This window comes from Ostrea edulis, chromosome 5 (assembly GCF_947568905.1).
Source record: "Ostrea edulis chromosome 5, xbOstEdul1.1, whole genome shotgun sequence".
Taxonomy (NCBI): Eukaryota; Metazoa; Mollusca; class Bivalvia; order Ostreida; family Ostreidae; genus Ostrea; species Ostrea edulis.
This window is the reverse complement of record NC_079168.1, coordinates 16,044,114-16,188,292: the sequence shown is the minus strand read 5'-3', so window position 1 is coordinate 16,188,292 and position 144,179 is coordinate 16,044,114. Positions and strand designations below refer to the sequence as shown.

Sequence of the window (144,179 nt, the reverse complement as noted above, 5' to 3'; positions counted from 1 at the left end):
AAATTACTTTTAACAATAAAAAAAAATTAAACCAACCCCAAAACAATTTATACTTGCATGAAATGTATACATGGATATCACAAACGGACATATTCAGAAAGGGGCAAAAATTCTTCATTGCTTTGAAACTGAGCTAAATACCAAAACCAAATAATGAGGTCAAGGTCACATGGAAGATCAAGGTCAAAACGATAATGCCACAATTGAATAGCTACCACTAATATATATCAGTGTAAGAGTTTTCATAAAAATATTGTCAATAGTTGCTTTGAAACTGAGGTAAACACCAAATAGGAAAAAGTGAGGTCCAAGGAAATGTCAAGGTAAAACAATATTGATGTAGTTTAATAGATGTCACCAATATGTATGGGCATATAAGGTTCCATAAAAATATCTTGAATAGTTTCTTTGAAATAGCTACACGTAAATTGTGACGGAAGACGGACATGACAAACATCATATGCCCCGACCATATCCATGGTGGGGCATAATAAAATAAAAAAATATATCTAAGTATAAAGCAGATGTGTAAGACTGTGGTGTCTTTATTTTGAGTTCACTAGGATATATCGAATCGACATATGAATGAAAATGATTATTATTAATATATGTGGATAAATTCGTCGATATATCTAAATGTCGAGTTGAAGGCCGCAAGAGAGTTTTCTTCTCGTGTAGATGCTTTTGAATAGATTCTGCCTCATAAGAATATAAAACAGCTCAGCTAACAAGAGGTATTGTGAGCAATGCTCACTAAGAATACCCCCCGCTTACCCCAATCTCCCATAGGGTGTTGGTAATAAGTATAAACTACCTCTTTTCTGAGTGTAAAAAACAAATGGCATGACAAACCGAACCATATTGCTACTTCGATGTCCAGTGTGTTTGACCTTTTGACCCAAAAATCGATAGGGAACATCTTCATCCCATGGGTAGTCCATATGTATGATATGGTGACTGTAGGTGGAAAGGATAACGCTTTAGAGCCCGGAAACCATATTGCTACTTCGATGTTCAGTGTGCTTAACCTTTGACCTTTTGACCCAAAAATCGATAGGGAACATCTTCATCCCATGGGTAGTCCATATGTATGATATGATGACTGTAGGTGGAAAGGATAACGCTTTAGAGCCCTGAAACCATATTGCTACTTCGATGTCCAGTGCCCTTGACCTTTGGACCCAAAAATCGATAGGGAACATCTTCATCCCATGGGTAGTCCATATGTATGATATGGTGACTGTAGGTTGAAAGGATAACGCTTTAGAGCCCTGAAACCATATTGCTACTTCGATGTCCAGTGCCCTTGACCTTTTGACCCCAAAATCGATAGGGAACATCTTCATCCCATGGGTAGTCCATATGTATGATATGGTGACTGTAGGTGGAAAGGATATTGCTACTTCGATGCCCAGTGCGCTTGACCTTTGGACCCCAAAATCGATAGGGAACATCTTCATCCCATGGGTAGTCCATATATATGATATGGTGACGGTAGGTGGAAAGGATAATGCTTTAGAGCCCGAAAACCATTGTGTCTACAGACGGACGGACGGACAGACAGACGGACAACCCGATTCCAGTATACCCCCCCCCCCCCCCCAACTTGTTGCGGGGGTATAATAAAGTAATAAAGGAGCTTAATTCGTGTCCATGGGAATTCCAACAGACTGTTGGAAGACCTCATCACCAAAGACTTCCAAGATATTGTCAATGAGGAACTCCAGCATATTTTTAATTTGAACTTCAGAGTACTTCTGTGTAGAATCAGAGTGGTGTTTAACACAGTAATTTCTTTGAATGACTGATCACTAGATATGAATATTTCCTCTTTCCATTTTTATATGATATCAAAAATCAAAAAGTCTAGTATTGAATTTATCGTGAGGAATGGCCATGCAAAGTGTTAAAAAGTCATACGTTTTGATGTTGCTTTGTGAAAGATTTGTGATTGCATATCTACTAAAAGTTCTTTAGAATTGTTTAGGGTGAATTCGATTAAAGCAACTCTTGTTACACTAGAGTTGAATTTACGCATGCTCAGTCAATGAACTCCATATATGAAAATAAAACATATCGTGTTGTGTGGTGTTTGTTTACAACATGGAGGGTAGGAACGCAAGAAATGCGAACTCTGATGGTAAAATGTAATATAACAAATTCATTGTTGTATTTACATAGGCAATTGTTTTATATCTTCTAATTATCATATAATCATGTAGAATTTCATTTTGTAAAATTAAAAACCGTCAAGTACGAAAAAAAAAAACCCATTACATAGTTTTATTATTATCTGGTAAATTCATCATTTCGACAGTCTGTGCATTCGCGAATGTGATTTAAAGTTTCTTTTTAGTATCCAGTTCAATTTTAAGTGTCAGAATTATGTTTCGTATCGCGTTTTTATTGATGCTTTACATTTCTGTTACGAAATATAAACAAAACTAATCTTCACACTACGTTTCTTCCTAACACGGCGCCATATTGGAACACTTGTTACTCCTGGTAAAATGGGGAGTATACTCGAGTAACACGAGTTCAACACTAGTGTCGATAATTCGACATTTTATTTACAACTCTAGTTACCCGTGTATCTCGGTCGCTTAATCGAATACACTCTTAGAATCCACATCTGTAATGTGTTGTGGCAAAATACATTTCAAATTTATCCTTCACAGCAGTTAATATTTTCGTGAGGGTGTTATAATTTTTTTTCAGCTACGAAAATTAGCTCAATGGGCTTTCGTAAATATGAAAGGTATCTATATACATTTTATTGTCCCCTTCCGCGTTAGAAATACCGGTGTCCGCCCGTCCCGCTTGACTTTGAGGACGCAACTCGTCTGAAACCGCTAAACGGGTTTTATTCAAATTTTGTAGGATTGATAGGGACCATATGTAATAGTTTATCATATTGGGCCACCATTTTAATTTGACAAATTTTACAGTAGTTATGGGACTTTGTTGAATTTTTACATGCTAAACTATAGGAACGCTTTGTGGACGCAACTCCTCAGAGACCGCTGTACGGAATTTGTTCAAATTTGGTAGAATTGTTAGTCACCATATATGGTTGATCATATTTTGCCGTCAGTTTCATTCGACATATTTTACAGGAGTTACGGGACTTTAGTGTTTCACCTTATTTTGTGGCGGTGGGGGACCTGGCTACGCGTAGCATTCTTGTATTGAATATGAAAGCCCCATCTTAAATAGTTCAGGAGATATTGCCAAGGTTAACTCTTAAAAGTAGGTCAATCTCCAGGTCACAAGGTTTTAATTTATTTAATTAAGAGGTGTTCAAGAAATAAATTTCATTCTTGAAAATACATGAGGGCAGATGACGCCAGGATACTTCATGAAGGGTGTTGACGCTGAAGGAAATGTTTGTGGCTTCGTTACAACGGCGTGAAGAGTTGCAGTTCATATACCATCAGGTATTTTCAGCGATTTCAACGATGAAATTCATACCCTTCAATTCTGTCGGAATTCCTAACCGTTAAAATAGACGTGCAATATTTATTATGATTCATTGTTTACAACATCATCGCATTCATGAGGAAATGGCTCTCATTAAATTGGTAAAGATATCTAAGGCAAACACATGGGAAATGTAAATATTTCTCTAATGACCCGTACTAGTAAGAAAAACGTGTATCTAGAGAGATATCTCTTTCAACAAGAGAAATATTTTAAACTTATAATAACTATGTCTCTTTAACTAAAAAGGATATCCCTTCAACTTACAGAAATAAACAGTTGTATCCTATGAAATAAATATATGTCTTTTAAAAAAGAAATGTCTTTGTAATTTTATGAGATATTGTGCTTTGGAAAAGAGGAAAGGCTACTAAGTTTGAAAATAAAGGCCACTCCTGTAATCGATGAAAATTATGGTAGTATCACGTCCTTATGTATTTTCCTTAATTTCACGGATTCGTCATGTAGGTGCAGTCAAAGTGTAATCCTTTTTCTAGACATAGATTTTTATGATGGGATTGTAAGATGTGAATATACAAAAATAAATGTACATGCATTGATAATATTGAATTGTTAAAAAGACATTATGAGAAGAGTGTCCATTTACACAGACATTTCAAGGAAAAAATTGCAAACCATTAGAACATTGGTTTTTTAAAGAATTTTTTGAGAGAAGGAGCTGGAGATGGTGACCTGTAAAGTAACTGGGAATACTAGTATATAACGCATCTTTCTGGGAAGCATCTGTAATTCGAGCATCTCGCAATTCCGCTAAAACCAATTACGTACAATATTTGATTTCATAATTCTACGTCATCGGAAAGGCGTAATTAAAGAGAGAGAAAAAGACTTTGACCAAAGATGGAAGTGGATAGGAGGTCTTAGAAGAAAAATCAATAACCTGAGAATATCTACCGTGGACGTTTGAGGTAAAGCGGAAACTCAGACAGTCTAGAAATACCTGGAGGCCTGCCGTAGAGAAAGAAAGGCAAGATTTCGGATTGATTGTATATTGTTTAACGTCCCTCGAGAGAATTCTTTACTCATATGGAGACGTCACCATTGCCGGTGAAGGGCTGCAAAATTTAGGCCTATGCTCGGCGCTTACGGTCATTGAGCGGGGGGATCTTTATCGTGCCACACCTGCTCTGACACCGGGCCTAGGATTTTGCGGTCTCATCCGAAGGACCGTCTCATTCAGTCGCCTCTTACGACAAGCAAGGGGTACTGAGGACCTAGCACTCCTAACCCGGATGCCTACGGTAAAGCAAAATTGGAATGGGGTTTAATGAACTTGAAATTGCCAGCGACAAGAATTTCTAGCAAAAATGTTTTTTCGCCTCATGCGTCTGAATAGGCATTGATTGATTGTATATTGTTTAACGTCCCTCTCGAGAATTTTTCACTCATATGGAGACGTCACCATTGCCGGCGAAGGGCTGCAAAATGTAGGCCTATGCTCGGCGCTTACGGCCATTGAGCAGGGGGGATCTTTATCGTGCCACACCTGCTGTGACACGGGACCTCGGATTTTGCGATCTCATCCGAAGGGACATTGAAAGAATAAGTAAAAGTATAGTTTTATCAAACGGATGTCACTTGCCTTAAGGTTATCACTGAATGGATACTTCAGGAAAATATCAGACAATGCATGACAATCCTTCATGAATAAGTGTAGCTTCTAAGATATTTATGTATGGTATTAATTTAACCGAATCAAAATTAGCGATCGAATATCAGTAATGATATATTATATGAAAAATACATGTAGTAATTTACTACGTGCACGAACTTTTAATATGTTTCAGTAAAAATCATGCTGTTTCATTTCCATGTACTTTTTCTGAATAAAAGCATCGATTACAACTACCCATATATTTCTAAAATGTAGCAGGATGAATTCGTCTATGTAGTTTGTATGATGGAGGATATTTCTGGATATAATTTACCGATGATATTCAATTGACCACACAGAGAATTTTATAGGTGGTTTACGATCAAAGATCCTCCAAGAAGGGAATATCAGAGACCCCAAAATGACACAAAATTGACCATATTTGTTTGAAATGTTCAACCAAGGGGAGGGGGGTGTTGCAACCCCCGTAACCCCACTCTTTAGATCCGCCACTGGTAAAGTGGGTAGCTGAATATACATGTACCTGTGAGGGTTTGCTTTCATAAATCAGTTCACAATTCATGTTTATTTATAAAAGTTTAGATCTCAATTTTAATTTTCTGCATGTACAACATAATGATTGTAACGTTTATTTTGTTTCTTGATTTACGTCACATTCGAGAATTTCTCCGTCATCCAAGGACCGTGAGTTTTACCATTTTGGTGGAAGCCACTTCATTGTTGTAACTATACACATACTTTGTGTGCCAGATGAAAAAGGTGACAAAGGCAAGAGCTTGTTCTGGGTATAGTCAGTTTTTAAATCCAGGTAAACTACTGACAAACAAGTTGATGGTACAGGGATTTCAACAGTCTCGATTGAAGTCAGCATTTCGCAAATTCTATGGTCGTTATAACAATCTAGTTCGTCAATACAACCTCGCATTGGGTCAAATGCTGTCTGACGTGTTTCAAACCGATTGTTAAACCGTTCTTGGCACACTGATTTTGACTGCGGATAACTCCGTTTACCTGATCAGGAGATAGGGCTCACGGCGGGTGTGACCGGTCAACAGGGGGTGCTTACTCCTCCTGGGCACCTGGTCCCGCCTCTGGTGTGTCCAGGGGTCCGTGTTTGCCCAGCTGTCTGTTTTGTATTGCTTGTGGGAGTTGTGAGATTGATCACTGTTCGTTGTCTTCACCTTACAGTAATCGATTTCATAAATCCCAGAAGATACACAATGGAGAACAGGGCAAACACACACCATTGGAAACACCGAAGATGGTGTCAGGTGCCCAGGAGGAGTAAGCATCCCCTGTTGACCGCTTACACCCCCCATGAGCCATCTGCTTGATTTGGCAAATGGAGTAATCGGTAGTCAAAATAACGCCCCGCTCAAGAATTTTTCACTCACATGGTGACGTCATCACTGCCGGTGAGATCTACAAAATTAAGGCCTATTCTTGGTGCTTACGGCCTATGAGCAGTGAGGAATCTTTATCAAGTAAAACCTGCAGTGACACGGGCCTCGGTTTTTGCGGTCTCATCCGAAGGACCGCCCCATTTAGTCGCCTCTTACGACAAGCAAGGGGTACTAAGGATCTATAATATAACTTAAAATGATCATAGAGTTTGCGAAATGCCGACTATTGAAACCCCTGCAACATCAATTCATTTGTCAATAGCCTGCCCCAGTTTAAAAATTTATCAGTTGGGAGACATAAACACCATATGCAGGTTATAATGGAATATTTTACATAAATATGGGAAGTTGACAATGAAGCTGAAATAATCCCGTTTAAAGATTTCATATATTTGTTTGTGTGTTGTTTTAGGCCCCTCTTGAGAATGTGGACTCGCCGGTAAGCATGGCGCTTACGGCCGTAGCAGCGAGGGTTCTTCTTAGAGCGAACGCCTACCGTGATATGAGACGCCCATCTTTATTTTATTTTACTTTTTGTCATATTCGAAAGGCGTTCACTTGTAATGTCGGCGCTTGGTGAGGAAAGAGTAACTATAGTAACTACCTACGTCTTTGTCGCGGCGCCGGTATCGAGAATCGAACTCGGGTCCTCCTAGTTGCGAAGCGAGCACCCTAAACACTATACTGCTGCTATTAGTAACATCCCCTCTATACAACTTTATCTCCTCTATACAACTTTATCTCCTGAAGATAGCTTAGATTTAAATCTACTGTTCAATATTCAAAAGGAAAAAGAAAGTAATTAATTTCTTGCAATTTCTCCGAGAAAAAAAATCGAAAGCGACATTTTTTTTTCTGAGATAAGTCAAATTTCAATTGAATTTCATCTTATTTCAATAATCCATTTTTTTCACAATTATTGGGAAGCCCCGTGGTTTAATGACGAAAATGTTATTCGAATGCTGTTAGAATAGTGTAGTACAAGTAAATATACATTGTATTTACTTTTCAATTTGGGAATCGGATCTTTTTTGCAGGAAATAAATGCACAATATCCTCAATTTTCTTAAATCTCTAAACTTGATCCGGTGAAGATGAGAGTAATGAATACATGCACTTTCAATTTGACAATTTTATCAATACTTGAATAAGAATTAGTCTGAAAGAGGAAAATCAAATTTTAATGTTAGTATCAAAAGCACCCTCAAATTAAATTATAGTCTTCGGTTCTGAAACGCTTCTTTTCATATGAATGAAATACGTAAATTATACATTCAGATTTCCAGGTGCCATTTAGTAAAGAATCATTGGGTGTGGAATTACTGGATGTTCCAAAGAATGCATTGTAAAAAATCGTCTTGTCTTCCAGGTTTGTTGAAATTGATTTATTTGCTTATTTCAACCATTGTTTACTGTGTGTTTATCTTAAAAAAAAAAACAAAAAAAACCAACACGTTTCGTAAAGTACAAGATGATTTTCTACACAATTTTATTCCTTCGTATCAAGCAATTGTGTTTCTGGGGACTTAGTCCGTATTAAATTGTTATAATTACTTATCAGCTTGAAGACACCAAAAAAATTGAGAACAACGCGTTCACTTAGCGTTACGTACACGCTCTATATAGGTCAATGGGCTCCAATACAGGTGGAAATGAGGTCATGAAAGCAAGATTAAACACCTAAAGCTTGCTATTACTAGGTGGTATTGGCCACTAATGTCCTGACCTACTAAATAGCTGTACAGCTAGAAGGATTGACTTCACCCGTCTACTTCTTCAGCAAAGTCTATCCGACAAATCACACTTCCGTAGTGAAGAGAAAAAGATTAAATCGATAACAATGCTTCTTTGGTATAATGTATTGGTGTAAAAAGAAGTATAGTCTTGAAAAATAAAGATTTTAACTCTATCAAATATAGTGTTAAATGTCTATAGAATAATTGAGTGTTTTGTCTTCTGATCCATTATCAAATTGTGACCTTCTTTGTTGTCAGGCAGCACCATCGGCTAGCAAAACTACTGACAGTTTTTACAAGGAAAATTATTGAGAACTTCAGTCCTTCTTGTCGATACTTAATCAAGTTATCGATGATAAGGTATGTCGAATCCGCGGTACCACATAGATACGTGTATTGTAAGGCGCCAGAAAAAGCAAGGATGGACGAGGCTCATTAGCGGTCGCAGGTTTCAATACCAGTGAATCAAGCTGGATTTGGAAAATCTTCTTTTTAATAAGTTCCACACTCTGAACCATTGAAAAATTAGTTCAATATACGTTGAACTTGTGACCAGCACAACTATTAAAATCTGTAACGCAATTTTTTTTTTAAAATTCCATTTTCCTATTTTGAAAAATACAGTAACGTTGTCATGGGACCACAGAAAGCGTAGATGTTTTGTAATTTTACCTTTATTTGCACCTTGATCACTAATGTACAATGAATGATCCTGTGAAATGATCACTGATGTACAATGAATGAACCTGTGAAATGATCACTGATGTACAATGAATGATCCTGATGTACAATGAATGATCCTGTGAAATGATCACTGATGTACAATGAATGAACCTGTGAAATGATCACTGATGTACAATGAATGAACCTGTGAAATGATCACTGATGTACAATGAATGAACCTGTGAAATGGACGTACATGTTGGTCAGTTTTATTCCGCTGAAGGCCGAGTTAATGTAGGAGACGAGACATCTTTGTGTTTAACGATTTTTACCATAATTATCTTTTTAGGGAGACAAAACTCAACAACAATGAAAATAATTATAAGATTATCCATATGTATGGTTGGTTGGTTAAATAATGTTTAATGTCCCGCTTGAAAGAAAAAATTTCACTCATATGGAGACGTCGCCATTGCTGTTGAATGGCTACAAATTTAGGCCTATGTTCGGTGCTTACGGCCTTTGAGCAGGGAGGGATCTTTGTCATGCTACATTGCTGTGACATTGGGTCTCAATTTTTGCGGTCTTTCCGGATGAGATCGCAGAAACCAAGGCCCCGTTTCACAATAGGCGTGGCACGATAAAGGTCACTCCCTGCTCATCATCAAAGGATTTACAAATCGAATTTTGAATACGAACTAAGTGCTCTACCAATCCCCTATCTTTTGCTCCTGACGAAAATAGCTGTGAAGGAGAAACTTCAAACTTACTGTGCGACTACATATGCCAGAAGTGGTGTTAATCAAATGTGGATTCTAAAAAATTCTAAAGAACTTTTAGTAAACTTGAAATCGCAAAACTTTTCCCAAATCAATAACATCAAAACCTATGACTTTTCAACACTTTACACGACCATTCATCACGATAAATTAAAGACTAGACTTTTTGACATCATAGACAGTTGCTTCTTCAACAAAAATGGAAAACGGAAATACATGTATGCCCAACTATCTATTTTGTATTGCTTCTAGGAGTTATGAGATTGATCACTGTTCGTTATCTTCACCTTGCATCTAGTGATCAGTCATCCAAAAAATTACTTTGTTAAACACCACTCTGAAGTTGAAATAAAAAAAAATATGCTAGAGTTATCTTCGTGGTCTTTGGTGATCAGGTCTTTCCAACACTGTTGGAATTCCCATGGGCACGATTTGTGCTCCCTTGTTAGCTGACTGTTTCTATATTTATATGAAGTAGAATTTATTCAAAAAATCTCTTGCTGTGGCCTTCAATTCGACATTTAGATAGATCGACGACGTTTTGTCTATTAACAATAATACCTTTCATTCATGTGTCGATTCGATATATCCCTGTGACCTCGAAATAAAAGACACCATCGAGTCGTCCACTTCATACTTAGATATTTTATTGGAAGTAGACATTGATGGCAAACTGACAACTCAACCGTATGCCAAACGGGATGATTTCAGCTTCTCCATTGTCAGCTTTCCATATTTATGCAGCAATATTCCATTATCACCTGCATATAGTGTTTATATCTCTTAAATGATTCGATACGCAAGAGCTTGTTCTGCGTATAGTCAGTTTTTAAATCGAGGCAGCTACTGACAATCAAGTCGATGGTGCAGGGGTTCAAACAGTCTCGTTTAAGTCAGCATTTAGCAAATTCTATGGTCGTTATAACGATCTAGTTTGCCAATACAACCTATCATTGGGTCAAATGTTGTCTGAAGTGTTTCATACGGATTGTTAGGCCGTTCTTGGCACACTGATTTTGACTACGTATTACTCCGTTTACCTGATCAAGATATTGGGCTCACGGCGGGTGTGACCGGTCGACAGGGGGTGCTTACTCTTCCTAGGTACCGGATCCCCCCTCTCTCTGATGTGTCCAGGGGGTCCGTGTTTGTCCAACTATCTATTTCATATTGCTTATAGGAGTTATGAGATTGATCACTGTTCGTTATCTTCACCTTTCATTTAACATTGTTAACAAGTAAATTAAGAAATATATTTGTGAAATTTAGAACTACAAACAATCGCCTTCCTGTCGAAGCAGGCATAGTGAGTAGTATACAAATAAGTGGAAGGTACTTTAGTTGATGCAATTGTAATGAAAGTGGAGATGAATTTCATTATATCATAGAATATGTTGTGTCATAGAAAATTACCGGCCGCGGTAACTCAGTGGTAGTGTTGGCTGTCGTTAGATCGTTCCCCGCTCATGTTATGACCGCGTCATAGTGTGTGATTGCTCCTTCGCCAAGCGCTCGATATTTAAACGAGAAAATTACAGGTTTTTCATATATGACATTACACAAAGGAGGCCCCTTGTCGCCGCAGGCGTTGGCACGTTACAGAACCCTTACTACTACGGCCCTGAGCGCTAAGCATAGGAATTCACCTACAGAGGGTGACGTCTCAATACGACGAGACGAAAAAGACACAAACAAAAAACGTTGAGAATTTCTAAGTGACGAATACTGTTCTACCTCAAACAGACAAACACTAAGAACTTTTTTGAAATTATATCAGGCAGGAATTCTGTATTTTTAAGAGAGCTCTGTACGCTCATTTTGTTCTCCACATCATCTCTCCGTTTGACCCGTATCATGTCATTGTATATACATGCATGTATATGTATATGTTTTTCATGTATCTATAAGTATGTACCATTCCGTGATTTACCGAGTGAATAAACTGAACTGAAAGACCCGAAGTTTTCATCGTATGGTTACCTGGGAGGTAGGCGTGGTCTAATCAGCTCACATGCGTTTTTCACCTAGAGAGCCCAGGGTTGGGAGGGATACTAATCTTTATACACGATGATCGTAAAGGCATGGAGATTTTTGTCTGTTACTGAAATACGCAGTAAATAGAGAATGTCTAATAAAACCACTAAGGTATATTTGTTGAATATTGACTATCAAAATGAATATTGAAGTTGTAACGTGACATTTTGATACTGGAAATTGAAAATCAAGTGCTCAATCTCAACAGAACAAACTTCGTGCTATTTCATGGTAGTGTTTACTATTTTGGCATCCGTCTAAAAATGGTGTTGCACCGAAGCGGGAACTTTCCCAAATCGGAGCTCCGTGCCAGCACTCGTGACGTAGAACTAACTTTCATCCATATTTATACTCTAAAATAGTCTCTCATTGCGTATTTGCCATTTAAATACCTGTAGGATTCCCAAGTACTAAGGACAAACCTAATACATTTTATGTGTCAATACATTATACATATAGTCAGAACATAATTTTTGAAATCGTGAAAAATAAATTGTCTTTTATCTTCATCTGATTATCAGATACATTGTACAATGTACATGTATACGGTTACATGTTACAAGTGTATCAAATATTTAATACTCGGTCTCAAAGCTTTTATACTCGTATGTATTATTTTCTACAACCAACAAGTGGCAACTGTACATGATTCTGACCACAAAGTATAGGAAGTTTAATACGCATTAATAAAGTTCAACATAATTCAACGTACATCCACCTGTAAAAATGGATTGACCATAGCATTTTGGTACTGGAATACATATCATGTTCACCACTCAAACTGTTTAACGGTTATTTACCTTGTTTGGTCTTAAAAGTTTTTCTTCCAAAGCTTTGCAAAATTAACAACGGTTTTTTCGTAAAAGGTACCATGCCTTTGTCAACAACTTTCACTCGGAAAAACATACAAGTTTTCGTTAGCAACCTTGACTATTATAACACAGGTATTGCATGCTGTATTCGGCGTGTTTGTTGCGAGTCCTATTCACAAACTAAACAGAGTCCATGTTGGAAGCTTATTTCAAACTCGACACATTGTTATTAACAGAGATTTGACACGAAACATTTATAAAAACTAGAAGCGTTTCAGTTAAGAAAAAAAAATCTAGAAGGAAAACGTAATATGACAAAAACATTGTGTTCGTGAGGGATTCGAACCCGGTCATGTTAAAAAAGAAAACATCTTTACATATAAAAGTTGACCACCTTACCCAATGAACCACGTAGTAGATCTGATCATACACTACCAAGGAAACTTAACGTACAGTTGAAGTTGAAAATAATCTCAGTGAAGTCGTTTCGATTTTTTGAAATTTACAACAACAAAATGCTCTTGTGAAACAAAATTTCTAAGCGACCGGTTTTTTTTTTTTTTTTTTAGAGGAAAACTCGAAGAACACGTTCATGCTAAATTTATTTTGTTTCACGGTGGTAGTTTTTCTGAAATTCGGGGATACCCCTCCATTTTAACACTAAAAATCATATAAATCGCTTGTTGCTTGATTTAAACTCGAAATATATTGGCTAATGTTTGTCTACACGTCTTTTAAATTTATTTAAAAAAATATTTGAATCAAGACATAGGTTTTAATTGGTTTTATCATATATTTGAATAACTTGATATTATCGATCTTTCATGCAACTTCTTTAGCGAAATAACATGAGACGTGCAACACTTTCTTTATATTTTACACGAATTGCTACAACAAAACATACCGTACGTGACTAGCAACACAGGATTGAAATTAAGAATAAAGTGCGACATACTTTCAATGTTTAAACACACATGGAATAAGAACACAAACCCTAGAATCGATTACAAAATTAATTCATTGATTGTGCTAGTATTATAATGCCCTTACATGTGCTTATAATGGAAGTCAGATGCACTCTCAGTCACCTAAAATATACATGTATGATAATTAATAAACGTTATCCATCGAACATTCTGACTATGAGTATGTCCTGTATGACTGTAGAACATTCTGACTATGAGTGTGTCCTGTATGACTGTAGAACATTCTGACTATGAGTATGTCCTGTATTCTGTAGAAAATTCTGACTATGAGTATGTCCTGTATGTTGTATTCTGTAGAACATTCTGACTATGAGTATGTCCTGTATGTTGTATGACTGTAGAACATTCTGACTATGAGTATGTCCTGTATGTTGTATTCTGTAGAACATTCTGACTATGAGTATGTCCTGTATGTTGTATTCTGTAGAACATTCTGACTATGAGTATGTCCTGTATGTTGTATTCTGTAGAACATTCTGACTATGAGTATGTCCTGTATTCTGTAGAACATTCTGACTATCAGTATGTCCTGTATGTTATATAACTGTAGAACATTCTGACTATGAGTATGTCCTGTATGACTGTAGAACATTCTGACTATGAGTTTGTCCTGTATTCTGTAGAACATTCTGACTATGAGTATGTCCTGTATGACTGTAGAACATTCTGACTATCAGTATGCCCTGTATGTTGTATTCTGTAGAACATTCTGACTATGAGTATGTCCTGTATGTTGTATTCTGTAGAACATTCTGACTATGAGTATGTCCTGTATGTTGTATGACTGTAGAATATTCTGACTATGAGTATGTCCTGTATGTTGTATTCTGTAGAACATTCTGACTATCAGTATGTCCTGTATGTTGTATTCTGTAGAACATTCTGACTATGAGTATGTCCTGTATAACTGTAGAACATTCTGACTATGAGTATGTCCTGTATTCTGTAGAACATTCTGACTATGAGTATGTCCTGTATGTTGTATTCTGTAGAACATTCTGATTATGAGTATGTCCTGTATGTTGTATTCTGTAGAACATTCTGACTATGAGTGTGTCCTGTAGAACATTCTGACTATGAGTATGTCCTGTATTCTGTAGAACATTCTGACTATGAATATGTCCTGTATTCTGTAGAACATTCTGACTACGAGTATGTACTGTATTCTGTATAACATTCTGACTATGAGTATGTACTGTATTCTGTAGAACATTCTGACTATGAGTATGTCCTGTATGTTGTATTCTGTAGAACATTCTGACTATGAGTGTGTCCTGTAGAACATTCTGACTATGAGTATGTCCTGTATGACTGTAGAACATTCTGACTATGAGTGTGTCCTGTATGTTGTATTCTGTAGAACATTCTGACTATGAGTATGTCCTGTATGTTGTATTCTGTAGAACATTCTGACTATGAGAATGTCCTGTATGACTGTAGAACATTCTGACTATGAGTATGTCCTGTATTCTGTAGAACATTCTGACTATGAGTATGTCCTGTATGACTGTAGAACATTCTGACTATGAGTTTGTCCTGTATTCTGTAGAACATTCTGACTATGAGTATGTCCTGTATGACTGTAGAACATTCTGACTATGAGTATGTCCTGTATTCTGTAGAACATTCTGACTATGAGTATGTCCTGTATGTTGTATTCTGTAGAACATTCTGACTATGAGTATGTCCTGTATTCTGTAGAACATTCTGACTATGAGTATGTCCTGTATGTTGTATTCTGTAGAACATTCTGACTATGAGTATGTCCTGTATTCTGTAGAACATTCTGACTATGAGTATGTCCTGTATGTTGTATTCTGTAGAACATTCTGACTATGAGTATGTCCTGTATGACTGTAGAACATTCTGACTATGAGTATGTCCTGTATGACTGTAGAACATTCTGACTATGAGTATGTCCTGTATTCTGTAGAACATTCTGACTATGTCCTGTATGTTGTATGACTGTAGAACATTCTGACTATGAGTATGGCCTGTATGTCTGTAGAACATTCTGACTATGAGTGCGTCCTGTATGTCTGTAGAACATTCTGACTATCAGTATGTCCTGTATGTTGTACGATTGTAGAAAGAATATAGATCATGGCTGTCAATTAGAATTGTTCAGTATGCCTACGGAATCATTGTTGCAAGACCAAAATCGCCTTACAACAGTCCTGCACTCTCTGGTAGGTATACGTCTGCTACATGGCTATCGTTCTACGAACGGTCGAGGAATGCAGCAATTTGTTGAGAGTCCAGTATATATAGTCAGGAAATCGAGCATTCATCATTTTCACCTTTTTATAGTCGGAGAATTACCCCTCGACAGTCACAGATTTCTTCACTAGAAACCATTTGGAAGAAGAATACATTTCAAATTAAAATCTGTACCGTTTTTTATGGGACTGCGATATCGCAGACTCGGCTTCAGAAGCATTCAGTGAATTGTATTTTTCAGCAGCATTAGGGGAAATTTGAATTCGGCCAACAAAAACTCGCGTGGGACAGACTAATAGTTTGATAGTCCTAATGTCTGAAAATGGATTAAACATCAGCAGGAGGATCCGGAAATAAACCAATTTGTAAAATAGATTTTTAAAGAAAAAAATGGCACGTGTAATTTTCTTCAAGCAGTCGCCAGCACTTGAAGCACATAAACGAGGCTTTTGAATTCCTATCGGCAACATATACAATTTTCTTTTGACATTATCGGCTGGTGAAATTCTAGAAAACATGGTCAGGGGATAACTGAAATGTTTATTCATGTAACCGTGGTAACTAAAATCATAATTCTGTGTTTCATTAAAACAAGTATTAATTTACCTCCACCACTTAGAAGCGGGAACAAATGATATCAATTTTTAAAGATTAATACTTCCTGTTTTTGACAGTCGACAAAAACATTATTTGCTTAATAGAATGCTGAGAATACTTTCGCTATTACAGTATTGCCTGTGCCATCCCATATGACGCTTTTCATAGGGAACAAATTGCCAGTGTGGTGGATCCCTTAATTGCAGCATGTTTTAGAAAAAAATGAATGAAGTACTGTAGAAAGTGACTCAAGTTCATAGACAGTCTTCATCGCTTTAAACAGAAAGTAGCTTAAACATTAAGTAGTACCTGTAACCCATTACATGTTATATCTTATTTTAGTCACTGGTTTTATGCCTTATGTTCATTGATACGTAACTATTACCTCTTCTCTCTTGACTTTTATTGAGGAGTCGTTCCATGAATTTTCGTACACGAAGAGATATTTAGTTGTCGTACGATATGATTTGGAACACCAATTGACCTACCCTGACAGGTCGTACAGAAAATTTTCGTATGCGAAGAGGTACGAAATCTTGACGCAGGTTCATCAGACATAGAAGATCGTTTAAACATGTAAAAAAAAAAAAAAAAAAAAAAAAAAAAAAAAAGAAGAGATTTTGTATATGGTTTTCATAGGTTTTTATTCAAGTTTATTTAGTGTTCTTATTACTGGTGGATCTGAGGTGGCATTGGGGCATGCCCCCTTTAAATTTTCAAAGTTTAATGCGTTAAGGTATCTTTTTATCACAATACAATTTAAATTCATAATATTTCTGGAGCAGATGCATATAATTAACATAAATAATATTGATCAATTCATTAAAATATCATGCATTTAAAAAAAAACCAAAACAAATCTTCAAGACAAAGCTAAGTTTAAACTTACTGTTTATATGCCGGTTTAGGTTTCAATATTGGTTATCGATGTGTTCGGTTAAAAATGCAGCAGAATTCTTAACATTAATTGATCATTTTAAAATCTTCATTAAAGATGAAGATGAAGTTGCCGACGCCCCGATACTACTGGCTTATATAAGTTGTCTCAGCACTAGCCTGGCTAGCTAATGAAGAATCTCGGATCAATAAATTGCTTGGATTGAAAAAAAGGTCTACGACAGACTTTTTCTGCATTTTCAAGAGTCTTATTTGTGTTTATCATCCATTACAATTCTTTTAGAGCATCTTCGTATGTTTTAAATTCATTCTGATGAACCATGCCCTCTATGTTTATCTGTACATGTATATTTTATTACGGGCTAGAAAAACTTCATAATACACGTTGAGCGAGTAAGCCTGTCGCATTAGCTAGCCATACTGACTAGCGTCTCGGAAAAGGTTTCGTGATTGATATTTCATAAAGAAATTGAATCACGATATATGACTGAATAAATTAATATGCTGATCACAAAATACATATGCGTCTATCCCCGGTTAACACATTCGATATCAAATTGAGATGTATAAGCATATATTTTCGATTCATCAACCTTATGGACGTCTCCAATGTCTGTCTATGAAAAAGATGCTAGACACAGAGAGATAGCGCCATTATCAAATATGATTGGATGAAATTGAAATAAAATATTATTCCTAAATTAGATTGGAGCACGTGTTCTTGAAGATTGTATTAGTTTTACGCTTTCATTTTCAAAATCCAGCAAGACAATTATGGGACGTTCCGGGGGCTGGGACCTAAAAGCGGACCACAGACGCCTCTCAGAATTTTTCCAAGTCTCTCTAAACTAATATCCTAGATCCGCCGATGCTTATAAGGAAATTTGCATTAAAGAAGCCAAATTGATTTATAAAATGCATCATCATGATGTTATGCAGAGTATTGGACAGGAACCAAACATGATTGTAAAAATTGAACGCAGTGGGAATATATTTTCTCGCACGCTTGCGCACATCTACCATAAACGTCATTCCTTCAAAAATATGCATTAGAAAATCATCATTTTCTCCTTACATTGAGTAGGCCAGTACTTTAATACCCGAATATAATTTGTCGAAATGGTCAAATCTGGTCTGTACCATCGAACAAAATACTGTATAATACGGCACATACATGTATGCCTTTAGTGAACAATTATTCTACCAAAACAATGAAAATATGATTTTTCATTTTTCCATGCACACTTTCAAACACCACCAAAAATAGATCGGCCTATCACGAACTCCGACAACAGGTACTGTACGTCTGTTGTTAAAAATATTTGTTTTTAAGCTATTTACGTCAAATTCAAGAATTTTTCACTCATGTATACATCACCAGCTCAAGATAAACACCACAAAGTTTGACCTATAGAGACTGTAGTATTGAGACTTCTTTACCATACCAACGCCAAATGTAACCAGGGACCTCCGATTTTAAGGTGAAACCAAGAGTCCCGCAACTTTCAAGATGAAATCTTAAAGTTCCGCGACTTTTATTTGTAATACCGGGCGCTTGACGATTGATTGATCGAATATTGTTTAAGTCTCGAGAATATTTCACTCATAAGCAGACGTCACCACTGCCGGTGAAGGGCTGCAAAATTTAGGCCTATACTCGGCGCTTATGGCCATTGAGCAGGGAGGGATCTTTATCGTACACTCCTGCTGTGACAAGGGACCTCGGTTTTTGCGGTCTCATCCGAAGGACCGCCCCATTTAGTCGCCTCTTACGACAAGCAAGGGGGTACTGAGGACCTATTCTAACCCGGATCCCCACGGGATTGACGAAGCAACAGTCATTACCCATGTTAAACGTCATTCATTTGATGCAGCGCCGGGTATGAATAATCGAAGTAGGGACCTCCAGACCGCGAAGCGAGCATCCCAATTACAACAATTACAACGAAATCCTCTGTATTAAATTTTTGTATTGAATTATTTACAATTCATGAACAAATACGAACAAGCAAAAATCAGAAATAATGAATATTGCAATATTTTACTGAATGACTAGACCAATAACACCTTTTTCGGGAGCAGAGTTCATATTTTCTATTCATGACAAAAAATGCGAAATTCAATAGTTTCCTCTAAAGGAGTAGAAGATAAAAAAAAATAATGAGTGCATTTTATGCCGGAACATTACAAAAAACTATTCATTCTGGATTCCAGTGGGACCCCTATGCCATCTTCAATCGACATGCACCAAAAAGTTGGTTCTTTCTTTAGCGTGATAAACAATATATTCTGACAATTCTTCACATTGTCTGAACTCTGACCCAGGAGCCATGTGTTTCACAATTTAGGTAGAGAGCTTTATGAATATCATAATCATGCATTCAATTTTTTTTCTGAAATATATATAGGAGTAGAGAAGATTTTCTAAAACTTAATACATTTTCACTATATGGCCACATTGATCCTGCCCAATGGCCTGAACTATTGACCCAGGAGCCATGAATTTCACAATTAGGTAGAGAGTCGAGCTTCATGGATATCATAATCATGTATTTAGTTTTTCTCAAATATACAAATATGCTATCGACTGTAAATATACAGGTAGTTTACTATGAAATACCGCCACGGTGTTATGAGGAAAGGAGAAATCCGATTACCTTTCCGTCGCGGGGACGCGGTAAATAAGGGATCCGCATTGGCTGTACTGTATATGGGAGTGGAGAAGATTTTCTAAGATTTGCTACATGATATGTTCACTATATGGTCATACTGGTCCTGCCAAGTGATCTGAACCCCTGACTTAGGGACCATGAATTTCACAATTTTAGTAGAGGGCTTCATGGACATCATATCCATGCATTTCGTTTTTCTCCCACATGTGTGGGAGTAGAGAAGATTTTTGTTAGCATATTTGGCCTCGCTCATAAGGCCCCAGGGGGTGGTAAGGCAATGAATTTCACAATTTATATTTCTCTTATCTTAGAGATGCTTTACACCGAAAATGGTAACAAATGTCCTTGTAGTTTTCTAGAAGAAGTTAAAAATGCAAACTGACGACACATGACGACATACGAAGACCAACGGCCAAGGTCAAGGTCTAATTGCAAACAAGTTTAGTATCAAAACTACATCTTCAAACTCAAGATGTTGATTATAGGCATGTGTATTGTAACATTCTACAGCATTCAGGAAAAATACGCCCTTCTATTTTTCAGATCTTGCTGTACTCCAATCCAAATTTACTATTCCATAGAGCCGTATTCACGATGAACATAACGAACAGTGATAAATCTCATAACTCCTATAAGCAATACAAAATAGAGAGTTGGGCAAACACGGACCCCTGGATATACCAGAGGTGGGATCAGGTGTCTAGGAGGAGTTAGCATCCCCTGTCGATCGGTCACACCTGCCGTGAGCCCTATATCTTGATCAGGTAAACGGAGTTATTCGTAGTCATAATCAGTGTATCAAGAACGGCCTATCAATCGGTATGAAACACGTCAGACAGCATTTGACCCAAATGATAAGTTGTATTGGCAAACTAGAGCGTTATAACGACCATAGAATTTGCTAAACGTTGACTTAAACGAGACTGTTGGAACCCCTGCACCATCGACTTGTTTGTCAGTAGCCTATTTCGATTCACAAACTGGTCATACACAGATCAAACTCTTGCGTATCGAATCAGTTGAAGGATATAAACACCATATGCAGTTTATAATGGAATATTGCTACATAAATATGGGAAGTTGACGATGGAAAAGCTGAAATCATCCCGTTTGTCATAAAGTTGAGTTGTAAGTTTGCCATTAATATCTACTTTCAATAAAATATCCAGATATGAAGCAGAAGTCGACGAATCTTCTTTTATTTCAATTTCACTGGGATATATCGAATCGACATATGAATGAAAATTATTATTGTTAATAATACGTCGTCGATATATCTAAATGTCGAATTGAAGGCCAGAGCAAGAATTTTTTTTCTTCTCACCTAGAAGTTTTTGAATAAATTCTGCTTCATAGGAATATGAAAACAGGTCAGCTAACAAAGGAGCAAAATACTGTTGGAAGACCTGATCATCAAAGACTACGGTTCAAGCCCAGTATTCCGACGGTCCGGTAGTCCGACATGTTGACCATCACCAAAAATGTTAATATGTTAAAATGTATTCATGTCAGGCATTATTTTAAGGAAATTACCAGAAACCGCCAAAATCGACACGGCCTGATTATAAATCAGACAATCAATTTCTGACCAAAATCATTCAAGTGTGAATTTACAGCGGCGTAGAAAGGCCATATATAAATATATTATTCGTTCGGACGAATTAGCTATTTGTTCGGACGAAATAGAAAATCGTTCGGACAAATTACCAATTTGTTCGGACGAATTAGCTATTTGTTCGGACAAATTAGCAATTTGTTCCGACGAATTAGCTATTTGTTCGGACATATTAGTAATTCGTTCGGACAAATTAGTAATTCGTTCGGACGAATTATGGATTTGTTCGGACGAAATAGACATTCGTTCGGACAAATTACCAATTTGTTCGGACGAATTAGCTTTTGTTCGGACAAATTAGCAATTTGTTCCGACGAATTAGCTATTTGTTCGGACATATTAGTAATTCGTTCCAACAAATTAGTAATTCGTTCGGACGAATTATGGATTTGTTCGAACGAAATAGACATTCGTTCGAACAAATTACCAATTTGTTCGGACGAATTAGCTATTTGTTCGGACAAATTAGCAATTTGTTCCGACGAATTAGCTATTTGTTCGGACAAAATAGTAATTCGTTCGGACGAATTAGCTATTTGTTCGGACGAATTAGCAATTTGTTCGGACGAATTTGTTATTAGCTATAAGGCAACGCCAATGCCGTAGTCAAATACCGTAATGTGTTGGTAGGAGAGCACAAAACTTAGATTGGGACACATGCTAAAATGGGATTCAATTCCAAAATTTTCCACATAAACGTCATGAAGATGGCGACGGTAACCTACATAATCACCCCCAACCCCTGAAATAACAAGCTAAAAATGGTAGGAATCCCTACACCCTGCTCAGTCTTAAAAGTTTGAAGTAGGCCTCAAGTCCCCCCCCCACAACCACGGGCAAAAGTTTATTAAATGAAAATTTTCTGTATAACGGGGCACAACACAATTAATAAGGAAATCAATTTTTGTATGGGACGACAATAACGCAATTATGCGCCAATCAGAGCCTATCTAAGTTTTTGAACGCAAATCTGTATATCCGAATTTTATGGTATACCTTTCTTTATAGCAAATAACAATTTTTGAACAGAAATTTCTTGCACTAGAATTAAGGGGAGGATGTTATCAAACAATATTTGATAAAAAGATGAGGATCTCGTTTGGGGTCCCAAAAGTGTAAGGAGGGGGCACATACATACTTCGGGGGCAGCCGAACCAAAGAGAGTTTTAACATGTAAAAAAGAAGAAAGGGAAATTTTTTAAAAAGTGGGGAATGGATCAGCCCCCCCCCCCCCTCTGTTGCTACGTCCCTGACGAGTATCCGCTGTCAGCCCTCCCTACAAGCCTATAGATATCTGTATATATATGTATACCTACATGTATCTACATAGCTATCTATAAAGACACGATGAAAATGTTCCTTAAATTCAGCATACAGACAGACAGACATGCAGACAAACACACACAGCGAGTAGGAATGAATGAACCCACGGGTGATGGAGAAAGGAACGAAGCGTAATCAACCTTGGGCTTCCGACGATGCCGAAATATATACATGTAGATGTAGGTGGGTGCCTGTAAAGTGCGAAACGAAACGAAATCTACCGAAACGAAAACCCACCGAAATGAAAAGGAACAGATTGTATAACCGAACTCTTTTATTAGAAATGGTATCTTAGGCCCCTGTGAAAATTACCATACATAAATAAAATTCGCTTCCCCTTTGATGTAGGCTTTCAGCTTGACTGATACACAGTTTTAAAAGCTGGAAAGGGGGGAGGTGGTGAGTAAGCAAAATGTGCATATACGAAGTTGATTAAATAATATGTGCAATTAGTTTCAGATCCATAAATTTCAGAACGGAGAGTTACAGTCTCGGAGGTCTGGCGAAACACACTAAACAAGGGGTGGGGTCGCTGGCGTTGGATCCGCCTTTGGGTATAGATACATTGTTTTAAGAAACTGGTGTCTGAGAAATTTGAAAGCAGGAAGAGCTCTTAACCTTTTATTTTATCTCTAACTGCTGAGGTGCGAGTACTTTCAATAATGGAAAAAGTTAGATAGTATACCATATTATATGAATGCAATTCGGTAAAATATATATACATGTGTTATTAAAAATTATTATTGATATGTAGTGAGTCTAAATATAACTCTATACATTTGTTTTGTTGCTAGGACGGGGAATTGAAAACGGGACGGAAAACAGAATTTTTTATGTAATAATATCAGGAGGAGGTCAGCATTTTGTAAACTCAAAAGGCTTATGAACATGGGAAGCAGAAATTACAAAGAGAACGGGAGGACATACTTAGAATCCACCGTTTGATATATGACATACAAATACACAATATCCACATGTATACATAGATTTGTCTTTAGAGCAAAAAATACTGAAACGTGTATTTATGCCGAACTGTAACACTGTTCTGAAATTTATGGATCCGAAACTAATTGCACAGGGTATTCAATCAACTTCGGATATGAACTTTGTGCTTACTCACCCTCTTCCAACTTTTAAAACTTTGTATCTGTCAAGCCGAAAGCTTACCACAATGGGGAGGCGAATTTTATTTATATGTGGTAACTTTAACAGGGGCTTAAGATACCATTTTTAATTATTATAATTAATAAAGTTCGGTTATACACCATTTTTAATTATTATAATTAATAGAGTTCGGTTATACAATCTGTTTCGTCTCGTTTCGGTGGGTTACGTTTCGGTAGATTTCGTTTCGTTTCGCACTTTACAGGTACCCGATGTAGGTCGAACCCGTTCAAAGTTGTCCCACTGTGATGTTTTGCTCTTGTGACGTAAAACATCGCTCTGGCACACGGCACTTAATCCTGTTTTCTGCTGCCTATTACATAGCGATCTCTTATATATGTGGCCACAAATTATCGGAGTTTCGGACTATCGGACCGTCGGACTACCGTACCGTCGAACTATCAGAGTGTTGGACTATCGGACTACCGGACAGTCGGACTATCGGGCCGTCGGACTACCGGACCGTCGGACTATCGGACCGTCGGAATACTGGTCGGTCACCAAAGACTACGAAGATATTGTCAAAGAGGAACTCCGCATATATATATTTTTTTTTATCTCAACCCAAGATAAATGTTTGCCTCTCCTATTCCTACAGCTTTTGTATTTATACATTTATTTGTCAATTACAACAATTATTTATTGCTTTTTAAGATAACATCGTTCTGATTTCTTCCCCCAATAGAATGTACTCAAAACCACGACAGGACAATTTTAACATATTCTAAGAATGATTACATATTAATCACTGTTTATTATGTCTCCCCTTCCCAGAAGTGGGGGGAGGGGGTATTGTTTTAGTGTGAATTCCGCTTCTCATACAAAGTTTGTCCGGGCCATGCCTTTTTTGTCTTTTGCCATAGGCATTTGATATTTGGTATGTGAGTATGCCATGATAAGACAGTGTGTGGCAAACCATTTTGATGACCTTTGACCTTTTATGTAAAGGTCAAATACAATAATTTTTAAGGGCATTTTTGTTGTCCGGACTATAACTTTTTTTTGTCTTTTGACACAGGCCTTTGTTATTTGGCGTATAGATATACCATAAGACAGTATGTCGCGTGCCATTGTAGATTACCTTTGACCATGACCTTTTATGTCAAGGTCAAATGATACAATTTTTTGGCATTTTGTTTTGTCCGGACTATAACGTTGTTGTCTTTTGACATACAATGTAGGCCTTTGATTGTTGGTATGTTGGAAAGTTTAATTTACTATCATATGTTCACAGCACTGTTCCTTTGTTGAAACACGTGTACATATAGGTGACTGTTATGTACCCCAACTCTTAATTTTCCACTTTAAAGATGATCACTAAAATGTTTTTATAAATCTATGGAAAATGGAAAGGGAAACATCAGTTTTAGTGTGTCTAAAAACAATTCTTCCTTGTTTAAATCAGAAGATTCTCATAATAAACTATTTCAAATAACATCTCAGTAAACTTTCACATTAACTTTCTCAAATTCTTATAAATATTCTCTGCCATACATGTTTCTCAAAAATATTCTTAACAGTTTCTAAAGGTATTCTCATTAGTACTGTATTTTCATAAATATTTTCAGCAGACTAGTTCCTCATAAAATTCTCAATAGTTCTTAGAGATATTCTCAGTAGTTTCTCATAAATATTCTCAGTGGTTTGCTGTTCCAAATTACTGTTGTCTGTCACTGTGTTATAATATCTCAGGGTATTGAAGAAGAAAAAACCACGTGATGACCGTGTCCAATATTGTAGACAAATTAGACTACATATAAATGTCAGCAAAACGTCAGCACATCAAAACTAATGAAGACATCACAGTGAACCACAAAAAAGAAGACGTAGATATTTTGTTTATATGGACAACAAGATTCAATGGAGATTCTACGATGGACATTGAAAGACGATAATAAAGCCTGTCCCGCAAATCTGGTAAAATTAACAATAAACACCTAAATGTCGCAGAATTTATAATTGTTCTTGGACGTCTCAAATATGAAACATTAAAGAAATCTACGTCTTGCGATGCTTTACATTTAGTACTGCAAAGGATATGCTGAAAATACTTGCACCATCTACCTAACAAGCTTAATACACACTATAGATCTGTAAGTCATGATATCTAGCTTACAACGAGGCCTCGGTGTTTCATCTTCACAAGTCAAGGGTTATTGATTCGTTACCTCGCATTAACCCTTGACATCAGTAACCATTCAAAACATGGGTTTGGGACAGAGGATGACGCAATATGCTAAATTCAATGAGATTCCTTGTTTAAAATGCAAGTTTGGTAAGAGCAAAACAGAAAGTAAACAATGGTCTTCAAGGGTATTTTTCTCAACATCATGAACATTGCGTGTTGATTTTATACGTAGCGTAATTAATAATTCATATTTTCGTCCCATAAATGTTGTAGCTATTTATTAATCTATTTCAATTTTAAATAATTTGTTCAATTTGTTGAAACACAATCGACAAACATACTTGGGCAATCCATCATTTTCATGCGGCTAGTGTTCTAAAACTTCGTCTAACTATTTCTTTAAAATAAAAAAACAAATTTTCGAAAATCAATCGACGGTCACAAATTCTACACCATGTTGCCGATGCCGCGCCATGCGTGTTTCGTTTCGTTTTTGATCGATTATATAAGCCGTTGTCTGATTGGCTCCACGCTACAAGTTGCAAGGTGAAGATAACGAACAGTGATCAATCTCATAATTCCTACAAGCAATACAAAATAGATAGTTGGGCAAACACGGACCCCTGGACACACCAGAGGTGGGATCAGGTGCCTAGGGGGAGTAAGCATCCCCTGTTGACCGGTCACACCCGCCGTGAGCCCCATATCCTGATCAGGTAAACGGAGTTCTCCGCAGTCAAAATCAGTGTGCCAAGAACGGCTTAACAATCGGTATGAAACACGTCAGACAGCATTTGACCCAATGCGAGGTTGTATTGACGAACTACATCGTTATAACGACCATAGAATTTGCGAAACCAATCATATGCTCCGTCTCGAGTCCATGTTTTGAATGGTAACTGATGTCAAAGGTTAGTGCGAAGTAACGAATCAATAACCCTTGACTAGTGAAGATGCGGTGTTTTAGCCAAGCAAGTCTATTATAATTATGCACTGAACCGTGGTATTATCGAAGATATTTCCGCAAACCCGTATTCCTTCTGTCTTCGATAATCTTCAACCCACGCTATCTTGTCTGTAAATAACATGTACTACGCAATCCTATCCGTTTTTCATTCTTTTTACAAATTAATGAAATATTTGGACTATTTTCTCTTCAGCACAGACAAGTTTTGCCCCTGCAAGTCACCCTAAAAATTCATGCGATCGATCAATCGCAGCATCTAGGGCTTTTCCAATAGAGTTACGAAAGGCTTCAGATGTTGCGTTGGTAAACAGATCATAGGTAGCATTTTGACAAAGCATCCGGTTGCGCAAGATTTCTGGTTACATGACAGTAGGCGCAAAAATCGAACGTTACGTGCACAGTAGGGCGACGCATATACTCTTTTTCCCCATGCAGCAGACGAGACGATTGAAACGATCAAGGTCATGGATACAAATGTTTCACTGACCTTCACCACACCAGTAATATTAATGTTATTACTGTGTATAATCATGAAGATTTAATAATTATATTACTTTTGAAGATATCAAATCTTTTTACGTGACATGTTACAGCGACAAACCGAACAGCGAAACAAAATACACACTGCATTTATATGACGCAAAAATCAATTCTAACTACTTAACCCGAAATGGATTAGGAGCATGACTGCGCAGTTACCGTCGTGTTGGGTCGAATATAATGGTATCACTATAAATCACATCTTAATATATAATCTTCTAATGATGTGAAAATATGCGATATATGACTGCCTTTGTAAGCGATAGGTCACCTGGATCTCGACTTACCTTGACACAACACGGAAGTCAAATGTTTTCCAATCATAATTTTACTCGTGTGGCTAATCAGCAAAATAATTTTCAAGTCAATTACATTTGTAGAGTAAACAAGAATGTATCGATTGCAATCCGGCCCGTCTATCGAGCGTTGTTCATAATACATGTATCAACATTTGAATATTTTTCACTTCTCTGAAACTACTGAACAAAATAATTTTGCTTTTAGAGCCTCTTTAGATATATGGTGGGACAAAAGTAATCGTTAATTTCGTTTTCCAAGCTGTTCACCTAGACCTTAGAAGTTGGGATCAAAATGCTAAGTTCTTTACCTGAATATCTAATAGACAAACGGTTAAAGAAAATGGAGGTCTTTACCAAAATTGTAAAATATACTGTATGCCCCTGGGTCAGGAGTGCATACTCTAGGGCAGGGCTAAATATGGTGACAACATTTACGTACATAATTATTAAACTTAATTACTTTTAAGCAATTCGTCTTATACGAACCTAATCCTAGGTCATTTGGTCAACACTGGTAAGGTCATTTGAATCCCTCAGGTAAACTTTCGTTTATCATGTCCATCCGTCGACTCGTTGGCCATTGAACAGATTTTCTCACCAAAAACTGCTATTAAAGGGACATGGACACGATTTGAGCTGAAAAATTTCGAATTTTATTTTTCCAGTTTTATTGTTTACAATGCTTAACTAAAGTATTTTTAATGGTCAACCAAAATTTGAATATCAGTTGTTGAGCTGCAAGTGAGATACAGCACTCGTAATTCTTTGAAATGTAAACAAGGCTCGTGCCATGTTTTTGTTTACATTTGGATGGTTCAATAGAAAATAGCATGTTTAAAACAAAATGAGATGTGCCAAACACTAGAAACTCTTTAATTGTATTCAGAATTAACTTGTGAATTGAAAAAAATCTTATATAAATGACATTTTTACTAGTATATTTAACCTATGTAAACAAAACCATGGCACAAGCCTTGTTTACATTACAAAGAATTGTGAGCTCTGTATCTCATGTACCTTGACAACTGACATTCAAATTTTTGCTAACCATTAGAAATACTTTAGTTAAGCATTCTAAACATTCAAAATGGAAAAATAAAATTAGAAAATTTTCGGCTCAAATCGTGTCCATGTCCCTTTAAGGTAGAGAAGTAACAAGAGGCTCATGGACCACATCGCTCACCTGAGTCACCTTGGCCCATATTTAAAGATTTTCCATACATATTCGCATGTAACGCTTTGATCCCTATTGTGGCCCCACCCTAGCCCCGGGGACCATCGTTTTAACAAGCTTAAATCTGCACAATGTCAGGAAGCTTTCATGTAAATATAAACTTTTCTGGTCCAGTGGTTCTTTAGAAGATTTTTAAAGATTTTCCTTATATACGTGTATGCAAAACTTTGATCCCCTATTGTGGTCCCATCCTACCCCCGGGGGCCGTGATATGAACAAACTTGAATCTGCACTATGTCAGTAAGCTTTTATGTAAATGCAAACTTCTCTGGCCCATTGGTTCTGGAAAAGATTTTCCCTATATATTCGCATGTAAAACTTTGATTTACTATTGTGGCCCCATCCTACCTCTGGGGTCATGATTTTAACAATCTTAAATCCCCACTATGTCAGGAGGCTTTCATGTAAATTTCAGCTTTTCTGACCCAATGGCTCTTGAGAAGATTCTTAAATGATCCCACCCTATTTTTGTAATTATCTACCCTTTGAAGGGGGAATGGCCCTTCATTTAAAAAAAAACAAACCTTGAATCCCCTTCACCCAAGGATGATTTGTACCAAATTTTGTTGAATTTGGCCCATTGGTTCTGGAGAAGATGATTTTCTTATGTAGCAGCATGTAAAACTTAGATCCCCTATTGTAGTCCCACCCTACCCCCGGGGGACATGATATGAACAAACGTGAACTTATCTTATACAATATGTACCAGGAAGCTTTCAGGTAAATATTCACTCTTATTGCCCAGTGTTCTTGAGAAGAAGACTTTTAAAATAATTTCCTATATATTTGCATGTAAAAATGTTATCCCTTATTGTGGCCCCACCATACCCCCGGGGGTCATGATTTGAACAAACTTGAACCTCCACTATGTCAAGAAGCTGTCATGTAAATTTCAGCTTTTCTGGCCCAATGGTTCCTGAGAAGATTTTTAAATGACCCCACCCTACTTTTGTGATTATATCCCCTTTGAAGGGGACATGGTCTTTCATTTGAAGAAAGGTGAATCCTCTTCACCAAGAAATGATTTGTATTAAGTTTGGTTGAAATTGGCCCAGTGGTTATGGAGAAGAAGTTCAAAGTATGAAAAGTTTACAGACGGACAGACAGACGACGGACAACGGGTGATCAGAAAATCTCACTCGAGCTTTCAGCTCAGGTGAGCTAAAAACTAAATTTCGTGGATCCTGTCTTATTTGGTATTGTAGGGATAGGACTGAAACCTATGCAAATATTACAATCTTTACTCTTGGGCATTTGGCATAAAACCTGGGTGTGCAGCTATACTGAGCATGAACATTTCTACCCTAAACATATTATAAGTCCAGACGTAAATATCTTCTTGATTTAGGGTCCCTTGGGGATCCGGGTTAAAATATGTCCTCAGCACCCTTTGCTTAGTAAGAGGCGACTAAATAGGACACTCCTTCAGATGAGACCGTAAAAACCGAGGCCCCGTTTATCGGTAGGTGTAACACGATAAAGATCCCTCCCTTCTCAAAGGCTGTTAGCGTCGAGCATAGTCCAAATTTTGCAGCCCTTCACCGACAATGATGACGTCTCCATATGAGTGAAAAATTCTCGAGCGGGACGTTAAACAATATACATTATGTACAACCAACCAACTTAATTTAGGGTAAAGAAACCAAATTTCTTAGTTGTATTAAGCATAAAGGCCTCTTCCATAATTGTGAACTTTATGGCCTTTAGCTGGGTCAGACTACAGGGAACCGATTGCGGTAGCCTAGTGGTAAGGGAGCTCGCTGTGTAAGCAAGGATATACCGGGTTTGATTCTCGATCCAGCAAGCTAATTAAAATCAGACTTCTTAGATACACAGAGTATACAGCGCGGATAAAAGAAGTCTGAATTTAATATTAGATTGCTCGATCCCGGTGACACGTCAAATCCAAGAGTCCGGCATTGAAATGACATTTGAATGGTTTTGCGGTAAGGGTTAAATTGGCATGATAAAGAACCTTCACTGCTACAGTTTTAAGCGGTATCCATAGGTCAAATTTGTGGCACTTTGCCTACCATGGGACATGAAACACCATACATCAAGACCCCAAAAATGCATTAATGTTTTAGACCTGAGAGTCAGTAATGAGTACAAATGTCAAAAATATAAGGCAGAAAACGGACAAGAGAGAGCAATGCACAAAACCGTCACAAGGAAATCAAACTTTACTTGCTATTAATCGATTTTCTACATGTCCCCTGTCCCGGGTTTACGTTAACTGGTCTTGGGAGCTGTCACAATAGGGGACCAGTTAAGAGAAAAGCAGGCTGACGTAATCAAAGTTGTGATTTAAACCCGGGACAGGGACATGTTGAAAATGGATTAAAAGTAAGTAAATGTTGATTTCCTTGTGACGGTTTTGTGCATTGCTGTTGAATGTTTGAAAACAACTTGTCTATTGCGTAATTCCGGGCACATCTGAGTCGAAAAGTCGGTCGAAGCATAAACCGTCACCGACTCCGGCATTTACACGTTTTCCAGAATCAGAACATGAATGCTTGCGAAGAGAAGTCGATGAAGGCTATGCCTTTCGACCTCTCTACAGAGAATAAACATATACATATAACTGCGATCATCATTTATAGTATCTATACATTTCTATTCTCCTTTAGGTAGTTTTGTAATCCAATAAGCTGATTATGGTAATAAACAAACCGGAGCCAATTAAAAATTAATTAAATCCTTCAATTTTAAAGATCATATTTACCACCTCAAAAACCTATTGATAAATGTCAACGTCATCTGATGGAAAAATTCAGACATAACTTATCAACACATAACGCTAATAATTCAATATGCTTTTGGTCTAAAGTTGTACCCCCAATTTGAGCCACGGTCATTTATGCAACTATGGTGTGGGGTCATTACTAAGGTGCAACAACATACACAACCGGAAATAGAATATAAAATGATACTTGCATTTCTCCCCCAAATTGTTTAAATCCCACGAATAATTCCAACAGGGATTATTTCTGCTAAATTGTATTTGGCTGCCACATCAAGTACCTTCTACAATGAATTTTATCTGCTTTGCTTTGGAATTTCCCTTGCTATATATGGTGCCTTTCTGTGTGTCTGTATAGGCTTACTCATTTACCCACGTCTGTTTTGAAGATTTGTTTAAAAATAATATTTTCACTGAATTGTGTATAGCTTGAGGTTCCTATTAAATCACCAGCTGTAATCGTCATGCCATTTACTCTATTTAAAGAAGATTAATGCATATATAAAATGCAAAAGATTCATTTGAAATATATATTTAATTATAACAAAGAATTAAAAAGATACCCACAGGGGCGGATCCAATATATGCAGTTAAAGGGGGGGGGGGGGGCGTGCTTCACTAAAAGCGCAAAGCGGCGAAAAGATAATGCATTCTGGGAGTATTTTGTATTTCATTTGATAAAAGAACGACGTGGTAAGCACAGGACGATCACTAATTTTTATTACGATTTCTTTTCTAGAAAAGACGTTTGCTCTGTCCCTGTACAAATTGAATTGTACAATAATGTCACGCGGACGCTGGGTACTATATGATGAGGCAGCTAACCTGCCGAATATGTGGCTCTTCCCAATGCAATCCAAATTGACAGACAATCCGTCATGGCCCAAGATATACATGTACATGTATTTATTTAGGACATTCATAATGATTTTATAAGATGGATATTATGGTATGGCTTCGTTCGTCATTCCGGACCTTGTAGGCAAAATACAATATGAACCGTAAGATGGTAGCATGTGACGTCACTGTGCCACGTGCCTACCTAACTAATTGACGAGATTTTTTCAATCGGGGCTTAAATTTAAATCCGTATTGTGACCAATTATTGCAATATTTCGGGGAACTAACAATTAGAATTAATTACTTACTATATGCAGAAGAAAGACAAATGGCATATAATTTAAACAGTACTAAAACACTCGTTAAATCGTAGGGTTTTCACCTTTGTTTAAGTAGAATATACCTTGGCCTTGCACTGAGATTAACGATGGTAACTTTCACTTGATATTGATAACTATTTTCAGCTTAAAGTCTTTTAAAAAGACAATCTTGCTAATCTTCGAACTTTTCAACGGTAGCTGATTTCCTAGAAAAGAAGCGTCGTGACAAGCAATTTTCATTTCCTCAGTTTATCATCAAAAATAAATTGCAAGATCGACATAGTACACTTTTTATGACAACGTAACGCAATAGCCTGCTATATATGTACCGTGTATGATTAATCCAGAAATCAATGAGCGACAATGACGGTACGTTCTCAATAGGCAGAGAATCGGCGTCACTTGGTCATCAGTTTACTGCGCACGTTAGCTTTGTGTGATACATATTTTTATTGTATTATCCTATATTTTTATCACACGGAGTTGTGATCATTAACAGAATTGATATAACTTTTATAAAAACAAACAAGAAGGTACCTACAGTTTCACTGTAACCTGATTCGCGCGCGCGGTCGTTTAGGTCGCTTTAACAGTGATGATCACGACTCAACAGCGTATACAGGATGATGCGTCTAAAATAAAGCATTGCAGTACAAAGAAACAGGGTTTCCTTTTAACATCTCAGTTTTGCAATATCAAATGGAGTCTCGATTAAACTTTAATCTCCCATCATGGGCTGTAATGCTAATGAATTCTAACATTAAATTTCCTTTATGCAATTGTCTATTGTGGGAAATAGGTTGTTGTAATTACTCAAGGGATTAATCATATCATTATTAACAAGGTAAAATTACAGCGACTATTTTAAGTAAGGGATACATTTGTATCTAGCGAGCTTCACATCTGAGGAGTGACGCTGGACGCACTTTTATCATGACCCACTTCCAAGACGAAAGAATGTCTCTATGTAGATATCAGTATTATCGCAGGATAGGGGGCTAAATGGCCAGGTGAATGAAGATATGATATTCATTGTCACACAGCATTGGTGTTTTATTGATTTTTGGAAATTTAAACATAGTCTGTTAAGTTGTAGCATCTAAGCAACATGAATGATAAACATGCAAAAATTTCAATATTTGAAAAGACTGTTACTGCGCATGTCCCTTCCCGCGCGTGACTGGGGTCTATGGTATTAAACCCAATTTTATCCCCCCCCCCCCAATTAAAAATAAAATTTTTCATGGCTTTTATTTTTAAAATCTCATTTACAGTATATTTATAGGAATTCTATATATATACATACAAAAAAGGAGTTAAATAATGAAACTTATAATTCTTTTTGTAATACATGTATCAAACGAAAAAATTGGATGGAAAACTCCATCAATGCGCGTAGCGTAGCGAATTGATGAACAGGTTTGATACAATTTACATGCATCAACGAAGAATTATAAGCTTTATTTCTTGTCATTTAATTATGTTTTTAAAATAGAAACAAAACAAATAGTTTCTCCCATCAAAAGCTTGAATTAACGTTTTTGAAAGAGATTCATATAAGTAACAATGAAAACAATAACGAAACGTCATGGCTGTAAGTTCAGGTTAGGTGCAGGATTAAATGGATTATACGCCAAATTAAAGGTGCAATTGTTAAAAGCTGAATTAGATTTAAAGGAAGAGAAACAATTGGTGATTGGATGCACCCGGTATGCTGCATTGTGTTGGAGGAGACGTTGGACACTGGTTGTGTCGTAGGAACGGTGGAATGCGACTCAGCTCCATTTCAGTATCAAGTAAAAAGCTCAACACCTCTTCATCTAAATCGCCCTAGTTGACTGAGCCCCATATATTTAAACGCAGATCAGTTTCATCAATATCTCCCGGATCAAAAGGGATCCACATGTCATGGCCACATGTACACCTTCAATACCCATATAAACACTGTAAGATTAGAAGGTTTTCATTTGAAAAGTGTGGGAGGAGTTCACTGAACAAATTACGCACCCTCCATATAACAATCATTTTCAAATAAAGGGGAAAAACTCCTGAAAGAGAAGTCGAAATGGATCAAAATTGTAACATGATATAGAGTGACCCACAAAGAAGCTACATAGCAAGTTTCAGCTTGATAAGTGACAGAGGAATGAAATTAGAAACAGAAAACCTCAAACGGACGGACGGACGTATACAGACATCGCTGTACCATAATACGTCCCGCCTAAAGACGGGCGTATAAAAATGAATAATAATAATTCTAAAAAAAAAACGCATACGTGAAGTTTCGGCGCAAATATTCTTTTGAATGCTAAGCAATTCCTAAAGCACTACATCATTCAAAATCGCAACAAGTATTTCTTAATGGGGTTTTCCCCCGAGAAATTATGTGTTAACAAGTTTTACTGTAACAATGATTGGATAAACAACCAGACTGGTAATGATAAATGTTAGTACCTGTTACTTATTTTTACCCAGATATAAATCCAGAATAGATACAGGGCGGATCCAGGACTTGAGTTGGGGGGAGGGGGGCGCAACTTTTTTAGGCAGGGGGTCTGGGGGTCGCCTTGAAGCTCCTGGATTTTACAGATTTTATATGGCTATAAAAGTATGTCTCATTCGCAGTCATTTTTACTATTTTCTGTCATTTTTGATAAGGTGAAATTAATAAAATGACGCAAATTTTAAGTTTTTTTTTAATAACATGTATGTTCTCCCAATAAAAGGAATTCAATATATAAAAAGATTTTGTCATTTATTTATCCGAGAATGGAGGAAATTATTGCTTCTTCAATCGTTTACATTCTTCTAAACAAGAGACCACGATTTACCTTAAATTTGAAAATTTTAGGGGGGCGCCCCCTCAAATCCGCCACTGAGATATGTCCTTACAACATTTCGTACCTTCGTGTATGTGAATCTAATATCAAAATAACAAACATTGTCTTGCAACATGTAGAATAAAGTTCATGAAAAGTAAATGACATGGGGCTATACATTGGAAATCATTCTAATGGACTGTACTATTGAACATGCTTATGAAAATATCGTTACATAATGATAATAATAAAGCAGATTGACAGTCCCTGGTACGCGAGTTTTACGAATAAAATCAACACAAATGTAATTCTTATGAGGGATGACCCCCCCAAAAGAGAAATAAATGTGCAAAGACTACTTTAAAATGTTGCGGAGTCAAAAGAAATGGGCTTATTTGGCAGTATATGCAGAATTGTATATTATGCAATAGAAATGTCCACTCAATAATAAGACGCCGTTGTTCCAGTTTATTTAGGGGTACGATCTTCGCACAGGATTTCGAAAATCCAAAACAGCAAGGGTCACAACTGTTCATGATTTTCAATTACATGTACCAATTGCATAATTGCGATCAGTACTGACCTGTTTTGGGGTTTGACTAGCTGGTTCCGGGGTTGGACGGTTGGCCCACCTTGTTTTGTTACAAAGGTAAAACGATCCGAGCGTCTCGTAGCACTCCATATCCGATGACCGCCATCGTTGTAACTGAAATGTGCGTTTAATTTTGATAAAATCTAATAGTTTATACTTTAATAGTTTTTCTGTGAATCATTACGTACATTGTATCAACATATTTTACGAAGAATATCGACGTGTCCCGAAACGTACCGATATCAGTGAATTTGCCACGTGGTCTAACTTGATATCAGTGAATTTGCCACGTGGTCTAACTCGGTTAGGATACTTAATAGTAATGCTTCTTATGATTTTTGCCAAAACAAAACCTTTCGTAAATAATAAATATGAAATCCTGCCATGATTTCTGAAGAAGAAAAAACCTGTGTTCATCATGGTAAACGAATATCGCTACGGACAGGCAGATAATCTACCACGGAGCATGTACCTGTACGACTAATATCACTTTTCGGGAACGAGTGCAGAACACTATCAATTAAAACTAAAATAAACCAAACAGAGAATTAATGACGATACATGTAACTGTCACCCATAACGCATCTAGTTTGTCACAAGATATTAAATTCAGTCCCGTGGGGATCCGGGTTAGAATAGGTCTTCAGTACCCCTTGCTTGTCGTAAGAGGCAACTAAATGGGGCGGTCCTTCGGGTGAGACCGCAAAAACCGAGGTTCAGTGTCACAGCTGGTGTGGCACGATAAAGATCCCTCCCTGCTCAAAGGCCATAAGCGCCGAGCAATAGGCCTAAATTTTGCAGCCCTTCACCGGCAATGGTGACGTCTTCATATGACCGGATCAGATGGACGGGTCATTTGTGATACCGAGCGGAATAAACCGAGCAACACATCCATTCTCCTTGAAATATTTATACAATATTTCAGTTATTGCACAAATACTCGATTTACAAATGGTTACTTAACATGGCAATGGGCAGTGACAGAACCATACTGTGTTAGGGATCGGTTTTATTTTGTGACTGAGAACCAGGAGGAAGAAACCAACTTCATGCATTAAATTTGTAAGGTCTCCCTTTTTCTCAGTCAGACTACCCGAATCATTTCCATTCTTTTAAAAACCTAGATGATATTTCTCGATGCAGTCTGAAAGTGTTTCATAATTTAAAGCATTCATACTTGTAAGATATGACTGACTTTTCATTAATATAAACTTATAGTGCAAGCGCATGTGGATGGTACTTCACAGACCAGTTCCACCAATCGATGCCGTTGTATATATGTATATTGTTATTTTTAACACTTTTAGATTAGTGTGTTGATTGTACAAGTTGCTTTGAGACGTTAAATATCTAAGCAGAAAATCATATTCTTGATTTTTGAGGAAACGATGCTTTTTTTCCCAATGTCAGATATTTTTAGGACTATGAAATGAACAAAAATGGTCTTGTTCAACCTGAGGATGCAGTGTGACAATAAAAATGTGATGTTCATTTTTAGTACATGTATCTTTCTGTTCAGGTAGAATTTGCTGGAAATGTAATTCCCCGTTTGTTAAAAAGCTTGCATTTTATGATAGTGTTTTTTTAATAGCCCTGTGCTATGAAATTATATTGTGCGGTTATTGACTTGGAATGAAGGAAACATATTTGTTGGATTGAATACAAATTATACATGAGGCTGCTGGTCGACGGCAACAATTTGTTTTAGAGTCCGACGAATGTATTGTGAAGATTAAAAAATATTGAGCAATTAAGATTGGTTTTTCTTTATCATATTTGATAGAATGTTGTAATAAATAATGTTAATTTACATGTGGTACATTATTGAATGAAGTTTATTTCTTTTATTCACATCCAACTTTCATTTCTGTCGGAATTCGTATTCATTCGCGCCTTGTTTACAACTGCAACGCATTTACGAGGAAATGATTATCATAACAGTTGGTAGAGATATCAAATGCAAAAACATTGGAAATGTAACTATTCAAGAAATATATATCAATTTTGAAATGCATGAGGATATGAATTGCGAGGCTTCAAGCCGGCATACTTCTTGAAAATGATGTAGGCGTGAAGCGTTGCAGATCATACCGTCATGTACTTTCAAAAATGGAAATTTATTTTTATATTTACATTTCATTTCTGTCAGAATTTCCATCTGTTAAAATCAACATACTATATTTATCAAGATTCATACGCGCAATGTTCATAATTGCATTCATGAGGACATGGCTACCATTACAATTTGTAAAGATACCAAGGCCAAAAACACCGGAAATGTAAATATCAACATGTGGCAAGATTTGAATCACACTCCATATCAATCCGAGGCTATAATATCAGCTCGAGGGTCGTAGGCCCAAGAACTAATATTGGTCGAGGGTTGATTTGGGGTGTAATGCAGATTTTGACATGCATTATTGTTATCATTAGTAACCATAATTCAATGTGATTATACGCATTTTTAATTATGAAACATATTTTGTTGAATCGTTATAGCAAAATACAATACAACAGCTTCCAAGTGGAAAAAAATCGAAATACACCGAATGAAACTGCAGAGTTGTTCCATAAAGGTATAATAAAAGTGGCGATACAGGGCATGTGCCTGCGTTCATATCAGGGATGCTGTTTTATATAACACAATGTTTATATGAAGATATTTCCATGGACCCCGATCGGAAATACTAGTATACATGCTCTTTTCTCAGGTTGTAATTATTTACACCATGAGAAGCAGGGAACTTATAAACATTAATGAAATTAAATGATGAATTTTTTCCTGTTTTTGAAGGGGAAGGGGTGATGGTCCTCCTAAACAGTTTGAATGCACTAAAAAGTTCAATGGGGATTCAGAACCCCATTCCTATACATGGAATCTGGATAAAGCATAACTACATTACTTTAACCTTTTCTTCTGTTTTCAAAGAGAAAACCACGAATGCAGTGAAGCAGGCTGCTTGGGATGAAGGTTGACATATACCACACATTCAGTCTATGTCAGTTAGCTCGTGTATGGAATGATAAATCTTGTGTTTTGTGAACACCACATTTAATTACCATCGCAGTAAAGCAAAACTAACAGTCCAGTCTATCTGAAAGTGCTATAGTGATATCAAATATTCTTCTACAAGTCATAGATATAAACTTTTTAAATCAAACCTTGAATTTGAAAAATGCATGTACTTTGATATTTTACCTCAGAAATTTAATTCTTATTCGTTTTAGGTTTCAAACATTAAATCATCGACTACTAATAGAAGTGGGCAGAAGTTAGTGACATCTTATGTCGTAGGAAAATCGTCGACGTGTTCTACTATGTTTTAGAGTGTACAGCGTGGTCCGATTTACGTAAAAACGACTTGAACAAAAGTATTACCATGTCCCAAATGAAGTAAAATGTGAAGTTATTTAAGAAGCCAGGCATGTATATTCCTGAATTTTTTTTTAATTTAGTCTCTCCTCCGGGACTTATATACTAGCGGGAAAAAGAAACTGTGCATTATAAAATTTAGTATAGTTTTTTTTATATTTATTGTTTATATTTATAAAATCTAAACAATCGATAAAGTTGATGTTTTTTAACAATATCGGATAGTACCCGACTCAGATGCACGGACTTTTTCATGGTTAGTGAACACATGTTGTTTATTGAAGTGTTCGTACGCACGAGTTTTACTGGCCAATGCTATTTGGAGTAAGAAGTGTAAAAGGTTTGTTTGGACACTATTCGTTAAGGATTGACAAAAGCTACCCTTCTGTCATGCCACGACTCAGCGAAAACCAACGTAATCGTGCTGTTGGGATGCTTCAAGCTGGAATGGCACAAAACTTCGTAGCAAGACACTTTGGAGTTCATCGGAACACCATCCAGTCATGAAGATGTTTCCAACAATCTGGTAACACTCGGAATCGACCACGACCGCGTCGACAGGACAACCACATTAGACTTGTGCACCTGAGAAATCGTTTCCAGACAGCAAGTTTGACTGCTCGTAGCATTCCTGGACTTCGACCAATCAGTCCAAGAACTGTGCGTAATCGTCTGCGCGAGCACAACTTCAGACCAAGACGTCCAGCGGTGCGCCCAATACTGCTTCAACGTCATCGTATCGCTTGACGACCTTTGTAGAGTGTATCGTCGCGTTGGGGAGCGGTACCAGGACGCCTGTGTTGTGCAGCGTTGACAATTCGGTAGAGGTAGCGTTATCGTGCGGTGTGGAATGACAGCACGTGGAAGGACCCCTCTACAAATTGTCAATGGAAATCTCACCGGCGTACGCTATTGAGACGACATTATTCAGCGCCATGTGATACCCTTCATACAGAGACAGCAAAATTACATCATTCTGTAGCAAGACAACACAAGGCCACATGTTGCATGTGTAGTCAGGGACTTTTATGTTCAACAGAATGTCGATGTCTTGCCTTGGCCAGTTGTTTCCCCCGATTTATCGCCGATCGAGCACGTTTGGGATGCAATGGAACGACGTCCACGCCGTTTACCAAATCAGCCAATGACATTGGCTGATTTGGGCCAGGTTTGAGCAACATCTGGAACAACATCCCTCAAGCATTTCTGAACACTTTAATGGCATCAATGAGGCGCCATTGTCAAGCATGCGTGAATGCAAATGGTGGTCACACGCGTTATTAACTTTGTTAATTCAAGTTCTAATACCAGTGTCTTTCGAGTGTGCTGAAATTGACGTTATTCGACGTTAACATCAATGGATAATGAAATGTTGTAACGAATACATTTGTTAACAGTATTACAAAAAAAATTAATTTGTTCATTGTTATTTTTTATTATTTTTTCATATATTAAATAATGCACAGTTTCTTTTTTCCGCTAGTATATATTTAAATGTACCTTTTTATTTTACCTTTGATCTTTATATCTCAGTTATATTTTTCAATATCTACTGTATCCCATGTGCCACATGTTTATACATGGTTCGAGCAAATCAAGTGAAATTGAACCTATTTTTGAAAATTGTTGACAATCAAGTGAATTTTCTTGAGAATATTTTTAGAACAATCATATGCTTATGAAGAAGTACCCTTGTACTTGCGAACTGTGCCTTTGTTAGTGATAGACACAAATGTTCCGTCTACTGTTTATTTGTCAGAAATATCGACCTGAAAAACAGAGTGATAATTTTCTATTTAAACATGTATGTCTTTGTTGCATTGATTATCTATGAACAAGGCATGGGGATATTTGATGGTTTAAGCTCTTGAACATGACCTTGGACGAAATAGGCCATTAATGTTCATCAATATATATCTTTATGGAATTTCACAACAGACACTTTGTATCGCATATGGTGTGGGTAGATATTTTGTACCTGATCCTCAACACGGTCCCGCGTAAAACACGGCAAAAGTATCACACTCAACACTATAGTCCTTGGCAGATGGTAGGCTTGATGAATATCTTTCTGTACGACTCCCACCAAAGCTGGTTAGCATTTTAGCACCAAGGCCAACGGAAATTTGGGACAGTATTATGCCGCGAGTAAGACCAGTCAATCTCGCAGCAGACATTAATAGATTTCTATGACGTTGCAGTGCCTTGTTAGGAGTTTGGTGTTGGCGTACAATTTTTGTTACCACTTTTTGTGAAAGTACAGAGATCCAAATGACATCTGTCACGACACTGTAACCATGCTAATAACATAAGTACTTCTTCATGTACATTTTTACCTCAGGCCTATCTGCCATTATATTTAATAAAAGTCCAAAGTGAGGAACGGTTCTTTAGTGATCTTTTTACGTGTATTTTTTAAAACTTATTTTCTCCAAGGTATTAATGATAGAGACAGGTTAGTTACAAACATTCTTATACACTGCATCGCTGTAGATTTGGTACAGAGTACGAAAGGTTACTTTCACTTTCACACGGGGTGTTACACGTGTGCATGCTGTCTATAAAACAATTTACAGTGATGAGAATGAGCTGGGGTTTCTGTAAAGATGTTATACACATCACGTCCCTATACATACGTAGTTCTATAGTATGTATCATCTTATCCACTATTATATCCTGTTACAGTCATTTTGTAAATCATCATTATATAAAATGACCAACGACACGAACAACCAGATTGTCAAATTTTCGGTACGACCCGTCCCTTCTTCAGGACAAACGAAGAGAATTACATAATGTGGCCAATATCAACAGATTCTACGAAAAGAATTACATAATGTGGCCAATATCAACAGATTCTCTGTTGATATTGGCAACATTATGTAATTCTTTTCGCTTGTCCTGAAGAAGGGACGGGTCGTCCCGAAAATTTGACAATCTGGTTGTTCGTGTCGTTGGTCATTTTAGTGTTTTGTATAATTTTTTGTATTTGACCTTGTATCCATGTTGTGGATCCGACACTTTTAGGTATTGCGTGTTGTTGGAACTATATATATATAGAAAGCACCGAAATAACAATGAACTCTAAAAGAAATATAACAGCTCTAGGTGAAAAAATATTTAATATATATATATATATATATATATTATATAAATTCTAAACACTTTCTAGAAACATTTCGACCGTGTTACCGGTATTCTCACTTTTGTGCATGTAGTCTTGCGTTACGTTGTTATGACAGAGAATCACGACTGAAGAAGACCGCTAACACAGTCGATTTATTTCTAGAAAGTGTTTAGATTTTTGTTTTTTCTTCGAAAAAAGATATATATATATATATATATATAACCAACTTTTTGCAGTACAGCGATACATTATTAACACTTTTCTATTTAATACATGTATTATGATTTCTAACATTTTACCAATCTTATTATGCATACATATATATCCCACTATTTCAATATATAAAGCTGTTTTCAATACGTAATATTATGCCTGATTACGTCCCATTGTTTTGATTGTATTTACAAATTGATCGAGGAGGATTTCGGAGCTTTTAAATATTAGCATGTTTGGTTATATGCATCAGTATCTCATTTTGGTTCGATATTATTTTCTATAAAAACGAAAAACCTTATGTTTGCTCGCAAAGTGTAATAATATACTGATTCATACCTATAGCTGATGTTGAAATCTACACCGAATCTTAAATATTACAAATTATCTTGATTTTACAAACTGAGGAAAACAATTAATTTTAAAAAAAACCTGTATCAATTGACGCTTGAGATATCAGTACCAATTGACTAATCCTAAACCTTTTATACTCCTGAATCCAACCCTTTTATATATTTTCGTAATTTATCGCCCTGCCCTTTGACATGCTTGAAACCCAGTGAAAACCCTGAAAGAATGGGCGTTCCCAGGAACGCTGCATCGATTGTATAGCTCATCCCTCGTGTGGAGACGGCGAATTATTAATACTATCGTTAATTTGTATGAATGGTAAATATTGTACAGATGACTTATTGATGATCGTGAAGCACGTGACCTCGGGAGATACACACCTTCCATAATTTGCTGTAACATCGTAGGTATATAGTCTTATATAAATTGAAAACGATGGCATATCGAATCAGAAAGACACGCTATTTCGTGTCTTTGATTTATTCGCAACTGACTTTGAAAGTTTTAAATTTTATAAAAGGATTTTTCTGTTACAACATTTTGGACAACTTGCATTGTCACGGATTTCTAGACAATTTCGAACGTCGTGTGTGACCAGATTACAAATATACCTACCCCTGGCATCATAAATTAAGAGGAAGCATGCACAACCACCATACCGTCACTGTCCACTATCTGAAGAAGGTAAGAACAGTCTATATTATTAATACTGTATATTTTTCATTTTCGTAAGTATATCAACTTTTTAATGGTGCGGGTGTAAATACACAATGTACAACATGACGACTAGTTTTTATGTTGTAAAATATTAACACTCAGTAAAATCAAAGGTTTCATTATGATATATCCATAATAATAATAATAAAAAAGAGAAAATGATTAAATATCGACAAATGCGATGCCAGTTTGTATAATTAATGTTTTAAGATGTATCTTAATTACAACTCTATAGAAATTGATATATTTCCATTATCATATGACATCTTCATTTTTATTGAATTATACATAATATTCGTGCTAGCGAATCATATTACAGATAAAAGCATCCGTTGAATTAAGTTTCCATGAATTCGTTGTACGGAACGAGTGACCTTTTTTTTTTAATCAATGAAATACATTGACAGCTGGATCATTCATCTTTGTGATGTTGTCTAGACTAATCTGAAATGCAAACAATTCAATGCAGCTCTTTTTTCTTCTATATATCAGAGAAAATTTAAAAATGTACAAGTTTCTCTACTTTTTGTCTATTCATCTTAGAGTATATAAGAAAACCTGTTTTGAATTCCTGAAAGCTAAAAATGATCATCGCTCTGGTAGGTATTTGAAATTGCATCTGAAAACACCGATCGACTCTACCAAAATCTTTCCAAGGCCAGGAATTTAACATTAACCCATTTAACCGGCAATTATCTGCGATAGAGCAGGTGGAATTATCAGGTCATTTAAGTAAAATACATATCTTAAAAATTTACATTTTCCAAACTTACACCACAAGGGAAATAAATTTGTAAAGGAAACGAATTTTTGTTACGGAAATTTGGTTTGTATCGCGAACCAGACGGCAGAAGTTTATTGGCATGGAAACATGTAGGTTGGTAGGTATAGGGGTCACTAGCTGAAGATGTAAGGTACGTTTATTTACACAGAGTTAAGAGTAATCTAAAACACTACTCAACACTCCAACAGAAACCTGTTTTGCAACTGACCGAATTCTGATGGGAAAAAAAAACAAGATACAGTGTACCTATACAAACTAATGGAATGCAAGAATTAGTGCGTGTGTGAAAAAAAAAAAGAATTGTGAAAATTAATTTTAAAACGAGCCATGGATGTAAATATGTTATTATACAAAATTGCGAAAACCCGCGTTTTTCGCTAATGTTCGTTACTGACATCTGATTTAATAAAATATGAGTATTTCGTTATGGAAAATCGCCACGAACAATCATGTTTAATTTGTGGTGGGGGAGGGAGACGCTTTATTAAAGGAACATCAATCCAGTCGCTCCGAATGAACACTCGTCAAGTTTGTAACTAATGCGATAATGTGAAAATAATGATTTTCCCCGTCTTTTTTTTTTTTTACACAACTAAACATAGATCAAAGGCGACAAAATCAATTTCTTTTATATTGAACAAACACAATTGCCCTGCGTAACATTCTCTAAATACATATAATCCTCCTGAGAATAGGCAAATACGGAAGCTTATCTTGACTCGTGCTTTTTTCGTTTAGTTGACTGTAACTAAGCTTAACATTCATCAAATTCTCCTACGTTCACCGAGTTTTTGTGGCCCAATGACATTGAATGATAGGCTAAGATGACTTCAGGGACGGGGTTAGAGATAGATTTCCGGAACACACTTTGAGCGATTAGTTAACTTATACTGACCAAGTTCTGTTAGAAATGTCACGAAAGATAACTCTAATAAACGGACGTCACATTTCAAATTAATTGTTTGTATTATTTTCTTTTCAGCATACTGTCGTCAACATGAAGAATTTGATCGACAGTACGGTTAAGTGGAAATGGTTAACCTTCCTATTTTCACTCTCCACATTCATCTTTATGTTCTTGTGCGTTTCAATATGGATAATTAAAGACCAAGAAATTGAAACATTTAGCGCAAATACTGGTACTTGTCCCACTGAAGATTTTGAGGAAACTGAAAAAGAAGTTGTTGACCGGCTCCATGGCTCGGCTTTGGACACACTCACGAGGGGCGAGATAAATTTGGTTGTAAACTATCTTCATGACAAGATGAATTTGAAACACCCCAAAGAAGCAAAAATTGATCAAAGTTTCATACATGCTATAGAAGTGCACACACCAAAGAAAAGTGAATTGCTGGAATTTTGGGATAATAATGGTACTAAACCTAAGAGAGACGCCAAGGTTTTTATAATGCACGGGGACCGAACTCCGCCATTCATTGGTGAATATATCGTTGGTCCTCTTCCGAACATTACGTACGCTGAAATAATAAACACAACAGCTAGAACGACGAAAGTTCCTTATATATATCGTCCTTTCTCCAGCTTTGAGTTTATGGCAATTTATAAGCATGTGATAGGAAGAGTTGCACGACAGGCTCATCAAGTACTGATAGAGAGTTATAACGCGACTCCTTTCAATTGTGGCAACCAGTGTTTGCGGTTTTCTATGACTCCAATCTCCAGTGGTTACCTTCCGGAAGGAACAAGAAAGTCTTGGTTCTGGTTTGCACACAATGTTGAGTTCTATACACTGCATCCGCTTGATTTTCAGTTCTTGGTCGACATGACCTCACACAACCCCAATGATTGGAGAATTTTAGATGTATGGTATGCAAATCAGTTATTTGAATCGTTATCTGTATTTCTAAAAGCTTACAGGTGTCAGCAAATAAATAAAACAAGAATTCCGTTCCCAACAGGGGAAGAGAGAACTTTTAGTTCATTAGAAATGCGGGAGAACCAGTTTCCTGAGAATGGCAGGCGACCACCTCGTCAATTTTATCCTGATGGACCCCGATTTAAAATAAATGGAAATTCAATTAAATACATGACTTGGGATTTAAAATTTAAAATGTCGACCACAAATGGCCTGCAGCTTTTTGACATTAAATTTGACTCGGAGAGAATTATATACGAATTAAGCATGCAGGAAGTGACTGTCTTGTATTCAGGTTTCAGTCCGACCAACCGGATGTTGTATTATGCCGACAGCGCCGGCTTGTTCGGAACCCGTTCCAGGGGATTAGTCCCAAGCGTAGATTGTCCCGAGAATGCGCGATTTATAGACTCTTATCTGTATTCCGCAAACGAGGATGGCCACCGAACATATGAGAACGCCTTTTGTGTATTTGAACACAATTCAAACTTTCCTTTGCGGCGTCACAGAGCTTACGGAAGATCTGGAGCTTTTTACGGTGGTTTGGTTAACACCGTGCTTGTCGTTAGAACTATTATGAGCGTCATAAACTATGACTACGTGTTTGACTATATGTTCTATCAAAACGGAATGGTGGAGATACGCGTTTTACTGACAGGTTATCTAGGGACATCGTTTTATGTTCCGCAGGAAGAACCTTACGGTGCACACGTGCGAAAGACGGTCATTGCAGGTCTTCATAACCATCTTTTCAATTTCAAAGTTGATCTCGATATCAAAGGAACAAAAAATATATTTGAAACCGTTGACATTAAGATGGAAAATAAGACGGATCCTTGGTATGGTCATCATCATATACAAAATGCTTATACCAGGAATATCCGACGCACGGAGAAAGAAGCCGCTTACCAGTATAATTTCTCAACTCCGAAGTATTTGTTAGTATCGAATAACAGGAAACATACGCCTGAAAATGTTAGAAGATCCTACCGAATCAAACCCTCTGGAATGTCCAAACTTCTTCTGCCGGACAACTACGGATTTAGTCCCTCCATTTCGTGGGCCCGTTACCAAGTGGCAGTCACAAAACAAAAGGACTGGGAAGAATCTAGTAGCTCTATATTCACCATGTGGGACGCCAAAAACCCGGTAGTCAATTTCCAGTCTTACATCGATGACGACGATGATATTGTTAATGAGGTAGTTTTACGTTCATTTCTTTTATTCTTGCAAAATTACGATATACATAGGGATAAGTATGAAATTAATTCAAACTAATTTTCTACAAAATATATTCTTTTTAGATTAGTTGATGTGTAGCTGTCATATTAGTTTATTGAGGATTGTTTGATCGTTTACTTTTCTAGGATTTGGTAGCATGGGTAACATTAGGAACCCAACACTTGCCACAGACTGAAAATCTCCCGAATACCCTCACTGCGGGCGGGGCTCTATCTGTACATCTGATTCCATTTAATTACTTTGATGAAGATCCGTCGATGAGATCCAGGGATTCTGTGCGAATTACACCGAAGGACCCCAAGCGACCGACGGAGGGGGCAAATGTAGATAGACATCACAAATACACCCACCATTGCAATCCTATTCCTAACTACCCGGATGTCCATATGTCTAAAAATAGTACAACAGTATTCACGTGACGAACGCAAGATTCCTACACAAGAAAAGTGATAATTGAATGGCAGCATTGTACTCTAATATTCTGTATATAACTTTGTTTGAAATTCTTCAAAACTTGTGCTACATGTATTACATGTTATGTTTAATATAATGTGATTTTAATACCCCTTAATATAAACTTATTATTTAAAGAAACCTAAACCGAAATACATCCATGTGACCCATACACTGTGAAAATGTTTTATTAACCCTTTTGAAGTGTGAGTGGTGTGTATTAATGAATTAAATGTTGGAATGCGAAAAAGAGTGTGAATAACAGGTTTTTATCTTTGGTTCGTAGATATGATTCAACTCCGAAATTGTCTTGAACTTAATTCGTGAAGCTAAAACCGTCCATTTCAGCTAGCCCTTGAGACTGGTTACCAATATGCTTCCCATAGCGATTGATTTGAGTGAAAAAGGCCAACTGCTTCATGTCGATAGTACAATTTGAAATGTATATTGGTTGTTAATTTCATATCTGAACGATATTTCATATCTGCATGAGCAAGTCGAATGGAGTATGCGAGTACGAATTCGTTCAATAATGTTTGGTCACCATTCTATAACTGTTACAAATATATTATGTCTGTGTGACTGTGAATGAATCATTGAATATTTTGTAAGCATCTTATAGTACTGAACTGTATAAAGTGTTATCGACTATTTTAACTGTAATCAGGAGGATGAGATCAGATTGTTCATATATATGTTATGTTATCTTTTTAAAGATATGAGAAAGTTATAAAAATTAATAAAATTTAAAACTTCCGAATGGTCAGTTTGAACCCAGGACATTTTATTTTGTGTAGTTTAACTGTTGTTTCGGCTTCTTGACTGAATGCGCATAAGGTCTACCAGGTTTACATATCAAACACACCGCCTTAAAGGGCGTACTCTACATCGTCATAATGGCTGACTTCCTTTAAAAACACGGATGAAAAAATCAATATCAGCAATATTTGACTTTTCCTTTTCAATTTGAATACCTAGCCGAGTAGCTCAGTAGGTTAGCATACCTACTGCTGACCTGTAGGTCGCAGGTTCGAGTCCAGCAGGTGTTTTTAATTTTTTTTCAGATTACCTTCTACTAAAACTGTATTTTTTGACAAAATAAAGTAAATTTGAAAATTTTCAACTTCAAAATATTGTTATACATATCCTCCACTTTTCATCTACATCAAATTTCTCTGGTGTAGCATACCTTCTTAAAAGTGACGATGTACCAAGCCCCATGCCAGTCCATCGAAAACCAGCAATTTCAATGTCAATTGCATATTCATAACATTAACATGCCAGCAAAATCCGTGAAACTTTCTCGATCTGGGCAGGTCATTATATCTTTTCTTCAAATAATCAATATAGTCGTAACCTTGAAAATATTTTATTGCCATTCCAACTCATATCTCAAACATCTGAATTCAATCCAGGAATCTGAAGATTTTGTAATCATATAATCCAAGCCAATTCCGATAATTACATGTGTGTTGATATGAATGACAACTATTTGGATTTTTTCCCCTGACCGACTTTTTGTATTCCTCTGTAATCTGGATATCGGTTAATTTGGTTTACGGTCACTATCAGACAATCGCGAGTTCCGAAAAACTAGAATATTCCCTTGTCAATAATCGCAGATTTGCAGGTAATCACAGATAACTTCAATGAACAGCCATTTTGCACTTTTGACATGATTTTGCTAATTATCGATATGTATTAAAGTCATAGAACAGGAAAGACAATGGTTGATTAATGACCCACAGATATTGTCATCTAAATCAGTTCATATATTTTTTCTTTTTCTCGGGATTGGTGATTTTATGTGCGAAAAATTGTTCTATTATCATTGCAGACTTAATGGAATCAAATTCAAAACCGCCTTGGGATGGTAGAGAGACAGACTCGGTGTGAAACGGATCACTGCCAAAAAAAGCCCCCCAAAATATCAAAAGACAAAAAAAAATAAAAATGTATAGTTAAGTACATATAAAGTTTCAGATTTAGTACTTACCTTTGTACTTTAAAATTACTTGCACCCCAAGGACAGAAAAGTCTCAACCTTTGAATGCCAAAGACTTGCCTAGACTACAATTTATCAAACATGGACTTAGTCGTCCCCATCGTAATCAGTAGATTGGTTGTAAAATGAAGATAAATTTTCAATAAACCATACTTTGAAATTGCTAGCGTTCCACATATACAAGAAGTCGCGACCTTTGAAAACCAAAGATCCATACTTGCATAAACTACAATTCATTAAACATTCTATCGTAATCAGTATAGATTGGTTGTAAATTGAAGATAAAATTTCGATAAAATTGTACTCACACACGCTAAGAAAATGTCATGCTAACATTTTCTACAACTCTGTCATAGCTATTACTCATAACGCTATTTTTACAGCGTCAAGTAGGTCGATATTGAGAATTTCTTAGAACACCATCTTGCACGAACAGTATGTCAGGCAATACAAAATGAAACACTGCTCATATATTTCTGGAAAACTTATTCGTGTGTACTGTCTATATACGTACAGTAATACTTCCAATTAGCAAATCAGAAACTAAAATGTAAGAATAGCCCTAAACCACAAAGACAAGGCAAGTACTCTGGTGCGCTTATTTGTAATATCAAACAACAGCAAAGGAATAATGTGATATGTTTAGATGTCCAAAGACGCTATCTCCGATATGTGTTTAAAATTGATGTCTTTCAAATTACATACAAAGCTAAAACGGATGTGATTTCCTCGTGTGTATTATTCATTATCAGATATAAAGTGGAGTTGATGAGGGATGCGGTCACGGTCACTTTCGTTAAACTGAGGGATAAAATTTTCTTTTAGTTGAGTTGCTAAAAGGGATACACTTTCCAGTTCGTAGAGTAGTTGAGGGATAGGTAAACTGTCACGGTCGTAGAGTTGTTGAAGGATATAGTAACTGAACAGTTCGTTATGTTGCTAAGGGATACGGTAACTTTCCCATTCGTTACGTTGCTAACGGATACAGTAATTGGGTCCATTCGTTCGTTTAGTTGCCAAGGGATACAGTAACTTTCTCATTCGATGAGTTGCTAAGGGATATAGTAACTTTCTCATTCGTTACGTTGCTATGAAATGTAGTAACTGGCCTGTACGATGCGTTGCTAAGGGATGCAGTAATTACTCCACTCGTCGAGTTAAGGGATATAGTAAATTTCTCATTCGTTGAGTTGCTGAGTGATCTAGTTATTGGCCCATTCGTTACGTTGCTGATGGATACACAAATTAACACATTCGTTACGTTGTTGATGGATACAGAAATTAACCCATTCGTTACGTTGCTGAGGGACACAGTAATAATTAATCCATTGAGTTGCTGATTTCTTGTTTGGTATTATTTCAACATGCATGTACACAATACAACATGTAGTCAGATTATAATTCGAAGGTTATTGATTGAAAGACAAACATTGACATTTTATGATAAATAGATTAATATATGCTACCAAGAATAGCTCATTAAAGCCCGATAGCTTATTTCCAATGGTGTGCTTTTGTATGCAGATGCAAAAAATGCAAATGCATTTAAAAAGTTTTGTACATAGTAGAGCACTATTAAAAGACTTGGCACAAAAATAAATTATATATTTAAGTATAGTCGATGAACTCGATGTCAAAACTTCCGACGCCATTGTTTTCATGTGAAGTTCTAAGGCGTGCGCAGTGCATGCATTACAAATAGACCAACCGAAAATGTCCGAGAATTAATTTAAGAATGAACTTTTTTCGACCTATTCCTTTCATTCGGGAAAAATATGATATCAACCATTTGAGCAGGAATTATGTACATAACAACTGATAAAAGTCTGACGGCTGGTTAATATTTAGACACTGGGGAGGGACTCTTATTTACTTATTTAGTAAATAATCTGTCATAAAAGTGGAAACCACTGTGTGTTGTATCCTAGCACCTAAAATTGTGAATTTTTATCTAAATATAAACAGTTTAGGGCAAAATATACATCGAAAGCTAAAAGACACTAAACCACGGTATCATTAGCTAGTTGTTTTTTTTTTTTGTCTTTGAAAAAAACTTTGATTGGGCTCGATATTTCCGTAAAAAACAAGCGATAAAGCTAAAAGTAAAAAAAATCAAGCTCATTTGAGTGTTTATTACTACGGTAAATTCTACTGGAAAATATTGACCACGATTGACGCGCGGGCGCTCCAAATACAACTAGCCCTTTGATGCAAGATGCTCTGGTTTTTCTGATACATCTGATCATGATCTTAGTTTGAAATTAAATAAGATGGTGCCCAACCATGGTGAATAAGTATAGGATTTAATCTTAATGGTTCTACACTTAAAAGAAATTAAGTTGACTATGCAGTGTGTAGTTTACAGAGTGTATTGGGGGATTATACATATCTAACCATGCTTTCCTGTATAGAACACGCAACGTTATGTTCACCCCTTTTCAAGGTCAAATATTAAAAGGAAAGGGACATATTGTGTACAATATTTTATCAAATCTTTAGGAATGCCATTTTGCTAAAAGAACTGTAGTCCTATTATTGCTTTTCTAGGTCAAATGAAAAAAGTTTCAAGGTCACCAGTAGGATGTTTGGAGTATATACGTAACCTTTAGGGAGGGTGTTTTGCAAAAAAGATCTGGATTCCTGTTGGTTTTCAAGATGTAAGGTCAAGATTTCTGAGAGGGAAAGGGAAGTTCATCTGACAGGTGAAAAATTCAAATTCAATTTAGAAAAAAATATGAATTTCTTTTCAAATTTGAACAAACTCTTTAATTCCCTACGGTGCCCGTCAAGATCCGGGTTGAAATAGGTCTTCAGTACTCCTTGCTTGTCGTAAAAGGCGACAAAATAAGGCGGTCGGTCTTTCGAATGAGACCGCAAAAACCGATGTCCCGTGTCACAGCAGGTGTGGCACGATAAAAATCCCTCCCTGCTCAATTAAAGGCCGCAAACACCGAGCAGAGGCCTCAATTGTGCCGTCCTTCACCGACAATGGTGACGTCTCCATATGAGTGAAAAATTCTCGAAAGGGACGTTAAACAATATACGATCAAATCAATCAGTCAATTCTCCATGCAAAAAAATCCTGTAGGGGAATTCAAAATCCTGATTTAATTTTAATCCCAGGGATTGATATTTTGTTTAAGAAATTTACATTTCCCTTAAAAATGTTTTTTTAAATGTGTATTTCTCATCTGTTGGGTGATAGTCAATAGGATGATGACGGCACCTTTGAATTTACAATATCATTAAGCAGTAGTGACCACTCAGTACTAGACACATTTACCTACTGCTGATTTGTTTTCATCTGTCTGAAAGATACCTTGAACATGAATTACGATCTTGATTCCATGTAAAAAAAAAAAAAAAAAAAAAATCTCAATTTAGGTATCACTTAAATTAGCATATTTTGACAATGAGATAGAAATTTAGCTTTCCTTGGTTAAGTCAGATGACGTGCAAAGTATCTATCTTCTAGAAAGTTAGCTTCGTGTATTTGTTAATAAAATTGTTTGTGAACGACATGATGACTGCTACACTGTAGTAAATATGACGAACATATAATCTGTCTGAAGAAAATGGAAAAGCAAATCGTTCCAGCGTTAGCAGACCTTCACTCCTAACACATGAATGGTTCCCATAAAAACCTTGTGTCATAACCAAGTTTCATATGAAAGGAAGGGTCATCATGATACACAGAGAAATTGAACATAAATGTTCTGAGGATTAAAAGCAGGATATAAAATGCAATGGAGTCTCACTGAAAAGACAATCAGGGCGTTTTCCCATTAGCGTATTTACATTTAATTATGTGTAATTTATGCATATAAACCATATCACTATGTCTTAACTTTCGATCGACGTGTGTGTCTAACATAGGTTAATATGGTCTAAACACATATAGCGGTACACTACTGAATTAATTCTACACAAGATCAGAAATACAGGATGTGTAATAATCCTTTATCAATAGATATCTTCAATTCAGTGTAAAATTTTGATGTAAAGTCTGCAAATGTTTTCACCGAGATCAACGATCTGAAGAATTTCCGGCGATAAAGATAATTTGGTGTAATTTTTATTGGTATCTAAGGGCATCTAACGAATTTAAATAATACTTTCAATGAACTTCGGAATTTTTTTTTTATATTAAAAACACACCTGTACGTACCTTTGATCGTTTTGTGAATGGTAGATCAGAGTTTTATATGATAAGTCTACATAAAATAATGAATATAGAAGTGTTCTTGGTTTGCAAAAGCTTTTTCCTATAGTCGTTTCACATCCAATGTCTCGTGTCACTGTCGGGATATTAGTACAGTACTAGTGTACTGATAAATCTCTCCGCCTCTACTGACTTCATAGGAGCTCTGGTGATGTTACGACATACATACTAGTAATTTAAATGCAAAAATACAAATACTACAACAATGTTTGAAAGTACATTTCAAAACAGAAAGTTATTTATTGGAGGAGACAGTATACATGCATGTTGAAATAAATTTGAACCATTTTTAATCGGGACATATACGGTCTCTTATATTAATTGTTGGGTCAGCAGGATTCGTTAATTAGTCTCGTAGTAAATTTATTAGACAGTAATTATTGGTCTGTTCATTTGATGACAGCAGTAGAGTGGAATGTTACAATCTTGTCGCAATTTCATTGCAATCACCTTGAAACCCCCAACGCAGACATGCAACTTGAAGACAAATTGCGTGATTTTATTTTCTGTTTTACTCGAATACGAGGCTCTATCTCGTGTGTTTACGACAACTATTAAAGGAATGAAAGTAAATCAAAATTGAGGCGCCAAAAAGTTACGATAAGCTGATCATTCAGTTTCGATGCACATAGTCAATGTAGATATATTCAAGCTAATGGCAACCTGTTATTCATATATTGACGGTTCTATCGTTAGAGCGAGCGTAGGTTCATATACTTCTAAGAGATCCAGGCTCATTTGCCAGGATTACTTCTCATCAAATTTTAGTGGGTCCAACCTATGCCCGGGACTAACACTTAGTATTATACAATTGGAAGTGCATATAAATACCCGGTAGGCAAATATGATATTAATTTTCTACCAAAGTGATGGGGATCCTTGGTTTCCTCTTTAAATGCGCGCCTGGCAAAATCTCTACCAATGAGATGTTTGAAAATAAGGGAAAAACAACCTCTGTAGTGTACATGTGTAATTAAGATCGCACAATGGGATAAAGGACTCGTCAAAAATCTCTATTTAATAATAAGGTGGTGATATTCTTAATTTTGAATGATATTCATTCAACATATATCAGAACAATACTTGGTATCATATTGCACAGAAGCCTTAAAGTTAACACATTGATTAAATAAATATGGATTAAAATTTGCTTTTTTTTTCTCAAACTGATCATGACCATTTTGATGTCAGTCTTACAGATGGAAGGTGAAGATAACGAACAGCGATCAATCTCATAACTCCTATAAGCAATACAAAATAAAGAGTTGGGCAAACACGAACCCTTGGATATACCAGAGGTATGATCAGGTGCCTAAGAGGAGTAAGCATCCCCTGTCGAGCGGTCACACCCGCAGTGAGCCCTATTTGTTGATCAGTGTAGTCGGGTTAGATATTACAACTCGTTTCGGGTCACTTCCGGTGACCTGTGACGTAGGGAGAGATATATATACTACCAATTCCTGGAGCGCGGGAGTCTTGTGCATACCCTATCCTACCTTGACGTGCTGCTTTATATGTTGTGTGTTCATATGATGCCTGCTTAGGTAATTATGCTTAGTTGTATGCTGCTACTAATGTATTAATGCAATGCATTAACTTGTGTATATCTATACGTTCTAGTATACTTGTTTGTTTACATATTGTCAAACTAATCACAGCGAGTTTGACAACATTGGCGCTGCGAGCAACTCACTTCGAGATTCTCGTTTATCTGGAACCTGCTGATCATGCTATAGTAGCATAGGCCATTCAGGTATACTAAGTATATTTTGTGATAGATATTGCATGTATTGTGTTTCCATTACGTGTGCATTGTGGACAGACACTAAGCAAATAGTTTAGATGGTTTTGGTAAATAGTAAAATTTAGTTTATGATATGGAAAAACAACTTATAAGAATCAACTTCGCAAATGAATCAGAACTGGCTACATTAAAAGGGGTTGGTCCGGTTGTAGCTAAAAATATCATACAAGCCAGGGAAATTGCAGGTAATATCACTGCAGAAGATTTACCAAACATAAACCACCTTTCAATTTCTGATGAATTGATCAATACTATCAGTTTTGAGAAAAATCCTACATATGTCAAATTAGATCAGCTGACAAATCAAGTACAGAATTTATCTATGGCTGACCAAGATAATGAAGAGTATAACATGTTTGAGGAAGAGGGTCAGGAAAAGAATATTGTTAAAGATGAGGTGAATGAATTGATTGCAAACAAAAACAAGGAAAAAACCAAGTTATTACAAAATGAAACAAAACCCAACTTTCTGGTTGAACAAAAACCTCAACCAACAATACTCACTCCTCCGAATCTCATCAATTCAACTTCAAACATGCCTACACAATCAAGGCCCCCACCTATTTTTAGCTCTTCTGAGCCAAAGGCTCAAAGAGCTAATGCTATGGCCATTTGTGCGGTGTGCGTAAACTTTTTAGAAAAAGGGCTATAACTCAAGAACCCCTTGGCCATTTTTTTTCAAATTTGTTACAGGGTATCATTGGACCAAGGGCTTTCATACATACGAAATAGAGGGATGTGACCCTTTAACAAGGGGAGATAATCAGGAAAATACAAACAAAAGTAGTGGTTGCTAAAAAATATTCTTCTCAAGAACCACAGGGCAGATTATCACCAAACTTACACATAAGGATGAGGATATGTTGAAGAATAAAAATTGTTCAAGGCATTACCCTGGGGCAAAGGGCGTGGTCTCAAGGTCACTTCAAAGTTGACCTAAATTTATAAATTTTTTTAAATTCCTTAAATCTTAGATATTTTAGTCATTATAAGGACTAGGATCATCAAATTTTGACAATTGATGCATCTTAGGACCTTGTGTCAAGTTGTCTCAAAAGTAGGTCACGGTGACCTACGTTTTGAATTTTGCAGGTATTTATTTTAAAATTAATTTTGATGCATATCTTGGACACTTTGAAGCCTATGATCATCAAAACTTGTCAGTTGGTGGATCATGGGACCTTGAAATGCGTCAACTGAAAAATAGGTCACCGTGACCAACTTTCTGAATTTTATGGCTTATCATTTATAGATATATTTTAAGTTGTTATTTCAAATACCGAGAGGTTTAGAATCATCAAATCTTGTAAGTTGATGCATCTTGAGGCCTTGAAACATATTTATAAAAAAGTAGGTCACAGTGACCTACTTTTTGAATTTTGCAGATATTCAAATTTCACATTTTCAATTTTAGATGCATATTTTGGGCACTGTAAAACCTAGGATCATCAAACTTTGTCAGTTGATGCGTCTTCAGTCTTCGGTTTGTGTCGACCAAAAAGTAGGTCACCGTGACTTACTTTTGGTATTTGACAGCTAAATTACTATATTTCAGACACTATTTGACCTACAATCATCAAACTTTGTCAGTTGATGCACCTTGAGTCTTCGGAGTGTATCGACCAAAAAGTAGGTCACCGTGACCTACTTTTGGCATTTGACAGTTATATTTATATATTTCAGTCACTAATTGACCTACAATCATCAAACTTTGACAGTTGATGCATCTTGAGTCTACGGAGTGTGTCGACCAAAAAGTAGGTCACCTTGACCTACTTTTGAAATTTGACGGCTATATTTATATATTTCAGATACTATTTGACCTACAGTCATCAAGCTTTGTCGGTTGATGGGTCTTGCATGTTCGAAGGGTTTCGACCAAAAAGTAGGTCAACTTGACCTACATTTGGAATTGGACACCTATATTTATATATTTCAGATACTATTTGACCTACAGTCATCAAACTTTGTCATTTGATGGGTCTTGCATGTTCGGAGTTCGCTGACCAAAAAGTAGGTCACCATGACCTACGATTGGAATTTGACAGCTATATTTCAATATTCAGATACTAAATGGCTTAAAATCATCAAACTTTGTCAGTTGATATTTCTTGGGTTCTCAAAATGTGTAAACCAAAAAGTAGGTCACATTGACCTACTTTTTTGAATTCTTAGGATTTAACTAAAGATTTAGAATACTAAGAGGCTAAGAATAGAAATGGTGGGGTTGTACAATTTATCAGAAGAGCGATTCTAGGCCCTTGGGCCTCTTGTTCATGGACGTCATATTCAACAAACACCCATGACATATCCACCAATGAGTATGCATCAAATGCCACACATGCAGTTCTTGCCACAATTATATCATACACCAATGACATCAATGTATGGCGGATATATGGGACAACCGGTACCAGGCATGGTGCCTGGAGTAAATCCGATGTACCCAATGTGTGGAATGCCAATAAATGTTAGTTCACCATATGGAACAGTTGCACCCCCATATGGGTACCCGGTGGGTTCATTTTATGGACATATGCCTGGTAACTTACCACTAACAGGTTGTTCTGGAACAACAGTCTCATCTGTGACACCAGGTAATACTCCTGGGTTAGTTAACATGGGATATGGTCTATCTGATCCTAATATGGGACAAACTATGTCAGTCAATGAACTGGCTGAGAAAACAATACCTTCAAATATCCCATTAGTGAACACTTCACATCTAATAGAATTAGATCCAACAGGAGGAGCCAAATTGAAACTTAAAAAATCAAAAGTTAACCCATATCAATTACCTCCTCCTGCGCATATAGCACATTCTAATGACAATATTCAGGTTCCCAATGTGCATCCATCAACAATGATTTTTCAAAACAATCCATTGGCACGTCAACAGGTTACACAACAATCACCAGTTGCACGACATGTACATACACCAATGAATGCACAAAATACTCAGAATAGGCAACAAATGCAGGTCCCACCACCACCAGTTCCACATCAAGTATTACGATTAGGAGATCTTCCCAAAACATTAAAATTTGATGGGTCTGATAATTGGAAAGCATTCCAGACCAAATTTGAAAGATACATGTATGTGGAACTCAAAAACTGGACTCCCCTTGAGTGTAGAGATAACCTATGTTTTTGCCTTGAGGGGAAGGCCAGCGAATATTATGCCATCATTTTACAACGAGATGGAATAATGGGGTATAGGGAAACAATGCAGAAGTTAGAAAAGCGATTCGGATACGCTGAAATTCCTGAAACTGCCCAAATCAAACTCCAAAGTCTGAAGCAAAATTCAGATGAGAGCATTGAGGAATGGGCAGATAGGGTGTTGCAGCTATCTGTTAGAGCATTTCAGAATCTGTCTGATGAGTATATGGTGTCTCAGGCTATCCATAGAATATGTCATGGTTGTGTAGACAAAAAGGCAGGTCAATACGCTGTAAATCTACAGTTGACAACATAGAGGATGTGATTGATAAAATTAAATCATATCAATTCAATCACGCTGCCATGTGTCCAGATAAAGGACTTAAAATAAGGGAAATGGTAGCAGATGCTGACTCGGGGTCAGATTCTGATACCGAGTCAGAAGCAGTCCAAGTTAGAAGGGCACGAACAAGAGATCGAAAAAGTTCGTCATCCTTCTATAGATCTAGAGATAACCCACCTGAAAGGGCGGAGTTAAATCAAAGGTTAAAATCCTTAGAAACAGAATTAAGGGCATTGCGGGGTGAGCTGCTTCAAGCTTTTAAGAACCTTGAAAGTAAAAATAGAAGTAGATCACCCAGCAGTTCTCCTAACAGAAGTAAATGTTATGAGTGTGGAGGACAAGGTCATTTCCGAGCAGAGTGTCCGAGCAGGAAGGTGGATAATAGACCTGCAAAAAGGGTCCATTTTCCTGAGGATACTTTAAACTCGAAAGGGTCGGGGAATCAGGCCTAACCTCGACCCAAACAGAAATTCAATCGGGCCATGGTATTACTCGCATTGCTGGTTATTCTCCCAGTGAAAATTCAGCTGGGCCAAGTGAACTAGTTATATGTCGACTCCGATCAGCATCCATGATTCAGGTTCCAATTATTGTTAATGGGTATAAAATTTCAGCGGTTCTGGATACTGCCACTGAGGTTACTATTCTCTCAGATCGGTTATTGAAATTACTTGATGAAAAACCTAAAATTTCTAAACCAGTTATCATGCATGCTGCGGGTCGAGATGTGCAAATGAAAGGTGCGAAGCTTGAGCCAGTGAGAATGAAACTAGGAGAAGGGTGGTATTGTGAGTCATTGTACATGGCTCCGATTGAAGATGACATGTTGTTGGGTCTAGATTTTTTGCTAAAATATCAGGCAAAGGTAAATCTTAGTGAAAATTACCTGGAAATAGGCAAGGAGAAAGTATCCATAATTATGGGGGAAAATAATGCAGTGAAAGTAAAACGAATTACCATTAGAAAGAAATCGGTGATTCCTGCTTTTTCTGTATTACGAGTACCCGGTCAAATGGATATATTAGACTCTGAATATATTGTAAAACCTTTTGTGGATAGGTTATTGTCACCAAGGACTTTACAGAAAGCTTCTTCAAAACCAATATTGTCATTTGTCAATTGCAATGACAGAAGTGTCAAATTGCAAAAGAACCAAACAGTAGGATTTGCCTATGAAACTGACAAGGTAATAGATCCTTCGTTAAGCACGGATAGAATCCAGGTGACCCAAACAAATGTCAAAAATGAAGATGATGACTTTATGGAAGAAAATATACCAGATCACTTAATTGATCTTTACACCAGATCTATAGAGAATTTAGATTTAGATCAAGTTGAAACTGTGAGACAATTACTATGCAATTATTCAGATGTGTTTGCTCAGAGTGAATTTGATCTGGGAACATTTACAGCTATAGAACATTCTATAGACACGGGGGATGCAAAACCAATTAAGCAAAGAATAAGAACACCTCAGTGTTTTGTGGGAGAAGAAGAAAAACATCTAAATAAAATGCTGGATGCCGGCATAATAGAACCATCTGTGTCAGAGTAGGTTTCTGCACCAGTCCTGATTAGGAAAAAAGATAATAGTTTAAGATGGTGCATAGACTATCGAGCTTTAAATGCAGTCACCAAAAAGGATGTGTTTCCATTACCAATTATCGATGAATGTATCGATTTGTTGATTGGAAACACCTGGTTTTCAAAATTAGATGCAAATTCTGCATATTTCCAAGTCAAGGTGAAAGAAGCCGACAAGGATAAAACTGCTTTTATCACCAAATACGGTACATTTCAATTCTTAAAAATGCCGTTTGGGTTATGCAATGCCCCTAGTACTTTTTCGAGGGTAATGAATCTTGTACTAAAGGGACTCAATTGGAAAGTAATGCTTGCTTTCCTTGATGATATTCTTATCTTGAGAAATACATTTCAGGCTCATGTTCAAAATCTTCGCAGTATTTTTGAAAGATTTAGATTGTTTGGGTTAAAGTTGAAACCAAAGAAGTGTGAGTTGTTCAAATTAGAAGTTAAATTCTTGGGCAGAACGATTTCAAAAAGGGGAATTGAAATTGGGCCTGGATATGTAGAAACCGTTACTAGTTGGCCTGTTCCCAAAAATACCAAAGAAGTAGAAAATTTTTGTGGTTTTGCAAATTATCATCGAAATTTTATTAAGGATTTTGCAAAATTAGCAACACCGTTATACGCAATAACAGGTAAAAGGCAATTTCATTGGGGTGAAGAGCAGCAGTCTGCCTTTGAAAAGGTTAAACTTGCTCTGACCAATGCTCCAGTACTTGTTATACCAAATTTAGAGGATACTTTCATATTGGATACTGATGCTTCCGATCAGGCAATTGGGGCAGTGTTATCTCAAGTTCAAAATAAACACGAAAGAGTTATTGCATATGCTAGTAGTGCTCTGACTCAAGAACAAAAGAGATATTGTACCACCAGAAAAGAACTTTTGGCAGTGGTAAAATTTACAAGACAATTTCGGCATTATCTACTAGGAAGACCCTTTTTGGTCAGATCAGATCACAGTAGTTTGCGTTGGATTATGAATTTCAAAAATCCAAATCACCAGTTAGCCCGATGGTTAGAAGAACTTCGTCAATATGTTTTTGAAGTTCAATATAGACCGGGATCCAAACATTGTAATGCGGATGCTTTATCAAGATTACCCACTGCCAATTGTCCACATTACCGTGCAAATGTAGAATTGTCAGAATTGCCTTGTAAGGGTTGTGCTTATTGTACCCGAGCCCATAACAATTGGAGTCAGTTTAATGAAGAAATTGACGATGTTGCACAGACTTAAACTATGCACTGACGAGAAAATACCACACTGGATTCAGAAACATTTGAAAGCACTGGAAAGTCCCAATCAAATGTCAACCAATTCTGAATCCGGAAAATACTGCGTCTGTCAAGGACCAGACACAGGAACCTTTATGATACAGTGCAACGAATGCAAAGAATGGTTTCATGGTTCCTGTGTCAATGTCAATGTTGATATGGCAAAAGATATTGACATATTTGAATGTCCACATTGTACAGTTTAAGTTTAAGGTATTTACGGTAGAATCCGTGAAAGAATGCCTAAGACTAAATTTTGTTTAGTACACAATGTACATTTTAAGTTTCATGTATTAACGGTAGAATCCGTGAAAGAATGTTTAATACTAAATTTTGTTTTCAGGTTCATCAAGGGATACACTCTCTATATACGCCTCCCCCAGTTAGGTTGTTATGTTTTTGTAGAGAATAGTTATGTATTAAAGGATATTGTCAGTTCTTTACAATGATGGGTGGATATTGTGGGCTGTTCTTTTAATGCATCGTATCTATTACATAAACTTTGTGTGATATTCCTAGATATTCAGGTACGGATATTCCACTACGAGTGATATTGTGTGTATTCTACAATGGATATATAGTTAGGCTGTGGTTTTCTACAATGATTCGTGATTGTGTATGAACTTTGTTGTGATGTTCTTACACGGATAGTCCACTACAAGTGACATTGTGTGTATTCAGCTATGTTTGAGTGATAGTGTAGTTATATAATGGCTAGTTCTGAGGAGAATGATATTGTTCTGATGAATGAACCTTGTCACGTTAGTGATTATGTTATTCCATCCATGGAAGCACAATATTTTGCGGAGACAAATATGGGTCCGATGACTGAATCCCGTCACAAAAGTGAATACGTTATTCCATCTGTTGAAACTCAACGTTTTTCAGAAAACATTATAACAGAAACTAAAGAGAATATAGTTTCAGTAGAAGTATCATCACCTCCCCGTAAAAGGAAGTTACCAACCTTGAGACATTTGTCATCAACTACGGGACCGACAGAGATCCCTAGCCAAGTGTATTATTCCCGCCTACATCCTGCCGTTCATTCGAGGAAGGGAAATGACCGCTCAGTTGTATCTAATTACCAATCTGACGTTGATGTGGTTTCTTCAAAACCGAAAGTGCCGAAAATCACAGATTTACAAATTACTGTTTCTAATCCCTCGGAAATAAAAACCGCAAGAACAGAATTAACAGATATAAAAGATGATAGTCAAAAGTCTTTCTCAAGAAACCATATTAAACAGATATGTCCATATCCAGAATGTAGAAGACTGGACATCAAGCTTAAACGTCATATCATGAGATACCATCTACCTCCATTTTTTGAAGAAGAGATGGATGAAGATTTTGTGCCATTACGTCTGGATTCCCTGCGCTCTTTGTCTCGCGTGTTGATGGGACGGGAAGATTTCAGTGAGCTGGTAAACATTGTGAACTGTTCAAGACATATTCCAAAATCGTCGACTATACATAGTGTATTGGAAAAGTGTATGAAGGAATTATGTCTATATGCCGGATGGCAGATACCCGTGAATTTCACATTACATCCAGTGAACTCACCAGCTATGTTGTTACATTTTAGATGTGTAACAGCTCTACTTCTGCAACTTACCTTGGAACAGCCGAAGATTTTTAAATTAACGGGTTTAGTATCAAGTAAATCTCAGGCCCAGAAATCTACGAAACAACCTGCGGTCTATTACAATAATTCCACTGTTCCTCGCAGAGAGCCTATGTCATCACCTAGATTCGACATAAAATCTGCGACCGGTTCTCGCAATTCCTCTGTTCCTCGTGAAGAATCCGCATTCGATAGTCATTTCCATCTGAATCGAACCAGCCAAAGAATTTGGGGAACTGTTGCTGGGAAATACCCACAAGATTTTATTAAATATGCCCTGTCGGAAAATATTCCTAGTCATAAAGTAAACGTAATTGGAGGTGTACTGAACTACAGCGAACCTTCCAATTACAAGAACATTCCCATACCATCTGGAAATTGGAAATTAGCTGTGGGAGTGCATCCAAAACGCGTATCAGAATTGACAGAGGATCGTTTCCAACAATTGCAACAGTTAATGAAATGTTCCACTATCGCGGCATTAGGTGAGGTGGGATTGGATAGGACTGTACCATTCCAAGAGTGGAGAATACAAGAAGCGGCATTGACGAGGATATTAAAATTGGCAGTTCCGGAAAAATGTTTAGTGCTTCATTTACGTGGCTCAATTACTGATCGTTATAGCATTGATGTAAGTGCTAGATGTTTACGCATTCTTGATAATACCATATCTCATCGACAACGTATCCATTTGCATTGTTTTGCTGGAGATTCAGACCAAGTATCCGAAAGGCTGAAGGCATACCCACACACTTACTTTGGATTTACGGGACTAGCAAAGACCTTTGATACCACTCAGATAGAAGCATTAAAGTCAGTGCCCCTAGATAAACTGCTGATTGAGACAGATTCTCCATACTTATCTGTCCATTCTGGCATTAACACTCCTGCACATATAGGTGAAGTAGCAAGTGTAGTCGCTGGTCAGTTGGGAAGGTGTTGTCTATTTCCGTAAATATTGAACTTTATTTGTACTCTTAGATTTAGATAATCAATTGAATTGGCCAAAAATGGTGTCTAGTGGAGATGTTACTCGATGATCCTTGTTGTACAATTGAGTGTTTATTTTTGGTTGTATTTCCTTACAGTCGCTGGCTGTGAATATTACAGTCTACGGCTGTTTTTAATTTTGGTTGTATTTTCTTACAGTTGCTGGCAGTGAACATTACAGTATATGGCTGTGTTTATTTTTGGTTGTATTTCCTTACAGTCGCTGGCTGTGAACATTACATTCTATGGCTGTGTTTATTTTTGGTCGTATTTTCTTACAGTCGCTGGCTGTGAATATTACAGTCTATGGCTGTGTTCATTTTCGGTTGTATTTCTTACAGTCGCTGGCTGCGAACATTACAGTCTATGGCTGTGCTTATTTGGGTTATATTTCCTTACCGTCGATGGCTGTAAATATTATAGTCTATGTCTGGTACTTTCTGGATATGTATGGTTTTATAGCATATCGGTTAGTGTACAGCTAACTAGGTGAGAGAGTGCTCTAGTCTTGTTTTATAAAATGGGGAGGAGTGTAGTCGGGTTAGATATTACAACTCGTCTCGGGTCACTTCCGGTGACCTGTGACGTAGGGAGAGATATATATACTAATAATTCCTGGAGCGCGGGAGTCTTGTGCATACCCTAACCCTACCTTGACGTGCTGCTATATATGTTGTGTGTTCCTATGATGCCTGCTTAGGTAATTATACTTAGTTGTATGCTGCTACTAATGTATTAATGCTATGCATTAACTTGTGTATATCTATACGTTCTAGTATACTTGTTTGTTTACATATTGTCAAACTAATCACAGCGAGTTTGACAACATCAGGTAAACGGATTCATCTTTACGTATACCCGAGTACAAAGTCCCTGTCTTAGTAAACGAGTGGCATGGTTGATTTTCATCTTGCCAAGCTAAATTATTCCAAAGGGGGTTGGCTATCAGCTTATCACCTTGTTTCTTGTCACCAGTAGCGTGTTCGGAAGAGCAAGCACAGTTAGAGAGCGCTCACTTCTAAACGGTAATATGCTCCGAATGTAGTTGGCCTTTAATCCAGTGTGGCGTCGATTAAGTGTTGGTTACTACATCTGTCATTTAATTTTGATGAGAGCTGCCCACTAATAGCTTCTGTAGAGTCCTGGATGTCCAATTTGAATAGAGTTGAACTTTATTTGCGTTTTAGTCGTTAGAGTTCACATAGTCCGAAATATCTGACATTTTCCTGGCTTTTTAATGATTTTGATATTTACCGTGTCAGGAAAACGTCAGAACCGGCGCCATTACGTAAACTGGAAATTTAACCAAAAACGTCAGATATTTCGGACTAGAGTTCACAGTGAGACACAGCACTTCGCTGCACTTGTTATGACATTTCGTAATATACTAGGCCTAACATAGCGCAGTCCATTGTGCAGTAATTCACAAGAGGAGGGTGGCATTGAGATGAAGAGAGCGCCTCTCAGGTATATATGTACCTGCGCTCGCTCTAACGGTGCGTCAACAAGTTCATAAATCTCGGGTCAAGGAGATGTGATTTTGCAAAATCAAATATGATGATCGTTAGGATTATTGGATTTTTTCCCCCGTATGTATAGAATCGAGTCTCCTCTGTTCCAATCTTTAGAACTTGCTATTCGCAGTTACATGTATATGAGCGGATCCAGAGATTTTCACGAGGGAAATTGATACCTTTCTACTCCAGCCAGATTGAACCTATGTTCATCTTATTTTATTTCATTCCATTTATTTGGTTGCTTTTATGAATTGCCACATAACCTCTACCATCCATTGTAAATATTCTAGCCCCTGAAACCTCTCCCTTAGAAATAGCTTTCTTTACATTTTCTCGTTGTTATAATGATACATTGAAATCCATTCACAACGCTAAATTGATAAAGTTGATGATTATTTGATGTGAAATGTTTTAATAGATATATGAACAATTCTCTGTCAGTATTAATGGCAAGGTTGATTTTCATTCTCATGGTCGAATGTGCTAAAGTCACCCTTCATCTCCTAATTCAGATCCGCCACTGCTTCAGTTGTATTTTGACGTCAAAACAGATACTGTGCCGTCACCTTGACTTCGTTATACATTAGACCTAATGCAGCGCACTGTATAGGGTAGGGGGGGCACAAAACTAGGATGGTTGGTTATATATTGATTAACGTTCCGCTTGAGATTTTTTTTACTCGTATGAATTTTCAGTGCACCGCACAGCCCTACTAGAAGGGGTGCTGAGGACCTATTCTAACTCAGATCCCACGGGACCAAGGGTGAAATTGAGATGATTTACGCAAGTTTGTAATTTGAAATCAGGCTTAGATTTCTCGGGAAAAAAATTCAGACTTAAAGGGAAAGGCAACCTTCGCCATATTATTGCTTTTATGAATAAAGTATTACTTACTGATATCGTAAATAACAGTCTTTAACAACAAAAATCTTTGCTTAACGATTAAATCAATATTAATCTATCATCGCCGCCAAGAGAACGGCCATTGAAGTTTGATTTATGACGTCACACCGTCGGTTCCGGTTTATTTCATCAGCAGCACTGTAATCATGACAAGTCATAAACAGTTAAGTTTGGAGCCATTTAGATTTAAGCCCTTTCTTTCGCAAGAAGAAATTAAGAAAAGAAGACGTTTAGTCAAGTCGCAGACCAGGCAGACGGCAAACGTTTCTTCATACAAATGTCTCAAACCTCAACTTGTCATTACGCAAATGATGGATCCACAGTTTACATAGTCTTTTCTTGTCAGATGACTTGGTTGGGTCAGGAATTTCGAAAAAAAACTTTTTTCACATCTCCCCTTCGTATTAGTGTAGTTAACTGCTTGACAAAAAGGCATCAACCTATTTACAATGTATTCGTAAAATCTACCACATGCACATCTCTGATGATCTTAGAATCTTATCAAAACCGGAACAGACGATGTGACGTTAAAGTTATTGATTTTTGTGGTCTTGAATACAAAAGAGTTCCACATCATGGCAGCCGCTATAGATAGCGGGAATATCAATTTTTAACGTTTTCAAATTGGCACTGAAGCTTATCTAGGCCGTATATCAACAGAATAGTATGACAAATTTTTATCATATAATTAATTCTATCAATTATCATGTAAATTTGTTTTATGTTGCCTTTCCCTTTAAGTTTGAGTTTTCTTTATTTGAGCATCAAGATTTGAGTAAAATCTCAGACTTACGTCCAAGTTTCGACTGGAGTTCCCCCCCCCCCCCCCCCCGAAAAATCCAGGCCAGGGAGATGTGACTTTGCGAGATCTCCGCCATTTTTGATGAGGTACTCCTGGGATTATGACATTTTTTTTTTTATAGATGAATGTGTAGCTTCAGCTCGAACTTTTCTGCGCGCTTTAGTTATTAGAGCTCCCAGTACGAGCCAGTGCTACGCGCAAGCTTACTGTGCTATAAAGATCATATTTCATATCTAATAAATAGATGATGTGATTTTTTAACGGCATTAAACCCCAAAACAATCAACCAAAAAGAAGCAATCCACAAACTTACCAAATTTGGATTACTGGTTGATTTATTTCACCTTGAATTCTACATTGAAATCTACGGGAAGAGCAATTAGATATATTGTTGTGTAATACATTGTACTTGATTGACATCTAAACAAGATTCTAAACGTTCTATTTTTATAATTGTCAGAGTTTAATAGAAAAATGATGTAAACCTGTTTAAATTATCTCAATTGTACATTTTCCGCAGAATGATTTATCTGAAAGCTGTGTTACAGTATGAATATACTGTAAATTTTATGGTAATAAGCACTCCACTGGGAACTGGATTAGAATTAACGGCCGATTTGTGACAACTTATTTTCGTGTGTAAATTCGACGTTTTATGCATTTTCATTGATATGTCGATTCAATATATCCTAGTGAACTAGTCTGGATCATCCAAAAGAGTCTTCTATATTTGTTTGGATAAGTCATTGAACATAGATGCCAACGGCAAACTGACAACACAACTTTATAACAAACAAGATGACCTCAGGCTTTCCATCATCAACTTCCCATATTTGTGTAGAATATTTCTTTATCACCTGCATATGGTGTTTGAATATCTTTGAACAGATTTGGTATGCATGAGCATGTTTTGCGCATGATCAATTTATAAATCGAAGTAGACTACTAACAAATACGTTGACGTGATAGGGTTTCAACAGTCTCGTTTAAAGTCATCTTCGCTAGCCCAGGGTTTACGATCCGTTCCGCTTCTCTACAAACCCTTGGCAGATTTAGTGCGATTTTCGTAGCCTCACCTTTCAGCATATATGATAGGACGCAGGGAAAGTCCACTGCTCAATCAGAGAACGTGGTACGTTATATCACGTGCAAAACAAAGGAATTTAAATACCTACAACTGTCACTCGGTCGTGTATCAAATACACATCCAAACCATGATGTCACGTGCGCAGTTCAGACTCGTATCTGCGTAAATATCAAACATCTCTTGTTTTTTTTTTTTTTTTTTTTTTTTTTTTTTAGGTTCATACAACATTTATTCACATTATGACAGTCAGGGTTTTAACATCATGCCCTTACAAACCCACCTGACTAGGGGGTACAGGGTATTTTATCTACCATTTACTCACACATCCACTCTAATAGGCATTCATTCAAAGATAGGAAAAAAGGAAGAGAATTAGAAAGGAATGAAATTACTCTGGCTTATCATATGTACACTATACAAAATAATATTAATCTAATAGGTTGTCACAAACTAAAGGTTTTAAATGTATAACAAATGTACTGTTATGACATTGATAATAACTTCCGATGATATACATAGGCTAATTAATATATACAATTACATATTATATATTCTGGATGATCTAAAATCTATAAATCTTTTAATTTATGAAATGTATTCCATTTCTTCTCAAAAACATCTACATAATCATTTTTACATGCTAACTGCCTTTCTACTTTGTACACATTTGTCCAAGTGGTAATAAAGTTATTTAACAAAGGCGGATTGCCTCTACATTTGCAACCATACACAAAGTACTTTAAATAATAATTAATCAAATTGATCATTTCATTTTCTGAGCTACCCAGCAAAAAGGTTTTTTTTATCAACAACAATATTTACTGAAAAAAAATCCCTAAACCATGACTGCACATTCTTGCAAAATAAAACAACATTTTCACAGTCATACAAAACATGCTCTATTGATTCCCTTTCTTTTACACAAAACGAACATAAATCGTTGTCTATTTTCTTTATTTTGAACAAAAATAAATTTGTGACTAAAATTTTTTGATTTATACGATATTGTAGCCACTGTAATTTTGTATCCTTTGTAATAGTAAAAACATTTTTATTAATTGTATTCCACTCTTCTTGAGAGATATCAAATTGTATATCCCATTTCTTTTGACCTGTAGGTTTTTCTTCACTATGATTAAAAATTTGGTACAGTTTTTTCTTGTTTCTTTTAAAATATATGAAAGGGGCTATATGTATGGGAATAGTAGGTTCTTGAACTTTTATAAACTGGTTTATTCCATTAACTCTCATTGCTTTCTTCAATGCTTGTCTTAAACCAAAAAATGAGATTTTACTTTATACATTTCCATGAATTGATTATAATTCATGATATCTCCATTCTCATCTATAATTGAGTTAACTGTATATACATTATTTTCACACCATTCTTTCAGATATAAAGTTTTTCTATTTACCTTTATGTTTTCATTGTACCATAAAACACTATTAACCATACGTTCAGAAGATTTTTTTCTCAAAAAGACATATTAACCATTTCCAAGATTTAATTACATCCCTCCAAAACATATTCTTTGATTTTTCAAGTTTTTGTAAAGCATACAACGGTCCAAATTTAATAACATTACTTATATCAACTTCTGCTCCTATAATAGATTGCCACTTGGCTGTATCAAAGAGAAGTTTTTTAATCCATGACAACTGTCAAGGATTAGGTTGTCAAGAAAAAAAGGAAAGACGTTTTGAAATTTTTAAAGTCAAAACGATGTGACATTTACTGTCTACAAGATACACATTTTGTTGAAAATATACATAATATCATTACAAATGAATGGGGATTTGAGAAGTGTTTTTTTTAGTTCATTTGTTTCAAATGCAAGGGGAACTGCTGTACTTTTTAACAATACCTTTGAATTTGTTGTACATAAAGAGAAAAAGGATAATAATGGCAATTATATCATTTTAGATTTAAGTATAGAAGGTAAAAGAATAACATTAGCTAATTTATATGGACCAAACAAAGATTCGCCAATTTTTTATAAGACTGTAGTAGAAAATGCACAATATTTTGGAAATAATCACTATATTTTCTGTGGTGATTTTAATTTTGTCATGAATCCCAATATTGACTGTAAATTCTATAAAGATAATAATATTAACAACCCAAATGCCAGAAATACTATGTTAGAGGCAATGAATGACTTAGATATTTTTGATATATATAGAGAATTATACCCAGATACAAGAAGATATACTTGGAGAAGAAAAAATCCCACTAAATTAGCCAGATTAGATTTCTTTTTGATTTCCAATTTCTTATTTCACAGTGTACATGATTGTGTTGTAGAACCAGGCTACAGATCAGACCATTCTATGGTCATTTTGTCATTAAGATTTCAGGATTTTCAAAGAGGGAAAGGTTTATGGAAATTTAATTACTCTTTGCTTTATGATAAAGAATATGTCCAAAAAATTAAACAAACAATATTACAAACAAAAAAGCAGTATATGATTCCGGTTTATAATATCGATAATATAGGGACTATTCCAGATAATGAAATTAATTTTATAATGAATGATCAGTTGTTTTTAGAGGTATTGATGATGGAAATAAGAGGAAAATCTATTTCACATTCAGCTTATATACAAAAATGTAAAAATCATAAAGAAAAAGAATTGGGTGTTATAATAAAAGACCTGGAAGAGAATGAAGAATCGGCAGAAAAGTCTGATATTAGTTTGGAAGATGCAAAGAAGCAATTAGAAGTAATAAGGACAGATAAACTAAAAGGTGCAATGATTAGATCAAAAACAAAATGGCTAGAGGAGGGAGAAAAACCTACAGAGTATTTCTGCAATCTAGAGAAAAGAAACTTTACGAACAAAATAATTCAACGAGTAGAAAAAGAAAATGGTAAAGTAATTACAAATCAGCACGAGATATTGGAGGAGATATGTAAATATTATGAAAATTTATATGAAAATAAAACAACTGTGGGAAATTTACGTGAATGGGAAAATGACGAATTATTTAGAAATGTTCCTATATTGTCATTAAATGAAAATTTAATCCTAGAGGGGGAGATAACTTATCAGGAAACAACAAACACTATTAAAAAAATGAAAAATAATACAAGTCCAGGAAGTGATGGCTTCACTACTGAGTTTTTCAAATTTTTTTGGAAAGACCTTGGAATCTTCGTTACAAGGGCATTAAATTCTGGTTATAATAAGGGAGAACTGTCAATTACACAAAAGCAAGGGATCATTACATGTTTACCAAAACCGGACAAACCGAAACAATTTTTAAAAAATTGGCGCCCTATTACCTTACTCAATACAGTTTATAAGATAGGGTCTGGATGTATTGCAGGTAGAATCAAATCTGTTCTCCCAAAATTAATCAGTGGAGACCAAACTGGATTCATATCAGGAAGAAATATTTCAGAAAACACAAGATTAATTTATGACATAATGAATTACACTCAAGTTAGAAATATCCCTGGCATGATCCTCCTCATAGATTTTGAAAAAGCATTTGATACAGTCTCTTGGGATTATTTAATAAGAGTGTTAAAATTTTTCAATTTTGGTGAATCTACTATTAAGTGGATCACAGTATTTTACAATAACATATCAACAACAATAAACCAAGGTGGAAATTTATCAAGGTGGTTTCAAAATAGGCGTGGTTGTAGACAGGGGGATCCAATCTCACCTTACTTGTTTTTATTATGTGTAGAAATACTTGCAATAAAACTAAAAGGTAATGAAAAGGTAAAAGGTATTAAGATAGGTAATATAATTCACTTAATTTCACAATTTGCAGATGATACTTCTATATTCTTAGATGGTAGTAAGGAATCTTTAGAGGCTACATTAGATGACCTTAAAGATTTTAAAGAGATGTCTGGTCTAACTGTCAATTATAGTAAAAGTCAGGTGGTATGGATTGGTAGTAAGAGATATTCAGTAAAAAGATTAGTGGAAGATAAAGAATTGATATGGGGCAATAATAAATTCCAAGTTCTTGGAATAGATTTTGATGTTGATTTAGGTGAAACAGTAAAAATAAATTTTGATAAAAAAATTATTGCTATTCAAAATCTTTTGAAACATTGGGAAAGAAGGAATCTTACTCCTATAGGGCGTATTACAGTGATTAAATCATTAGCAATTTCAAAACTGGTACACTTATTTATTTCATTACCAAATCCATCTAAAGACATCATAGACAAGTTAAATCAAATATTCTTCAAGTTTTTATGGAAAAGTCCTGTCGCAAAAGTTAAAAAATCAGTCGTCACACAAGAATATGACAAAGGAGGATTAAATATGGTAAATATTGAAAACTTTATTGCAAGTCTAAAATTGTCATGGATTAAACATCTCTTGTTGTTTTATGTTCTATCTATACCAGATTTAGACAGTGCGCCAGATCTATTTTCCTCAATTTGTAATTCACCTTACACACGTGGGGTTATTTTTAGACGTAGACTCAACTACTACATATATTTCATATTTCTAAATAATATTCTCACTTATTTCTTTTTCAAGTATGCAATTAAGAGATAGTTAAATTTATTATCAATATTTTGAATGATTTGCATACCACATTGCGTTACTCTTTGAGCGCAGCCATTTCTAAAGAACGAGCGCAGCCATTTCTAAACAACTTTTAAACAGTAGCTGAAACACGCATTTTCATTGGATAAGCATGATGTAATCCAAACAGGGTTGTTTTCTCCATCCGCTTGAGGGCGCCACTCAAAGCTGCGAAAATCGCAATAAATCTGCCAAGGGTTTGTAGAGAAGCGGAGCGGATCGTAAACCCTTGGCTAGCGAAGATGGTTTAAAGTCAGCATTTCGCAAATTCTATGGCTGTTATAATGATATGATTTGCAAATACAAACTTGAGTCGGATGCTGCCTGATGTATTTTATACCAATTGCTAGGCCATTCTTTGACTTCGGGTTGCTCCGTTTGTCTGATTAAAATTTGGGTCTCGCGACGAGTGTGGCTATTCGGCGGGGGATGCTTACTCCCTCTAGACACCTGATCCCACCTCTGGGACATATGTATGTCCAGAAGTCTGTGTTTGCCTTTCTATTAATTTGGTATTCTTTATAGGATTTATGAGATTGACCATTGTTCATTATTAGCTTATTTTTATATGAAATTGTATTTTCACACAAATCTCTTGATAAAAAGTTAATTAAAGTCTCTTTATAAAAATATGAAATAGAATTAAAGATGTACCGCAGATATTTCTTTGGAAAATTAGATAGTTCTTAATTTTTCAAGGACGGAGAATTCTTCTACAAAGTTTCAAGTGGGGAAAATCGGCTTCGAATCAATTACCAGTCATGAATTGGTCTATTTAACTTTCAGTAGTACATGTATATAAGAATAAACATTAATCTTGATTTATTCAATCTCTTTTCTTTTTACATCGAATGATCTGATATATTTTTTTTTTTTTACAGAATTACTTTAAAGCAGATTAATGAGTTTTTAACGTTATTAACTTTCCTTTAATTACATGCATGAAAACATTTGCATGTAAAAGACAAGAGTGAGAAGATTATTTAAAAAGTAGATATTACTGGTACCATCACCGCGCCTCCCGCGCTTTCACAAAGATCCATGTGACCACACAGTGGCGAGATGCTATGTAAATGCCGAGTATTTTGTGCTGGTGAATTTAGATAAACTGTGTTTTATTTGTGACCAGTGTGCCTCGAATTATTTACCTGCCGAAAAACCCCATTGATTACACAAGTTTATCAGAAATACAATATCGAAGCTGTAAGCAGGGTTCCTAATCAACGTCAAAGTCCTTTCGGGCCGGAGGCAGGCCGACGCCAGGTTGGATTTTCGATGTTGGTAGGTCCTAGTTTTTGTTGATAATGTTAGGCGAGGGCCTTAATCACGGTGACTTTAGTTGATAATCTTGGATGTGTTTATGCAATAATGCGGATTGAATCGTTGATTGTATGCTGACGTCTGTGTTGTTGTGTAATGTTTATAATATCAATCGGAAGGGACAAGGGAATAACCGACGAGGCACAATGGGGGCCTTTACCTCATAGGCAGCCCAGAGGGGTCCTGGGAGATTCTATTGACACCAGATTGTGGGGAGATAGTCAACCCAGACCGCATATACCGTTTTTGTGACCATATTTTATGATTATTCCAGTCCAACCTGATTTCGGTAGGACATATCTAAAATCCCAGGAGATGGAAATGATTTGTGGGGGACCACAAAGGGAGTTGAGAGTTTAGGTCGAGGGTATGCAAGGTGTCATATACCACCTCGATAGCTGTAGTAAAATTATCCTTCAGAATATCAGAGGTTAGAGAAGAATTCTCCAGTTTCCAGGATGAACTCTTAGAAAAAAAATGCAGGAGGTCTCTGGGATGTCATAATGGATAAGTGAATCGTCTTTAGCTCTGGTTTACAGATAAAAAATGTTGACCAATATATCGGGAGGTTGTTTTCCAGCACCCCCAGTTGGTTCTCCCAATTCTGGCCAATGAACATTGTGTGGGTGTGTATCAGGATACGTTATGGGTCTAATGTCAGGAAATCACTCAAGATTGTTTGGTATCGGAAAGTCAAGTTATTCTATTGCCTAAAGGGGGAAATGGATATGATATATCTACATGTATGCCTCCAAGGATTGGGGTCAATAGCACAGCTACGTCTGTGTTTCCTGTCAGATCACTTCTAGGTTTCATGGCGATGCTAGGAGTAATTCCAATACAGTTAGTACTATGGCGATGCCACCATTCTCTACAGGGTGACAATAGGTAGCCAGGTATACGCGAGTTATGCAGAGAGCATCATCAGAGCTGTCCATGGCATTGGCCAGGGGTATCAAGAGTGCTGGGGCAAGTGGATCAATTGATATCTTTAAAAGGATCGGTGGTTCCAAGGTTGCTGAAGCCACTGATGACACTTGGCCAAGATAGAATATTTCTCATAAAATGGACTCCACTTCTCTGCATCATGCAAGGTGAAGATAACGAACAGTGATCAATCTCATAACTCCTATAAGCAATACAAAATAGATAGTTGGGCAAACACGGGCCCCTGGACACACCAGAGGTGGGACCAGGTGCCTAGAAGGAGTAAGCATCCCCTGTTGACCGGTCACACCCGCCGTGAACCCTATATCCTGATCAGGTAAACGGAGTTATCCACAGTCAAAATCAGTGTGCCAAGAACGGCTTAACAATCGGTATGAAACACGTCAGACAGCATTTGACCCAATGCGAGGTTGTGCGCACGAAGTAGATCGTTATAACGACCATAGAATTTGCGAAATGCTGACTTCTATCGAGACTGTTGAAACCCCTGCACCATCAACTTGTTTGTCAGTAGTTTGCCTCGATTTAAATACTGACTATACGGAGAACAAGATCTTGCGTATCGAACCAGCCGAGAGACACAAACACCACACGCAGGCGACAATAGAACATTGCCACACAAACATGGGAAGCCGCAATACACTGTGCATTCAACTTCTTTTCTTTTTCCTCTGCCTTTTCCTTTCTTTGGAGGCTTACAACTAGTTATTACATTTGTCACAGGCTAAACTTTCATAAGCATCATCACTAGGTTCCAATTCACACTCTTCTCTACATATATCACATTTGTAGATCTCATCTGGGTGAGAGGTTGCGGGTTCATTTTCATTTGATATAGATGATTGTGCACTGTTGTACTTTTTATCCTTTTTTACAGGTTCTGAATTCTTCTGCCCCCTCTTTCTCCCAGAGCTGTTATTTTTGACCGCAGGGCTTGTTTCTTTTTCCTTGGAATCAGTTCCTTGAATGCTTTAATTGCATCAACAAGGGCTGATTTAATGAAATAGTCGATCACTTCAGCAAAGAGATCAAGGAGCAATAACATGAAAATATTTTCTACTCTGTCATCTGTTTCCAATGACGGAAATAAATTCAGCCAGACTTCCAATAATTCTTCATTACCTAATAATAGGTTTCTGCATTGTCCTTGAAGATGGCAAATATGCAAATGAATGAATTCTGGCTTTAAGTATGTTTGCAGAAGATTGTTAGCTTGTACAAAAAATTTATATACTGATTCATTGACATTAAAAAGTCCTCTTGATGCTCCTTGGTTGTGCAATCTTTCATGATTGGATCATTGGACTCTCTGTTCTCCTCAGAGATTCTGAGCTGCTTCAGTAATTTTTGCTTGTGATGGGAGATTTTTCGTCCAAGTCTGCTACTTTTTGACATTTTGCCAAGTGTCCGCAGCACAAATTTTTGAATTCTCTCAAAAATTTTATGTATGCATGCTCCTGCAAGGTATCTATCTTACTTTGAGCAACAGATGAAGGGGCATGTATTGTCTTGTCAGATTCATCAAATTTGTGCTGTTGTTGTGCAACAATGTCTGAAGCTTTCTTCTTTATTTCTGAGTCCATTATCCAGACTAATAACTTTGTGGAAAATTTATTATGATGAGGGTTCAATGGTCTGGGTTTGAGAAGATTCTCACACAGTCGTGCATGTGTTTCACTCAAAAGAAACTGGTTTAGGGAGGAGTAAGCTGCTACCCAACTCTCCGATTTCTCTGGCTCTTTACTTAACACTGTATGCACCTTGTTATAAAGACATTTCATATGGTGTTGTATGCTTTCATTGTGTACATCAAGAATTTCCTTTGGAATATGTTTCAGAAATTCAGACTCCTGATTTTTATGATTAAAGTCTTCCAAATTCCATGGGCAATCAATTTCAGGTGTATCATGAACAGCTTGCTCTTCCTCATCTTCATCATTAGGTGGTGCTTCCTCTGTGAAATCAATTGTTGGTATCAACTCTGTTGAACAGGGAGTGATATTCTCACAGACCCGTCTGCAGCACTCCAGGGTTTCAAGTGGTTCATTACAATCCTCTGCATAAAAAGCATAAACCTCCTTCGGATGTTTTAAATTAGCTGCCTCTAAATTGAAAATCACGATTCTTGTACCATCTTTGGTTACACTTCTTCCAACTGCTACCCCCATCTGTCCTGGTGCAAAAAACGAAAAGCAATCTACTTGAACGCACTCTAGGGTTTGACCCTGCGCTTTGTGCACAGTAAGTGCAAAGGCTAGGTGGAGTGGATACTGGGATGTCCTTGCGAGAGTTTTTTGTTGCTGTGGGTGGTAAATATAAAAAAGAAACCTTTGCACAGAGATAATGTTGCCATTGATGTTAATCAAATTATCCTTATTCTCCTGTACCTTATGAACAATCCCTCTTGTGCCATTAAAACACCCTTACCAATATTCCTTGTTAGCATTACAGGTGCTCCTTCTTTCAAAATGAGAGTCTTTGGAGCATCACATCTTCTGAGTAGTTGTGTGTCCCCTAAAACATTTTGATATTATATTTACAGGAGATGCTTACTCCTCCTAGGCACCTGATCCCACCTCTGGTGTGTCCAGGGGTCCGTGTTTGCCCAACTATCTATTTTGTATTGCTGGTGGACTGTTAGTCCCCGAGGGTCTCTACAGCCCAATAGCTAAGTACTTCGTTACTAGCTTGAAAATACAGATGTATATTTAATTGCTGTTATAAAATTTAGAAATTCATTTCAAAATTAAGGATTATCTCCCTCATGCATAGCAAGAAGTCAGTCCAGACTACACAAGAGGTCAGTCCAGATACACAAGTCAGTCCAGACTACAAAAGAAGTCAGTCCAAACTACACAAGAAGTCAGTCCAGACTACACAAGAAGTCAGTCCAGACTACACAAGAAGTCAAGTCCAGACTACACAAGAAGTCAGTCCAGACTACACAAGAAGTCAGTCCAGACTACACAAGAAGTCAAGTCCAGACTACACAAGAAGTCAAGTCCAGACTACACAAGAAGTAAGAAGTCAGTCCAGACTACACAAGAAGTCAAGTCCAGACTACACAAGAAGTCAGTCCAGACTACACAAGAAGTCAGTCCAGACTACACAAGAAGTCAGTCCAGACTACACAAGAAGGCAATTGTTGTTGGAGAAGGACAACCATCACACAATTCATTTACTGCCGCAATCAAGTCTGGTTCTGTTTGTCTAACAACCTTCAATTAATAAAATATTGAGTGAAAGTACACGTATCATGCTTGCAAGGGCTAAAATAATAACTATAAATCATTTTTGTCAGGTAAAATGACAGCACATCATATAGTTTTCCACAATTTCTGCAAAAACATTTTCTGCTTGAAACAGTTACACAAACATTTCATTAGAAGCATATATTCATATTTCACACAAATGATTTCACTTATCTGTTACCAGCGAGTCCTTGTCCTATTAGTTAATTTATAAATATGTTTCCACGTGGAATGTACTGTATAATACTAGTTATCCAATAAATGAATGAATTTGTATGCTGTAACCTACTGTGAGTACTGTCTTATTTATTTTTCATTACTGTATTAATATAAAACTTGTCTTGTTTATGTGAAAGATAAAACTTCCTATTCAAGTTCATTTTAACTGTTATTATAAACAACATGTAGTACATATGTGTAGAAAAAACACATTGTTACGTCACATTATTTGTAACCTGCATAAGCAGTTTGTACAGTTGTTTTACACCGTGCTCATTAGCCAATCGAAATACAGCCTTTTTGTCACATACAAAATTATTTGGGAATTTTTAGAGAGACTGTTTGGGTTGTTAAAACTGAACATAGAGAAATTAAAACCCCGTTTCTAGAAATAAAGAAGAGTTTTCTAAATGTACATCAGTAATTCCATAAACATTAAATTATCTCAATAGTAATTAATCCATTTAAAGAGAAAATTCCTGAATTTGTGCCTTGCTAAAATGACTTTTTATAAAGACTGGTATATTTGAACCGTGATGACTCTACAAAAAGTTTTATCTACCTCCAATTCCAGTATACATGTACTGGTATGATGTAGAAAGTAAATAAGCTCAACAAGGTTGAGAGACATAGTCTAGAAACCTCTCTCTTACTTACCTTCTTCAAATTGATGTGGTGTGGAAATACCATTTTAGAATGAGGGCTTGTGAAGCAGTAGGATCCGTCATCATTATACCAATGGTGGGAGCTGTTTGAAGTCACCACATGCAATAACCTTAACTGAAACACATATTCTATAAGTGATTTATGATCGTTTTCTTCATAACAATTGTGAACAAGAGGTACTGTGAGCAATGCTCACTAAGAATACCCCCGCTTACCCCAATATCCCAAAGGGTGTTGTTAATAGGTATAAAATACCTCTTTCCTGAGTGTAAAAATAAGATATGCCTTTGTAGAAGAAAATGGAAGATATAGTCCTAACACAAATTCATGGCATCAACCTATAATTTTGACCTTGAGATCAAAGGTCAAGGTCATGGCACATAGTCTCATGGTGATACACTCATGTCTTATGGTATGACTATGTCAAAACCCTATAATCAATTTTGACCTTGAGGTCATGAAGGTACATGACACATCGTCTCATGATGATACACTCATGTGTCAAATATGGTATGCCTATGTCAAAGAACAAAGAAGTTATAGCCCGGACACAAATCCATTGTAAAAAAAAACCCTTTAATTTTGACCTTGATGTCAAGGTCATATAGAGGTCATGAAGGCATTCGACACATCGTCTCATGGTGATCCACCTGTGTGTCAAATATGGTATGCCTAAGTCAAAGATCAAAGAAGTTAAGGCCCGGACACGAATCTGCACAGACAGACAGACGGACGGACAGAGACACAGAGTGATTCCTATATACCCCCCTAAACTTCGTTCGGGAGGTATAAATATGGATGCAACATGTATCCAACACATGAAGACAGTTTATAAATTTACCTGTATTCCCCCAAATACACGGTCACTGTCACGAACAAATCTGCAAACCGACTCAACCATCTTAAATACTTTTCTGGAAAGCATTCCAATTTCATATATAAAAAGTAAATCTGTTTTCATTATCCTTCCTCTTACCGCTGCAAATTTTTCATCATTCATCATTAGTTCGTGTAATGTTTCTTCTGAATATCTACAATCCATTATCCTACACCAGTGGTGTAATGTCGTTGATCCCATACCCAACTGCGTACTGGCCATTCCTGTTATTGCTGTAATTGCTACTTCTCGACATGCAGATGATAATTTTATAAGGCTCCTGAAAATGCAAAAAATGTTGATTATTGATGTGTTATTTCCATCAATTCTGGGCTTTCTCTAAACTACAGAGAGTGTTTATCTGGGCAGATATTGCTAAATGACATCCATGAAAAAGGCTAAAAAGTTTTTCATTGAACACCAGCTTCCTGTTCCTGCTCCAGATATATATGTCAAGGTTGATATCAGAGCTCTTTCAAACTGAATTTATTTTATATGTATCAACAAAGTATGCGTTACCTCAGTTTAAAAAATGTTGAAAAATATCCTTCACCCTCAACATAGGACACAAATGAGAATATACCATCCTACTGTACTTTTTATGCCCCCGAGATCGAAGAGGGGGGCATATTGTTTTTGTCCTGTCTGTCATTTTGTAATTCTGTCTGAAACTTTAACCTTGCTAATAACTTTTGAACAGTAAGTGATAGAGCTTTGATATTTCACATGAGTATTCCTTGTGATAAGACCTTTCCGTGGGTACCAATATTTTTGACCCCGTGACCTTGACCTTGGAGTTTGACCTACTTTTTGAAAACTTTAACCTTGCTAATAACTTTTGAACAGTAAATGATAGAGCTTTGATTTTTCACATGAGTATTCCTTGTGACAAGACCTTTCCGTGGGTACTAACGTTTTTTAACCTTGACCTTGGAGTTTGACCTACTTTCTGAAAACTTTAACCTTGCTAATACCTTTTGTACAGTAAGAGATAGAGTTTGATATTTCACAAGAGTATTCCTTGTGACAAGACATTTTCGTGGGTGCCAACATTTTTGACCCCGTGAACTTGACGTTTGACCTACTTTTTGAAAACTTTAACCTTGCAAATACCTTTTGAACAGTAAGTGATAGAGCTTTGATATTTCACATGAGTATTCCTTGTTACAAGACCTTTCCGTGGGTACCAACATTTCTGACCCTGTGAACTTGACCTTGGAGTTTGACCTACTTTTTGAAAACTTTAACCTTGCTAATAACTTTTGAACAGTAAAAGATAGAGCTTTGATATTTCACATGAGTATTCCTTGTTACAAGATCTTTCCGTTGGTATTGAACCTTTTGACCTTGACATTTGACCTACTTTAATTTTTTTTTACATTGGTCATAACTTCTAAATGGTAAATATTAGAGCTTTCGTATTGTACATGAGCATTTCTTTTGACAAGATCTTTCTACTGGTACCAAGATATTTGCCCTTGTGACCTTGACCATCTTCGGAATCGGCCATTATCGGGGGCATTTGTGTTTCACAAACACATCTTGTTCATTTGGCAACACACATATCCAAGACCTACAAATAGAATGTCCTCTAACCAACTGCATCAATGGAGAACCTATAAAGTGCATTATGAAATTCATGCAAAAAAGTTTTTGTACTGAAATAAACAGTGGATATGGAATTCCCCTTAATCAACAAACCATTGACAGTGTCTTATCTCTAGTGCAAAAACTGAAGTTGTGTATAGGCAACACATGTATGTTTACAAACCAATCCTGTGTGAAAGAAGAGTGGTCATTATTACATGATGAAAATTCTATGGAGTCAAGATACAGGAGCCAAAAGTGCCAGGTTCTATTGAGTTTACTTTCACCCTCTACCTGTTGCAGAGCTTGTTCAGAATCCTACAACAATGCAAAGAAAAGACATGAGGCAAAGGAAGAAGGGGAAATGATTGTAAAACCTCAATCTGAGAAATTACAACCTGAAAATTTTATAACATTGAAAGAAGATGATGAGAGAGATATGAACCGGGCAGTACCCGAAAATTTGCAAACTCTCCTGGAGAACCAACAGGAATTCAAACAGTAAAAATCCACGACAGAGACGCTGGGACCCGAAAGTAATCAGTGTGTGCCTTGGTCTTTATATTAAGTCACCAAGTGCTTACGAGCAGCTGAGGAATGCACGTTTTCTAGTTCTGCCATCAAAACGTTTGCTACAATATTATAAGAACTCTGTAAAACAAGAAGTAGGGTTTTGTGAAGGAAACATAAAGTGGATGGCAATGGAATGTGTTCGACAGAAAGTTTCTGAGTTTAGAAAACATGGAGGACTTGTAATTGATGAAATATCAATCCAGGATGACTTAACCATTGAACGACAAGGGGATTCGTGGAAGCTGGTTAGTATGGTGGACATGGGAGAGACAAACAACAATATACCAGCGATATGCAATAAAGAAAAGAAGGTTCAGCTGGCAACTCATGCTCTACAGTATGTTTTTCATGAATTTACAGGTTTCAGGTAGGAAATTGATTTGTCAAAAAATATATCCCAGACCATTTCCCTAATTTCAGAAAATCTTGAACCAAGCACATCATAAAGTTTATATTTTTGAAACATATTGAACTAACTCATAATTCTTTCTTATTATTGTATTTAATAATTACATGTCTGATTACCTTTTAGGTGGCCTGTGGCATATTTTGGTTCCAATCCAGCAACAGCTCACCAGTTGCACAACACCTTCTGGGAATGTATTGATGAACTGTCACAGAAGGGGTTCACAGTGGACTATGAAATGATGGATGGTGCCTCTACTAACAGGTTATTCACCAACATGTTGTTTCGAGACAAGCCAGCTACAAGTCAATGGATGTTTCGAGATATATAAAATAGACAACATACATGTACCATATGTGCTATTCAAGATATAATGCACTGCATAAAAAAGACTCCTAACAACATTGAATATAGCAAAGCCCAAAATAAGTCGGCACCTGGCAGGTACTTGATGCTTCATGACAGACCAATTATATGGGATCATTGGGATGCTTGCTTTAAGTTTAATTGCCAGAGTGGATTTAGGGTACATAGAAACCTCACGCGAGAGCACCTAGAGTTGACTCCTGCATCAAAAATGAGGAACAAGCTAGCAGTAGATGTGCTAAGGATATGCTATACTTAATGAAGTCATATCAGCAAACTATAGAGGACCCAGAAACCCTGGCATCATCAGTTGCCCTACTGGAGCACACATCAACTCTGATAGAGATATTATGTGACAGAAACCGGCCAATATCAGCAATGTCTGACAACAGGTTGCACCAGATTACCACTGCCAGCCAGTTTTTCCTAGATTGGGAGAAACAAGTCAATGACTCTGTATTCCTTGTAAGTTCCAAAAACTATCTGACCAAGGAGACTTCTGAAGACATTCAATCTGTTCTTCTTGGCTTTATTTCATTATGTCAACAGCATGTATCTAGTGGAAACACTATCAACCCTGGTTATATGAACTCAAGACATTGTGTAAAATTTGTTTTGTCAACAAAGAGACATTAGAAATGGGCTGAATACCAATCCCACACTCTCTCAATATGGTCCAGCCAACACTGCCATCATTCTCGGCCAAGCAACGGTGTCAAATAAGTCAAACTCTTGCGACTCTGCATCTTATTTTAAAGCTACCACCAAGCGTGCATTAAAACCTGCAGCAATAAAGAGTAAGAAGATGAAGTGTATCCGAGTTTTTAACAGGTATTTACTTCTTTAGTACAGGCCAAATGAAAATTTATTAGGGTGTATACATGTGTATGTGATCAGAAGGAAACAATCACTTTGATGTAATGGAGTCATTTATTTGCTATTCATTACAAGAATTGAGTACTTGTGATTTGGATAACGATTTCAACAATTCATTTACCTGACCAAATATTAAATTAATTTGTCAACTTTCATCATTTTAAGTCTGTGTGTGTATCTTACAATAAGAATTAACATATTTTAAAGCCCTGAATTATGTTGGCCTCAAGTAACATAATATTCTGGGGCTTCCTATCACTGACGGACAAATATTCTTGTATTGTTGCCGAGAAGGCATATGATACATGCTATGTAACATTTTTCCAGATAATTTTCTTCAATTCTGATCAAACAACATTTACCCCACCATTTTGAATATTGATTATTGTTGCTTAACAAATTCCTCATTACTATGCAGAATAATTGTATGCAAGGGTGATATACCTGTTTTGGGAGGGCAATATAACTGGTTTTTTATGTAAAAAGAAGCACTGCAGGTTTGGTGTGTTAAAATGACTAAAGCTGAATGCATCATTACAGTGTGTAATTTAAACTATAGAAATGCATATTTATAGCACAAGTTTACTATCCAATGTGTTCAGGCTATTTATAACACAAGTTCACTATCCAATGTGTTCAGACTAAAATTCAATATCCAATTTTGAGATGATCTTTGGTATAATTGACCACATGATATACATGCATTTATTTTTGTTCATTAAGCTGATATGACATTTTTAAAATTTCAAGTTCTTATCATAATATTAAAATGCATCCTCTTTAATAATGCAAACGCAAACTTCAGTAAGTGTGTTTTTCCTGTTCCACACTGCCCAGTGATAATAAAACTGTGGCCAGTTTCGGTCAGCATCCTCGCTCTTTCGACTTCCATCTCTGTGTTTTGACAAATCACGCGAAATGTTCCGGAAAAGAATACTACAATGGTTTTACTTTTAAGTTTATTCAGTGCAGAGCTGTTGTTTATGTGACGTCAGCGCATGGCAGTGGCCAGTGGCAGAAATTTTTGAAAAGAGGAAAGTAATGGTTGACTGCGTCTATATTTCGGTGCATTTGAAGCGGTGGAATACAAGAACAATCAATTTTGGGCACAGAACTTTGTGCAGGCTAAAGGTTAGGCACTTTCATTTTCCCTGAAAATTCGGCTCCGAATCGACGAGGGGGTTAAAAAGTCGTTGCAGACCTGGTGTATTTATATATAGAGGAGGTATATATATATATATATATATCACTGGTCAATCATATAACGGCTTATTGATAGAAATTCAGAGGCCTGTGGTTCCACCCAGAGTCTGTTGGCATCACTGAAAAGTTTGCGAAAATGGAACTTGTGTTTATCTGTCCGGAATGTGTCAGATTAAGCGGGAATATTTAATTTTGAAGGGTTTATTCCTCAGTAGTGTTCAGTATTTAAGACGTATTAATCAATAAGGATAGGGGATTTCAGTCAGGTTAGCTTTTGTATTAAGACTAGGTGTCTTGAAGTGCAAGTGTCGGGCAGGTTCAGGGTTTAGGTGTTCTAGTGTTAAGGTTGGTTGGGTCTCGGAAGACGCCCGTGATCCCCTTCCACTGAAATGGCCGGGATTCTGGAAGGTGTTCACTGTCGACTATATGCTGCCATGGAATAAACAAAGCTCAGAACCAGGGATCATCCGGAAGCAGACGTAGACCGGGCTGAGATGAAGGACCTGACTAACCAGATGGCTGGAACGTGTTCAAATTAGGATGGATTGAAGTGTGCAATACCATGTGTCTAGTTATGTTTTATCATTCAGACTTTAATTGGTTAAAAGCAAATTTTGATGTATTTACTTTCACGAGACTGTCTATTTTGGCATTAACTTGTTTATTCTTCACTCTTTTATAAATGGGTGAGGGTATATAGTAGTGGTTCTTTAAGAAATAGATTTTATATTTGAAAATACCTGAGGGTATGAACTGTACGTGATGTTTCACGGCGGCATACTAACGCGCTTCATAAAAAGTATGCTGGCGCACGTGAAGCGCTGAAGTCAATACCCTCCTGTATTTTCAAAAATGAAAATTTATTTTTCTTATGTACATTCTACTTTCATTTCTATCGGAGACGTAATAGCCGTTGAATTAGACGTACTATATTAATCAAGATCAATACGCGCATCGTTCACAACCGCGGAGCATTCACGAGGAAATGACTATAATTACAATTAGGCAAAAACATTGGGAATGTACATGTATACATCAAATAATAGGACCTGTACCTCGCGCGCTTTAGCAGAGATTCATGTGAAGACACACGCGTGAGATGTGTATATGCCGGCTGTTTTGTGCTGGTGATGTTAGATAAGCTCTTTTTAATTTGTGATCAACGTGTCTCGAATTATTTACCTGCGGAAAACCCCTACTGATCAAACAAGTTTAACAGAAATTCGATATCTCTAATGTTTTAAATAGACCTTGTTAATCTTTAAATCACCTAGGGGACTAAAACATGATTACATCATATATGCTGTATTTCTGAAAATCTGTCGATTTCGCAAATGAGATGCCTACTGCATTCATCTATTCCTGGGTCTGTACTGTTCCGTCCTTACATGTTACTTACCACTGACATCGGCGTTTTTTTTGTTTTTTTTTGCAAAACGCATGCTTCTTTACAGAGTTAAATTTAGCCTTCTGCAAAATTCCAGGACGTTACGGCAATTAAATTCATGGCTTTGATTTTGCTATTGGCTTTAGTAAGTACTAGTATCACAATTTTATTGTTTTTATTAAGGATCCCCACTACATGAAACCATTATACCATGATTCCGGAAAAATTCCCTAACGGTTTCACACCGAAGGAGGTGCAACTAAATTCCATTACGAAAACATGATTATTCAAACATTATTTCAATTCATAGTTTAAAGGAAATGACATATTTTGCTTAAAAACAAGCAACATGATTCCATCTACGTTACCTTTAGATTCAAATGAATTGAAGTTTTAAAATCCTATTTCAAATTTTAGCAATTCCATTCAACTTTAATGGGCAATGAAGGGGGGGGGGGTATCGTGATCAAATTCTGTGAAGCAAGTAGATCAGATCACATAGCGAACCAGCTCCAATGTTCTTTGCAATTGTGATCATGAACGCGCTATAATGCGAGTATGAATCTTGATTATAAATGTATAGATTTTGTCTAACGACTGGGAATCCCGACAGAAATGAAAGTAGAATGTAGATATAAGAAAAAAATTCTTCTTTGAAAGTACATAAGGGAATGATTGATTGATTAAATATTGTTTAACCTCTCGAGAGTTTTTCACTTATATGGAGACGTCATCATTGCCGGTGAAGAGCTGCATTTAGGCCTATGCTCGGCGCTTACGGCCTTTGAGCAAAGGGGGGGATCTTTATCGTGCCACACCTGCTGTGACACGGGGCCTCGGTTTTTGCGGTCTCATCCGAAGAACCGCCCCATTTATAGTCACCTCTTACGACAAGCAAGGGGTACTGAGGACCTATTCTAACCTGGATCCCCACGGTTTCATAAGGGAATGATCTACAACGCGATTCATAAACTATGCCGGAAAAACTAAAGCAATGAACTACGGTACAACGCGCTTCATGAACTATGCCGGAAAAACGTCGCAGTTATTTTCGAAATTTGAATGTATTTCATAAATCAATATCACTCGTGGTCTCCCTAGTCCCTCCTCCTTCAATGCTGCTGGCTGTCTTTGACTTCGGATTATACAATTCTCGATATAATAGTTTGAAAATCTTCAGGTTAAATATTGGACCGTTTAGCTTTGCTTAATGGAGTGTCCATTTTCCAGAATTCTTTTGGTTTCTTGTTTTTTCGTGACACATCTCTTTGATGTTTAGTCCCCTACCGACTAAGCCGAAGGGGACTTTAGGTTTGCGCTCCGTCCGTCTGTTTGTCCGTCAGTCCAGTTTTCCACCTTTTTTCTCTGTTCTTGCAGATATTCATTTTATATTTGGTATATTGCTTTCCCATAACAAGTTACAGATCAAATTCGAATTTTGTCTCGGTCCGTTGATTTTTCAATAAGTTATGGCCCTTGGACTTAGAAAAATAGCATGAATTATCAGTTTTCCAGACTTTTTTTTTTTTTTTTTTTTTGGTTGTGCTTGCAGATATTCATTTGATATTTGGTACATTGCTTTGCCATAACAAGTTACAGATCAAGTTCGAATTTCATCTCGGTCCGTTGATTTTCCATTAAGTTATGACCCTTGGACTTAGAAAAATAGCATGAATTGTTAGTTTACATCCAAGTTTCTTAACTCTGTAGATAAGAGTACTACACTCATTAAAACTTCTAGGATACATGTAGTAATACAACAATATAGCTAAATTATTCATGATCACCTACATGTCACAGTTTATTGACTTGGTTAAAACCTAAACCTAATTATAAATTGGTCATTTTTGCTGGTCTAGTCTCTACTCGAATAGTAGTTGATTTCCAACCATTCCTATCCTGGTTCCCCAATTTTCGCTTTTACCATAACCTACATAATGAACTTTGGATATTGTTGTGGTACAGTAATTTTTGAAACCGGTAGGGGACTATGTATGGCCATGCAATACTCAGAATGCTTGTTGATGCAATCTTCATCATGATACTCTTATATACTTTCTTATGCTCGAACATTTCTGTCCAATTTATGTTGTCTTCATATGCAATTAAACGTTGAATTATCCCGTGGAGATCCGGGTTAGAATTGGTCCTCAGTATCCCATGCTTGTCGTAAGAGGCGACTAAAGGGGGCGGTCCTTCGGATGAGACCGCAAAACCCGAGGTCCCCTGTCACAGCAGGTGTGGCACGATAAAGATCCCTCCCTGCTCAAAGGCCGTAAGCACCGAGCATAGGCGTAAATTTTGCAGCCCTTCACCGGCAGTGTTGACGTCTCCATATGAGTGAAATATTCTCGAGAGGGACGTAAAACAATATTCAATCAATCAATCACAAGTTCTCACATCATTTCATTAAAAAGGGGAAATGGATTCAGTTGAAGAAATTTTCTTGCACAAATTAAATCTAAAGTAAGCTACCGTGAGGATATAGATACTGTTCTCAATGATATCATTTAGGGATTTATCTCTGAGAGAAATGAAAGTGCATCATGTTCCGCAAACTATGACCTGATAGTGATATATCTGATGACGAATTGGAAATGGATTCAAACGTAGTTTTAAATGAGTTCCAAGTAGAAAATACTAGTACCTTTTCGAAGTATAAAAGAGAATACTATTAGTCATTTTGTGACACCTATTTCTGATGCATCTTTGCACCTTCGCGCGAGGACCAACACCAGCTAAAGACAAATGATACACTGATAAGCCCATTGGGATTAACATCATTTCTAACGTTAAGATAAGCATGTGTAAAACACTGGTTAAGTGGCAGTTTTATTCTTAAACTGCAGCCGCAGGGTACGTCGCTAACTGTTAGAACAATTTGTATGTGAAATAACGGTCGCTGTTCTGATGCAGTGAACAAGTAGCAGTGAACAGGATCCAGAAGTAACGTTATGAGTGGGGTTATTTGTGCTTGCAAAACAATGTGTTTCAATGAACGTGATACAAGTAATTTTGTGGATGTATCAGCTCAGTATGTACTGCAAATCAAGACGTGTTTTTCTGTGGAATTTATGATGTAACAAAATTTACGGACAATCTTTAGCTTTCTCTTATTTGACGGGACGTTGGTTTGGTTTTATGTTGTTTAACGTCCTTCTCGAGAATTTTTCACTCATTAGGAGACGTCACTATAACCGATGAAGGGCTACAAATTTTAGGCCTATACTCGGCGCTTACTGCCTATGAGCAGGGAGGTGGGATCTTTATCGTGCCACACCTGCAGTGACACGGAGCAGGCGTGTAGCTGTCTATACGCAAATCGTAACTGCGTACACATTAATTGAGAGAGAGGAGAGAGAGATACTTTGCCGTTAGAGTATTTGTGCCTCAAAGATAATTGCATTATATAATCCCGATTCTTAATTTAATCAGTATCATGTCATGTAGCGGTCAGTCGAATTTGATCGCCGGTGGCCAGTTAGCTCAGTTGGTAGAGCACCTGACTGGAGATGCAGGGCCCGGGTTGGAATCCCGGTCTAGTCCGTTGCATTTTCTCCCTTCCAGTTACAGTCCATTCAATCAAATTTAATTTCAAATCATTAACATCATGTCGAATATCACTTCATACATTTTATATGTTCATGTAGTAGACGGATTAGGATATTCTTTGTTATCAGTAACATTTACCATATATACATGTATATACCATGCAGTCGAAAACAACGGGAAAAATCGTAAAACGAATGTAAATTCAGTCCAAGTACACATGGTGAGTTGGCATAATATAATACTTTAGAAAATGATTTTGAGAATTCTTCTGGGTTTGGAAATTGACAAAAACATGTTTCTTTGCACAAGGCTTTGCCTTTGACCAACTGGGGACCGCATGACGGCCCTCAGATCCCTTGCTATACTTTGCGTTTACTTCATGTCCTTTTTGGCTATACGCGCCTGCGGAACCTCGGTTTTAGCGATCTCATCCGAAGAACCGCCCCATTTAGTCGCCTCTTACGACAATCAAGAGGTACTAATGACCTATTCTAACCCCGATCCTCACGGGACTTGACGGGACGTAAACAAACTGTTAGGAAAAGCTTTTTCTGTGATTGAGCACCAGGGTTGTGTTCAAGTTCGTAGCGACTAGACTAGGATTCGAACCCGCGCCGACAGAGGTGAGAGTAATTAATAACAATTATACATGAGATCGATCACATTATTGTGGCCGAGTGGTTAGAGCATCGCGCTCAAAATCACACGTCCTCTCACCTCTGTCGGCGCGGGTTCGAATCCGATATACGAGAGGTGGTATCAGGTAGCTGCAATAATGCAGTCCTATTCCATTTTTGTTATTCTGACGTTTTCGGGATAGGGCTAAAATTCCATAGGATCTCCGTAATGGTGCAAAATAAGTTTATGAATAATCGATAATAAGCTCTATGTTTTAGTCCCAAATGTTGTTTACAACAAAAGGAGTACCAACTTTGTGCCCAGGCATACCTAATAAAGGTGTTTTTCATTAAATATCATGTATAGCATGCAAAATTCTTCGTCTGCTCCGCCATGCTTGTTATCGCGAGAGGTGGATCTACTGAAAAACCTGAACATTGACAATCGGCGCGAAAATGTAGTTACTCGAACCATTCCGACAAAGAAAGGAAATTCATATGGTTGCAGAAAGAATTTACTTTCTGCTGTTCGTTTTTAACTTGGTTTTAAATTCAAACCTTTCCAATATCGCAATATGAACGTTCACATTGACCATGAACAGTTCAAAAGTGATGTTCATTTCTTAAGTATTACTGTTTTTTTGAAAGGTGAAGATAGCGTACAGTGATCAATCTCATAACTCCTATAAGCAATAAAAAATAGAGAGTAAGGCAAACACGGACCTCTAGACACACCAGAGGTGGGATCAGATGCTCAGGAGGAGTAAGCATCCCCCGTCGACCGGCCACACCCGCCGCGAGACCTACATCCTACATCAGGCAAAAGGAGCCATCCGCAGTCAAAAACAGTGCGCCAAGAACTACCCAACAACCGGCACGAAACACGTCAGAAAGCACCCGACCCAATGATAGGTTGCACCAGTACATTTATGTACACATAACGACAGGATCTGATGGCGTCGATCTACATACGAGATTTATTTGCAGCATTTATTATAGCCCCGAAGCTATTGTTTTACACCGTAACATATGACTGTGACGTCATAGTTACATTCGGGTACAAATAACCACTCGGATCACCTCGGTCGATTCCATCTACATGTAACTTTGGATGTATGCATTCGGCAAATTTTGGCAGATTCCGGTACCCTACATCTAGATGGAATTGACCGAGGTGATCCGAGTGGAATGTATGTTTTTCGCCATAGTACGTATGCAGTGACTTATAACGTGTTTAACGTCACTGATCAACTGGAATTACTGACATCAAGGGACATATTTTTTTAACACTCTCAATATTTGTAACTATTTCCCTTTGAGAATTATGGTGGGTTTTTTTTTTCTCGAAATAGACGGCAGTTTTCTAAGGAAAACTCAATAAATTCATTTTAAAAAACGTATTTTGATCTCTACATTCTGAAAGCGGAAGTTTTTCCGGGAGAGTAAATTGACGACCACAATGCAAATGTTACTCGTAGCTATATATCACTTATATTAACGTCGTATGTCCGAGGCTAGATATAGTGTAGCGGAGGATACCGGAATCTGCTGAAGTTTTCTGAATGTACAAATAACAGCAGACTCTGATGGCGTCGACCTACATACAAGATTTTGCTGTTACGGAAATAAACGAGTGTTCACGATCGATGCATCACTAACTGGTAGCCTACGATTGACCCATGAGGACGTACTGTCTGTAGTACAGTGTGATAAGCATCGGGTAGAGATCGAGTTGACGAGATGTTCTATTTTACTAACATGCTATTAGTCTTTCCCAGACTTAAAATAAAACTAAGTACACTGTAACTTGAACAGTGCTTTTTATCATTAGAAGGAGTTACTAGGACTGCATCATTATTTTTCGATTTTTATTCTTTCAGGTCTAGTGTCGACTTTCGAACTCGTAGTTAATGAGATCCCCCACCCTCTTTATCTGAAAAAAATCTACAAGTAGAATTATGTGTGGTAGGGGAGTATATTTTGATGTCAGAGAAAAGCCATTAAATACAATGCATGTACACCGTGGTGGTTTAACACTCGTTTTTCAGAGAACAATTACCATCCAATGTTTTCTACTATGTTAAGACACAGTTACTCTAAATACATGTACATAATTTGTTTGAATGATATGTCATTAGGTCCCCGCATGAAATGCGGAAGTCCTGTAGTAACCACATTGTCCATCCGTCTGTCTGTCCGTCAACATTTTTGTTGACTCGTAGTTTCCACCGTACACTTTTCAAACTGTGCACAGAAATACTTAAAAGGTTTACAATAAGAGGAAGCCATATATGAATTCTGGGTTCACATCACCTTGTCTTTCTGTATGTATGTCAGCATCTTAATTGTGATGTCAAATGGAGATAATTCAATGATATACATCTATAGATAGTTTAATAAAAAATAATAATAAGGGAAACCGTCCCAACCATGTATGTTTGTAAAGACAATACCACACCTAATCATTACTGTAACAAATACAGATCTCACTTTCCTCTGATATCACTCACCGGGGCCCTTTCTGACTTTGTCAGTTTTCTAGTTCGTCGATAAAACCAGCTGGTGATCGTTTCATGCATATCCAGCAGCGTCTGTGACGTAACTTGAAGCTGTATGGTCAGACCAGGGACGTCTGTGACGTAACTTGAAGCTGTGTGGTCAGACCAATATAGGTCCCTGGGTCAGATATCTGTTCACCTGCTATCTTTATTTCTCTCGAAGTGTACAGAATTACTTTAATGCCGCTGAATTATGTTTGAAAGTTATTAACTTTCCCTCAATTGCTTGAAAACATTTATATGTAAAATATAAATCAGTGAGATTATCTAAAAAGTGGAAGTCATTAATACGTTTGTCAATAGTGGAAACTTAATTCTGCGCATGCGTATCATATTCGATTCAAAAAGTGAAGCATGGAGTTCATTATACAATGTATAACTGGATCATATCCAGTTGATTCTGCTATCTCATTTTTTTTCCATGTCTCCTATGTGTCTATAAATAGATCCATACGCATGAGGGGAATCCCAATATGATGTACATACCTCAGACGCAACTGTCTAAATTTATGTTTGAAAGAGCATAAAACAATGAATATATTTTGGAATTACTAAGAGGTATTTCATTTCTCTTTAATGAAAACGTGAAACACTTATGACTCGGTATTATTGTAACGAAATACACAGATAAGACCACCGATGATTTTACCTCTGGAAGTCTGAGGTAGCAGGGGACATTTTAAAAATGGAAATACCCCATAGTTGAAGTAATATTACATGTGTAAAAATGTATACAATAATTCTAGGATACATATCAAATGTAGCTGAGTGTTTAATAAAAATGTTGATATACAACATGTAGGTGTCACCATGATTCCTACCATATAAATGGGTGCAAATACGAAACTAAGACACGTGGTCAGTTGCTGAAGAAATTCCGGTGAAAACATGCATGGTCCAGCAAAAGGTATAGCTGAGAGGGAAGGTGAATGGCCCCATATGAAAGGTAGATTTTTAAGAAGAGCAGATAGGGTTCTTGATTGTGCACATTGTGTAAATCCCCATGTTTGGTACTGTGAGGGTGGTGCGAATTAGCCCAAATGAGAGAAAATCATAGCAAAAAAGGGGCACCTGCTCAGAGCATGTTTTGTGCACCAGCACCAGTATTTATAGATTACATGTAATTTAGGGTCATGATTTATTAACTACACCAATATGAAATACAGGTATTGACATAAAAGGGAAATATGATTTTTCATTAGTCTGTCATAATCTGACTTTGATGTATACCCCTACCCACATGTTTCAGAACGAAAGAAATTGCCACCTGAACTGGACGCGTGGCTGTCACTTGATATACACCAGAAATGGCCGAATGAACGTTGTTTGTAAACACCGATTTAAAACCAAATAATTCTGGTTAAAACAGGTGAAATAATGTATAACATGTTATGCAGCCTCGTAAATATACACGTGCAATAATTTAACAGTGTTTTTACAAGGTGGACAGAATTTGTCGAAAATTGGACCACACAGCTTTCAAATTTCTGCTTACTAGTAATTTGCCAGCGTTGTTAAAGAAATTGTTTTGTGAAATCGATTATATCACTCACTTTAAAGTTAAAAGTTCTACCTTATTGAAAAAACGTAACTATAGGGTAGAGAGAGAAAGAGGAGTACGTATTTTGTACTGTTAGACTACAAGTTAACCGGTTCAATGTGAGATAACTTAAACTGTACTTCAACATTTAATCAGCAGTTAAGAGTTATTTCTCTTGCTCTCTTCACCTAGAATATGTAATTTGGCACGTTGTTTTTGGCTATATTTAGCTCTAAAGCTTCATAGTTATTTCGGATTTCAAACATTTCGGTTGAGCATCACTGAAGAGACATTATATGTCGAAATGCGCATCTGGTGCATCAAAATTGGTACCGTATAAGTTTTACATAAAAACAAAAGTTTTTGCAATAATATTTATGATTGATTCTTATAGTTTAACGTTATGGTCACCTTCATTACTGACGTACGGAAAGTTGAATTCAAAATGATGAAATGAACCCGGCACCCAGTGTTAGACTAAATGTGAAAGGAAACCTTCAAACACAAGGTATTTTGATGTTACTGTACAATGCGTGTTCTTTGAACTTCATTTTCCTTCGTTTTAAACATTTCGTCCACGCCACTACGACCTAGGGGATGTTTTTAATGAACAATCAGTGTGATGCAATTGATAAACAAACCGGCCTCTTACTACGTACTAGTCTACCAATCCTCAAGCCAACCAACACGCCTTTGAAGTATCGTAATCCAAACTCTGGGGATTTATGATACGTTCCACAAGTGGATATCCTTGAAATGTTAATTATTTTTAATTTTTTAAAACAATAAGAAATCTGTATCACAATTTGTAGAAAATATCATGTATCTCTGTCTGTCTGTCTGTCTGTCTGTCTGTCTCTCTCTCTCTCTCTCTCTCTCTCTCTCTCTCTCTCTCTCTCTCCATAAACAATATGACATGGACAAAACCCATCTATTCTTTGCCACATAAAACATACTGAGCATAAGAACAGAACTTCCGCCCAGCAGCAAGTAGTTCAGGAAACCAGTTATTCAGCCTGACGATCTAATTATCCTGTCGTTTGCAAAACCTTCTTCACATACCAAACCCTCTTTAATTAAACTAAAGAAACACAACCACGTGAACTACGTTTTAGCATGAACTCGTGTATGTGTATATGATCGGATGCAATCCCAGTGGATTTGGGGGGCCTATGCTACAAGAGACGAACCGCCTCCAGTCTTACTAACCGTATGTACAGTGAGTTTATCTTATTTCATGAATTAACAAATATAGTCGTAAATTAATCCTTAAAAATTACACCACTTGCCCATTCATAGTTATGAATATATTGACATTATGTACATTTGCCAAATCAAACGAAATCAAGAAATCGTTGTTATGATTAGCATTGAATTATTCAGACTTTGATATTAGACCTACTGTGAAAATAAAAGTCTGTGTGATGCCTACTTACTATATCAAGACCATTCTTACATACTGAGTCCCCCAAACCTTATCCCATCCTCAATACACTTTAAAAGGGCACAACCTTTATCTCCCCACCACACCAAAAACCATATACTACAATCTTTCTATCCCACACCCAAAACCATATACTACAATCTTTCTATCCCACACCCAAAACCATATACTACAATCTTTCTATCCCACACCCAAAACCATATACTACAATTTTTCTATCCCACACCCAAAACCATACACTACAATTTTTTTTATCCCACACCCAAAACCATATACTACAATCTTTCTATCCCACACCCAAAACCATACACTACAATTTTTCTATCCCACACCCAAAACCATACACTACAATTTTTTTTATCCCAAAACCATATACTACAATCTTTCTATCCCACACCCAAAACCATATACTACAATCTTTCTATCCCACACCCAATACTATATACTACAATCTTTCTATCCCACACCCAATATCATATAGTACAATATTTCTATCCCACACCCAAAACCATATACATGTATTACACTCTTTCTATCCCACACCTAATACCATATGATACAATCTCACTATCCCACACCCAAAACCATGTAGTACAATCTTTCTATCCCACACCTAATACCAATTGATACAATCTTTCTATCCCACACCCAAAACCATGTAGTACAATCTTTCTATCCCACACCCAATACCATATAGTACAATCTTTCTATCCCACACCTAATACTATATACTACAATCTTTCTATCCCACACCCAATACTATATAGTACAATATTTCTATCCCACACCCAATACCATATAGTACAATCTTTCTATCCCACACCTAATACTATATACTACAATCTTTCTATCCCACACCTAATACTATATACTACAATCTTTCTATCCCACACCCAATACTATATAGTACAATATTTCTATCCCACACCCAATACCATATGATACAATCTTTCTATCCCACACCCAATACCATGTAGTACAATCTTTCTATCCCACACCCAATACCATATGATACAATCTTTCTATCCCACACTTAATACTATATAGTACAATCTTTCTATCCCATGCCAAATACACATTACTATATTGTACAATCTTTAACACACACCTAATACACATGACTTTATTTACAATCTTTCTATCCCACACCGTATACACATCACATTGTATAATCTTTAACACATCCCCTATACACATCACGATATTGTACAATCTTTAACACAAACCTAATACACATTACTTTATTTACAATCTTTCTATCCCACACCGTATACACATCACATTGTATAATCTTTAACACATCCCCTATACACATCACGACATTGTACAATCTTTGATACACACCCTATACACATCACATTGTACAATCTAAAAGAGCACTATTTTTAAAATAATGGGTTTGTTTTGTTGTTTTCTTTTTTGTATGTGCATGTGTAAGAAACTGCATCACGCAAGTCAAACGCAGAAAAACCTATTTATTCTGCGTTCTTAGAAAACTACATCACTATGTACACAGTGTGAGTTTGACGAAGTACATAGCTGTTAGTCTTATAACTGGGTCATTTTACTGATACTCGAAATACCTAAACCGAGAAAGGCAAGCGATATCGGCTCATTATGATATACCATGTATATCTAATAAATATTATCAACGTTGTTGATTTGGACTGCATTAAATAATTTCCCCGTATCACGTGATAAAGCTGATGCGATAAAGTACAGGTCCATCCTCCTAGGAACTAAGGTAAATATTTATGTCGACAGTATTATATGATTTTTGAAATATATATATATTTTGTGTTACTATTAAATTGTTTAGCCATAGTTTACATTCGGAAAAGTTCGAGTTAAGGGTCCATTTTCACTGAATGTTGAAATATGAATGAGTCGCTTCATTATTATTGCACATGACTCTTTTCTTCCCCAAAACTGAAAGAACAATTTGCTTTAATATAAACATCTAATTGTCGGATAATGGTTTCGTATACTAGTAATTGTAACTTGCATCTACATGTAATTTGTATTGAAATCAAGGATTGGGTATGATTTTCTCAAAATCGTATTGATGATAAATATAGATATGAATGCAAAGAAACAGGGGCAAGTAACGATGATATCACTACACTATATAGAACTGTACTAAATCACAGTATTCATGTAACGATAATATCACTACACTATATAGAACTGTACTAAATCACAGTATTCATGTAACGATAATATTACTACACTATATAGAACTGTACTAAATCACAGTATTCATGTAACGATAATATCACTACACTATATAGAACTGTACTAAATCACAGTATTCATGTAACGATAATATTACTACACTATATAGAACTGTACTAAATCACAGTATTCATGTAACGATAATATCACTACACTATATAGAACTGTACTAAATCACAGTATTCATGTAACGATAATATCACTACACTATATAGAACTGTACTAAATCACAGTATTCATGTAACGATAATATTCCTACACTATATTAAACTACTAAATTACAGTATTCATGTAACGATAATATCACTACACTATATTAAACTGTACTAAATCACAGTATTCATGTAACGATAATATTCCTACACTATATTAAACTACTAAATTACAGTATTCATGTAACGATAATATTCCTACACTATATTAAACTGTACTAAATCACAGCATTCATGTAACGATAATATCACTGCACTATATTAAACTGTACTAAATCACAGTATTCATGTAACGATAATATTCCTACACTATATTAAACTACTAAATTACAGTATTCATGTAACGATGATATTCCTACACTATATTAAACTGTACTAAATTACAGTATTCATGTAACGATAATATTAGCATACTATGCTAAACTGTACCCTACTAAATTACAGTATTCATGTAACGATAATATTAAAACACTATATTAAACTACTAAATTACAGTATTCATGTAACGATGATTTTCCTACACTATATTAAACTACTAAATTACAGTATTCATGTAACGTTAATATCACTACCCTATATAAAACTACTAAATTACAGTATTCATGAAACGATAATATTAGCATACTATGCTAAACTGTACCCTACTAAATTACTGTATTCGTGTTTTTCTACAATAAACTTTAATATGAAGGGTTTAACTACGATAGTATATAGATATCACAGTGTAGATTTTCATTTTCACGGTCAATCTATGTAGGTAAATTTTGTTTTGTGGAAAATGGATAATGATTATGAACTGTAATTATTCTAAGTTTTAAGCATATTTCTTCAAAGTATCAAACTTTTTAATAAAGTATGAAAGTTTTCTCAAAAGTTAACTACAGTATCGAAGTTTTTCACCATATTAACTAAAGAATTGAAGTTTTCAATGTAGTTAATTATAGTATCAAAGTTTTCACCATAGTTAAATACAGAATAAACGATTTCAGTGTAGTTAAGCATACTATTTCTGTAATTAACTACAATGTCAAAGGTATAACTATAGGTAACTTCAGTGTCAAAGTTTATACCATAGGCATCTACAGTTTACTACAGTGCCTTATATCTCTACTACAGGACGTGCATGTTCTTTCATCCCTGGGAGTAATTGATATTCATTACTTGGAATAATATTTGTCTCCTGGAGTGATATCCATACCTTGGAAAATGTGCATCCCTTGGAGAAATATTCATTACTTGGGATAATATCCATTCCTTGAAGAAATATTCGTCCTTAAAGTGATATTCATACCTTGGAAAAATATTCATTCCTTATAGTGATATTAATCTCTTTGAGAAATATTCATCTTTTATTCCTTGGAGTAATACTTATAATTCGTATACCTCACACGGAATACGTCAATTTTTAACAGTTAGCGAAGTATTAAAAAAAACCTCCCCATATTCAATTTGGAAATTGCATCATTTAAAAGCATACCTAAAGGAGAAAATTAATGTTCTGTTAATATCTGTGACTTAGGCCTATAACCTTTTTTAAAAAGCCTCAAAATTGATGTATTGGTTAGTGAACAGAGTTTCTAAATTCATAGATTTATTGTATAGGAATATTCAAAGTTTGGAGGTGAAGTTGAAAATGTGAAGTTGTAAATAAAACTACAACGATAAGGGAGAATTGCTATCATGTGCTTTAAATAATTGATTTCTAACTAGTTCCTTCCATTTCATTTGCTTTATTTTTATTTGACGTTTCGTTTACAACAAACCTTAACAGTGAATAACATTGACAGATACACTAGCTGTTGTTCAAATCAAACCCAGAAGCTTGTATCAATAACGTAGTGATAATAGTTATCACAAGATTAGTATCCTACTTAGGTTCACTTCGTTTCTAGACTGTAGTATGCACGGAGGACCAATACTACCTGTTTACTTACTAGTTATTTATTTACCGCTTCTGCAAGGGGTAACGAAATTCATCAATTAAGACGCACCACTACTGTAGAATCATTTAAATTCGTGTGGGCCAATTTTCGTGAATTGTTGAATTTTTACGGGTTCGTGGGGACGTAATTTCGTGGATTTATATATTTGTAAGAAAGATAACTCTGGAATATCTTTATTCGTTGAGGATGTAAATTCGTGGTTGAGGGGTACCCACGAATTCCACGAAAATTGAGCCACCACGAATTCTATTGATTCCACAGTATCTTGCAAAGACAACTGAAGAGAACTACTGGTACCATGTACATTACAAACGACACTTTCTTTCAGATGTTGCCCATGGTGTCGACATCAAACCTGGCTATAGCGAGCCTTTAGGAAAGCCAAGCTGTCGATGCCGCCCTTTGTGAAGACTTGGGTTGTAATCATTTGTAAGTAGTCAGGTTTCATAGTTCGTGTAATCTGGAACATACAGTGCATAGTACATGCTCTAAAGCACATAGTTGTCCGATATAGACTAGTATAGATAAATACAGCTTGTTAAATTTAGATCAATTTTAAATCTTTTCCTCGTCTTGAATGTGAATTGACAATAAATATCTTGAAGATATCCTCACCGTCATCGTACAGAAACATATTGACAACTGGACCTAACAGGGCGAATACCCCCGCGTAACCCCGTCCCGTACAAATTGAGGCATATTATCCTAGATTTGATTGACACATTCATACAGAATTCCAACCTTTGACCTTAACTTGAAATAGATTAGCCTTGAAGGAGGATCAGAACGCAGAAAAAAAATCCTTAGTTTTTGTTCAAGTATGAATATGTAATTTTTTTTGACAGAGATGATATGCCCTGATGAGATTTTTACAACTCTTGACAAAATCCTGACACAAAGGTCATATTCAAAACCTTGGATTAAATTACGAAGAAGTACGATTTCTAAGTGCATTTACATCATGGGTACTAATTTTGATTGGTGACTTGGACAATGCGTCGCTAAATTAGGAAAACTCCCTAGTCATTAACAACCTTCGTTCGAAAAGTATAAATAATATTAATATCTTCAAAACTTATCGCTAGTTTTACAATCTATTTGTTCCAAATAACATTAATACCTGGTCATAAAAAATTGTACTAGTATCAATTGTGATAATCTTGAATACCTTTCTTACAAAGATAGGACACAATACGACTTCGAAACATTTTCTAAACCAATGACCTGTGTCACGGAAGGCATTAGTATGATAAAGAATTACCCTCACTGCTACCGTCCTAAGCGCCGTACATACATGTAGGTCAAAATTTGTGACACTTGACGTAAAGCTGCTGATGTCTCTACATAAGTGAAATATTCTCTAATGGGACGTAAACAACAAACCAATCGTCTTTGAACGTGACCTTCTCCAAATGACCTTGAATCAAGGTCTTACCACATTACCAAGTCAAAATACATGTACTTTGCTTTGTTACGAAGTTCAGCCGCGGACACGAATTATGTATTTTCCCCAAGTTTCCTTACTTTTGCGTATATGACCTTGGATTAGGATAATGAAAAACCACCAATTTAAGTCCTGTACACTACTGCAAAGACTGACAGAGAGTGTCATTCTTAAATACAATCAGACATTTTTGACGAGATGTGTAGTGAATATTTCGATTATCTTATATACACGCCATCCTAGAAACGTGAAATCAACCTGTCGATTACATACAATATATAATGAAACAGGAACAGGGGAAAAAAAACAATTACAGGTACATTATTACGACATTAGATTATAATAACACTATAACATTGTATGCTGTTTTAATCTCCATTCTATGTAAAAGTTAAGGTTAGGTTATATTCACTAAAACGTTGAATAATTTCAAGATTTCAACCTAAGAATTAAATTGCAGTAAAGATAAGGTTGTATACAGTAGGAGTTCGCAATTTATGTCCCACTGAAGTAGACAAAAAAATTGGTAAATAATGAGAAAACGAATTCCACCAAAATAAATATTTTTTCCTATTTCATAATATATGATTTAATGATTGCTTGGTTTTTACGTCCCGTCAAGAATTTGTCACTCATACTGAGACGTCATCAGCTGTAGGCGAAGTACCACAAATTTAGACCTATGCTTAGCGCTCAGGGCCGTAGCAGTGTTGGTACTTTATCGTGCCAACGCCTGTCGCGACACGGTACCTCCGTTTTACATGTCGAGCGTTTAGCGAAGGAGCAATCTCTACCTATGTTAACGTCTTAGGTTTGACGCGGCCATGCCATGAGCGGGGCTCGAACTCACGATCCCCGGTTACGAAGCAAACGCTCTACTACTGAGCTACCGCGACCGGTTATATGGAAAGTCCTAAATGTTTTTGTGTTTACAGGCTTACTGATTGTGAAGGAATGCTCAGGGAACCCATTGCCTGAAAGGAGCCAGCCGTATGCAGTGGAATCGGAGAAATCCGAACAACAGTATGCACTGCCCGAGGGAGACGAGGACGGCATACCAGACCTTCGACCGTTTCTCCAAGACAAAGTCCCCGACGGCCCCGTCAACAGCATGATTCCTGAACTGCATAGACAAGGAAGACATATAAATCATGATGAAGAGTTGGTTTCCGATCGGAGGTTACATTTAACACGGACAAGTGAAGGAAGAAATTATACAAGTGAACATAACATATCAAGAGAATTCATTTTCTCCAATATCTCAAACCAAGAAGAGACACACCCCTCAGAATTTAATTTTACGGACGAATCACCGAGAAGTTCAAACAAACTTCACCAAAACATTCTCCAGGGAAATGAAAGTGTAAATATTCTAGGCGGAGAAAACGAGATTAGGCATCGAGATCAACCACAAAATTTAAACTTCGGTCGTTATGAACAGCAAGAACTTATCCCGATTGTAAAACGCACCGCATGGCCATCTCTTTCTTCTGAAACACAAAATGCATCGTTACCGCTTGGGAACACTCGTCCAGAAGCGTCTGAAACTAGCAGATTATCTCAAAGCGAAATCATGCATGAAAATGATACTAATCTTGAGGGCCTAAAATTGAACAATAACGAATTAAACATCGAAAATAATGGTAACACAAGAAACGTTAGCACATTCGCAACTTCCATAGAGGCACCTAATTCAAATAGAGTCTTACCAGATGTTGATCCCGATCATGAAACTTTTGTGGGGCCGAAAGTAGAAAGTGAACGAAATGGAACCGAGAACAGAAGTGCCAGTGAGAACTTTATCGAAAACAGGCGAAACACACCGCCTATACCAGAAGAACATGTCCCTTTAGCCACAATTCATATCCCAGTGGAAAACCCTGAACCTCTGGAGTCTGTGAACATTACAGATGAAAATGTTAGCCTCAGAAACACAACCTTAATAGAACCTACGTACAGCAAGGAAAATAAATATCGAACCAAAGGCAATGTTCCCGAAATGACTTTACCACAGAAAGAACCTGATCATCAGGAAATTACAGAGTCAAATCCTTTTCCTCGGACCTTTACACCCGACTCTGAACCCTTTCCCGATGGATCCATTAGGCGGAAAACGACTACTCAAAACGCGCGTGAGGAAGTTTTACGAACTACAGCATTTCCTCAAGAGCCTGTCATTCACGAGATAACCGAGAAGAGACCTTTCCTTATATCTACTACTCCTAGAACAATTCCCACTGAACAGATAATCGACAGACATACAACATCAATATCAGTCCACGAGATAACCGAGAAGGGACCTTTCCTTATATCTACTACTCCTAGAACAATTCCCACTGAACAGATAATCGACAGACATACAACATCAATATCAGTTGAAGTAATACCAACAAAAAGTTTTTCTGTAACCAATTTATTCACAAGCAGAAGGATATCTGAACCAATTGAACCAGTTTATATTAGTACAAGGCTACCTGGTGAAAATGGCAACGGAATCAGTAGAAGTTACCCTCCAAGCGAAATGGTGCCGGAAATGACCATGAAGTCACCAACACAACACATAAATTCGGAACCAACTGAACCATTTTTGGAAAAAACGACACCTGTAAACAATATTGCAACGAATTATCCAAGGAACAGTGAGGAAACGCAATACCCGCATGAAACCGTGCCTCATGTTACCCTACACATTCCGACCGAGCCAATGGAGTTTCCATCATCAACTACAGTTTTACCGAAGACAGAGTCACCATTGCTAAACGGAAACACAAATCCGACCACTGCCAGATTGGTAACGGAAATGAATAGCAGTCAAACAACGAAAAAACGTGAAGAGATGGCCAGCATTTCAGCTGCAGCTGGAGAGAGCAGAACAACAATCCGTGTATCTGATAGAGCCACAACACAAGTCAGTACTCCAGAAATAATATCTCATAGCAGTGCATCGCACAACAATAATGAGTCCGTTCCCAACTCTACCACAGAACTCTTGAAGTCAACATCTGCATATTCTAATACCAGTAGCACCATCCCCATGGTCAGTGACAGAACTTCAATGAACAGATCACCTATGTCGCTCTTTAACAACACAAGTTCATTAAAATTAGAAACCACAACAGCACTTACTTCTGCTAAGACATCAACTGACATTCACAATAATTCTGCACCAACGGATAATTATTTCAAAACTTCACCAAGTCGGCTCAGTAGTAGTCGAAAAATTTCTGTTTTATCTGACATGACCTCAACAATGGAAATACCAAAATCAAATATTCCTTTGTTTTCTGAAAGTAGTAGAGCAGACTTGCCTACCTATGGTCGAACATCTGTCTCTCCCAGTACATTTACACAGGAAGAGAGCAAACGCACAGAGACACCAAAGTTCAGTCACACAGTTTCACATCTTGCGACTGCTTCTGTCTCAAAAACCACTCTTCCGTCGACTGGATCTTCTACATACAACGTAAACATGCATCGACCACATCAGACAATATCAACCACACCTAAGAAACAAAGAACTTATGCTCCAACGACCAAGAAGCCCACAGAAACCCCGAAACCGAATGAAAAACCTGGAGACACCCATTCAACACCGTTAGTGGTACCTCCCATGTACATTAGTATGCAATTCCGTATGACTCTGAAGGAGTTCTGCTCAGGAAAATCGATATTTCTGGAAGACTTTACAGGTATTATCAAACAAAAAATTAATAAGGACTTAGAGGAAACCCAAATAAAGTTCATTAATCAGGTGTGTTATGAACGAGAAACAGAGAACAAACTGGAGTCTGGAAAGAAAGATTTAACAATCGTGACAGTAGATTTATATGTCGCCGATATCAACGGACAAATTGATATCAAATTGACTGCCGATACTTCGGAATTTATCAAGAAAGGCTTTCTTAGCTCCAAGTCACGTTATGGCCGAAAGGTAAGCATCTCATCCCTAAAGTAGACACAGAATTATTCCAAGATTGGTCTGAATCGCAGAATGTTTAAATTGTATTTGAATTATATTTTAATAGTGTTTCTTTAAAATATCTCTTGAAACAGCTCGTGAATGTCCATCTCATCACTTCAAACACAAATGTAAACTTGAAAGACGAGTCGGAAGAGGGTCTCAGCTCAGGGATGACAATCGCCATTATCATTGTTATAATAGGAGGCATCTGCTGCATTTGTCTGATTATACTACAGGTATAATTGTTCTTTGGACAGTTGAGTTTACAGGTCTTTCGTACATCTGTCGTCGTGTTGTTTTTAAAAGATTTTATAAAACCTGTTTATGTCGTTTTGCAGATTTTGATGCACAGACGACACGATAAGCACCATCGAAACTTTCTACCAGGGTCCAATCGTTTTTCTCTAAGAAGCCTTGACTCCATCGCACTGAATGCTGTACCAAAATCGAGGCCACACAGCGGGTTTTGGAACCCTGGTTTGGACAACGACGAGGTCATCCATCAGTATTTGGATTATATATTTAAGGACATAGAATAACCAATAAAAATTGTTATAGAATTTTGTAAAACTATTTGTAAGTGTTGTTGCTAAAAACCTATATTTACCACAAAAATTATCCCATGAAACCACCTTTATTTTTGCATCATTAACAATCTTAACTTGAAAATTCAATAGAAAACATTACTAAAAGATTTAAATCCCTCAAAAACATTATTTTATTGCTGCATTTCATATATCAATGACTGATAAATGATATTTGATCAAACAATAGAAAATCGCACCTAAACACAGTAAAATCGTATACTTTCAGTTGATGCGTCCAAATTCTTGGGTATCCCGTTACGTTGAAGGACACCATTTTGTGCACGACCTTATATAATAATATGATTTTCATTACAAATTGCAGAGTGCTCCGTCTTCCTTTTCCAACTCCCTGGGCTTCAACAGTTTATCGAATATGACACGAGATATGGTTGAAATATACAAAGAGTTTGAAGTGAGTAATCCATCACAATTGCACGTTAGTATCTGTTTACGTGGAATATTCAAATACTAGTAACGCCATACATGCTTTTAATTTTCTCAGAGGCTTCCTTCCGAAATGCCAAGTTTGAGTTGTGTCCCTATTGGAGCGGAGGATAAAAACAGATTTGCCAACGTCATTCCGCGTAAGCAAATAGGATTGATTTGTATTACTGATTTTATACATGTAGGCTTTTCCAATCGAATTTGTGACAAAGAAGACAGCAGTCTGTTTTCTGTAGAAATAAGTAGAAGCAATAATCGAGGAAGCGATTCGAAGTATTCCAGTTATGATGAAAGTGAGATATAGTTGGTTGTGTATTGTTTAACGTCCCGCTTAAGAATTATTCACCCATATGGAGTGTTAACTTTAGAAATCCTAATAAGTTAAACTGAAATTGCTGTCAATATTCGTGTCATGCCGGTAAATTTTTTTTAGCTTAAATTAGATACATGAATATAAATCTTGGGAAATGAGTTGTTAAAATTCTAAAATATATTAAGCTAAAATATGCTCATAGGTTTTCTTATTTTACCAAAAGAATCATAGTACGTGTATATGAAATGAATTTATAACAAGTTGTTGATTGACAGGAAGGGAAATAATTTCCCATGTCTTCCATTAGGAACAGGCTTTTAAAATTAACTGATCTTGTTTGTTTACAGTATCACATTCCCGAGTAAAATTAAAGAAATTACCACATGAAGAACATTCCGATTACATCAATGCTAATTTCATAACGGTAAGTTCTCAATGAAGTTGAAAATTGTTTATAAGAGTTTATCTAGATTCCCTTCCCGATGTTCCTTCTTCAGAAATGAATATTGGTGCTAAATGGACATAACTACAGAATTTAGTTATAACTGTCTTAACGGAACTTATGCCCCGCTGTACTTTTTTGAAAGTGACATATCTAATCCTTTCTCTCAGCGGTCTAGCCTTTAGTTAAACAACCGTGCTTCCAGGGTCAAGATACACTATCTGTATCGAAACAACCTTCGTAATAAAGATAAAGTCTGATAGTGATACGCCCTGACATTTGAAATGTTTACATTATTTTTTTTACCAGCGACCTTGACTTTCGTCAGATGGCCTTGGTTCCGAGTCATGACACACCACATGATCATAAGCACCCTTCTTACCTACTATGAACTTCTGTCTCTCGATTGCAAATTTATGGTCCTAACCAATATATCAAATTATATTACAACTAAACTTGGCCTTGGCCAAATGACATTGTTTTAGGATTGTGAAAAATCATCTTGCCATAACCAAACTTTGTGCCAAAAATGTGAGCTTCCAGTTCTCTCCATTACAATGTCAGACCTATTTTGTGCGGGAAAGGGATCTTCACTAGCCATGGGTTTACCATCCACTTTGCTTTTCTATAGCTTGTAGAGAAGTGGAATGGATCGTAAACAATAGGTTTTAATAATAGGTAAACAATAAACAATAGGTAAACAATGACCCCAACAAAGATGAGGGGTAGGGGTTATAAAAACACAATTCCCTCAGTCTCTCTGTCGCACCCAGACCAAAAACGTTTTTTTTAAATCTCGATTTGTTTATCCTTCTGTTGTTACTATATCTGTACAATTTTCACTTTTTAAAGTTCAGTCAAAATGTCCAAGTTGAAACTTGATACTCTGGTATACAAAGCAAAACGCAAGAAATCCCCATGTAGGACCGTGTTAACTTCAAAGAGATGTAAGTAAGAATTGATGTAAGTAAGAATTGATGAAAACAGCGTAAAGTTGTCAATGAAAAATCTTGGACTAAACTGTATTGATTAAATATCTAACCACAGGGCAATGGGAATGGAGTTTTTTACTGCGCACTTATAGCAGTTCACGCGAGATTTGGCCACGGAACCTCCAGTTCAGTGTACTGGGCATATAAATGTATGCCTTTATTACAAACGTACAAGTAATAGATCAAACAAAAACACCCTGCTTATTACAGGGATACAATGGCGACGTACACGCCTACATCGCCACACAAGAGCCATTGTCCAACACCATTGGAGATTTTTGGAGAATGGTGTGGGAACAGCAGTCCCGTGTCATCATCATGCTGACCGCTGTGAACGAAACTTCACAGGTATAATGTTTGACAGAATCTGTCATTTAAATGATTAGTGAATCATTATAGTCTCTTTCAAGTCACTCTATCGATTCTCAACTCGGCATGATTAGCTCATGCAATTCATACCCAACCTTTTATGATGATCGTAGAAGACCTGCAATATCAAGCCCTTCGTTGAGGAATTTGCTTCATTTGGTTAATAACTTTATCAATGAAGTTTGTTCATGTTTGAGAGGAAGCCAAAAATTACTGAAAATTTGAAATTTCTGTTGTAGCCAAAAGATGCGGCCTACATACCTGACACAGAGGGAATTAATGGACGAGTGCGATATGGTGATTTGGTCCTTGTATTGAAAAAGAAGGAAGTTAGACAAGAATATATCATGTCGTTATTAGAGATCAAAGACATAGAGGTAACGTTATTTTTAGATTTTTTAAAAGAAACATTCTTCATCGGATGTGCTGATAATAGAAACTCATGATTTAAAACAAAATGCATGGAGTCTATTAATTACTGTTCTCTAGAAGCTACATGTAAATGTGATATACATGCTTTCTTTGTTTTTTTAATTCTGTACAGAACAACCTAATGCGGGAAATTCGACACTTCTGGTTCACCAGCTGGTCTGTGGATTCCATTCCAGAACCAGTATCTGTGATCAAGCTTATCCTAGACACACGGGTACATTACGAAGACAGTGGGGCTCCGCTCATCGTACACTGCAGGTAAATATATCTCCGTATCTGCAGTACCGGTATATCTTGCAGTTCTTAGAGTCGTACTACTCCGACTCGAGAAATATTTAATCTCTGAAGACGAGTGTACCTCTAAGCTCGGTCGGTAAACTTTTCTTAGCTCATTTATAATCATCAAGACCACCAAGGTAGCAGCTGCTGCTCAGTATCATTTTGCCAGAATTTAAAGACATTAAATCTGAAATTGAAAATAAGTAGTTTGATAAACATCAGAAGCAACTATTTCTTGATGATCCAAAGGCAGATTGTCTATATATCTAGTTCAGGCACAGGGAGAACTGGAGCTTTGATCGCCACTGATATCTCTATGAGGTCCTACGAAAACAAAAGAGTGGTTGACATTTTGGGATGCGTCAACAACATGCGCAAAGAGCGCGCAGGTGTTGTCCAAAACAAGGAACAATATGCCCTTATTTACAAGGTACTTTTCATCAATATATCACTTTGAAAATCCCTTGAAAAATGTAATTTGTAAATTGGTAATTAAGTAGAACGCTACTCATTTAATAAGCTCAGGGCTGAACATTGTTGTGGTTTTTCCAACTGTTTGGACAGGTACTGAATTCCTTATAAAGTTAAGGTTTTATTTTTGTAGACTCTGAATGAGTATGCAGTGATTATGGGTAGCCCTAGGCTGGCGCCGACTTCATCTTCAGCCATTCAGCTACAACACATGTTGTAAAAACTACCATCACAGATATATAACAATATTATAGTCATATAATAAGGACGGACAGCTCCAGAATTTTTTATAGAATGTATATCACCGAGTATCATTTTGTGAATATTACAAAGTTCAACTGCATTAAGTTTCATTTAGTTCATCATATCGCATTATTACATTTAACATTCATTCTTCAAATGTGTATATTTAAATGATATTGAAAGGCGTGACGCCCTGGCTTTGTAACAATGACTTTATAACGAAGTTCCTCTGCATGTCTTTCGTTACACTTATTCTCCGTCTACCCTGTTTTATATCAACTAAAGTTAAATTGCAAGAAATAGCAATTATTCGGTGAATTAGATTCAGTGTGTCTGCGGGGAAACCAAACTGCAACATGTATAAACATTTACCAAGCTATGTTCACAGAGAATGTTTATAGTCCCTCACCCTCATGGTAGTCATCAGTATATAGATGTAAATCACACATGTAGTGTATGTCGATAGACGCTGCTGGGGAATGTGCAATTTTCGTGTACCCTTTTTTTATTTACTTCGAGATCATGAAATACTCATCGCGATGTTTGTTTGAAATATTGATTTAAATAAGATGTTGTGACATTTTTACACTTTGTCGTGTCAGAATCATTCCACAATACCGATGGATTGTTCATATAATGCATATTCTTGTATAATGAGTTGAATGATTGCAATGTAATTTTGTTAGTTCATTAAATTTATTTCTTGTTGTTTCATGTTGAAATATTTTTATATCTTTTGAGAATAACACACACACACACACACACACACACACACACACACATATATATATATATATATATATGACTTCCTACAGTGTCAGCATTGATTTAATTTAGTCTTACAACCTGTACAGACTACGTGAAGTCTACGTCAGTTTAAGCAATCAGAATATATTAAAGTATTGACATATTCTAATTGTTTACTACCAATTACTTTGGATACAACGGAAAGAACACGCCCCTGGTCCGTAAAAGTTCGAGACGTAAGAATCACATTTTCTGTCCGTCCGTTGGACTTGGGTTCGAGCACAGGCAATTGCATCGCTTGGGATCAAATTTACTATTAAAGAGTATGCAAGTGCCTGTGGGTTTGGGTCATACTTCGTAAGAAGCTTGAACAAATATGTCAGCTGATTTGCCAAAATCAAATTCATTTGGTCAAGATCAAAGTCATTTTTAAAAAGAGAAAACTATTTTCCTGGTCATAAAGTATATATACATGTATACATATTCATTCATTTTTTGTTTTTGGGAATGTAAATATTTTCAAGTACGTAAAATATACATTAGATATTTACTGACCTTTAAGTTATTTGAACGTAACAATCACCTGATCTTGATTTGTGTCCATATTTGGTAATAATTTTTCATATTTGACTATAGTCCAAGAAGGACCAACTCTAAACACATACAATAAGCAATCGTACATGTGTAGTGTAGGTTAGCGTATTCATTATCTTATTCAAATAATAGGTAAAAAATAAACCAGAAAACATATTTTCAACAATACCGCGAAGTAGGTCGTGGTGTTCGTAGAATGACTCTACATGTATTCACACACCAGACGACGCTAAAAACCGGATCTAACTAGAATGAAACAAAATGTGTCTTCATGTAGTTGCAAATGACAAGCAATATGTGTCAACAGAAATAAGTAAAAATACACACAGTGAATGTAATTATACACAGTAAGAATAAGTATAGGATTTCATCTGTTCTTACTCGAAGAATGTGTCCCTAACATTCATATAAACTAACCCCTCCCTCCCCCTCCTAACCCCTTACCGAAGTTCAATAAAGGACTGTATAAATTACATTTCGGGTATACGAATATATGCCATGGTTGACACTCGGTGTGACTATTGTGTACCTATTGATAAAAGGTTGCCATGTAAAGTCCTTTTTGACCCCAGATATGTAAACGTGTGCGGATAAACACAACAGTCCTCTCCAACCACTAAAATCTGTTTTGTGTCCATGAGAGCTGTTTGTCTCCGAATACAGAATGTGCCGTTTGAGGGATCTTCACAGTTTATTGCACAGTTTACTTATCGTATTCAATCACAGAAGCAGCAAACATCTCGTGTTCCAAATTGTTGATTAAACTACGAAGTTTATGAGTATCCAGCTACAGAGCGGCCCCCAGAGAGCTTACTCTTTTTTGAACACCACAGCAGTTTTGCTCGTGAAAACCCCAAGGCACACAATACATTTCTCTGTTCGAAAATTGTAGGTTGTTGCCTCAGGTTTTCTAGATAACGGCTTTAGGCAATTTGGTCCAAGGCAAGGTCTCTACTGCGGAAAACACTTGTTGAACCCCAAAACTCAGTCGACAAATATACCACGTTCAGTTTGCGCAAGACACATACAGATGTACATGTACATCAAATGTATTTCAATAAAAACATCTTGCATGTTGTGGTATAAATTGCTGTGACACAGGGACAACAATGAGATAATGCCTTTAACAGTATACAGAATTTCTGTTTTGAACGCGAGATCCAAACATCTTTAGTACCGGAAAAGAAAGGGTCTGTTGGGGCATAAAGGAACCTTTATGTACTGAACGTTACGTAGCATTGCAAAAACAAGAGATACTCGTGTTTCACCAGGAGATATGAAAAGAGGTACATTTTTTTTTAAAGAAAACAAAAGCATTAGTGATCCGTTTTAATGCAATGCAGCAGTGGCTGGTCCAGAAAAGTTGCAAATGGGGTTGCGACACAAGTCTTGTACCTTTTGCTTAAAATAGGGTAGTTTAAGACCCCACGATGGCCATTTTTATTTAAACTATTCAACCAAAAAAAAGGGGGGGGGGGGGCGCGAACCCCCCTCAAGATCCGCCTCTGCAGCAGTTCCTTTAAATTTAATTTAGTCACCTAAATGTCTGTCCTAAAATAGCATTACATACGGTATAGTTGGGTATTTTATGAATTTCAAGTCTTCAAAATATCATTGGCACCAATCGGACCATCGATTTCCAACATCCAGTAGAAGACATTTTTCTCACATTACTCGCATTGTTTTAATTTGGTTGATCTACTGCACAACCCAAATACATGTACTCTGTGCAAACGGACGATCTACTGCTCAGTCATCTTATTTGAATATCAAATTTCTTGAAAAACAAGTGGCAATTCGAACCTGTTACTCTTTACAAGACATGGTAACAAAGGGCGGTTTTAAAGAGGTTCGCACCTGAGATTTGAAGTAATGTCAATTTTTGGGAAGTTTATTTTTTATTTCTACATTGAAGAAGAATTAGGAAATTAAAAAGAAAAACTGGGGTCGCAATGCTTGTTATTGAGCTACAGTGTTCTAAACAATTAATTTGAAACGATATAATTTTTCAATGGGATAAAGGTGATTTATTTTCCGAAAGAGAGTACGTACGTTCCTCTCGCACGGGGGAAGTGGAGGGATGGGTGGGTGTTGTTGCACGACTGAGTTTTCATGAAATAAGTATGGAGACTCTCTAAACTAAAAAAAATCAGGTGTTTTGAACACAAAGGCTCAGCCCGTTTTGGGCCCGAATCATAGAGTTCAGGTACGGAAGCCCATTAGTGCAAACCAAAACTAAATAAAAAACGAAATTATTATATAAAAAACGAAATTATTAAATAAAAAACGAAATTAATAAATAAAAACGAAAATATTAAATAAAAAACGTAATTAATATATAAAAATCTCAAAATTAAATAAAAAACGAAATTATTAAATAAAAAATGAAAACTAAATAAAAAAACGAAATTATTAAAATAAAAAACGAAATTAAGAACAGTTTTTGAGAATATAATGTGTGTGTGTCAGTGGAGTTTAACAAGGAAGGAAACATGGCTCCTAATTCTTTGATTTACTGCGATTTCATCATCGCCAATGGAGTTTTACAGAAATCTAATGACATTACAAATTAGCCAACTTATCCATTCACTACACGTTTATCTACTATGTTCGCTGAAAGGTCCCAAACCTCGTGTATCGGATTACAGGATTTCTCCAAAATTACTTCAACACTAGCCCCCATAAATCAAGTCAGAATATATATGACTCCCATCAGCCACATACCTCAACAATCACTTGACTCTACACTAATTAAGTGTTTCGGCGGTGTGAAAATTGAGCAAATTGATTGGATTGATCGATAGATTGAAGTTTAGCTGCATGCAGATCCGCCTCATCAGAAGTCTATTTGCACTTCACAATTATCATGCACGTTGATTATTCTGAAATGAAGGTGTGAGCATATCCCTTAAATTTTTATTGTGTTGGTATGAACCACACTATAGGTACAATGTAGAACAGAGAAAACGTCTTTGTCTCTCTGGAGGATGTGCCATTAATTTAAAAGCTTTTGCTTTATGGGTTGTATTTGGTGATAAAAACAAGGGGTATACCCGGTTTTTTTGCTTTTATTTACACCCGATAACAGAGGTGGCTCGATCGTAGTTATCAAGTACCACTTGTACTTTTTTTTATTGATTTAATTATCACTATAGTCCCTCTTTAGAGGGTTAGTTTTGAAATCTTTAAGAATTTCTTCAATCAATTCAATTAATTTATTCACTCAAATCATTCCTACAATGGTACACGAGGTACATAAATATATAAGTTAGTATTTAAACAACATTGGCAAGGGTACAAGTATATAACTAATACATACACATGTATGTGCATTAGCACAAAATAAAGGTGGAGGACATAATGCATATAATTTAATATATATACATCTTAGGAAGGACAGCAGACTAACTTATGGATATACATAGTTGTTTTTTTAAAAACTGTTTTAGGTTTCATGTTGTCTCTCTACATTTCAGTGTATTTGGTACATGACAATATCTAGGAACCCAAAATTCTTTCCGTAGAGCGGATAGTAATTTACATTCTAAGATAAAGTGGTATATTCGTCGGCTAATTTACCAGTAAATATGGCAAATAGTTTCACCTTTTATAAATCCCTTATAAACTGAAGGATTATGTGCACTTTTTCGTTCCAATTTGTAGGTTTGATGTACGTTTTCAAATGTAGAATGCGAGTTGCCTCAAATCACTTTCCTTTATACACCGTACTGCCCAAGAAATGCATTTTATTTACAGATATTTCACACGTGACAATAAGAGAAATATAGATAGTTATTACTTGCGCTTTCTAATCCCATGCAGACACAGCGACGCAGCATCGGGTTTTTTTCCCAAGGGGGTGGGGGGGGGGGGGGGGGGGTGAAGGTTGACTAACAAAAAAGGTGGGCACCCCCTCATCCCCCTTTGGTTTTATGTGCCCAAGTTCCACCCTGACTCGGATATATTTTATAGCCAGATCGAAATTTCCTTTACACACATCGTGAGCGCCGTTTTTTGAATTTATTTTCATAGGATTTTTACAAGTATCGTGTACAGCTATTTTAGTTTAACAGGTGAATCTAATAAATATAAATGGCTTTAACATTCTTTTACAATAAAATTTGCGACATTAGGGCCTATATGAAGAATAATTTACCATAACATTAGACGATATAAGGGCTCTTTCTTGCGTATAATGGTTGGAACTGGAAGCCAGAGGAAGAACGAATTCTTCGTCTGGACCAGTTATTGAAGGAACTGTCGAAAAATCCGAATGTCCTGACTGTTTTTGTAGGCCATGCGTTATGGACGAGTCACACAGACAACTTTAGGTAGCCAAAGAATTCTGGAATATGTTGAGTCATCGTGGGGTGTGGGACGATGATCGATTCATAAGCTGTACATAGCCAGAAAATCTGCACAGTATGCAGGAACTCACGTCGGAAACTGTATGTTTGGCTGTCATACATCGTCGGATACTGGGTATCCGATGAAGGCAGTCAAATGGATACAAGAAAACGTAGAAAAAAGAATAATCTGCCTAATTTATCAATGGCTAACGTTCTCATTTATACAAAATAAATTTATCGAGCTTTAATTCTTACATGTTGATTCATTCAACCGACAGGTTGTTCAAAATCCTCGGCCTTTAACGTTATTATTTGTTTAATTTTTTTTACCCTAATAAGGAAACCTTAACGTGCAAATTAGTGCTTCATTTAAAGAAAAAAAACCATCCCCCAACTCTTGCATGACCGTAAAAATTGGTTTATTTCACCCGATACAAAAACTTGTAATTTCAATATGTTCCACCATTTGCTTTGGACATTCTTTTTCAAACAGAAAAGAAGGGGGGGGGGGGGGGTCTGATAATGCAACTTTCAACATATAAAGTTAGACCTATTCATCTTCAATTTATTTACTTATGTATTCAGAGAGAAAAATTCTGATCAGAAGAGCTTCATATAACTATTTCATAGTCAGATTTCATTTCTAAACTAATCAGATAATGCATGTTTATACTAAATTATGAATATCTGTACTACATGTAGTCTACCGTCATTATATACAGTCAACGTTTTCCAGGATGTTCTCGTCTTCGCCGTGCTTGCCGTTGGTTTGTAGCCTAGTCGAAAATAGTTAGAACTGCATCTGGTCGAAGATTTAATTTCATAAACCCATTAGTTTTTGCCAAAGTAGAGTGAATACAATAACGAAACTGATCCTCATCAACCCCCGTAATCGCGTAAAATGATTGTCAAACAACTTCGAGTTCTGTGTTCTCGGTGTAGATTTCACACCCAAGTCTTTCTGAACGTTGGATCATTTAGACAAAAGTATATAGAAATACCTGACTTGCTAAATTACAGTTGAATGTAAGCACATTGAACATTTTGACGGCTAAAACCCGCAGTTGTTAGTATAAACAAATACACATTTGCGTCAGGCTGGTCTCTTTTGACGTCATCAAGCAAGGGGGATAAGTCATCTTACTATTTTGATACTTTACACCACGGCAACATTTGACGGTCTGTAGCGCCTGTTACCTTACGATTTTTTCTGAATGACTTCTTTACATATGTTAAGTAATTAAAGAAGAACACATTTTCGTGCAAAACAATTTTTTTTTTGAAAATCATCTCCTATGACCTTTAACGTAGTTCCACACTCCTGTGACGTCATACGATTTTGCAAAGTCAATAATTTAATGACTGGAACATAAATTTTGTTGGAGTCTTTTTCAATAGTTATTGTAAAAAAAAAATTGTTAGCCATAAAATATTTAAAAAGTCTTAGTTATATTTGAATAGTCAATTATGTGTTTCAAAATATTGAATCCAAGGACAATAACTCTGTTTTCATTAAATTATTTATCAAGTCCATTATGCAATAGATTTCCTATATTTTTCACAAACATATTACCAAGGTGATAAGGAATTATTATCTGTGTCTTTTCATGAAATTACATAAAATTTTAATCCATGAGTGGTTTTGAATAGCTCAGCTGTATGGTGCCAGACTTAGGTTTTTTATGGGGGTATACATACTCTGGAAGCTATATATTTGAAATTATTAAGGAAAGGTATGGATTTTTTCCCATAAATAACTATAACAGATGTACATCTACTAATATAAACAGAAAAAATGATATGTAAACCATGCTATAAGGAAATTGTGTCTATATTTATTTGTTTTTTAACATTTTGGAGAATAAGGTTAATTCAATAATTTTGCACTTATTATACTAAAACTTGATGAACATATTGAAAATGACATGTGTTTTAGTTATTGACATGTTTCCTGATAAATAAATGCAATTTAAATTATTTTTTTGGTTTTTATTTTAAAATAACAGATAACTGTTTCCAATGAATTTCATAAAAATCTACATAGGGGTACACTACTTCAGTAGTGTCTGTAATGAAAATAAATATGGAAATCCTTAACCAATTTGCCTTTTCTCATTACTCTGAATGTTAATCTATTGATTCCAAACAAAAAAATGCTACCTAAACCCCAAAAATCCAGGACTAAGGACCCACCTTAAGCAGTTGATGAGCAGAATTTGCTATAGCGAATAAATCATGGCCGGATTTCTTTTTCTTCACCATGAACATAATAGAATAAAGCCATCGTCATGATAACGCACTTGGTACGTTATGCGATGTTTACCTGGAAATCTCCTTGGTTATCTGATGTAGTCGGATATCGCATACAGATGGGGAGCATTTAGACCCTTATAACACATCCAAATATCTGTTTATAAACTTTTGAATTAAATTTAAAAGTATTATTTCCCAAAATCTGAAGAGAAGGCTCAGATCGCCAGTGAATGATGTATTTATTGCATAGACAGATTTTTCCGATTTACTGTAGTATGTTTCTACTGCAGTCATTAATTCCTCAAATTGCATGTTTGTGTAGAGTGGTGTGATATCATAGGCTAGCTGACCGTGTATGAGTAAGAAAATATATGGCTCCCATCAGTCAGGTACCTCAACAATCACATGATTTTTGCACTAATTAAGTTTCGGTGGTGTGATACGGTGTGTACCAGTGTGGCTGCTAAAACTGGTGCCAGGTGGCCTTCGTTTATGCCAAGTACTGAATACTTTGCCGTGTCATGTAGAATTAATGACTTACATGTATCAGTTCACATCAGTACACTAAGTTCCTTTTCTTATTTAATAATTTCGTATTTTATACAATAATTTCGTTTTTTATATAATAATTTCGTTTTTTATATAATAATTTTGTGTTTTATATAATTTTATCTAGTTTTGGTTTTTTATTTAATATTTTCGTTTTTTATTTAATAATTTCGTTTTTTATATAATAATTTCGTTTATTATATAGAATCTAATAATTTCGTTTTTTATTTAGTTTTTGACCAAAACCTGTGGATCATGTAATATTCTACCAAAGGACGGTTTGACAAGAAATTGGGGACGGATTTACCAAAATCAAGAGACGGATATAACTTTCTATAAACCTATAATATTCTACCAGGCAACAGTGTGACCAGTAAATGCATAATATAGAATAAACGAACGACAACTCTCGGTTTTCTACTTTCGTTTTTCATTCCGTATTAACATGTAGAAGCTACTCGTAAACAATGTTTATGACCGATGCATGATGTATGATGGAGGTTTCTAGTTGGACTGTTAGCCGCAGGAAAAGATGAAAGCGGTAAGCATATTTTTTTTTTATAAACTATTAAACGCAAGAATATGTAGGCCTACAGCGACAATCGATCTAATCCGAGATTCCTCTGACTCTTACCCTCGCTTTTATATTATTATTATTATTTATTATCAAAATTTATAAAGCGCACAATTTTACAAACAAAAATGCAATCAATGACGCTGACATCTTTCTCCCCCGCACTTGTCACAATATAAAAGCGGGGGTAAGAGTCAGAGGAATCTCGGATTACATCACACCTAGCCTCTGAGACTAACAAGAAAATTAAGAAATGGCGCCTTTTTTTATTGTTAGCGGTTTATTGTTTCTTTTTAGCTGGGACGTACATGTATTGACGTTCCTGGTTTTGAGCTCACCTGAGCTGAAAGCTCAAGTGAGCTTTCCTGATCACCTGTTGTCCGTTGTCTGTCTGTCTTTCATCGTCGGTTACCCATGGGTGCTTCTAATCTATTCTCTCCATCATCAGCTGGATACGCTCCCTCAAATGTGGACTCAAAACCGTGGTTTGCGACGATGTCTGTCTAATTCCGTCTGTTTGTAAACTTTTTACATTTTCGACTTCTTCTTTAGAACCACTTGGTCAATTTCAACCAAATTGGCAAAAAGCATCCTTAGGTGAAGGGCTTTCAAGCTTGTTCAAATGAAGGGCCATGCCCCCATAAAAGGGAAGATAATCACAAAAAATGCAAAAATAGGATGGGGTCTTTTAAAAAATCTTCCCAGAGAAGTTTACATTCACATTAAAGCTTCCTGACATAGTGCAGATTCAAGTTTGTAAAAATCATGCCTCCCAGGGGTAGGTTGGGGACAATAGGGATCAAAGTTTTACATGGTTAATGTGTAGGCAAAATCTTTAAATATGGGCCAAGGTGACTCGGGTGAGCAATGTGGCCCATGGGCCTATTATTTTCAATAATTTCCCCATAAATAAAGAGGAAAACGAGAGATGTGTTTTATTAAGTATTTAGCTATAGTGCATGCTGTTAAATAGTTGTGCCATCATTTCTTGTAATTAAATAGCTCTCTGTTAAACAAATTGTCCAAATGGGATATACTAGCCTGTTTTGGATGTAATATCCCAAATGGCATATAGATTTTCAGTGCAAAAAATGGGATAATTTTATTTTGCAAAAAGTATTGTAATCCACATAAAAATACATAAAACGTTCCTGTAAACCTAGTACTGTCTGGGAGATCCAAAACTTCTAAGGGATCAATCTCACAAACTGTGGGTTTACAGAAATACTTGCTTACCAAAGTCATTCCATTTAATGTATATTTATGCAGATTTATAACAAAAAATACCAAATAAAGAATTTCCATCTTTTGCACTGTAAAATATCCCATTTGGGGTATTATATCCCAAACTGGCTATTATAACCCATTTGGGTGATTTGTCCTAAACTGTTAAAGTAATTGTGACTATATCTACTAAGTTTATTAACCCAGTGTCTGAAGGTTCACATGTTGTACATTTATTCATGAAACCTACTTTCTTTAGATAAAAAGGACCTCCCCACTTTAGCTGTGACATATGGCCCCCGACAATTTAGTAAAACATCAAAGTTTGAATTTTGCTAATAACAATGCCCCAAGACGTTCATTGATATCTTAACTTACATGTTTGGTATTTTATTTTACTGAAAAGTTCGTTAACATTAAGACCTACGCCGTCTTTTGATGTCGGGGTTATCTGTTTCTGTTAAATCTCTATTGATATTCATCGAATGACAGGTTTTTTTAAAGCCTTTGTTTATATTGAACACAAAGTTGTCCAAACTTCTCCTTTCTATTATAATTCTTTTTTGTAATGAAGAAAATTGTATCGAAAAGGCAAGACCGGACAATCTCATGTCGGTGATGAAATTCATAAAAATCTGCAAAAACTACACGTTTTCTTTCTACCTCATTTACCTATCTTGACCTGCTGAATATCAAATCAGCCACGTGATAATCTGTGCCACGCTAATGCTTGAAATACTTGCCAGGCCGCACAGTATTGTCGACTACATGTATATGCATACCAAATAGGGGAGACGGAGGAGGGGGCAGCGCCGTCCTCTTCCTTTTGCTATTTCATATGTGGGTTGGTTATGAGTAGAAGAGGACCCCTATAGTTTTTCAGGTCAAAAGGTCAAAGGTCAATCTACTCTGGACATGGGAAGATATTGTCCGCTCAATATGTTGAGAACCCTCTGCTTGACAGACATCAAACTTGGTACACTGGTCAAACTGGACATAGGAATATACTGTCCATTCAATATCTTGAGAACCCTTTGCTTGGCAGACATAAAATTTGGTACACATCTTTAGGAGAAGATGACCCCACTGATTTTGAGGTCACATGGTCAAGGCCAGGTCAAACTGGACATGGGAATATACTGTCCATTCAATATCTTGAGAACCCTTTGCTTGGCAGACATAAAATTTGGTACACATCTTTAGGAGAAGATGGCCCCTATTGATTTTGAGGTCATGGGTCAAGGGTCAAACTGGACATAGGAATATACTGTCCGCTCAATATCTTGAGAACCCTTTGCTTGACAGACATCAAATTTGGTACACCGGTACATCTTTAGGAGAAGATGACCCCTATTGATTTTGAGGTTACATGATCAAAGGTCACGGATCAAACTGGACATAGGAATATACTTTCCATTCAATATCTTGAGAACCCTTTGCATGACAGACAACAAACTTGGTACACTCAGGTACATCTTCAGGAGAAGATGACCCCTCTTAATTTTGAGGTTATATGGTCAAGGTCATGGGTCAAATTGGACATAGGAATATACTGTCCATTCAATATCTTGAGAACCCTTTGCTTGACGGACATCAAATTTGGTACACTGGTATATGTTCATGAGAAGATGACCCCTATTAATTTTGAGGTCACATGGTCAAATGTCAGGTGTTAAACTGGACATAGTAATATATTGTTTCCTATATTTTAAGAATTAATTGCTTGATGGACACCAAACTTAGTACACTGGTACAGCATATATAAGGAGTAGGTGACCCCTATTGATTTTTAGGTCACATGGTCAATCCACTCTTGACATAGGAAGATATTGTCTGCTCAATATTTTGAATTTGTGATACTACTATTAATTAAATGATGCATGTGTATAACCCTTTTCAATTTTGCACCATGGGGGGCATATATGTATTACAAACATCTCTTGTTTAAATTATAAATTTCATTACCCCCAGGGCAGGGGTTCTGACTCTAGGGCAGGGCCAAAATGGTCTTGTAATGTTAAATTTGAGCTGAAATTTATCAAATTTGATTTTTCCATTTTTAAATATTTTTTTTCTCAAATATTATTAACTAAGGTATTTCTAATGGTCAGTTAAAATTTGAATGTCAGTCATTGACTTGTTTCGTTAAAAGTGAGGTACAGAGCACGCATTTGTTTTTGTTTGCACAAGTTATATAAATATATGTTGTTAAAAATTTTGTTTAAAGCAGATTTTTTGTATTTGTAAGTTAATTTTGAACACAATTAAACAGTTTCTAGTGTTTTTTACACCTCATTTTGTTTTGAATATGGTATTTTATATTCACCAATCAGTATATACACTGTCCACCATAAATAAGTAAACACTTAAATTACCAATAAGTTACTTGCGCATACAAGATATGGGTTACATCATAGATACAGATTTTTCTATGCAAAATACATAACTCTTATATATGAATAGATAACATTATAGGCTTTAAACTTTTTATATCCTTATTTTTTATCAAAATATTTCATTTTCTGAATCTTTGAATTTTCTAAAAAGAGAATTATATTATGCAATCTTGAAAGCATTTCAAACTAATTACTAATACATATTATTGTGTATATTTAATGTGTACTTTTATAAGACCTTTTGATTTTTCACCTTAAATAAATCTGTATCACAGTTTAACAGACTTTAAGCCAAAAATATTGAATGTCCATTATTGTTTCACATATATTGAAATTGTACCCTTAAATGACTATTTTACTGAGATAAATTAAAAGTTATACACAGTGAATTCAACTCTTTTTCATTATATTGAATATATTTCATTCCAAAGTGTGTAAAAAGCTTATGTGTATGTACTTATTTATGGTGGATAGTGTATATGTAAACAAAAATATAGCAAGAGTTTGTTTACATACATATTAAAAAAAAGAGCTCTGTATCTCGCTTATAAATCAACAACTGACATTAAAATTTTGGATGACCATTAGAAATACAATACTTAGGCATTATAAACTATAAAAATGGAAAAATAAAATTTGAAAATTTTTGGCTGAAATTGTGACCTGATGCCCCTTTAATGTTTATGATGTTGAAAAAATCTTTTTCTTTACTTCTTCACATTTGATAGAAACACAGATTGCTTAGCTATGTAGACCTAGAAGCCCTCTACCGAAATTTTGAATTTAATGTCCCTCAGGGCAGGGGTTCTGACTAGGCAGGATCAAAATGGTCATATAGTGTTAATGTGTATTATGTTTAAACTTATTCACGCTGTTTCGAAATTGATTGCTAATTTAGGAAGACCATAAAGCTGTCTTAATATTCCATAACTTCAGGGGCAGGCGTTTAGCCTTCAGGATATGGGTCGAAAATCATCATATAGCGTTGATGTTTAAGAATTTTCCTGTTTTAGTTTAATTCTACCCTGAGGCTGGTTGGGCCTCCTGGCATCAACATCTTTCCATTTACAATACATGTATCTTACATGTAATTACTATTATAGCTATAGCTATGAAACTTCACATGATGAATCTACATAGCATAAGGTCACATGCTACAGAATTTTTAGCCGAGTTGCAATGAAATTGAACTCGGCTATTGGTTTGGTGATGCGGGTGGGCGGGTTGGCGGGCGGTTGGGCGTCAACAATTGGTTTCTGGATGATAACTCGAAAAATTACAATCTAATCATATGAAACTTTGATATATTGTTGGGTACCATGTAAGGAAGACCCCTATTGATTTTGGAGAAAATAGGTCAAAGGTCAAGGTCACAGTGACCGAATATAGAATGAAAATTTCAGAAAAATTTGGTTTCCGGATGATAACTTCGAAAGTTTAAATCCGAATCAAATGAAACTTTGATATATTGTTGGGTACCAGGTAAGGAAGACCCCTATTGATTTTGGAGAAAAAGGTCAAAGGTCAAGGTCACAGCAGACGTGACCGAATATAGAATGAAAATTTCAGAAATATTTGGTTTCCGGATGATAACTCAGAAAGTTTAAATCCAAATCAAATGATACTTAAAGATATTGTTATGTACCAGGTAAGGAAGACCACTATTGATTTTGGAGAATAGGTCAAAGGTCAAGGTCACAGTGACTGAAAATAGATTTAAAGTTCCAAAAAAAAATTGGTTTCCAGAGGATAACTCGAAAAATTTTAATTTGAATCAAATGAAACTTGGATATATTGTTGGATACTAACAAAGCAAGGCCCCTATTGATTTTGGAGAACAAAGGTCAAGGTCACAGTGACCGAAAATAGATTGAAAACTTCAGACAAATATGGTTTCTGGAGAGTAACTTGAAAAGTTTAAAACTGAAATTAGTTCTTCACAATTATAAATATGCCACATCATTCCTGACTGTACAATGTATCCCATGCAACTCGGCTCATGCACCCTTGGGTGCATATATTGATTTTCATATATATATATATATATATATATATATACACATGTATATATATACATGATATATGTAATCTCTATTTTTCAGGTTCAAGTATTTGAAACGAATGTTCTAAGACATGTGCATGACGATAAAGAGGGCAACTTTTTTGCCAGTGTATCTCACTTCAAGGAAGGAAGATACTTTATAAAGACAAACTTTCATGAAGAGTTTCTGGAGAAATTAAAGGATAACAGAGCAACAAAAAGTAGCTGGATCTGTTTGAATGGAATTGAGGGTTTGGGGAAAACATCGTCAGCAATTTACTATGTTTTAAGATGTCGAGAAAATGATGACCATGCAGTTCATTATGTCGACTTAAATAAAATTGAGAAGAGAGATGAAGATTTGGAATCTTTCATTGCTTATTCTAAGAAGTTCGAAGATAAGGAATGCATTATTGTCGATCATTTAACCCTTTCTAATACTCATTATCTAGAAAAAATCAGAAGAATTGTGGAACGGCAAGTTGAAGATCCAAAGTTTATTCTCATTGAAACAGGCTTCACTGCAACTGCACATAAATTCATGGAATTTGGAAGAAAATTTCAGCTTGATGAAGACTCTTTCCTGAACATATGGAAGGGGTCCTTGGAATACCTAATATCAAAAAAAGACAAGGAGGATAAGAATTATGAGCAGAGATTGGGCCTTTTAGAAAAAGGAAAAGAAGTTTATGATGAATTTTCAAAGGAGTACATAATGACCCCTAGATTGTTGAACAGCGTGTTGGAGGATATGTATACCAGAACAGATGGAACAGTTGAAGATGCTTTTGCACAGTATACAAAAGAGAAACAACATAAAATCGTTAATTGTAAAAGTTGTAAAAATAATGAGTATGCTCAGTTTCAGCTTCACACTGCTGTTCTTCTCCATTTTATTGCAAAGGAAAAGGAAATCATCATGAAAAAGGAATGGGCACAGGATATAAGGATAGGAATCAACATATTTGAAGTTGAGCGTTACAAAATTCAAACAGAGGATCTGCAAAGTAATCTTGAATATGCACGGATGGATTTGGATGTGGGTGATGTCTGCATAAAAATTCGATATTTGATTCCTAACTTAGCAAACTGTTGGCGAGAAAGGTTTCCTTATGATTTAGAAGAGATGCTACAGATTGCAAAAACTGTTGGTTCTGATAAAATTTTGCTAATGATGTTTCAGAATGGCGGAGCAAGAAAGGAGTTTGAAAAAATGTTTGTTGAGTCTCAAAAGAAATGTAAATCAGTACTTTTACCATTTTCCAGTGGTGATGATACACTGTATCAGCCCTCGCAGACAGAGCAAGAAGTATCCCAAACACCATGGAAAGTAGTATCAACTCCTGCAGAAAATTTTTTCAGATGTGATGGAAAAGACTTGTCTTCATACTGTCAAGATATCCCAGAAAATCTAAAAGGTCATGAAAGAACTATTGCCTTATTTTCACTTTTTATAAAACAACTCACAAAGTCAGTTGCTCGGTTTTTGGTGTATCCACAGATACCAAATTCTATGGGAGTAGACTACTTTGTCTTTTATGGTGACTGTGATGAAGAAAAAGAGGGATGTACATCATCTAAAAGGGTTAAAGTTCAGGAAAAAACATTGTACCTTGTGCAAGTGGCAACTGGTGCTATGCATCGAGGTGATACCATTGGTCAAGCTTTGAATGTAGTGAGACAAATTTTTGTGAATGAAAATGTCATAGTTCATGCTGTTGTTATTGTTGCAAGTAGGAATAAAAAGTCCTTTACATTGACAAGATGTGCATTTGAAAACATTTCTGTGCTTAACTTAGATGGAACAGAAGAATTACTGTTACAAAAAAGCAGTCTCCTTTATCAATTTTACTTGGAACTTGTCAGGTCATCTGATTCTTTCAGGTGATTATTATTGCCATGGATAAGTTGTCTGATGCCTGTATACTGAAAATTGATCATTTATGAGGTTGGTCATTTCTGCAGAATTGAGAAGGCAGAATATAAAAGTCCAAAAGTATTTCATCAAGATTTTTAGGTTATCTGAGTCACTCGGGTCACCTATTGCAATTTGTTCTTGTCCGTCGTCTACCTTGCATCATCCTTTAATAATTTTTAAGTTTACAACTTTAGATACAAACCCTATTGAATATTGCTCGGTATCCACATGTGAGAATCTTCCACAATTTCAACCTTAAGGTGTTGATTTCCAGTTTTTCTTCTTTTTTAATTTTTAATAACTTTAAAACCACATGACCAATTCTTTTCAAATTTTGTATGAAGCATAATAGGGTTAATAAGAGGAACCCAAATTGTAAATTTCATGATGATTGCACCCCAGGGGTTCTAGAGGCAGTGCAATTCAACCAATTTTTAAAGATCTTCTGTAGACTAGGAAGTCTTCTACCAAAATTTTATTTGTTATGGCCCCTGGGGTGGGGTCCAGACTCAAGGTGGGGCCAGTATGGCCATGTAGTGAAAATGTATTAAATCTAAGAAAATCTTCTCCACTTATTTCAGAAAAACAAAATGCATGGTTATAATGTCCATAAAGCCTAGCTTCATGGCTCCTGGGTCGGGTTTGGGCTATATGTAGGGGGAAAATAAGGAATTGGACATAGATTTCATAAAATCTACTTTTATTCTTCGCACAGTAGTGACTTATAGTGAAGGCTAATCTATTGTACTCAACACACACAAACGCGCACACACATTCCTTTCATACAAGACAAATGTACATACTTATTATACCAGGACATTTTGTGATTAATTTCCACCCAATACTTGTTCTGACAATATCTCTTCAATGATGTAGTAATTTGCAGTAATTGTGCAAGTATATATTTCAAGATGTCATATATATATTGCAATATCAACAATTTTTTTTCTATAAATAAGTATAGGTTTACAGCCACTTGTTATGTAAGGAATCAACTGTCTAAATAGTATATGGGGTATGTTAGGTTATTAATTAATAATTTACATATCAGATTGAAGCTTCAAAGGGTTATCACAGATAAACAGGTAAAAGATGTAAAAACTATCTCAAAGAATTGTCATACATGTATGTAGTTATCCATAGTATTATATAATGTTCTACTATGATCCATTGCATTCATTGATTAAAGATGTCTTCACCAATTTATTTGAGTTTATGTTAATTTGTCACTCTATACCTTTCTATATGTATTTCTATTAGATTATTACATCAAACATTAGGCATATAATGATGTACTGTCATATTTTTAGGCTGAAATTATGTTTCTTACTAATTCAGTCAAACTAGCTTGTAAGAACTCTTATACCGGTATTCGCTATTCTTGTTTATAGGGAATAATTGTTATCATTTTCCCTTATGAATATAGGCCTAAATTATTCTTAATGATAATGAATAATTGAAAGTACTGGAGAGTTCCTTGTAACCAAGTTTTACTGTATCCTGTCTGTGAATTGGATAAAATCTGTCCCATCAAACAGTGGTATATTAACTTTCATACTTTGCTCTATCCAAATATTAAATATGGCTCGTTTGATTTGGTGATTTATGTTAATGCACTTGACAAAGTGTGTTTGTGTGTGTATGTGTGTGTGTGGGGGGGGGGGGGGGGGGGGGGGGTAATGTGTGGTCTGTTTGATGGGATAATTTAAAGTCTATCCCATCTACCTTTTACAAGTTAGCAGATTGTGGCACACAGGTTTTACATTTATTTCTCTAAAGATATTTCATAAATTTTATAATAGTTATAAGATATCTTCTATAAAAGTTTATGAGATTAGTTTATATCCTTTATAAGATATCTCATAAAAGATATGAGATATCTTATACTTTTTTATCTCACCTGAGCTGAAACCTCAAGTGAGCTTTTCTGATTGCCTGTTGTCCGTCATCTGTCTGTAAACTTTTTACATTTTTGACTGGGCCAATTTCAACCAAACTTGGCCAAATGCATCCTTGGGTGAGGGGCTTTCAAATTTGTTCAAATGAAGGGCCATGTCCCTTTCAAAGGGGATATAATCACAAAAATGCAAAAATAGTGTGTGTCATTTAAAAATCTTCTCAAGAACCACTGGGCCAGAAAAGCTGAAATTTACATGAAAGTGCAGTTTAAGTTTCTTAAAATCATGGCCCCAGGGGTTGGGTGGGGCCACAATAGGTGATCAAAGTTTTACATAGAAATATATAGGAAAAATCTTCTCAAAACCTACTGGGCCAGGAAAGTTGAAATTTATATGAATTAAAGCTTCCTCACATAGTACAGATTCAAGTTTATCAAAACCATTGCCCCCAGGGGTAAGATGAGGCGACAATAGGGGATCAAAGTTTTACATACTAATATATAGGAAAAATCTTTATGAAAAATCACTGGGCCAGAAAAATTTACATTCACATAAAAACTTTCTGACATAGTGCAGATTCAAGTTTGTTCAAATCATGGCCCCCTGGGGTAGGATGGGGCCACAATAGGGATCAAAGTTTTACATGCGAATATATAGGAAAAATCTTTAAATATGAGCCAAGGTGACTCAGGTGAGCGATGTGGTCCATGGGCCTCTTGTTTCTTTATAAGATATCTCAATAAATATATGAGATAGCTCACATAGTATACAAGATATGTCGAACTTTATAAGATATAACTTTTATAAGATATGTTTTAAAGAAAGTATATAAGATATCTCATATTTTATAAAGATATCTTGTAATGCATACAAGATATCTTATATGTTAAATGAGATATCTCATAAACTTTTATTATTTTTATAAGATATCTTATATACTTTACAAAGCATCATATGAATTTACTTTTATAAGATATAAAACACACAGGCACCTGAAGTATGGATACCCCCCCCCCCCCCCATTTGATAATTTTTTGTGGCAATAATTTCTCTGAAATGTGTGAATTCCCTGTCTATCTCATCCCTCTTTCGATTTATGTAATCGTTTCACGCTTTTTGTAAGCTTTAGAGATTGGCCTTCTACCGGTATAACAAAATATCCAGTCTCTAAAGCTTACAGAGCAACTATCTTATTAAAGATATTTTCAATTCAACATATCCACAATTGAATTTATTTAATGATCTCTTAAAAATGAACTGTTGCTCTCTTTAAAAGATTTTAAAATTAAAATTCCTAATACAAACGCAAAAGATATTTTCAAATGAATTGAAGAGATCATTCATATCGAGCTCCAAATTAAATTTTGCGAGCAATAATTCCACAACAATGATGTGTGCATCGAATGAATTGATGAGAGCAATAATTGAATTAATTTTGCGCGCATCAAATCAATTATTGATCTAATCAAATAAATTGATGCACGTATCAAATTCTCATTGATCTTTCTCCTACTACTTCTCCTGGATCTTCCCCATCTACTTTCTCCTACGAATATATTGATGATGTATATTTATAAACGGAATATACTGAGCTGACCGGTGCTTGTACTAGATTTATCCACTTTTGAGTATGCAGCATTTGAAGTTTAAGAATTTATACTTATCATTATTGTTGTATTTCTTATTGTGTGAATCAATTTGGACATAAAGATTGTTCCCGAGAAGTATGAAATTATTCTGTTCGCCGGTTTTAATATTATCTATAAAACATCGCAAGGGACCATCGGGAGTCGGCAGTACTTGATTTACCGCCTGCCTTACATTTACGGTTAACGGTAAATGTAATACTGCTGAAAGCCGAAAGTCCCGGATAGCGATTTTTTTTTTCGAGATTTCTCTCTTAATGCTGCATGTAATAACACATAATTTGCAGAGGTTACTGTTTGTAACCTAGGTACATAAAAAACATAAACTTTTTTTGAGAATTCTTCTACAAAAGTACCAAACGAGAGTTTTCACCTGCCAAAAAGAGGTAAATCTAGTACGTTTTATAAGTGTCGGAACCCAAACACGGTCGAAGACACTGACCGATTTCCACAGCTGAGCCCCTTTGTAAATACTAGGTTTTAAGTAATCTACAACACAAAATAATAAAAACTGCTGTATTTTGTAATCGTGATATTGTTTTAGTCGGAACAAATAGGTCCCCTTAGTTTGGTAAATTCATACGTAAGCAGCGTACGCGTACATGTAAAACGATAGTTGATGATGTATGTTGATTTGTGTAAAAACAATTACATATGTATAGTAAATAGTCGGGTAGGTAGTGATAAACACTTAGGCCATGTGACTTGTAAAAACAGTAGCACTGTTGACTATGTTGTAGCTAGTGTACATATTTTTGAATTTATACAAAGCTTTGATAATGTAATAGTGTTTATTAATTGATTTAAATTAATAAATCTACACAAATTTGTATATAGATTTCAAATTAAACATTATCTGAATAACCACTACTTTGAGATGTGTTTTATGCTCATCCAAGTAGAACAGGCAGTACCTGTTCTGATTTATTGAATTTAATTTGCCTTAGGTCATTATAATCAAACTTTTGTAAATAGGTTTGAAAGTGTTCAAAGTTCCTATTGGTTTTAGTGTTGTTAGCTGGTGTTTTATTGGTCAGTTCTTTTTCCCTCCAAAAGTTCTTGGTGGTGTTCAGTCATTCTTTGTCTAGTTGGTTGATAGAGAAGTTGGTAAAAATATATGACAGATATTTGATTGTTGACTGATCATTTCTTTAACAAGGTAAGCTTATTTTCTAACTTTTATATTATTTCTAAATTGCAGTAAACGTAATAATTTGGTAGATTTAATTCCATAGCACTTGCACAGTGAGAAAGATATTTTGTGAGGCATAAATCAGTTAGCTTGAAATAAGTTAAATTTATGTGTTTCACAGATTTGGTATATTTTTAAATACATGTTTGATATTTTTATGATGCAAGTTTATTTATGTAAACTTCATAATTTACAGTCAATCTCCATGGACGTTTTTGTTAAATGAGGGATTATTGCCACATCACTTATTCCCATAGAATGGTATGATGGTGTTCATGATATATTCTATGATTATAATGAATAATGTCTGTAAAGTCATTATAGAAAATCATAAATATATAGTATCAGTGTTTTTAAGCTTTTATAATATCATGGTAACATATATTTCAAAGAAGTAATTTGTGTAAATAAGTAATACTTTGATGTATATGATTGTAAATATAATTATTTGTTTGATATGTTTCAGAGTGTCATACACATACATATACATGTATATCTAAAGCTTAGATTCTGGCAATAAAATGGAGGTGATCGACATCTAAGAACCCATACAGGACTTTGTTGTTTAATTCGACAGAAACCCTGTTACAATAATGTTGATTTTTGTAGTCTTTTCTCTGATGTACATAATCCGATTTCATTTACATTTTCCACTTGTAAGAAAACAATCGAAAATAGAAATACAGGTGAGAATCAACCAAGTGTAAAATTGTGGTGTGCGGATAAAGCAGACGATTTCCGACGCAACATTGACCTACCTGCGGTGGTCTCTATTGAAAATGAGCTAGATCAGTTATCACTGTGTCCAGAACGTATTTGCAGAGACAATGTTAACAAAGTAGCCAAGGACATTTGTAATGTTTTTGTAAATTTAGCAATGGAATTTTGGTTTTAGAAAGGAAGGTGAATGCATTTCTATAGAAAATAAAAGTAAAAAACCTTGGTTTAATAAAGAGTGTAAAACTGCCAGAAGAAATTTCCATTTAGCAAAACGATTTTTCAATAGAAATAAATCAACAGAGAACAAGGCTAATCTTACGTCAATGAGTAAGCAGTACAAACAAGTAATGGATAACTGTATTAAGGACCATAGAAAGAAATTATCACAAAAGTTGTCTAATTTACATTCTACAAACCCTAGATAAGAGATTATTGGAAAATTTTGAATGCATCGAGCCATGATAAAAAATGTGCTGTAGATATTGATGATATGTATGATTTTTTTTGAAAAATATAAATGAAGATACCGACAGTAATGTACATGATAATGCTACTGATGTTGATTCTCTTAATTGTATGGACGACATCATTTTGAATTGTGAAATCAGCGAGGACGAAATAACAGCGGCTGTTGGAAAACTTAAAAACGGTAAAGCCGCAGGATACGATCTCATTGTGAATGAGCATATTTCTAATACTTTGTCATTATTTCTACCAGTGTATAAAAAGTTTTTTAATATAATTTTTCACAATGGGTTTGTACCAGATGAATGGTTAATCGGTTTTGTGAAACCAATTTATAAAAACAAGGGTGACCCAACTCAGCCTGAAAATTATCGCCCAATATCTTTATTAAGTTGCTTAGGCAAAGTTTTTACCTGTATTTTAGCCAATCGACTGGAGGTATATGCTGAAGAAGTAGGTCTCATAAAAGAAAATCAAGCAGGTTTCAGGAAAAAAATTACTCAACATTAGACCACATTTTGACTCTGCAATTTCTTTCAGATTTTTTATTGAAAAGAAAAAAGAAACTTTTTTGTGCATTTATCGACTTTCAGCAGGCTTTCGACACTGTTTGGAGAAATGGCCTTTGGAGTAAGATGATAAAGAATGGAATAAATGGAAAGTGTTTTAACTATATCCGAAATATGTATAGCCGTTCTTGGCACACTGATTTTGACTGCGGATAACTCCGTTTACCTGATCAGGATATAGGGCTCACGGCGGGTGTGACCGGTCAACAGGGAATGCTTACTCCTCCTAGGCACCTGATCCCACCTCTGGTGTGTCCAGGGGTCCGTGTTTGCCCAACTATCTATTTTGTATTGCTTATAGGAGTTATGAGATTGATCACTGTTCGTTATCTTCACTTTGCATATTGGTATTAAATCCTTAGTAAAGATAAATGGCACTTTTTCAGAGTACTTCGAATGTAATGTCGGTGTAAGACAAGGAGAAAATTTATCTCCATTTTTATTTTCCTTATATATTGATGACCTAGACATTTTTTTTTATTAGGAAAAGACATAGTTGGGCTACAGAGTATAGAGAGTGCAATTGAAGATGAATTAATGGTGTACGTGAAAATGTTGATTTTATTTTATGCTGATGACACTGTTTTAATGGCTGAGTCTGCCGATGGTTTACAGAATGCTCTGAATGCTTTTGATATTTATTGTAAACAGTGGAAATTTAATGTAAATGTGGATAAAACAAATTAAAAATATTGATTTTTTCCAAAGGTCCATTGCTAAAGAAGGAGTTTTATTATAACAAAAATAGTATGGAAAATATAAAAGAATTTAAATATTTAGGGATTATACCAACAAGGAACGGAACATTTTGTAAAGCCAAAAAGCTCTTATGTGAACAACCACAAAAAGCTATGTATGGTGTGATACGAAAAATTAGAAAATTTAATTTATCTGTAGAATGTCAACTTGATCTATTTGATAAAGTGGTTGTACCTGTTTTACTTTATGGATGTGAAATTTGGGGTTATGAAAATCTTGATATAATTGAACGTGTACATTTAAAATTTTTGAAAACTATTTTTAATTTGAAAAGCTCAACTCCTAGTTATATGATATACGGAGAATCTGGGCGTTTTCCAATGTATATCAAGGTTTATTCAAGAATGATTACATACTGGGCAAAATTGTTACACTCTAAAAATAAAATTGTTAATATTGTTTATAGATATTTTTGTACCCAATATGAAAAAGTTGGATATAAAAACCCTTGGATTGACTGTGTTCAAAAATTTTAAACATGTGTGGACTTTCAAATATTTGGAATGAGCAAGGTTATTGCGTAAATGTTAAATGTTGATTTTAAATGTTACAACAGTTAATCTGATTTTGAAAGATCAATTTATTCAGAAATGGTCTTCTGATATTGATGATTCTTCTAAGGGCCAGTTTTATAAACTTTTCAAGCATTGTTTTGGTTTAAAGAAATATGTACTTACTCTGCCTGTAAAATTAAGAAAATTATTTATGAAATTTCGCACCTCAAATCACCGATTACCCATAGAGACAGGAATATGACATGGTATTCCCCTGAATGAAAGACTCTGTACATTTTGTAATAAAGGAGAAATAGGAGATGAATTCCATTTTATTTTACAGTGTCCAACTTTTTCACAATTAAGGAAAAAATACATAGACAATTTTTTTATGAAAGACCAAATGTTCTGAAGTTTTCTAATCTATTGTCAACTCAAGATATGAAAATATTAAGAAATCTCTGTGTTTTTATTTCTCATATTTTTGAGATTGTTTGTTGTTCTTCGTAATTGTTCTTCTGCTACCCCTTAAACGTACTACTATTATGTTTATTTATACATACATTGTATTTCATGTTTCCCTCTGGTATCTAAGAAAGCTGTATTATTCTATATATGAACCTCTGACGATTTTTCTTGCATGTACATTGCATTATATTTATTGTACCTCATGTACCGTTTAACAGTTTAACACGGCTTGAGCGAAATAAATTGAATTGAATTGTCGGTTATTAGTAATGATTATAACATTAACCATTGATTCCGTTGCCCAGCTCTGGCCACGCGAAGGTTCCCCATTCACCCAGTCATGTTATTTTGAATAAAAATCTAAACGCCGAAAGTAAAGAAACTAAAGGCCTACTCCCTAAAGTAAATAATGTAACCCCAAAATTGTGCTTTTACAATATTTTGTCATTTTGATTAAGAAAAAAAGGGAATTATGATAATACAGTCTTTTCGTCTTGATGATGGAATGATAATGTTAAATTTGTCGTTTCTCTTCGATAAATTCGGTATCGGGTTCGTTCGCCCTCTCTACATGTTCGCGTCCGTCCGTTCGCCCAGAGTCCGTTCGCCATAATTCTCGTTCGCCCCTATCCTCGTTCGCCCTATATCCCGTTCGCCATATATATATATAGTATATAGTATATATTAAGCTTTTTTATTTTTTAATTTTTTAAGACATTTATTACGTATCGATTTTTTTTTTCGCAATTAACAATTTTATGTTTCTTAAATAAATAGACTGGTATTTGAATTCTGATTGTAGTGTTTATAAAAGACATAATTAGTTTAAATGTATGTTATTTTTAATACTGTAATTTGGGGAATCAGCTCCTTTGTTTTCTTAACGATTCGCGATGTTTTGAAAGCAATATTGAAGACATTGAGACGTTAATAGGCCCATTATGGATATGAGCACCGGTTTTATCTTTGAAGAATTTTTTGATTTTCAACTACAAACCAGTCCTTTGATCTCAAGAATGATTTATAAGGAGATGGAACTTGAAACTTCATCAAACTACTATCCACCATGGCAGAGGTCAACCCCCCGTGCATCTCATGTGGCAGAGAAGTACGACCAAGGCAGCATGCCATCAGCTGTGATGCTTGTGAAGGTTGGCAGCATCGTCTGTGCAATACTGGTAAGAAATTACATTTTAGAAATTTTTAATATGGGTTGTAGAGATTACATTCTTAAATTTTTTACATATGAAAAATTTATTAAGTGAAATATTTTGGAAATATAAAGAAAATTTGTTAGCTGAGATTTCCGATATCTGTTAAAATTATTAAGTGAAATATTTTGTATTTCTGTTAATATATTTGAAGCGAGTTACAAATAAATATATTAGAAAAAGATAGAGAATTTGTTAGGTGAAATTTCTACATATTAGAAAATTTTTACATTCCAAGTTATATGAAATTTAAGTGAAATTATATTTACATGTATAGGTTTTGTATAGTTTAATTTACTACAATATTGATTTCATATGTGTTTATGTATGTGTGTGTGTTATCTGAAATTTAAGTGTAAATATATATACATGTTTAGGTTATGTGTTTATGTATATGTATGTATATATACATAACAATTTCTATAGATTTCATATGTTTAAGTATGTATCTACATGTATGTTTAAGTATATATCGGTTTATGTGGTATAATCTTGATGTAAGGACTTTGTTTGAGTTAAATAATATAAAGTCAAATTAATCAAAATTATAAAAGTCTATTTTAGAATAGACCCTTAAATCCTGATAAAAATCCAAGAAAAACAGATAAAATGACATTTTATCATAAATCTAGAAGAAATTCTGCATTTTTTTTTTGTTGTTGAAAAATTAATAATGATAACAATAAAGTATTTCATTTTATTTCAAAGTTTCATTTTATTGTGAATCCTGATATTTCACATTGTTAATTTAAAAAAATAAATAAATAAAACAAATATAAATTTTTGTTGATTTGATTTGAACATATTAAATTTAATTTATGTTACTAAATGCATTTTTGAATACTTGTGTACAGAATTTAATTTAATTAAAAAATAATGGTCATTACTGTATAATGCATTAAGTAGATGTCAAACACAAAATATTAAATTATAATAATATAGCTTTTTGACATGAAATATGTGATGTGGATATGTTTTTAGTATAAACATTAATTAGATTAAATAAGATATTTGCCAAACATGCTTAATTAAAACAATACCCAATTAGAATTAAAATCAAAAGCAAAAATTTATAATTGAACCCATTTCTCCTCTCCCCTAAAAATGATACACAGAATTATATTGTCATTATAATCACATCATATTATTATGTTATGGTAATTGTTTATTTATTTTATTCAAACAAACAAAAACACACAATTAGAATTTTTTTTTTTTTAGGAATATCACTGCAACAGTACAACAATGTCAAGTATGGCAGAGAGGAACTTCACTGGTTCTGTAGACCATGTGAGCAGAGGTACTGGCCTGCTAATCCCCCAGTTCAGCCTGATGAACCTGCAGATGTTGATCCTGAGCCCCCAGTTCAGCCTGATGAACCTGCAGATGTTGATCCTGAGCCCCCAGTTCAGCCTGATGAACCTGCAGATGTTGATCCACTTGAGGGATCCTTTGACATAGGTCATCGTCGGGCTTCAATTCGTCCAGAGCCCATGGACACGTAAGATTTTTATACCAATCTGTAATTAAAAATTATTTCATGTATGTAAAAAATGAATTTTATGTATGTAAACTTCTTAATTCTTAGGATTTCAAGATTTTAATCAATACAAAAAAAAGTATATATCTTTAAAAGTAACTTAATCTATAGATTAGACAACAATTTTAATTATATAAATATTTTTAGATCACTGAATGCAGAGCCTGAATTGCCAGACGAAATTCTACCTGATGACGGTATTATCCATTACAAGGTTTTGGAGAAAGGCAGTAAACGTGGGGGTCGACTGTTGGTTGCCAGCAATGGATTTACGTTTGGAGTAAATGTATTGGTTTATTACATTTATATAAAAAAAAATTAAATATTTGATAAAAAATTTAAACACTTCTGTTAAAAATCAACATCTTTATTCAAGACAATATGTATTCTATTCGAATGGTAAACATAATATATTCATTTATTTTATGTTTTGTTTTCATTTTAGAAGGACAACAAATCATCAATTCTCTGGACGTGCAGCGTACGATCATCCAAAGTTCGATGTCATGCCACAGTTAGTCAGAAAGGAGACCATTTCCGGGCAGGAGTTCAGCCATACTGTCATCCAGCAGATCCAAACTTCCCATCTACAAAGAAATAGCAGCAATGGTATTTTTCTGTCTATATTCTACATAATTATTCAGGACAACTTTAAAGCTTTATATAGATATATATATATATATGTTTAGTATTAATTGGAAAAAAATATATAATTAAATTTCTTGTACTTATTTTATTTTTTGTATTTATGTCTGCTGTGAGTGTCTAATATATGTTAGTTACTTTACATAGGTGAAGGAACGGATCAGTAATCAGCCATAATCCAGAGCCCTTGGTGTTGTGACTGATGTCCTTACCAACTGTATCCCAGAAGAACAGCGTTTCCTTGCTCCCAAGCAGAACCTCCTAAAGAGAACTGCCAACAAGTTCAGATCAATCAACACACCACAAGAACCCTCAGATCTTGATTTTGAGGTAATCTGAAAATATCTTATCTATCTGTTTAATTAAAATAAAAAGTAGTTTAAAATTGTAAATAAAATAATATAATGTATGGTTGATCTTATTTTCTTATTAAATAAGCTGCTAGAAAACACAAACATGAACTTAATGTTATATAATTGATGCTAATTACATTTTATCCATTTCAGTTGGATGTAGATTTCCTGAAATGTCAGGATTTCTTAGTGGCAGATCTAAGAGTTGGTGCCCATAGACATTTGGTATTTGCCACCCAGTTCCAGAGGAACCTCTTGAAACATGCGAAACTTGCATAAAGCTAAATTTAGAGACAATTTAAAATAAGGATATGCACTGAGGATGAAATAAAGTAAGATAAAGTACTTTAATAAATATCCTTTAATAATGATCCTTCTTTTTTCCAGGGTGGCACAACCGATTGAACACTATGGCCAGGCACGGGGGAGTCCCTTTCTACAAGTTAGTGTCACAGTTGCGACAGGAGGCTGACATTGTTGATGTTACTGTTCGTTCTGGAGACTTAGAGAGGGAGATCAATCGTCGCTACACATCTTTAGAGAAGAGGATCCAGAAAGCGTGGGATGAGTACATGACAGATTCATGGTCTACAAGTCACTTCCTCCGTGCCATCTCCATGTTTTACAGCCCTTCAGTCGACACCACTGACTTCGAGTGAACTAAGTGACTTAAAATCATTCCGTGTGTCTTGAAATGAAAAGTGATTTCCTCTTGTGAATAATTCTGGAGCGACGTGACATGACTGTTTGGTGTTCCATGTGTTTGGTTGTGATGTGATATGTCACATATTTTGCAGTTATTATTGTAGTGCTTGTCAAAAATTTATTGTGTAGTGCTTGTTAAATATTTATTTTGTAGTGCTTGTTTGATATTTAATTTGTAGTGCTTGTTTGATATTTATTTATGATGAGAATCAGACGATAAATAAATTTTGAAACTTTCTAGGTTTCTTGTTTATCCATACGCAGAAAGAGGGAAAGAATGAGGCATCCACACAGAACTGAATTAAATGGGATAGAATAGAACAATAAAGCTTCAATTTCATGTCAGCTTGTGTATATAAGAATGAACATGGCTCTGATGATAAATCATAAATTAACAGTTACAAAAATTCATTAAAATTTTTAATTACCAAGTATTATACCTTCATACTCCAAAATACCAAATATATCATACATGTATATCAAACAATAAAATATAAATAATGTTTATGAATGACTAAAAAAATTGGGAAAATTATTTCTAATAGCCTTTAATCTAATGTATTTTTATTCATATTCAGGAATATATCTTACAAAATTTAATATAAAACCTTCAAATGTCGTAAATTTCTGTTAGTCAGGTATTTGGTATGACAGGTCATTAGTAAGACCCGTTGCATACGTGAAAAATATTTTTTTTGGTTCATCTATAGAAAAATATGTATAGAAAAATGAAGAATTCCTATGTTTCAGACATTCAACTTAATAAGAGGGCGAACGGACCATGGGCGAACAAGTTTTAGGGCGAACGGCGTCATGGGCGAACGCGTTTTAGGGCGAACGAACATACATTCGATAAATTCCACATAAATTACATATGATTACTTTAAATCACACTTTGTATGCATTAGTAGCCTACACTGCATCAAAATGATAATCGAATTATAAAATTATTCAATTAATGAAATAACGAATATGCTTCAACAACCGAAGTTTAAAAGGAAGCACACTATTTATAGTGTATATATCCAAGTGGATTGAAATATTGCAAAAAAGTGCGTGTACTACACATGTATAATTACAAATAATATGTAGGGTGATACAATAAAATGCTCATATAAATGCACCATATTTGCAATTGCGATTTATTTAAGTTATCGTAGATATCTAGAACTCAATCTGATTCATATTGACTTAATATTTGTCTACAATGCTAAAACGCGGACTTTCGGTAGATCACAAGATCGGCATTTATAAAACGTACTAGATTTACCGCTTTTTGGTGTCCGAAAACTCTGGTTCAGTATATTCTTTATAGAATTCACAGAAAAAGTTATATGATTCTTGTTTAATAGGTCACAAACAGTTATCACAATAAGTTTGATGTCATTCTATCAACTATTAAGAGAGAAATCATGCAAAAATCGTTATCTGGGACTCTCGGCCATACTACATTTACCGCTTGCCTACATTTACTGCTTGCCTGCAAAATGGACGGTGTCGGGTTGTTTACTGGTTTGATAGACAACGTGAATTGAACTTGCAGACTTCATAGTTAGAATTCAGCTATTGTGAGGAACATCTATAATTTTGCAGGTTATATGAGAGTAAATTACCATATATTTACATGATTTTCTGAGACGATAGGTTTTTAATAATAAAAAGTCTCGGTGTGCGCACAGGGGCTCGTCACGAAATATTTGTCTTATTAAAATTTGACATCGTCTGTTCTATATTTAAATGTGTAAATATAGAATAGAGAGGGTCAATTCGTGATGAGCCCCTGTGGTGTGCGTGCTCACAGGTGGGTCATAATATATGAATACACATCTAACCTTATAAATATGTTGATTATTTACATATGTATAAGGCTAGATGTGTATTCATATATTATGACCCAAGCACCTGTGTGCGTGCTGTGCAACATCTAACAGATGTCTAATCTCACCGAGATTCGTCGAGGCTGGATATTTGGACTGACACCTAGTCTAAATAATGTCGCTGAGATTATGCAATATCTTGATCGATATTTAGTACTGTAAACTTTCTTTCTTTTTTGAATTTCCTTCTTTATAAAATGTCTTACTGTTATGCCCTCTGGGCCCAAAATTGGAATAAACTTATCTTATCTTATCTATATATTTACTTTTTCAGAGTGACTGATAAAAAGACAAAGCATGTCAGTTAATTATTCCGATGGACTATCCTCATACGAGCACAAAGGGAAATGTGGTCAGCCAGAGAAATTTGACCCCCCAGATCTTGTAACAGAGAAAGTCAGGCAGTTAGCTGACATGGTTAGAGCGAGCCAGCACTTTATAGTGCACACGGGTGCTGGCATCAGTACTTCTGCTGGGATCCCAGACTTTAGGGGACCTAAAGGTAAATGGGTATGGTATAGGTAATGAGGAAATTGTTTTTATTAAGGACTATCAGACAGATATGTATGGAAATAAATCAGGACTTTGAACATAAGTACTGTGGTTTCGGTACATAGAATCACCGAAATTACCAAAGAAATGACCGAAATTACCAATAAAGGGGCCGAAATTACCTCAGTGTATGTTCTATAAACCATCTAGTCACACA

General features: G+C 35.9%; 6 protein-coding genes, 1 long non-coding RNA gene and 1 pseudogene across 14 annotated transcripts in view; 7 read left to right on the top strand and 1 right to left on the bottom strand.

Moving 5' to 3' along the window:
* Positions 1 to 44,019: 44,019 nt before the first annotated feature.
* Positions 44,020 to 49,392, top strand: LOC125648823 (putative amine oxidase [copper-containing]). Its single transcript, XM_048875813.2, has 3 exons — positions 44,020 to 44,247; positions 46,047 to 48,140; positions 48,308 to 49,392. The coding sequence occupies exons 1-3, from the start codon at positions 44,206 to 44,208 to the stop codon at positions 48,599 to 48,601; spliced, it is 2,430 nt and encodes an 809-aa protein (XP_048731770.2). The 5' UTR covers positions 44,020 to 44,205; the 3' UTR covers positions 48,602 to 49,392.
* An 11,350-nt stretch (positions 49,393 to 60,742) lies between these two features.
* LOC125651307 (uncharacterized) lies at positions 60,743 to 61,726 on the top strand. Its single transcript, XM_048879878.2, has one exon. The coding sequence runs from the start codon at positions 60,743 to 60,745 to the stop codon at positions 61,724 to 61,726; it is 984 nt and encodes a 327-aa protein (XP_048735835.2).
* A 15,769-nt stretch (positions 61,727 to 77,495) lies between these two features.
* On the bottom strand, positions 77,496 to 84,015 carry LOC125651308 (uncharacterized; annotated as a pseudogene).
* Positions 84,016 to 96,714: 12,699 nt separating this feature from the next.
* On the top strand, positions 96,715 to 112,991 carry LOC125648822 (uncharacterized). Of its 6 annotated transcripts, none has more exons than XM_056166807.1 (13): positions 96,715 to 96,980; positions 102,635 to 102,735; positions 104,686 to 107,681; positions 107,804 to 107,947; positions 108,050 to 108,205; positions 108,621 to 108,710; positions 108,801 to 108,882; positions 109,403 to 109,479; positions 110,700 to 110,837; positions 111,098 to 111,235; positions 111,403 to 111,548; positions 111,840 to 111,999; positions 112,174 to 112,991. In XM_056166807.1, exons 2-13 carry the CDS (start codon positions 102,699 to 102,701, stop codon positions 112,258 to 112,260), a joined length of 4,251 nt encoding a protein of 1,416 aa, XP_056022782.1. In that variant the 5' UTR covers positions 96,715 to 96,980; positions 102,635 to 102,698; the 3' UTR covers positions 112,261 to 112,991. The 6 variants fall into 6 exon arrangements, with proteins under 6 accessions (XP_056022782.1, XP_048731769.2, XP_056022780.1 ...); XM_048875812.2 differs by lacking the exon at positions 96,715 to 96,980 and adding an exon at positions 97,421 to 97,682; XM_056166805.1 differs by lacking the exon at positions 96,715 to 96,980 and adding an exon at positions 97,552 to 97,691.
* Positions 112,992 to 120,626: 7,635 nt separating this feature from the next.
* On the top strand, positions 120,627 to 130,132 carry LOC125648826 (uncharacterized). Its single transcript, XM_048875819.2, has 2 exons — positions 120,627 to 121,316; positions 127,072 to 130,132. The coding sequence occupies exons 1-2, from the start codon at positions 121,308 to 121,310 to the stop codon at positions 128,896 to 128,898; spliced, it is 1,836 nt and encodes a 611-aa protein (XP_048731776.2). The 5' UTR covers positions 120,627 to 121,307; the 3' UTR covers positions 128,899 to 130,132.
* A 3,321-nt stretch (positions 130,133 to 133,453) lies between these two features.
* LOC130055160 (uncharacterized) lies at positions 133,454 to 134,594 on the top strand. Its single transcript, XR_008803434.1, has 2 exons — positions 133,454 to 133,925; positions 134,131 to 134,594. It is a non-coding gene; the product is annotated as an uncharacterized LOC130055160 (long non-coding RNA).
* Positions 134,595 to 134,826: 232 nt separating this feature from the next.
* On the top strand, positions 134,827 to 141,831 carry LOC125648832 (uncharacterized). Of its 2 annotated transcripts, none has more exons than XM_056166810.1 (6): positions 134,827 to 138,317; positions 139,572 to 139,851; positions 140,038 to 140,170; positions 140,336 to 140,499; positions 140,683 to 140,865; positions 141,042 to 141,831. In XM_056166810.1, the coding sequence occupies exons 1-4, from the start codon at positions 138,206 to 138,208 to the stop codon at positions 140,489 to 140,491; spliced, it is 681 nt and encodes a 226-aa protein (XP_056022785.1). In that variant the 5' UTR covers positions 134,827 to 138,205; the 3' UTR covers positions 140,492 to 140,499; positions 140,683 to 140,865; positions 141,042 to 141,831. The 2 variants fall into 2 exon arrangements, with proteins under 2 accessions (XP_056022785.1, XP_056022783.1); XM_056166808.1 differs by having other exon boundaries at positions 140,038 to 140,176.
* A 1,207-nt stretch (positions 141,832 to 143,038) lies between these two features.
* Positions 143,039 to 144,179, top strand: part of LOC125648828 (NAD-dependent protein deacylase sirtuin-6-like) — an 11,208-nt gene continuing 10,067 nt past the window's right edge. Inside the window, exons 1-2 of one of the 2 annotated variants that reach the window (XM_048875820.2) lie at positions 143,039 to 143,186; positions 143,745 to 143,972. In XM_048875820.2, coding sequence (XP_048731777.2) covers positions 143,768 to 143,972 — 205 coding nt within the window. In that variant the 5' untranslated portion in view covers positions 143,039 to 143,186; positions 143,745 to 143,767. Of the gene's footprint in view, positions 143,198 to 143,744; positions 143,973 to 144,179 lie in introns of both variants that reach the window. The other variant, XM_048875821.2, reaches the window with a different exon arrangement.

Excerpts from the sequence above, each read along its gene's own strand:
- LOC125651307 (XM_048879878.2), top strand. The coding sequence starts at position 60,743 with ATGATTCAGGTTCCAATTATTGTTAATGGGTATAAAATTTCAGCGGTT.
- LOC125648832 (XM_056166808.1), top strand. The coding sequence starts at position 138,206 with ATGGCAGAGGTCAACCCCCCGTGCATCTCATGTGGCAGAGAAGTACGA. Across the intron at positions 138,318-139,571 it reads GCATCGTCTGTGCAATACTG|GAATATCACTGCAACAGTAC; the intron begins GTAAGAAATTAC and ends TTTTTTTTTTAG. Across the intron at positions 140,177-140,335 it reads GATTTACGTTTGGAGTAAAT|AAGGACAACAAATCATCAAT; the intron begins GTATTGGTTTAT and ends TTTTCATTTTAG.
- LOC125648822 (XM_056166807.1), top strand. The coding sequence starts at position 102,699 with ATGCCGCCCTTTGTGAAGACTTGGGTTGTAATCATTT. Across the intron at positions 102,736-104,685 it reads GACTTGGGTTGTAATCATTT|GCTTACTGATTGTGAAGGAA; the intron begins GTAAGTAGTCAG and ends TTGTGTTTACAG. Across the intron at positions 111,236-111,402 it reads TAGAGATCAAAGACATAGAG|AACAACCTAATGCGGGAAAT; the intron begins GTAACGTTATTT and ends AATTCTGTACAG.
- LOC125648823 (XM_048875813.2), top strand. The coding sequence starts at position 44,206 with ATGCACAACCACCATACCGTCACTGTCCACTATCTGAAGAAG. Across the intron at positions 44,248-46,046 it reads CTGTCCACTATCTGAAGAAG|CATACTGTCGTCAACATGAA; the intron begins GTAAGAACAGTC and ends TTTTCTTTTCAG. Across the intron at positions 48,141-48,307 it reads ACGATGATATTGTTAATGAG|GATTTGGTAGCATGGGTAAC; the intron begins GTAGTTTTACGT and ends TTACTTTTCTAG.